The following is a 144,179-nucleotide window of genomic DNA, read 5'->3' as shown; positions in this document are numbered from 1 at the left end:
GCTAATGGAGTCAACCATCGCTGTATTTCATCTTTCAGATTTGGAGGTTTGGCTTGTAAAATTACACAAGTAATCTATGGCCGGAATAAATGTCATAGAAATTTATACCTTCGTAGTCAAAAAAGACCTTTTTTTTCAAGACAGTCTTCCTTAACAACCAAGGAGAGTGGATACGGAGAGTTGCCCATAGTGGCACAGAAATGCTGCCCTGCCTTGCCTCTGTTGGGGAAGGCAATCAGATTTTTGCTAAGCCTTTTTCTTCCAAATGATCCCAGTAGCCAAATTTACTCTTTTGGGTTTTCTTTATGATTTGACAGCTGGGAGAGGTGCTTCAGAGGAAAGGGCACTGGAGCTCACATTGCTCCCTGCCATTCTTCACGCTGCGAGCAAAGATTTGACTCAGGATCTCCCCAAGTCATTTGGTAACTCTGAGGTAGGTCTCTCTCAGCCCTTCCTGTGCGAGCTGTTCATTTGGCATAAGACACTTAATTACCCAGCCACAACAAAGAAATGAAGAAACAAGGAAAGGAGGAGTGTGCCACTCTCCCGGTTGGAGGTAGAAAGGGGGGACTGGATCTCCCATGTTCCCTCCTCTGTCTCCTTGCTGGCCTCAGTGAGGTCCCAACCACTCCCTCCTTGGCCATCAGTTGCACGAAACAAGCCCTGAATGCCAATAGCTGGTCAAAACTACCTGAGAAATTCAACCCCAAATGGAATGTTGTTTTGCAACAACCAAAAAACAATTTTTTCTCCCAGAAGAATAAAACATTTGTCAAAAATAATTCTCCCCAGTTCTAGTTACAAATCTTCATACGCTGCTTTCCACCGCTGTAGCCTTATCAAGGAAATATTGTTTCAACTAGTTATCTAAAACCATAGAAGGAGCCGGGGGAAGGAATGGTTACGGATTTCTGTCTTGCAGCACTTGCAGGCACGTTGTGGCTGACTCTGTCACTTTCCCTTTGGAGGAGAAGTGAGAAAAAATGAGCAGAACAGAACTGTGTTAAGTAAGAGAAAAACGGTGGAGAAAGTCTCTTGCAGCTCAGTGTGTATGCAAATATTTGCAGCCAAAGTTAGAAAGCCTTGCTGCCTCCAGGAGTTCACAACGCAAAAGCTGAGACCCTTAAGAGTATACAGTAGGAACAGAAATCACAGTGGCAGAGAATGCATGAAAGTTGTAATTAGAATTTTTTCCAAGGTCAGAGCTCATCCTCTTAACACAGATGCGGTAATGCGCTGTATGTGGTGATCATGGCTGCTCCTTTCCTGAGGAACCGTTTCAGGCATATCAGTGGTGGGGCAGGACCAGAGGAGCAGGGCTCGGTGTTGCCACATTTGTATCAGCCATTGGTGCAACTTTCTATGATTTAGTGAAGCCCCGATTCACCAAAATTGGACAGTGGGACCTTTTGATTTTGGCAGAGCTAGTCAGCAGCATAAAGTTCAGCACCTGCTTGAGTGTTTCAGTGGAGTGGGGCCTCCCCTTCCACCAGACTGATGGAATATCCCCACAGCAGAAGAGGAGCCAGAGTTGTAAAACTGACAGACAAAAATTGTTGATGGAAGAAAAATTTGAAGAACACACACTCGAAACACTGAAGATACTGAGTTATCTAAGAATATCTTAAGTCCTTTGCAGCATCTTATCACCCCAGAGAATAAGACCTGACAGACAGCCTGATGCATTGTTTGTGATTGATATGGAAAGCTTCTTATTTACTTTGATTAAACACCCACTGATAATGAGTAGTTCTTTGAAAGCTTACCTGTACTCAGCTGTGATTTTTTTCCCCTTACTGCACAGTATGCGATGCATTTTAAAACTCCCATGTATGCATATGTATGAGAATCTAGTGCAGACACACCCAGAATTCACTCTGACGTAAAGACAACCTTTGGAAGACAACTCCTCCTCACTCTGCTTTCTCTTCAGCAGTCCAAGGAGGGTTGGCACAGATCAGGAGCACAGCTGCCTCCTGCCCCATGTGCCACCGCCTGGGTGCAGCTTCAACAAACAACCAGGTTTAGGGTGGGCTCCAGGAGGAAACACTTGAATGTAGTTGTCAAAGCACCTGCAGCTCATGCCCATTCATTCACCCCCAAAAGGAAGAAACTAAGGACGCCCTGCGAACCTACGAGCTCATCCCCACTGCCAGCAGGTTTACCGAAGCACGTCTCTGACGATGAGGTACCAGGTCAAAGAGGCGGCAGGTCTGGGAGGTGGCTCTGGGAGCCCTGTAATGCCCATCCTTCCCAAGGACAGACCAGCTGCCAGATCACTGAGCTGCTGCCCACGTGCTGCATGTGAAGCGATGTGTACTGGACTCAGAAGACAACCAGCACATCTGCTGAGGGTAGGTGGAGGTGCTGGTCAGTATTTTCAAACAGTATGTCCTAGAGAGAGGGGCTGAAAATGGCTGGCTTTTCTCCTTGGTACTGCTTGCGTCTGTCTGTCTTCAGCTTTTTCCAGGCTGTGGCTGTAGGCAGGGCTGTAAATTTGCCCTGTGGGTGCTCTGTGTGGACTTTGTTGTTGTTGTTCCCCTCCAGCAGGAAGAGCACACAGCGCAGTTTGAGGTGATGAGCCCCTGGGAAAAGCAGCGGGTGACTGGGGCTACCACACAGGCCGAGCCCCAGCTAGATCCTGCTCGTCTCTGAGGCAGGGTGGGTTTTAACACTGAAGACATTGCTGTGTCAAGTGAAGATTTTCATTGTGGCGAATGAAATAATCTCTGTGGCAGCAGCTCGGCTGATGGTTGGGTCAGGCAGGGCAGGCAGCATAAAGTGAAAAAGCATTACTTCATGGTCTGTCATTTTGATTCAAACATGTTATGGTTTGTTGTAATTCTTTGCCCTGTAAGACAAAATTACCTGAGTCCCTTAGCTTTCCTTGGTCTGCTATATGGGAAAAACTACAGGGAGCAGAGTACAGACACCGCTGGGTGACTGCAGCTCTGTGAAACAGGGTGGGCATCATGTTAGGCATCAAGAGCAGTGTGCTGTCAACACCTCTGAAAAGAGAGAGGAGGGGGAAAAAAGCCAGAAGAGCAGTGCTGCTGCAGATAAGTATTTGCAGTGATGTATGGTACCCCCAGGAAAGCCCTCTCCAATGGCTTGTGCTGGGTTACCAACATGCATCTGCCCAGCAAACACCTCAGAGGGACAGCGACACTAGGCTGGGGTGCAGGCAGAGGAGCTCCTGCAGCTTTCGTCTCTGAGGAGGGCAGGTGGGGAGGGCAGAGGAGAAGGGGATCCCTGGCTCTGCAGGACTGGACAGCTTGAGGGCGTCACCCTGTAACCTGTGGTGGCTCACACAAAGGGGCTAGGGGGGTTCTCACGTACAAACTCACACACGCTGTATGACTGAAATGTTGTTGCCGCAGGCTGTTTTTTTCAATTCAGACCACTGTGAGACCAGCAGCCATTTTGCAGATCACGTGCTGGATCTTAAATAGTGATTGCTGCTGAAATTTGGAGTGGGCGGTGGGCCCCAGGGCATCTGGATTGCTGTGGTCCTCTGTGTATTCATGCCTATATGGTGTTAGAAGGGATTTAAATCCTGGTTTAGGTTTTTCTGCTTGATTTACAGAACCAAAGAACCATGACACCATGAATGGACCAATCCTAAGGCTGATGTGTGAACGTCTGGGCCTCCCTGCAGCCTCCTGTGCCCTCTCCAACTGAAAAACTGCAGGGGTTGCTGAAATGTCCCCAGGAGTTTGTCCTTGGGCACATCCCCCCAGGCTGGCCCCCGAACTCACTTCAGAGGCGCCCTGGGGCTGGGGTCAGCTCAGCTTCCCACTGCTGCATGGGGAAATTCAAGCGTCCGGGAGAAACTGGATAGGTGCAAGGCCAGGGTCCCCCAGACAGAGTCTCTGCGTGGTGCTGCGTGTGTGTGTGTGTGTGTGTGTGTGTGTGTGTGTGCGCGCATGCATATATGTGTGCATGTGTGTGTGCAACCCAGCCAGCTCAGCTGGGAGTTCAGTTTCAGAGAGGATGGGGTAAGGAAAACTGTATAGCACACCAAGAGCCTTTTAAGGAGAAGGATTTGGGCTCAGCTAGTGATTTAACTTTGCAGCAGATCTAAGATACCACAGAGCCACATTTCTCCAGTTACTTTTTCACTCAGCTCAGCAAATGGAAGTTTTAAGCTCTCAAATCCTTCCCTTTCACATAACACTGCTGTGGGGGTAGCACAGTTTTGCACAAACCCCTTGGACACTCCAGCAAGGCTGGAGGTCCTGGCACCCCAGCTTGCCCTTCTACAGCCCCTGCAGTGCTGCCTTGGAGCACAGTGGTGGCCTGCAGGTGCTTGGAAAGCTGCTGCCTGCGACCCTCGGGGAGGAGTCGTCCTCACCCGTGGCACACAAGCTCAGGTGAGGTCTGCTCTGAGTCAGTGATGCAAATTTGCCTCCTCTCCCTAGTGCCTATCCTGAGGTTACTAGACAAAGTACACTGTAGCTTTGCTCAAAAAAAAGGTTTCCCCCTCTGGCACATGTCATCCTGCATCTCACCCCCCTGGGAGGATGCTGGCTTCAGGGTGGCCTGCCATGCGGCACTGTCAATGATTCGGGTGAGTTCTTGGTGCAGCTCAGGCACTAGCCCCGATGCTGCTGCTGCTGCAACGTGCGGTCTTCCACTCTTCCCCCTCAGGCGTGCTGCTACATGGGATAACAGAAGCGGAAAAACTAAAGCAGCATAACTTTAGCACTCAGCGAAGCTGAGCAGATGCGGCAGCGTGCAGGCAGGAGGAAGCAGTTGCCTTTATAAAAAAAAAATAAATATAGAGTCCCTTTTTCACATTCACTTCTCTCTTGAAAGAGGGAGAAGTACTGGAATAATCCTTCTTTGCGTCTCAGGGTCTTGTTTAGAGTAAATTCAGTCTTCACCCTGGCCCCTGCCCCTTGGCAGTGGTTATCACAAAGCTTTGGTTTTTGGATGGGTGGGAGGATAGGTGTGTATTTGGGGAAGAGGCCTTTGCTCTCACATGCAAGCCCGCAGATGCAAAACACACTCGCCTGCCCCATGGCCGTCCCTGGCTGCCGGTGTCAACCCTCAGCGCAGGCAGCACTCAGACGCCGACTTTCCTCTGGAGACTGCCTGCTCTGCCCCTCCAGCCCTGCCTGCCTGTCTGTCTCCCAGCGCCACGGCTGCACGTCTACCTGGTGGCAGCCACCCCCCCTCCCTGGCCACCTGTCCTGGCTTTGCCTGTGACACCCCAAGACTGTGACAGAAAGGGCAGCATGCTTCTTTGTGCCTGAGATCATTTGCTATAGATGGCAGGTGGTTGAGGAATCAAGGCTCTGGCTCCGACTGCCCATGCCACTCAGTCTGCCAGCCACAAGCAGAGGGGTCCAAGCAAAATCACTTTCAAGACACAGGCTGCCCTTTTGGGTACAACTTTGTGACCAAAAAAAAAAAAAAAAAAAAAAGTAAGCACTGAGACATGATGGAAAACTGGAAAAAAACCTGGCAGAAATATCCCCACTCAAGCTGTTGCCATGTCTGTGTGCATGGCCCTATATTTTCCCTGCACAAGGAGCTGAGAGCCGGTGCCCGCCTTCCCGGGGCCGAGCCCCAGCCCTGGCCAGGCTGCGCCACTGCTGTTACCTATGGCTGGAGGAGAGTTGGCCCTGGGCCTCAGGTATTCTTCTTCCTGTTGGGGCCTCATTTTGCCTCTCCCTCATGGCAGGTGGGCTCGGATGGGGGGAAGATGGGGTTGACCCCTCTCCACCAACCAGGACAGGAGGGACAGGGCCGGCCATTGTCCAGACTCTCCCTCCACATGGCAAGTCACAGCCATGTCTCCTTCAGACCCTTTTTTCTCCCCCCAAAACCACATGTCAGCCGCCTGGGGCTCCCTCTCCCCGCATCCCCCCTCCCCCTGCTGGTGTGGGGCATGGGGGGCTGTGGGGCACAGACCTGGACCAGGTCAGGGGTGAGGCGCTTGGCCCGCAGCCACTTCTGGAAACGGTGTGTGCGGCGCAGGGCGCGCTCCAGGCTGCAGGTCTTTGTCTTCAGCAGGGAGGTGCAGATGCGCTTGTCGGCCCGGTCGTGCCGGTACTTGGAGGTCAGCCGGGTGATGTCGACCAGCCGCCAGCTCTTGGCATCGTCGGTGTAGTTGCCCGAGTAGCTGAGCAGGTAGCTGGGGGGCAGCTTTAAACGAGAAGAAAGCCAGGTGTCAAACCTGCCAAACCAAAACGAGAGCCCCACAGAGAGCGGGTTAACAAGCCACATGGACACCCCCACAGCACCAGTGCCGTCGCGGTTGCTCCACCGCACACCGGCCCCAGGGGCTTTCTGCCATCACGTCACAACTGCCGAGTGGCCACAGGCGGACGGCCCCAGGTGTCGGGGTGAGACAAGCAGGCCGAAGCCATCAGCCCGAAGAAACGTGCTTTGGAAAAAATGTCTGTCTTTGCCTCCCGCTTAAACCATCCCTTGCCATGAACAGTGCAGTGGGGCAGGGGGCAAAGCGCCCAGATGGGGTATTTTGGGCCATGTAGACAAAGGGAGGGAAGGGAGAGGGCTGCAGGGTTTCTGTTCACTGGGAATCCCTGGAGTTTTTAAATTCCTCAGTCCTGGAGAAAGGGGCCCAAAAAAAGGAGTACTTGACACTTTTAAGGGACCCTGCAGAACAAAACCTCCTGACAATAAATGTATTTGGGAATACCAGAATGACCTTTTGTTTTAAGGTGGTGGCCTTACTCACTACTGGGGTCAACAGGTCCCCCCAATGTCACTGGCTGTATTTTAGCAGCTGGGATGAGTGACCTCCCCAGGCAGTGGCAGAGTTTGGAGTGTGATGGGGGGACGCGTGCCCTGGGCGTGTGACACCACTGTAGCCATGGAGATCTTGCACTGATTTTCTCCCCCTACACAGGCACAGGAGGGGAGCATATGGGCTGGGTAATTAGGCTGTGACGATTTTTTTTTGTTTCAGCAGCCCCCTCAGCCCTGCCCACACACACGTCGCACATGCAGGAGCCGAGGAGCATGGTGCCTGTTTTGTAAGTATGTCTGTAACCTGCTCTTGAAAAGCAGATGAACTCTGACCTTTGGTTTGACCAACATCAAGCATTTGCTGCCTCTAAAACCTTCTAATGATACTCTTGCCCGAGTGTGTAAGAAAGCACGTCCTAATTTAATCTCACCATAAATTAAAGCTGATCTCTCAGAAGTGAAACAGGAGAGGCAAGAGGTTCCCTGCAGGATCAGGTAGCTGGAGTTAGATGAAAAGTCATTAACAAATCTGAAAGCTGAAGCTGAACTTTCTTTTCAACTTCCAGTTGGGAAATTGGCGCAAAGGAATTTTTGGGGGGATTAATTTTCTCTGATTTCAGGAAAATAACTGACTCAGCGACGCTAGCTGCCCTCCATGATCAGCAACCAACAGTTCTCCTCCCCATGACCCCTCTTGAAGGCAGCATCTCACTCCCCTTTCCTACCATGGACCCTTTGCAGTTCACCTCCGGGGCAAGCATGTGTGCTGGGTAGGGAAAGCCCACCTCCCCAAAATCCTGGTGCTTATCCTGCTTTGGCTTTCAGTTCTAGCCATGTGCCTCCTTCAAAAGATTTACCTCAGAGACGCAGGCTGACCAGAAGTGAAGGAGCCTGTCCCCTTGTGTGAGCAAGTCAGGGGGGTTCAGGCATTTTGGTTGTTTGGGTGTTTTGCCCAATATGAAATTGAAGCTTCCCTACAATTACAGCATCTGACATGAAAATAAATGCTTTGTTTGTTTGGGGAGTTTTTTGGGTCTGGTTTTGAGCTAGTACTAAAGAGGGAATAATTGCTACGCCTCGCTGTGATTTATTGTGCCTCACAACCCCTCCCAGGGTTAGTGTGGCATAGTGTGCCAGGCACGTACAGGGAAGAGATGGCTATGGGCTGGGTTTCTCTTTCTTTCTTTCTTTCTTTCTTTCTCTCTTTCTTTCTTTCTTTCTTTCTTTCTTTCTTTCTTTCTTTCTTTCTTTCTTTCTTTCTTTCTTTCTTTCTTTCTTTCTTTCTTTCTTTCTTTCTTTCTTTCTTTCTTTCTTTCTTTCTTTCTTTCTTTCTTTCTTTCTTTCTTTCTTATGTGCTTTGTGATTCAGCTCAAGCATGTGTGTTCAGAGGAGCTCACATCATGCAGATACCAGGAAAGCACCGCCTCCCACATGCAAGCGGCACATGGATGTGTGAAATCCAGGGCTGAGTGTTAGTTTGAGCGTGGAAGGAGTGATTTTCTCCACAGAGCTCCCAGGGGAGAGCCATGCGGGCCTGGGAACCCAGCATGGGCCACAGCAATTCGGTATTTGGCATCATTTCTGGGCAGCACTGCACTGGCCTGGCACACTTGCTAGATACTTTCAAGATACTTCATCAAGTTGAGCTCTAACAATAATTCACTCTTCTATGAAGCCTTTTAGTTAGGGACCTGAATGTGCTTTAGTTAAGACTTTCAGTAAGATCTGTGTGAATAACTGAGTCACAGATTACAGATTTTAGATCAACCCAGAACTAAACATTGAAGAAAATCAAACTTATTCTTTTTTTTCTTTTTCCTGGATGAAATGAAGTATTTTGTTTCAGCCAAAATAATTTTGCTTGCATTTGGAGTTTTACATTTTAAAAAAATTTAAGTCTTAAAACCAAACATAAAGAAATGCCATATAAAAACCCATGAAATTGAAGCGTTCTAGCTTTTTCAGACTTCCTTCCCGTCACTTTTGGCCAAAGCTCATCATCAGCATTGGCACAAATCTACAAATAGTTTTGGTCAGCTCAGTTTCACAGTGTTTTGAAAATCTAATAATTTACTTAAACTTTTGCTGCACTCTCCTCTCAGGACAGTTGGTAGGCAGGCTTTGATATTCTCATTTACAGATGGATAAAGTTGGGCAAAGATAAGGAAAGTAAAGAACATTAGAGCACAAGATGAGTCACCAGACGTTCTGGGAACAAAACCCACATCTTACTCGTTAGTTGAGTGTGAATGCATGTCACAGCTCCCGGAAATGATGGAGAATTAATGAAGCGCGTTCTAATGAGGATTAACACTGAGAAGCCCCAAGTGCCATCCACCTTTGTGAACATGTGAAAAGGTACACGGGGGTGGATCAAAGAGCGTAAGTGCCACTGAAATTTCCCCCGTTTAACCTTCCACTTGCCAAAATATCCTGGCTGTTCAAGAAATCAAGTAGGAGAACAAGTTTAACCCCTGCAAAGAAAAGCCTGAAGCTGACTGGCTGCTCAGGAGAACATTTTTAAAAGTTACCCTTACCAAAGCACTCAGAGCAGAACTATTATCACTTATATGAGTGCTGCACTGCTTGTGGGAAGTCGACTGTGGGGTCACAGGAGAGAAAAAAAGGTCTCCGGTTTAGGAAGCCCCTCTACCTTCTATGAGGCAGAAACATTGTGCTCCCACAGGGTTGCAGCTCTGCACTCCCAGATCTCACTCGGACCCTCTGCACACCTACACCCCTTTCCCGCTGTCCCCTGGAGGAAAGCCAGCATGGGGACCTCTTGCTTTTGCTCACGTAGCACCTCTTTCCCGTGCCCTGGTGCAGCATGCAGCTGGCCACCGGCCAGCCAGAGGCAGCAGTTGCTCACTGCAGAAGGCTACAGCTATTTTCGGCATGGCTGAAGGAAGCTACAAGGCCCCAAACCTCCCCAGCGGCTAAGCGGGAGTAACCGAAACGGTGCACTTGCGACAAGCTGCATGAATGGAAGCTGCTTTGTACCCGGCGGCAGGTCCCTAAAAAACCTGCACAGATGAATGGGAAAGGGGCTGCAGCAGGAGGTTGGGGCATGGCACAGGAGCCAGGTCCCATGCCGCCCTGCTGCAGAGAATAAAATGTAGGGGATCCCATACCCTGAATGCACCCCCATCCCCTGCAGACCCACACCAGCCTGTGTCAGTCCTGCTTTTTGGGACAGGAGCCTGCACTGGGCTGGGAGAAACCCAGCAGCTGGTCCTTCCTGGTGCCTCCACACCTTACTCACTGCATGCCTTGGTATGAGCCAGGGGAGACAGAAAGCCAACAGGGCAAAGTGTTGAGGGCTGGAACCCTCTGTGTGCCACAGCAAGGGATGCCCTGGCGTAGCAAAGCCACACACTGCCTTTTTCCAGCTGCAGTAAGGGAAGGATGAATGTTTGGTATTATAAGTCCATCCCAGAAAAACCATTATGGTTTTACTATGCTACATTTTATAGGATAGTTTAAGATAAAAATGGTGATTTGTCCAATATAATACTCCTTACATTATAGCATTAAAAATACAATTTTACTATAATCATTTCTTCTCCCCCAGGCTTTTATATCTATAAAAGAAAGTGCATATGGCTCTATAAATCATATCAGACCCAATAAACCCTTCTTCTGCCAAGCACTGCCTTTAACTTTCTCCTCAAATACACTGGCAACGTTTTGCCTGCTGTCGTCAGATACACTCTGCTTTTGAACCTAAAACTGATTGGATCAGTCTGACGACCACTTGGACAGCATATGTCTCATCAACTTTGAGGCAGATGCAATTTCTACCTCTTCTTTCAAGTTCTCACAGAAACCTTCCAAAAACATACTAATAATTTAGGCTCATCTATTTTCAAATGCGTAGGTAACCTGATGTGCAAAAGTCCTTGTGCCTCAGGCAGGTTTAGATCGTTTTTGATCTCTAGTTAATATGCATGTGAAATTCTGCACATTTGTGTTGTTGCACCTGGTACAAAATTATATAGAATGTTTATATGTTTGTAGTTAACATGGTCCATTGGGAGCACACAAAGCTAAACCCCCTTTGCCTTTACTCAGTTGCTCATAACAAAATATTTCCAGTACATCTAAAGAAGCTGATTTCTTCCTTCCCTCTTCCCTTCCCCCACCACTGCCTTGAATTGTTTTGGAGCCACTCTCTATGCAGAAAGTTGTGCCTTTTACTCCTGCTTTCAAATTATAATTCAGGGCTGAAGTCTGATAATGTTTGTGTGGCTTTAAAAGGAAAGAGACAAAGCAGCAGCTTATAGACATTAATTAAAATACTAGGCACTGTAATGGCAACCGGGTGCTAAGTTACTCTTTGCATTGTCGTTCATTAAAGTACTTGAAAATACTAACAGGCAACTGTCAAGTTACTATGCAGAATGCTTTAAAAATTACTGTGGTGAATTTCTGACCTTATTTCTTCTTTAAAGAATTTCTTGCAAATGGATGTCCCAATGCAGGCGTTGCATTTATCAAGTCCCAGGAAAGTCCGGCCAAAACTGTAGCTGGGTTTGATGTGGGGTGCAGACGGAGAAGCTGTTGCTGCTGTGGAAGGGTTACAGCTCAGAGCCAAAACCAGGAGCAGCATCAACAAATCTGCAACTCTGGAGCAAAGGCAACATATCCAGCGCCCCATCTACAGTAGCGGAGAGGTCTGCCTTTTGCAAGTTACCCCTCTCTATGCTTTCAGTCTCTTTTTGATGACCTCAGCCTGCAGTGGTGAGCCCCGAAACACAGCAAGATACACTGGGTGCGGGAGACCCTGCCACAGTCCCCATCCTGCCAGCTGGTCACTGGCTCTATCGGCTTGAGGTTTGGGTGGGAAAGATATGATGTGGGGTGGGGAGAAGGAAATACATGGAGGATGCAGATAACTTGGGTTGCCATGGTTACCTTTCCTTTACTTGGTGCAGCTGCTTCGGCCCCTGCTGACCCTCCCATCAGCCGACTTGGAAAACAACATGAAGAAATGCTCATCTGCACTTTGTGCAGACAAATGAAGGATATCCTGTTGCTGGAGCAAAGGGCATATGCGGGACACTTAGTAAAAATTGATTTGGAAGGAATAATAGTGTGACAGGAACGCACATTTTACCAGAAGCCAGACCATTAGCATTGCTTTATTCCTGGAGATTTGCGATGGCATATTGCTTGACTTCTCAGATGCTTTCTTGGCTCAGTTTCCCCTTCTCACAGGAACGCTGAAAAGACTGTCAGGTGGAATCATCGCTGTTTTGTTTCTTGAAAATAGTGTTGTTTAGAAGCAATTGCACCACAGTGTTTCATGCCATGGAAAGCAGGATAGCCTGAAGCTTTCCAAAACACCCAGCTGACGTAACAGCTTGGCCTCTAAGCTGCTTGAAGAAATGGGGCTTTTCAGCAAGACTTTCGTGCTTTTGAATACCTTTTCCCTATGGTCCTGGCACTGGAAAGAAGCTAGAGAAAGGGATGGGGACTAATGTGGGAGCTTGCCAGAGGTTTCAAATGTGCTTAGAAACTACCGCAATCACACCCAAAAGCTGTTTTCATTAGGCCAAAGACTTGAAAGTTATGGAAACTGCTGGCTACCTGGCCTGGCCTGGCTGCTGGGTGCAGGACTATGCCTCTCCCAGGCCCAGAGCACTGGGGTGCAGGCATGGGCCCAGCAGGCTGCTTCAGATAGCTGCTCAAGGCTGGGAAAGCAGACCTTGAAGGGGTATCCCTTGTTGTACCCTGGCCCCAGACATTACAGCATGTAGCATGCTGCTGTGCTGGCACGAGGCTTTGCTCCTCTCCCGTCACCAGCTGTCATGTTCTGATGGATGCAGGAGGCTCTCCTGGGCCGTATCTCACCACAGGAGCAGTGAGGAGTGGACTGAGGCTTCAGAGACTTCTCATCCCCCCAGCTGGACCACTCGTACCATGTGGGCAAGCCACTTCCTAGCACAATTTTTAAAGGAAAGCCATCCTTTATTATCCCCTCCAGCATTTAACCACAGCCTGATGGGACTAAGAGACATGTGAATTGCAGGGGTGTGCGCTGGGCTCTGCGATTGCCCTTCTCTTTCTGGAGGGGCTGCCAGAGGAGGGCGATCCTGATAGGGCAAGGCAGCTCTTTAAAGCACAGACGATCATTAGTTGTGGTATTTGGGAGGTCTCTGGTCTCTCCTCCACTCCATAACCTTGTGGGAGGTTGCTTCATCTCCTAGTGCATCCCTCTGTGCAAAATGGAGGTAGTGACATTTAGGGTTTGTCTACAGGGCGCAGCACAGACAGACAAGGATAACGAGCCCTGCTGAGAGGGAAGGGGGATGTAATGAACGCTGCCAGTGCTACAAACAAGAGGGGCTAGTCAGTGCTGGTACGCCAGCAAGTGCATTCAGCACACAGCTCTGCATTATGCCATGGTCACATCTGGCCTTATACTCCAGTATAAAGGACTTTGAAATATGCTGGTGGAAAGAGCCATACCCAAGCTAAACACCAGTATTAACCACTTACCATACCCAGAAGTTTATCCCTGGCATTTCCTACTGCTGGTACATTGCTCCTTTCCCCACTGCAGAAATCAGCCTTTCCTGCTTTTTCCTGCCAGTAGCTCTGCAACACTGGCCATGTTCACATCGCTCCCTGCCCAGCTATTCCCTGGATGGTACCAAAATTAAACGCCAGCAGTCTGTCTTTATCTTCATTACATAACATATAAAATACATATCCTTCAGCTTCTTTAATAATTTAATTGCCTGCCTTCTGTCTTCAATTTTCCATTGTAATTTTAAGAGCAGAGAGCCAGGCTCCCATCTCCTGGCGCCTCAGCCTGCAGTGCCCCATGGCAACCCATGGAAAGGGGAGGGCTTCAGCCTCTGGGACTGGTAACCAGGCCTTTCCCATGGCAAACCCCATGCTCCGGCATAAAAAAGCCACTACATGGATAGCAGGGTTTCTGTTCTATTAATGATGCCTCGATGGCTGTGCTGTTCTTGTGCTTTCACATAGCTTACGCACGTGTAAGGTAATGTTTATCTTTCCCTAGGAACAGGACTTGTAATTGTGTTTTCTTACAGTGTATCACACCTGCATCACCTTGAAGTATTACAAAGGCAACTTTTTATTCAAAGAGTGGGAGCTGGTCCGTCATACCCACCTTGAGCTTGCTGCTGGCATTTGCACTCTGCCCCCAGGGTCTGAGCCCCTTCATTCCCTCAAGTATTTTTGCTCAGGCTAGGCTGTCCTTGACCACAGATGATGTGTGTAGGAAACACTCAGTCATGCTCACAGCACTGAAAACAAAGCTTAGAAGTGAGTACACGCACCTCTGAGTTAGCCTAAAATGACAGCTGGGAAACCATGGCTTGCTGTATGTTGTGAGAGAGGCTGCACTTCTGAAAGCAGCCTCTCTTTTAATGAGGTGGTTCAGAGGTAATGTCAAACCTGTATTTGTTTTCCCTTCCTTCTGGTAACATGGCACATAGGTATTGTGGTCAGGTGGTGAATGGCCAGGTCTGCAGTAGCCTTGTAGATCTTTTGCTTGTGCCAGGTGGGACTAGCAGTTGGAATTTTCAGGGAACTGATCACAGTGGGGTCTGGTGGAGCTGCTGATGGGTTGGCCCTAATGACCTGATGGGACATTCACAAAGCTTGTAACAAGACACTTGTATACAACACCATTAACCACATGAGAATGCAGACCTGGTGGCCCTAATGGAAAAGCCTAGTTAGCTGTCTAGAAGTTATCATTTCTAAAAATTTCTAATATGGACCAAAATGCATGTACTGTCTTATCAAATTCAAACCAAGTGCAAAAAAGCTTTTGGAGTGGTTTCTATCAATAGAGGTAAAAGGGTTTATTTAGCCTCTGTGCCCTGATCTCTGCCTTCTCCATATGCTACAAGGGGTGTGGAAACCCACCCAGCAGCACAGCCCCGCTCCTGGCTGCAACCCTGCGGGCAGTGGACCTTCCAGGTCCAAATAATGCCCAGTCCAGGTCCAAATAATGCTAGACTCCAATGGCTGTGGGTTGTGGTCTCCATCTGCTCATCAAGGTGGGAGAGGACCCACCCTCCCCTGCTGCTGGCTCTGGAGGAGATGAGAGGAGTACAGGCTGATTTTCCTAAGTATTCACGGAATGAAGTACACCTTTTTCTTAACCCACCTGTCAGTCTCCACCCAATCCACTAATGCAATCCAGCTGTTCCCTGCTGCCTCTTTCCACCCTGGTCCCTTCTTCTGTGCAGCTCTGGCTGACTCCAGAAGTGGTTTTCATGCTGGTAGAGCCTTGCAGCTGTCCTCTCCCCATCTCACTGGCACTGCTGGCTGGCTCACCCCAAGCAAAACATGGCACGTGCTCTGGATCTAACTGGGACAGTGGAGATGGCTTTGCAGAGCAGGAGACCTTTTTAATTAACTAGTTAATTAATTAATTTTGGGTAATCACCACTAAATGCTTCAGAATAGACCAGATGCAGGGAGCAGAAGGTGCAGTGCTGCCACTCTTCAGCTGACATAGCCACCAGGGTCCTCACTGCTACTGACCTGCATCTGCTCATAGGGACCTTGCTGCTTGGGCAACCTAAGCAGCAGGTTTCAGATGTCATGTCACCTCATTCTCCTCCTCAGCCCAGGTTTACTGCTGCAAAAGAGCCTTCTCAGCAAGTACAGGGTTGCTGAGCAACAGAGTATTGCCTGGTGGGTTGTGGGAGGGCTGCATCTCACTGCCATGCACAGAAAAGAAACAAAATATAGGAAAAATCGAACTTTTGCTGGAAGAGGAGAGGCTCCTGCTCTTCCTGAGGTCCTTGGTGGGCCCTGCTGCCTGCAGGGCCCGGATAAGACCTTGGCTGCCACACAGAGCGGCTTCACAGGACAGGGTGGAAGTCAGCTCAGGGTGTGGTGCAACATGATTATTCTTAATAGTATTTTTCATTAATCACATCCAAGATAATCATTAAACTATTGCCAAGTAACCAGTATGGACTTGATATTGAGCTGCTTATCACTTCAATCCCAGTTCAGGCTGGATGTATGGATTAATAGCTAGAGAGACTTGACACATTTTCAATTCTTTCAAAACAAAAAATGTGTCTTTTTGAATGCTACAAAACTCATAACATTTGGGAGGATGCGATCACTTCCTTTTTCTGCATTTTCCTCCTGATTGCATGATTATGAAAGAAACATCTGCTTTGAAGTGATCTGCAATAGAAAATTTTTGTTCCAGTTGGATTTGTAATGGACAACTTCTGTTATACGCTCTTATTCTCCCTACCCTGTTTCTTTTCCCTTTTCTCTTGCTGAACGATAAAAGAGAAAGAGAGAGGAGGAGAAGAAAGCAAGCAAACAAACCCCACTGCCCAGTCTACAAATACAGACAGAAAAAGGGGCCACAGAGGTGTGGGTGGTGTGAAACACCACAGCTGAGCTGGTAGAGCACGTTTGCATTTCAATTCACTATGAGAAGATTTGATGGGGGGGGTGTGTGTGTGTATTTTTCTACATTTTGAATCAATGAAAATACTAAAGCAGGAATAAAAATGTGACTTTTTTTTTCCTCACCAGAAAATAATTCCTATTGTTTGATAGGCCTGGATGTAATTAATCAGAAGCATCAATAATTTACTCTATTAATAACATAAGAAAATAGGTATTGTTCTATATCTGCGGTATTTTTTTGATTCTCCCTCACTCCATTCTTCTGCTACAGAAGAGGAAACCTGCTGTTTGGAAATCTCTGCCTTTGCATACTGGTAGGCAGCTGGAAGAAAAAGCCAGCTAGAAGAAAAGCCTCAGGCACTGTGACCAACAGATAAGGCCAGTTCTAGTTTTCGAGAGGCTGAAATGTCAGTACAAAAGGCCACCAAATGCTATCAGCTACTGTGGTGTTTGCAGCATTTATGAGAGATCGTGCCAAGCAGTGAAAAATGTGGAAGCAGATTCCAGATTTTGGTACCTCAGTGTCCACAGACAGAAAATGAGATACAGGGATCTTGAGCCTAAGGGAAAATGATAGTGAAAAGAAAATTAACTGCACAACATATCAGGGTGTGCTGGTCACTCCCTGCACAAACCATGCAGGAAAGAGGCAAGGAGGAGCTGTCTGGAAAGGAAACAAAGCTCCTTGTCAAGAAGCACTTGCCCTCTGTCAGTGGTGGCCTTGCCAACCAACACAAGCAGCAGCGGCGCATGAGCTCCTGGTTCAGCAAAGCAGCTCCTTAGGTGGAGTCCAAGTCCACATGACCATAATTGAAACACTGGTGCGTGCGTTGTGATTTTCTTTGACAATACTGCAGCAAAGAAACAAAGCATGCCTCCCCAAGTAAAATAAATAAACAAATAAGATCCTATTTCTATAGAAAACAAGAAATATTTTCATGTCATACAATTTTCCAGAAGGTAAAGACCTACCCTCAATATTTTTCTTGGATATGTGCTATTGATTCTGTGTCCCAACAGTTAAAAGGATTAAAAATAATGCAGACTTTTTGGTGTTGCAACTTCAGAATCTCTATCAAATTCCTCTGTGAGGCAGAAGCAGTACAAAACAGGGTCATCTACAATAAAAATGGTATGGCAGGGTGACACTCTTGGAATGGGCTGGCTAATGAACTGGAGCTGTTAAAATAGCACCCTGGTTTCCAAGACCAAAGTGAAACACATTTAAAATATGGGTATGAGAAGACTCCTTCTGAACTAGTTACCTGGCAAAGGAAAAATCTTTAAAAACATATGCACTGAAAGAATAAAACATGACAGATGTTTGATCTAGTGGCAGACTACTAAATTTGTCAAACCACATATTTCTTTCTAGATACCAATTGTTTGGTCCCATTTGGTTTCTGTCCATCAGATTGGAATTTCTGGTTAATTATTTTTGAGTGGGAGTACAGTAATCCATTTTTTTCATCAGCTGTATTGTTCCAGCTGTCTGAATGCAAGGAGAGGTCAGGTAGTTTGTGAGAAAGATGTGAAGACTGCTTTGACTAACCTTGGGAGGGGTCTTGACCACTACCTAGCGCTAGAACTAGGAAATTCAAGTATGAATTTTGACAGTACAGGTGCACTCTAGGCAGTGACCTTTGTTTTTCCCAGGTACCAAAGGACACAAACCTATAGTCTTGTATATTCTTATTATCATCCAACTGACATTTGCAAGTGACAATACTGGGGACACTTTTTCCACTGGGGACACTTTTTCCACATGCATTAACAATTATTGATATTCAGGCATTGATTCCTGTTCAGGTGATATCAGAGCTGATACAGACCGCATGCTATTGGGTCCAGTGCAAACGTGAACAGGTTCTTAAAAACTGACCTAATCTAGAAGTGTATTAATTGGAAGGAAAAATGAATCAAGACATGAAATGTATTGACTTTCTTTGTACTTTTTCATCTCTCTCTTAAAACCCTGGCTTCTGTTCTCTTCTGGCTATAAATCTGGTATTTTAATGTTTCGGTAACTAGATGTGTGACCTAGGCCACCTCCCTTCTCTTTAGCTGTGTTCTCTCACCAGCCTCCTCCTCAAATTTTTAAGAAAGAGCAATCGAATGAAGGAGGTTGCACCAAAGCCCCCCAGGCCTAAGCAGACTCTTACAATCTGGAAAAACTTTTCTACATGTAAGCATTGGTGTCTGGGGTCCAACAGCATGAAGCAGTAGAGCATATACATTAATTATATTTGTGGAGGACTCAGGTACATGATTCAATGCTTTGTTACATTTATTACATGTCTGGATCCAGATTTTCTAGCATAGGCACCAAAATCCCTGTTAATGAAACAGGGTAAGTGAATCAATTCCCTAAATGTGACTTAATCTCAGATCAAACTCAGTCATGAACTCAAAGAAAACCTCAATAGCTCATGCTGCATGAGCAGCAGTCAACCCCAGCCTGTACAAACTCTGTGACACAGTCCATGGTGCTTTGGCTTCACATTAGATTGCATATGTTACCAGGCACCTTTAAAGGCTTGTGATGTGCTCCAGCACATTGCCAGATTAGGAGGAAAAAAAAAAAAAAAAAGGAAAAATATATGTTAAAATCTGAGTTTCAGTGGTTTTATAGCAAAACTGGAGACCATACATGGCTTCAAGAGAAATACTCTAGAAAACTCCTAGAAAACAATTAGCAAGGAGATGCCATTTCTTCTCATCAGATTGCTTTGCATTGACAATCTATTACTTCTGCCTTTAACCTCCACAGGGGGCAACAGCGCATGTCAACCTCCCTTATATCACACATTTCTTTTCCTCCCCCTGCTGCTTTTTCTACTCCCATCTCTGCTTGTCCACTTGCCATTTTCCCTGTGAAACAGCCACATGACACAGCAGCCTTTATGCTAGCTGGGATGCCCTGGGGACCAGCACCGGTTGCAGAGTAGAGCCTTGTGGAGCCCCTTGCAGGCCAGATACCTTTGTGAGAGCCATGGCCAGGCAGCTCCAGGGCTCGGTGCACTCCTCCATCCTGGATACCCATATGCAGGAGACTACAAATCTGTAGCAGAAAGGTGTCCTGTCAACGTGGGGATAACATAACCAGCTCCTCTTTCCCACTCTTCCTTAACTGTCCTGTACGTTAGTTATTTTCTTGTGATTTTTAGCATCCTTAAAGTAAACTGGTGACTACTTTGAAGATCCATGTTGGAAAATGGAGTGCACACACACAAACACACACACACACACACACAGATTCATGAAAGTTATGTGGGCTGCTCTTGCATTTCCAGTGATTTTGTATCTGCAGTTCTGACACCAAACGAATCTGGAAGCAGAAAATCAAGAAAGGGTTAATTTTTTTTTTTTTTTTAAAAAGCAAACTTTGCCTTGTTTGCACTGATCTTACATCAGTTTCCATGGAAATGGAAATAGAACAAGCCAAGAGCAGTGGTGTAGCCAACTTCAGCTGCTGGCTTCTAGTTCTTGCTTCTGTTTCCATGGAAATAGATGCCAAATCAGCAAAAAATAAGCTAACTTGTTTTAAAATACTAGAGTTTTACAGGCTTGTCCTTATTTAACCTCCGTCAGAAAGATAGCTGGTAAGGGGAGGCAGCCAGCAATGAAGTGAAAACCGTCAGAGGCTCTTTCAACTGTTGACTGCTTGCTGAACTCTGTAGAGAGTGAATTCGCAGGGCAGCTACTGATCTTTAGAAACATTTTGTAAGTTTCCTCTGTGTTGTAAATAAAATACATTTTTCTCTTGGCTTGGATAGTCACAGTAGTCTGTAGGAGGCCAAGCTAACAGCTCCTTGCAATGCAACCATGCAACTGCCTCATTAGATTGCCTTTGCCTCCAAGAGTTCAGAAAGAGCTGCTTTTCTCAGAGTTACGATATGCAAACTACTCCCATTCCAAAAGCAATACTTTGTGCCTCAGAGTTTCAAGAGAGAAGCAAAGGAGGATTAGCTGGGGGAATTCCTGACAGTGTTTTACAACAAACATACCACTTTCTTTTTTTCCTAATCTGGGAAGGCAAAATTTCACTGAGATAAAAGAAATTGACCATAACCTATTGCTTATAGCAAAATGCGGATGGGGAAGCAGGAAAGTATGAACAGAATCCAACCAAAAAAATTCTGCTGTTATTTCAAGAACTGAAATTTCATCCAAACCTCATTTTATTAAAACCAACTTTAATAGAAAGTTATTTCAAGGATGGAGGTTGGCTTTTGATCCTTAGCTGTTGCTGTGGTGGAACTGTCTGTAGGGAAGAGTATTTCTTGGTGGAAAGTTGTTTGAGGACAGAGATGAGAGTCCAATCCTCGGCCCGGTTGTTCTTTGAATTGCTTGTAAATTGGGATTATTCCCAGATATCCTCCACCTCTCTCTTCTCCCACAACCACTTTGCTTACATGCTCCTCAAACATCTCTTTAATAGGCTGCAAACACACCCTAAAACAACGGATTATATCACAGGTCACTTGTGGGCCCTTTTTTGGTAGCAGCATATATCTGGAAGCCAAAAGTATAGGTATATATTTAAAAAAAAAAGTCTTGGCTGGCATTTGTGGGAAAGTAAATGGAATTCTAATGAGACATTTCTTTATTTGCAGTATTACATTTTTTCTTTTAATGACATAAAATCTGCTCTTGCAAGGGCACGTGCTTCACTTCACACACTAAGTATATTCCCTTGGGCTGCTGAGGGAGTAAATAAATGAAGAGTGCAGGCCAATCTAGCTTTAAAGAAGTGGATCAGGCCTGGGCTGGGACCTCACAGTTCTTCATTTTAGGTATTATAAGGAATGTGCTCATTTTCTGACTGATTTCTGTTGATCTTTGAAGAAAACCCAAGAAACTTCAAAACCCTCAAGAAATTGCCAAAAAAAGGTAGAATTTTTTGCATAAGGAACCTTCTAAAACATGTGAGATTTCTTTTTCTTTTTCTTTTTCTTTTTCTTTTTCTTTTTCTTTTTCTTTTTCTTTTTCTTTTTCTTTTTCTTTTTCTTTTTCTTTTTCTTTTTCTTTTTCTTTTTCTTTTTCTTTTTCTTTTTCTTTTTCTTTTTCTTTTTCTTTTTCTTTTTTTTTTTTCCTACTGCACATGTCTTAAAATTCAAGGAACTTGCTCTGGTTGCTTTATCAAGCATTTATTGCTGCTGTTGCTGCTGTGATGTGATTGCTTCGAAGCTGGTTTTGAGCTGTTGGGGTCCTGCTTGAAGGGGGAAACCCAGTGCCGTGTTACCTGTAATCCTCCATGGCATTTAACTAATATTTTCCCTAGAAGAGTTTTGGTCTCTGCTGGAATGGAAAAAAATACCAGGGAAGCAATGGAAAGCCAATTCATACATTTTAAGCAGGAGCGGGGGAGGAGCTGAGAGAGCCACTGCTCCCCAGGTGTTTGTAATTAAACTTTCAATGTACCTTTTTGACTCTCCATTACACAACTGTTCATCATCCTTCAGGCTTGCACCAGTGCTTCCAGGCCTCCAGGTCACTAACCCGCATAAATGTCATGCCCCTCAGCTTGCAATGGGTAAATCACCCAGGGAGTCAAATAGGAACTATTTGCCAACTCTTCCCCAAACAGCTCATAGCACCATAGCATGACTCAAGGGATCATGAGAACAAACTACAAGAACAGCAAGTTGTGGAGCCAAAACCAAGGAAAAAAAGATAAAAAAAAGAGCAAGGTCTCACATGAGGTCCTTGCGGCAAAAATTACATGTCTGCACTTTTCTGTGAGTTTTATAACATTGGCAGATCAACCTTGATGTACCAGAGGCCCTCTGGAGCATGCCGACAGTCCTGTCCTGGGCATCCTGCCTGCCTGTGCTGCTGCCCCTGCCCTAGTGCCAACCCTGGGGTGCTGCGGCCGGTGGCCACAGAGCACCGTGTGGCAGGAAGGATGGAAACGTCCAAAGCAAATACAGGCTATCCTCTGCTTTTCCTGTAAAGTGACTATTCCCAGAGCAGAGACCGCTCCCATCAAGAGGAAGTATCTCACTGGTAAAGTGGAGCATCAGGAGCTGCCAGGCACTTGCTATGGGCGCAGGGTGCCACCATGCTGGGAATCTCCCTCCCTGGGGCTCTGGCCAAAAGTCACTGTATGTGAAAACCTTTTCCCAGAGGCACCTGATGATGCTGGATGTTGACCGAATTATGCGTAAAACCACAATCACACACATCCCTGCTGGCACCTCATGCTGGGCAGGGAGAAGCAGACAGGCAGGATGTGGGGCCACTGCTACCTGCTGAGGCTGGCACCCAAGGGTGCTCCTGGCACAGTCCCTGAGGATGGGAAGCCAGCCTTTCTTCCTTGCTCTGGTTCCAGGTTGTCATCCATCTTGGGTCAAGCTCCTTCCTCTCCAGGATCCTCCTTTCTCTCATACTTCTCAGCACAAGGGAGCTTTGGCTTCAACTCAGGGAGAAAAGGAGAGTTTATGGCCTTTGGAAGAAGGGACTTGCCATTCACAATAATTACAAAGATGCTGTGAGGCTATGCAGGACGGAAATCAGGAGGTCTAAAGACCAGCTAGAAATTAATGTGGCTTCAGCAATCAAGGATAACAAGAATTGTTTCTATAAGTATGTCAACAGCAAAAGAAAGACCAGGGAGAGTCTCCATCCCCTGCTAGATGCAGGATGAAACATGCCAATGAATGATGAGGAAAAGGCTGAGGTGCTTAATGCCTTCTTTGCCTCAGTCTTTAATAACAAGACTAGCTGTATTGAGGGAATCCAGCCCCCTCAGCCAGATGATAGAGACTGGGAGAACGACCCCCCTCCCCATAATCCAGGAGGAGATAGTCAGTGACCTACTGCATCACATAGACACACACAAGTATGGGACCAGATGGATACACCCGAGGGTGCTGAAGGGCTGAAGGAGCTGGCTGGGGTGCTTGCCAAGTCACTTTCCATCATTTACCAGCAGTCCTGGCTGACCGGGGAGGTCCCGACAGATTGGAAATTGGCCAATGTGACGCCCATATATAAGAAGGGTCGGAAGGATGATCCGGGAAATTACAGGCCTGTCAGCTTGACGTCGGTGACCAGGAAGCTGATGGAGCAGCTCATCCTGAGTACCATCATACAACATGTGCAGGACAACCAGATGATCAGGCCCAGTCAGCGTGGGTTTATGAAAGGCAGGTCCTGCTTGACAAACCTGATCTCCTTCTACAACAGGGCGACCTGCTTATTGGATGAGGGAAAGGCTGTGGATGTTGTCTACCTTGACTTTAGTAAGGCCTTTGACACCGTTTCCCACAGCATTCTCCTGGTGAAACTGGCTGCTCGTGGCTTGGATGGGCACACGGTTTGCTGGGTAAAAAACTGGCTGGATGGCCGGGCCCAAAGAGTTGTGGTGAACGGAGTTAAATCCGGTTGGCGGCCGGTCACGAGTGGTGTCCCCCAGGGCTCGGTTTTGGGGCCACTCCTGTTTAACATCTTTATTGATGATCTAGAGGAGGGGATCAAGTGCACCCTCAGTAAGTTTGCAGATGACACCAAGTTGGGTGGGAGTGTTGATCTGCTCGAGGGTAGGGAGGCTCTGCAGAGAGACCTGGACAGGCTGAAGCGATGGGCTAAGGCCAACTGTAGGAGTTTCAATAAGGCCAAATGCCGGGTGCTGCACTTGGGCCACAACAACCCCCAGCAGCGCTACAGGCTTGGGGAGGAGTGGCTGGAGAGCTGTCAGTCAGAGAGGGACCTGCGGGTGTTGATTGACAGCCAGCTGAACAGGAGCCAGCAGTGTGCCCAGGTGGCCAAGAAGGCCAATGGCATCCTGGCTTGTTTCAGCAATAGCATGGCCAGCAGGGACAGGGAAGTGATCTTACCCCTGTACTCGGCACTGGTGAGGCCGCACCTCAATTACCGTGTTCAGTTTTGGGCCCCTCACTACAAAAAGGACATTGAATGACTGGAGCATGTCCAGAGAAGGGCAACGAAGCTGGTGAAGGGTCTGGAGCACATGTCATACGAGGAGCGGCTGAGGGAACTGGGGTTGTTTAGTCTGGAGAAGAGGAGGCTGAGGGGACACCTCATCGCCCTCTACAGCTACCTGAAAGGAGGTTGCAAAGAGCTGGGGATGAGCCTCTTTAACCAAGTAACAAGCGGTAGGACAAGAGGGAATGGCCTCAAGTTGTACCAGAGAAGGTTTAGACTGGATACTAGGAAGCATTTCTTTCCAGAAGGGGTTGTTAGGCATTGGAATGGGCTGCCCAGGGAGGTGGTGGAGTCCCCATCCCTGGAGGTGTTTAAGAGTCGGGTTGACATAGCGCTGAGGGATATGGTGTAGTTGAGAATGGTCAGTGTTAGGTTAATGGTTGGACTGGATGATCTTCGAGGTTTCCAATCTAGATGATGCTGTGATTCTGTGAAGATTTTTTGGGACAAGTCAGAGTAGATGTGCATGTCACCTTGCCCTGAAACAGCACCCTCTGCAACTGAGGCAAGTGTTAGCAAAGAGCAAATGAGACCAGATAAGCAGTGTGATTGCTTTGCTCCAAAGCTCAACCTGGGATGTGACCTTCGTCCAGACATCTTGTCAATGGACTCTTAAGGCTTGAGAATTTTTTCAGTGTCTGCAAAATTTTTGGGTTAGTTTAAAGTCTAATTTGTTCATGAGCTGAGATCATAGGGACAATCACATTTTTTCTCCCTCCTTCACCCATGACTGGATAAGGCTGCCTTTTGTATGGCTTGCATCATATACCTCTATGATTTTTTAATCTTTTTATTGTTTGTACTAACAGTTTTAATTCTGGAGGTTTCTGCATTGGAAATGGAAGGCCTGTAGCTTTCACAGCACAGATGGGAGATAAAAGCACCATAATCACAGAGCAGGGTCAATGAGACTTTTCCCAGGAAGATGCTAAAGGCATTATTTGGCATTAACAAAGAAAGGCATAATTAGAAAATATGCAAAGAAGGCTTTATTCCTGTAATTAATTTCAAAGTTGGAAGTTCCCTAATACTCTTCTGTTCAAAAGTGACAGCATATGAACCATCGCAGAAGAGATGTATCTTAATCATAAATCAGAAACAGGGGGGAAATTGAAACTTGTGTTTCCACTGACTTTAAAAAGAAAAAGCTGTAGTCAGAAGTTAATGTGTGTTCTGAATCTACATGAAGAAAATACAATTATAAATAAGTATTGACACATTACATGAAAGACAAGAGGAAGATGTAGCCAGGCTTGGTTTCCTGGAAGACTGAGCATTTCTCACCAGAGGAGAATAATGCTCAGAAGTCACTTTGATAGCTTGAGGCTGTGCCTATGTTTGTAGCTGCTTTCTTGCACTAATTTCCTACAATTACTATCAGTCCCACTGATGGTAGCAATGATGGAAGAAGAGTTCCACAAACTTGCTCTACCTCCCATTGTGTTAACACTGTCAAAACTGTTTCTGAAAAAGTCTAAATGGCTCTACTTTCAGAATACCAGCAGCCACAGACATCTTGGTTACAGCCTTGCTCCCATCTGGATCTTTAACTTTTTAACAGGTAAACTTAACTTCTTGACATGCTGTAAAGTCAAAAGTAAACAAAGGAAAATGGTGTGCACAGTTCTCTGTATATATAGTTTTATTCCTTCTGCCCCTTAGTCTATCCATGGCCATCACCCCCATCACCGTGTCAGCAGTTGCAGTACTATTTGGTGCAAAGCGCCACGCTGGTGAAGGCATCAGACTTGCTACAAGAGATGTGGCTGGACAGCTTTAGCACTGATGTTTTTACTTAGAAACCCTGGATCCCCTCAAGGCAGCTGATGTTGCACAGAGAACCATGCATTTAATATTAAATCGTTTGGTGTTGTGTTTTGGTTTGTGTTTTTTTTTTTTTTTTAATATTGGCAGCTTTACAATTAGACTTTTTAGTTTAATCTGGGTTGAACTGATGTTGTTGGCTTTATATAGTGGGTAGTGATGGCTTGGCTGATGACTGGTGTAGGTGAACATAACTCTTATTGTGTTTGCTTACACTGTGAGGAATTCACATCCTGCACACACTTGCAAGTTCCCATTTGGGTACATACTTTTAGGGTTGACTCTAGAACAATCATGCCTTCAGCTGCAACGTAGCATATATATATTTATATGTACTACCATTCACATGGCAAAAGCTTGCTTGTGTACACACACTCTCATGCTCTCTTCATAATTTTCACACTCATTTGCTCATGTGGTTGGTTAGGTCTCCTCACTTACATTCAACTCCAGTTTTCACTAGCTCTAGACCTTCAGCTTGTTGGCAGGTGAACTTGGCATCTTGGTTTGCAACTGGATCAAAAAATGCATAAAGTTAAGATTACATACAGGTTCTATATGGGTTTATTTTTTTCACAGTTCATTCAAGAACAATCCTTCTTTTAGGTCCTACTCTTATTGTAGGTCCTACTCTAAGGTTTCTTTGCTTAATGCAAAAAAAATGTGCATAAGCTTATCATAGAGCTATACAGAGCAATTCAGAATATGCAGTTAGCATTCACTGATGGCAGCACTGATGGTTCTTAATACATGCATAGAGTGTTTTTAAAGAGCAGTTGCCTTTTCTATTACTTGTTAATTTCTATATTCTGTTCTCATTGCGTGAGCTTCAACACTTTGCTCTCAAGCAAGTGATGTTATTTAAATTCTCCTGGAAATATTTCTTACACATGCAGGAATTAAAAAATTATTTGTGTATCCCTTGCAGAAATATCTTATGGAACTGCTAATGGTTTTCTTACCTCACAACTATATCCAGGGAACATTCCTGTATTTACCATTCCAAATCACTACAGTGATGGCTTAATTCAAGACAGATGAGTCGCTCTCCCTCTTCCAATAAAATTATTTTCTCCTCACATATGTGGTCTCATTCTTGAATGCAAGACGGGAAAGCCACCCCTCTCACTATCGTAAATTAGCCTTTGTCCAGTGGTTGGTCATTGTATACATGGCTTCGGGTACACAGCAGATGCCACAAAGGTCCCAAGTGCTGAGATGCTGCCTCTGTCCCGCAGCTGAGGAGAGCATTTGCTGCAGCTGAGGAGTATCAAGCTGGAGAAGACCCTTCAGTGAGGAAGGGGATACCCTGCAAGGCCCACAGATGGGCAAGCAGTACGCAAGGGCTTGTCAGCAAGAGGAGGACTCTTCTCTTAGGACTCACAGAGCTGCTTTCCCCTACAGCAGCATTAAAGCGCTATTTTTTTTTCAAGTTCTGATCAGCAGCTTTGCCGTCTGGTTTTGGGTTTCTTTCCAGTACACAACTGTTGAAGTTCCCCTCTGAACTCCTCGCAGTGCCTTTTTTTCTTTGTTTTTTGTCCTTGCCAGTCATTTTGTATTTTATGAAGGACCTTATTCCTCAGTTTTTGTTATTTTGAAGACAGTTGCAATGCAAATGTTTTTTCTCTTTTATTCATTTATCTCTTCACAAAATATAGCTTATTAACTTTGGCAGAAAAAAAGTTTTAAATTTTAAATGTATGATTTATTTTATAAGGTAACACCAATTATTTTTGAGTTATAATAATAAATCAAGTTTGCAGAAAGGCATATATATGAATGTCAAGTACCTGGGGCATCTTACAAAAATACAGACTAAGACAAAGGAACAAGACAATTTTAAGGCTCCAGAAATGTCAGTTTTCCAGGATATTTAGATTTTATTCTAACACAGGCAAAAATCTTTGTTTGGAATACAATGTAAAGACATGACAGGACAAAATGTCATTATTTTAAAGGTCATGTAAGATATGATATACTGGAGTAACTAACACAGAAAACTTCAAAGACAACTTAGTAATACAATGATTAATGTCAATTTTATGAAACATTCAAAACCAGATTAGTTCAAAGTATAAAATGAAATTTTTCTTTCAAAGATGTACAAAAATTTCATCCCCCTTTGGCAATTGTAAATGTAACATCTGGTTAAATAATTTTTGAAATTTCAACGTTCAAAACCTTTCAGTAGTTGATCAGACTGTGGTATTAATTTTTGTGCAAATCTTCCTGAACCTCCTGATTGGTTTCTCAGTTGTCACTGGGAATTGATCATAAAAATTACAGTAGCAAGCTTCAAATTATCTGAATGTCCTTAAAGCTAAGAGGCAACTAAATTTTAATTTCTTTTTAGTTGTTGCACTTTTCCTGCTCTTTGCCCTTCTAGAAGACAGGGCAACATTTTCATTTGTCCTAGAATGGAGTCTGGCTTGACTGCAAGCAACTCCTTCCTATGGAGGGACCCAAAATAGACACCTGGCTCGTACCCAAGCAATAGTTTCCAAGTGAACCAACTCACAGCTCAATCTCAGTGATCTCTTACAGAGAGACAGACTCTGCCACTTTGTTCATGCTCAGTAGCATGTTACTCCTCAAGAAATAACACAAACTACTTCCAGAATAAAACATTATTCTCTGTGAATAGGCTTAACATGATCTAGATCTTCAAAATAGCCTTTCATTGTGGAGGTAGACCTCCTTTGCTCCAAGACCCTTGACTGTGGCTGTCCTATTCACCCTCTGTTGGACCACTACAAATATAATTCTTTCAGCCTGAGCCATCCCAGTACTGCTGTGGTCGGCAGGCAGGAGGCAGGTCTGTGTGGGAAGCGCAGTCCGTAGGCTGTTGTGGGCTGCTCCCATCCCGTTTGGAAGATCTGACATACCGCCGCAATTTATTGGCAAAGTATTTTGGACTTCAAAGCAAGAAAAATAATTCAAATTCATGGTTTTCTTTGCTGTGAAGGGGAAATTAGTTTCTTACCCACTCCTCCTTCCAGACCGGGATATGACTCAGTCCCTGATAGTTTAAAGATGATCAGAGCCGATACTGGATTTCTTTTGTGAGATGTGCCGTTGCTGTATTAAATGCTTAGGATAAAAATACCTTCTGCTGCAGTCTGCTGCTGCACTGGAAAACAAACAGGCCTTCTTCCTTTAGATTGACTGGAGGTAGAATGCTATTCATTTAGACTTCAGTCAAATTTATAGATTTAGGACTTCCATACAATATAATATAAAATTCTTGTAAAAAGAATGAAACATACTTGTGCAGTTGGTGTAGTGGTGATAACTAGGGAATATACATCATGGGCAAGGGTTTCAGAAAGGTTTACTTTTTTGCTCAGCTTCAAAATGAAAAATATCACAAGGAAACATGGGTTATTTGTGGTGCTAACAATGCATATTTTTGAGGGTCTCTGGTTTCCTGTGGCCTCATCCTTAATGCACTTTATTGTGAGCATGTTGGCACACATCCTTTTCCCAAGCCAAAAGCCACCTGGCAGTTGCAGCACCAAGAATGAAAAGCAACATCCCACTTTCAGTGGTAAATTCTCAACCTATGTGTGATTTTTTGTAGCAATCTACTCATTTGCTCTCCTGCAGTGATAACTAACTAGTGTCTGGACAATGCTGTAGAAGGAAAACAATTTCATAACACCTCCTAAACTTATACCCCAAAGCATGAAAGTCTCTCCTTTATTTTAAAATGTGGGAATATCTAAAGCAATATACTCCTCACGTAGATTTTAAATATTTTTGAAAGTCATAGTTTTATTTTGCCTCTGACATTACCTTTAACTTAAATTAAGAATACTTAAGAATTAAGCATGCCTGCATCTTATAGACACACACCCACACACAAAATTTTAAAAAATCATATTTAGTTATTTTGGGTGCCTCACTTAAAATACATTGAAAGTTCATTGATTTTTAGATAGCTGGAACTCAGCACAGTCTGAACATCAGGTATCTCCTAAGGTATTCCGAGAGGAATATCCCAAAGCAGAACACTCACTATTATTATTTGCTTTTGAAAATCTTGACTGGGAGCGACATTTCTGTTAGTTAGATGTCTTAACTCCAGGTAAAACACAGCGGAGACAAACTGCCCCTCTGTACATATGTTCATGCCTTTTAAAAACAATACTTTAAATGCTAGGTGCTTGAGCTCACTAGTAATTCCCTGAATACTAGTAGTTCAATCAACATGCTAGTCCTTATATGCAGTAAACCTCAAGATGGCACTCTTGAACTACAGAGTTTTTCGGGGAAGCTGATTATGAATTTCTTGCAAAGGAAAAAAAAAAGTGTGGGGGGGAATTTAATGGTGAGTGTGAACCTGTGTGAACCTGTGCAGGAATAACCACAGCAAATATCAAATAGAACAGCAATATCATACTAGGACAACAAAGCCTCTGGAGTTCACATGGCAAAATCTACTTGAAAGTATTGATTGCAATAAAAATGATTGTTGATAAAAAAACCCAAAACACAAATCCATGGTCTTTTGAAGCTTCTTCCAGTTTTTTCCTTGATCACTGTCCTTTATTCACTACTTCCTTTTCTCTCACAGAGGATTTTTTTGTATTTCCTCATGAGTATCCTGAGGTTTGCTTAGGTTTTGATTTGGTTTCATTCAGACATTGGTTAGAATGCATTTGGGTTCAATATTTATGCCAGTGGCAATGGTCTATAAAGGCTGTGCCTCTCAGTTCCTCCTTCCACAGGTGACTCATCATCTCCCTGTGTGCAATGGAAGGTGCTGTGCCAGTACCTGTAACAAAAGTCCCTGACAGCTTCATCCTGGCTTTTTCTGCTTTTTCCTCATGCAGCATGGGGACAGAGGGAGGAAGCCCTGACATCCCCAAGCACAGAGGGGAAGGAAGGACACCTACCTGCTCCTCATTGGGTATTGTAGAGCTAACCTGCTTCTCACCAGCCCCACATGAGCAACTTGCTTTTTTCTTTTTACTTTTCAGACATTGTAACACCATTTCCTGCATCTCCACCGGGCTCCTGGGTTGAAATCCTGCAGGTAGCTGGAGAGAGGCTGTCTCAACACTGCCCGGAGGGTAGACATGGCTGCTGTGCCATGGTTCCTGTGCAGCTATGGAGCAGCTGGCTCCAACCCAGGCACTGTGGTGGGTAGGGAAATGCTGGCACCGGCAGACAGTCACCCCTTGTGGGGTAAAGGGGGCCCTTCTTCAAACCAGGCTTATGTGAAAGTGGAGCTGGGAAGAGGGGCAGCAGCTTCCAAGCCTCCAGAACCTTTATCCTTCTCTTCTTCTTCCTCCTCCTCAAGAGGAAGTTTTGTGGAAGTCAAAGAGATGCAACAAGGAGCAGGGATGGGAGGGAGGAGGGAGACCATGGGGGACCTACCCTGGCTTGCAAAGATTTTGGGGGTCTTTCTCCCATGGCATTTGCTCCTTTCACAAGCACCTTCCCTCCCTCAGCAGTTTTCCTCATCAGTTTTTCTCTCCATGTTGACTTTGGAGACTCACAGCCTTGGCTGTGTGTTACGTGAGGTTAGGGTCACGGCTGGCACCCACCCAGCCCACCAGCCAGCCTGCCTTGCTCGCCGCCCTCGTAGCCACCACGTTGGAGCCAGCTGCTGAGCACTCTTACGAAATCATCTGCTGACTCACCCTTCCCTTGCTTGCCTAAGTGAAATCATTCCTGCTTTTAAAAATCACTTTGCAGCATTACATGACACATTTATCCACTTCTTTCACTGTCATGAGCTGCTTCAGATAAGCAGCTGTGAGGTTTCTGGAAAAGATATTGTGGGTTTTTTTTTTTTTCTCTAGGGCCATTGAAAAAGGCATGGCATTTGTTTCTGCTCTGCTTGCTGTTATAAATCTGAATCTGTTGAATCACCGAGGTCATTCCTGGAAATGCTAGGAACTGCCTTCTCCAGAGATGGTACAGGTGGGTCCCAAGGTGGGCAGCTCTGCTTTTTTAATGGTGTCTGTGTTTCTCACATGTTGTTTCTCCCAGGTATGTTGTATGAGCACAGTGGCTTGGCTGCTTTGGGCAGCAGATTGATGCCTCTGAGGATGTTGCATCACATCAGCATCCTTTCCTATCATCAGCCCTCATTGCAACATGGACTCACACAGACAAATTTCTCTGGGCCAAATTTGGTTTTGGTACCTGTACTGTGACATTTTTCAGTTACTATGCCTAGATTGGAGACCTTATTTACTTTCACCCTATTTTGCAGAGCTGCTGTGTCATGCATTGAATCTTTGTCCAAGCCAGGCTCTGGCACAACAGGGAGATTAGCTATCCAAGGCAAGAGCCTGATGAGTGATGGATTTTGGAGATGGACAGACAGGAAGAAAATGAGTGGGATTTTGCTTAGATTGAGCCAAAACACAAGCTTAATTTTTTTTGACTGAATAAGCCATTACACTACATTTTGATCAATCCAAGTATTGGTTTTGATTCTGAATTCATTACTTTTTGAGTCAGTGTTGGTTATGATTGTGATTCATCTGACACTTTTAAAACTGTTTTTGCTTTATAAAATAGTAGGTTAATTTTTAATTGGGAAAAAGCTAAAAGTTGAAAGTTCTGATGTTTCCAAAATTTTACAAAAAGAAGGTTGCTTTTTCAGAAGTAAAGCATTTCAACCTGACTTTAAGAAAAATACCACCTCACTTTTTTCTTCAGGAAAGAGTATTTGCCAGTTATGATAAATATTATTTCTTTCATTTTGTGATGATTGCTAAAACAGTAATGAAAGCATGCTTTGGTAAGTGATATACTACACCTTGTTTTTTCCACGCTACAGAGCTGGGTACAGCAGAGGCACGAATACTTTTGGCTCTTCATAGACTGGTTGCCTCAAAGGTGTTGAGGAAACCCTGTAAGTATGACAGTCAAGAGTATATTTTCAGTCCCAGAAATCTGTGTTCTACCGTTAGAAAACTTACTAGGTAACCCGGAAAGTTTTATGATGTGGCTGACAGTCTAACAGCTGACTGCTTCCAGAAAGACCTGTGTTGCCAGCCTCTGCCTTCCCCAGGTCAACTCCATAGTTCTATCATCATTCCCCCTGTGCCATCACCAACACTTGGCCAAGTCTTCAATAAGGAGGTCTGGAGAGAGAAACTAACCAAAAAAAAAAAAAAAAAAAAAAAAATTGTACCAGAAATAAAGAGTAGCTTTCTGTCAGTTTAGCCCCAAAGTCTGCTTTTCATGGGACCCTTGTCTGGTACCAACACCAGTAAGGGAAAAGGACCATGAGTAGGAACATCCTGAGCAGTAGGCTGGCTCGTCTGCAGCAGAGCCCCATGTCCCAGGAGGCAGCCATGGCATGGAGCGAGAGAGCCATTCCAGACTTGGTGTTGCATCTCTCCTTTTCCTTTTGCAGTGCTGCATCTCCCATTTTCATGTTGCTTTTTTCTGTCATTGGAATTGTTTTGTATACTTGGTCCTGTGACATCTGTGTATCTCTATAATGTTTTCTAGAGCTTAAGTAGATCCTCAAAAGCATTAAAAAGCTGTGGAGTACCCATGCAAAGGTGCAATTCATCAGTTCAGGTTGTTGACTTTTGGTGGAGGCTGAAGATTTCTTTTTTACTTTTAGAAAGTTACAAATAAAGGCATTTAACAGTCTTCCAAGTGAAAAGTACCATTTTTCTATCATTCCTGTTACATTGGTCATTTCCAGATCTCAAATATTTACGTATTCCCCCATTTCTATCTGCTGTGAATAAATGCTGGGGGTTTTTTCCATGTAAAACAGCCAAAAAACCTGCAAACACTCTGAGCTTTGACACTAGAAATTTTTACTTTCACTAGCTGTAAAATGAAAACTAATGCTCCCCTCTGCCTTAGCTTGGAATACTGATTTGCAGAATTTCTCAGTGGAGGACATGGTAGGTATTTTTAAATCATTCTTCCACTAACGTGGAGAGCCATCTCTGGGAAAAGTTTGTAAGACCAGGCCCATGGCCATCGTTTAGTCAAACTGCATAATTCTTAGGTCTTTTAATCTTTTCTCATAAATCAATCCTCCAATCCCCTTAATCGTATTTGTTGCTCGTTTTTGAATTCCTTCCAATTTTGCAATTTACATTATAATTAAGGCTTAGTGAAACTGATGAGAAAGTCATTTTTGGGGCCAATTTTTATGCTGCTTGTAAATATTCAAAATCTTGCTTTCCACAGGATCATGAGGGCCCCCAAACTGTGTGACAATGGCAGGGACCTGAGGAACTCCCACTCCTGGGGCAAGGACAGATGTTTTCCCAGATTCTCCCACTGTGAGTTGCCACTAATTAGTATTCATTATCCCATTGATTTCCGTGGGACTATAACTGCCTATGGCACAATTCACAGTGAATAAGGACAGGAGGATCTGCCCCAGCCTGCACCTAGTATCACTAAATCACTGCCTGATTTTACACGAGGTGAGTAGTGTTAGGCAGCAGGCAGGGCAATGGGTTGTAGTTGGGCTGTTTGGGGGAACATAAGGCAGCAAGCAGAGACACTGAATGAATGGCTGTGCTGGTGGAAGACATTGCGGTCCAAAACACCTTCCCTGGGTGTTTTCAGCTGCAATCATATGCTCTGCAGGCAGCTGGGACAAATGGTGAAGTTAGAGCCTGCACTCTGCTATTGCTGCCCTGTGCCCTTCCTTGCTCTCAGATCTGCCAGGGTGCTGCTCACCCACCCTCCCTGTAACCACTGTCTGGAAGAGCGTTTATGCAAATCCAGTGGAACCAAAGGTGGTTTGCAGATGGGAGGCCTGAGGAAGATGTACAACTGGCAGAGGAGCAGCCCCTCCCACCGCAACCACCTCCCCTGCTGCTTCTGGATTGCCGCAGGGACATCTGCCCATGGCCAAAGCTTGCCCCTGCACTGCACATGGAGTGGATGAGAGAGCACGTGTGATCCTTCATGCTGGGAGGAGAAGATGGCCATCATAAAGACCTGATGGATTGAAACTTTCTCAGCCAGCACAGCTGACTGGAGTGTAGGCTTGTCCATAGGTGAAGGAGGGGGCTCAGGATAAGGCCATCTGTGAGCCTTTGTAGAAGAAGCCCGTGCAGAGAGTCCTTGCTGTACTTCTCAGATCAGCTGCCATCTATTCCTCTCAAGGATCCAGAATTGGTTTCTGTGTCTGTTTTTCTATCTTAAGTTTTGGGGGTTTTTTTATGTGATGGCTGCAAAGAATTGGAAATCTGCCCCACTGGCAATAGACTGAAGACTCCTGTGAGAGTTTTAGCTCAAATGCAAGCTGCAGAACAACCATTAAAAAATAAATAGCTGAATCCCTGCCTGCCTATTTTATGCCCATAGCTATACCAGCCATATTGTCATCTTGGTTCTGCTTCCTCTGAGTGCACATATGAGAAGATACCAGCGTATGTTTCTAGTCTCTGTTACACAGGTCAAAGAAAATGAAGATTTTCATGTGCCCTCTACTCACTTTTCTTCAAATATTTTGAAGATTCTTATGGGGAAATATCTCATATTGCTCTTATAGTATTGCCTTATAAAAATAATTATTCTCTTATGTTAAAATACCCTTTTCCTTACAATATGAATGCTAGAACCAAAAGCAGAATGAAAGTTCCCATGTAAACAGAAAGTAGGAGACAGTGCACTCTTCAGTAAACAGGCAACACTGGTGAGGGAGAGCAGCATCATTATCTCCATTCTGCAAACAGGAGCATAGAGAGGTGCAACTCACCCAGCTGATGTTGCACAGGAGCTGGGCACGGGGAGGCAATGGAACTGAGTCAGTCCCAGCTCCTTGACTACAACCCAAGCAGGCCATTTTATAGAAAGTTTCTCAGGCATCATGTGCAGTCCAGCCCTCTCAGCTTTCTCGAGCAAAAGAGTCACCAAATTTGCTGAACAGTGCCCCAAATAAGAACTGCATGATTCTCTCTGTGCCGTGCTGCTGGGAAGAGAGACCAACAAGCATGTTTGCTCTCCAAATGTATCACCGTGGCAACTAAAAATTATAGTCAGGAATACTGTATTTCCTTGTTTTTATCATGGCCTTCAGGTTCTACCTAGTGATAGCATGGTCAATTGTTTTAATATTCAAGTATGCATAATAGACTAATAGTAAGAGCACTCCGAATACGTGAAGCCAAAGAGCTTTTCTCATTTATCTTTCTTAAGTCGGCCCCAGAAGATAAACAAGACAAAGAAAAAAACCCCACTCTTAATACAGTGGAAACTAAATAGTCTGCAACTCTAGAAGAGCAAGGACTTTGTCCAAGATTTTTAAATGCAACTATTAGTTTTATATGACTCAGTTTTCCTCTGTCCAAATTGAGACCTCTCAGCAATTTGTTTTCTGAAAACCAGGTTCCTTCAACCTACCTCACGTTGGATTCCCAGGAATCCAGTGTCGGAACTAGGTGATGGTTGGACTAGATGATCTTCAAGTTCTTTTCCAACCTAGATGATTCTGTGATTCTGTGAAATCATTAATAGTTTTGAAAACCGAGGACACTTCATCACTGTGCTGTGACTACAGCACTTGAATGGATTTATGAAATCTGGATTTAGTCCTAGCTCTGCCACAGACCTATCATGTGGTCTTAAATAAGACAGGCAATCTGTCTGAGATTCAGCTTGCAGTCTGAGAAAAAACAAAGGTAAAATTTCATTTTTCCTCTCCATCATTAATACTTATACCATAAGTGTTCAGTGTCGATGACTGTCTCTTTCTACAACGTCTATCGCAGTAGCCTCTTCATTCTGCAAGATTAATCACAATTAGTAACCAACAATGCAGCTCTGCACCTAATTGAAACAGTTAGAGAGTTACTTAGGTAGGTTTGTTAGACCTCACTAAACTTTGCCCTGTGATGGCTGCAACATCGTCCGTATGAAAGTTATCTAGACAGTGCTGGTTAAAGTATATGAACAACATCTGCAGTCCCATTTTAAGACTGTGATATAGATACCAGTACTACTCAAGATGAGTAGTACAGATTTTCTTTCCATCACGCAGATTAGCAGGGAGAAGACTATGAGAGTCTCTGAAAAAGCAGAAGGGACAATGGCACACAATGCCTTAGCATCAAACTCACTTTTATCCCAGCATACAGAAGACTGTCTGTACAGATCAATGTAGCCCAGTAAGCCCATCACTGATGGGGCAAAAAGTAAGCCTTGAGAAGTGTGTGCATATGGTGCTGTGTCCCAAGAAGAATCTTTGGCAATTTGAGGCCCATTTCCTTTCTGAGATGAATGAGGAGGAAGAAGCACCCCTATAATTGCTAGTTCCTGGTGATTTATTTTTCATGAATGAGTTCTGTCACTTTTTGAAACCATTTTGCTGTTTCTGCTCTTTCAGTCCTATCTAGAGAGGATGTGGAGAGGAGTGGGGGAAAGGTGGGTTGAGGAAAAGTCCATGTACCCAATGCCTTTTCTTATCGGTCCTTGCTAGTAAGAATTTCTTTCAGCAATACCAGGTCTCTGAGACCAGTGGGAAAATCTGGAGCAATGGAGATTTACCCTTGATGGAGGAGGATCAAGATAGGAAACATTTGGGCAGGCTATACATATATAAATCCATGGGACTTGATGGGATTCTTCCATGAGTGCTGAAGCAGCTGGTCCAGGTCCTTCCGAGGCTACTCTCAATTATCCTTGAAAGGTCATGGTGATCAGTGGATGCTTGGAAGAAAGAAAATGTCAAGTCTATCTTCAAGAACGACAAGAAGGAGGATCCAGGGAACTACAGGCCAGTCCACCTCACCTCCATCTCTGGGGAAGCGAAGTGAGGGAGCAAATAATCTTGGAAAACACTTCCAGACATGCAAAGGATAAGGTGACTAGATTGGCATGGATTGGCTGGCATGGATTTATGAAGAAGTCATGTTTGACCAACCTGATAACCATGATGCCTGATGAAATGCCTGGTTTGGTGGATGAGATAAGAGCTGTGGATATTTCTTGTCTTGGCTTTAATAAGGCTTTCCATGCTGTCTCCCATAATATCTTCATTGACAAACTGATGGAGCAGGGACTAGATAAATGGTCAGTGTGGTAGATTGAAAACTGTTTAGTTGAAAGGGTTGTGATCAGCATCACAAAGTCCATCTGGATGTCAGTCATTGGTGGTGTACCCAGGGGTCGATACTGGCACCAGCACTGTTTAACATCTTCATTAATGACCTGGATGCTGGGATAGAGTGCACCTTCTGCAAGCTTGCAGATGATACGAAACTGGGAGGAGTGGTTGACACTCAGAATGGTTGTGGTTCCATTCCAAGGGACCTCAACAGTCTAGAGAAACAGGCTGACAGAAACCTCATGAAGTTCAAAACAGGCCTGCCTGCACCTGGGGAGCAACAACCCCATGCACCAGTATGGGCTGGGGGCTGACCAACTGGAAATTAGCTTGGCAGAGAAGGACCTGGAAATCTTGTTGAACACCAACTTGGACATGAGCCAGAAAAGTGCCCTTGTGATAAGAAGACCAAAAACCTCCTGGGCTGCATTAGGCAGAACGTCACCAGCAGATCAATGGAGGTGATCCTTCCCCTCTACTCAGGACTGGTGACATATCTAGAGTCCAGTACTGGGCTCCCCAGTACAGGAAAGACATACTGGACCAAGTCCAGAAAAGGGGCGTGAAGATGATTAAAGGATTTTGACCATCTCTACTATGAGGAAAGGCTGAGAGAGCTGAGACTGTTCAGCCTGGAGCAGGGAAGACTTGGGGGAACTTATTGTCTAAAAATACCTGATGGGATGTGCGAAGGCAACAGAGCCAGGCTCTTCTCAGCAGTGCCCAGTGACATGATGGGAGACAATGGGCACAAACTGAAATACAGGAAATTCCATTTAAACATAGGAGAAAAATTTTCTTACTGGAAGGGTCATTGAGCACTGGAACAGCTTATTCGAGTAAGTTGTGGAGTCTCCATCCTTGGAGGTATTCAAAACCCAACAAATGTCCCTGAGCAACCTGCTGTAATTGATCCCACTTTGAGCAGGTGGTTGGACTAAATGATCTCCAAAGGTTCCTTCTGCCTCAGCAGTCCTGTGATTCTGTGAGAGGAGAGGAGAATGGTCTTATGAAATTTGCAGTGCTCCTTCAACATAACTTCCTGTATCCAATGAGTCTACTGTTTTCACTGTGATATGTGTTTTACTTTGTTAATTTATTACTATTATTAAATTAAATTATTATCACCATTTATTGGTGATAGTTGAAGTAGGCCTGGAAGACAACACTTGGAAAGGATTCCCCAGATATCAGTGGATATTTGGATTCAGATTGTGTTTTCAGTTTGCTGGGTATAAGGCCCTTAATACTCCAGAAATGAAGCTTATATGTGAGTCTAGGCCCACCAGTTGCTCTTGGGGTTGTGATGGACCATTTTTTCAATTTTCTTCATCACTGTTTAGATGCATCTTGAAGCTGATGCCTTTCCTGCATGGTGACAGAGTCAAACCTGATACAGGGTCAGCAAACAGCTCTGCATCCAGAAGTGACTCATCATGGGTCTCCTCCAGCTGCTTTCACTATCTTCTCTGCCAGGAGAGCTGTTTCTCTCACCTGCTTCAGGCAAAACAAGCTGGAGCTGTAAAACCCAATGGTTTAAGCATTCCCAGGTTGTTATGACGGAGGAGGGTTTGGGAAGGCTCAGATGGGAAGGCTCTGCTAGCAGGTCAAGGGGGTTGGAGCCTTTGACTGGAAGTGGTGATGAGCAGCTAGGGACTGGGTGAGGAACAGTGGTCTCTTCTAGCACCCCTAAATGGAGGATATTCAGACCCTCAGGGCAAATTCCTCCTATATGCATCTTTGTAACCTTTTCCACCAAAATAGAGTTTAATCTCTTCTCTCCAGATGCAGAAGCTTACAAAGAGTCTCTCTCAACAGGGTAGGCATATGGAAAACAGCAGTCAAAATAATAACTGTGAAGTTAAAATTTCAATATTTTAATTCTATATCAATTTCTTCTGGCCTTCAGTAGAAAGGCTTGAATGCACAAAACCGCTTGCCAGTGCTCTGATGAATTTAAACAGATGAAGAAAATATAAGCTAGAAAATCTCTCTTTTGCTATTTTTTTTCCAAGGACTATCATTAGTATGGGTACTACCTGGACTGAACCAAGGTGCTGTGTTAACAGCTGCAAAATTACTGGAAGCAACTTTGAAAATAGCCTATATGTGTCAATTTGCTGTAGTTGTGCCTTTCTCCTGAGTTACTATCTTAATCTCTGGAAACTCTGTTTTCATTTAACAACACAGACAGGGTTCCAGGTGCTGTGACTGGGAAGGAAAGCCTCAAAAATGAGAAATGAAGATAAGTGAGGCAGATATGAGTCTGCAGACAGTCTGGGACCATAGCTCCATGACATGTGAAGTGACCCATTCGCCTCATTGAGGTATTCATTCAGCATGTTCCTAGGGCTGATACTGAAAACTCAGTGTTAATCATTGTGATGTTGCTGTAAGAGAGGAAGAGGATAATGCCAGATATCTTAATTTCAATACCAGGCACACCTTTTTTGGTATCATGAGTCAGTAACATTTATGAAGATCCATGATGTGTTATTACCCTGCTCTGCCTCTTTCAGGGTCAGGAAGAGACTGAGCCCAAGAAGCCTGAGATGTGCCTTGACATTCAAGAAGAGCAGATCTATTGGTCAGAGCTGGGTCTTTCATAGGATGTTATGGCTGAATATGGGTGAGTCTTCCAACCCCTCTGTCTCCACCTCTCCAGGCAGAACTGCCCCTCTCAGATCAGCTAGTCAATAGATCCGCTTAGCTATAATATCACAAAAGGGAGATCTGAGCAGCTCAAAACATGATATGACAATATTTTTATCGGATGAACTGTCTACTGCAAATGACGTGTCACATTGGCACCCCCAGCTGGAAACCAATGGTAGGAATGATATGCAAGGTTTGAACACACCAAATACTGAAGCCTCTGAAATCCTGAGATGGTCTTGAGAAGATCCTGACCAGCAGCTCAAACCGCAGAATCACAGAATGGTTGAGTTTGAAAAGGACCTCTGGAGATCACCTAGTCCAACCCCTCCTGCTCAAGCAGGGCCATCTAGAGCTGGTTGCCTAGGTCTGTGTCCAGATGGCTTTTGAATATCTCCAGGGATGGAAACTCCACAACCTACCTGGCAACCTGGGCTGGTGCTCAGTCACCCCCAGAGTGAAAAGTCTAAATGCTACTGGTTTTAACTATGTTCACTGAGAACAGAAATTAGACTAAATCGTGTGCACCAAACCAGTCCCACGGGGTGTCTCTAGCATTTCCCCAGCACATAAGGGTGCTAACAGGTATATACATACAGTACCTCTCTACCTGGTGGAGCTTGCAGCCCAAACACAGACTGTGAGGACTGGACTGGAGGCACAGGGCAGTCAAGTGGTTTCTACAAGGTCATGTAAGAAGGTCAGTGGAAAAATTGCAGCGGGAACTCAGGGACAGAGCTGAAAATGCTGAAAACAACAGCTGTTTTGTCACTAAGCAAGGACTTTATCACTGTATTTTTTTGCTCTGTGTGGTACAAAGACACTAACGCCGAAAGAGTTGTCTCAAAACCAGCTTTTCAGCTGTGGGATACTAGTCCTCTAACTGTGCTTGTAGTGCTTTTGGCAGATACTGCTTTGTGCCCTGCATCTCTTGCCTAGCTATCCATTTGCCCAAGATAAAAGAATAGGAGAGAGCTTAAGAGTTACAAAAAAAATGTCCTTATTGTGGACATAGGAAATATTGGAAGGGAAATATCCCTGGGACAGACCACTGTTAAAGATTTGATGTCAGAAGGTCTTCCATACTCTATGTACCATCAGAGGTCTGTCCAGCGGATGCCCAGTTCTTACATCAGCTTCAGGTTGGGGAATCATCTACCACAGCTGGGACATCCCTGGCCTTTTCCTGACCAGCTCCTACAAGCTGAGTTTGACTGGTAACAGCATTAAGAGTGGAGGGCCCAATAGATCAAAAACTCCTTGCAAACTTCTGCATTCAAATATGAAAGTGGAAGACAATCCTTGATCTATCAACCCTTTCCTCTCCAAACTGAGTTATTCCCAGCTTTTTCTCACATTTTTTCTCTAACAGAGCTCTTTCTGATGGCAGATTGGTCTTTCCTGCCCTTCAGATGGAGCATTTATTACAGATGTGCTTAGCACGTCTCCTGGAGTCTTTCCATCTGAGACATGCTTGTTACAAACACCGTCACAGGCTAGAAAAGTTAACCTGGAAGAAAGTTTGTCATTTTCTTATACACCACTCTTCGTAGGTAGGTTCTTTCCTCCGCATGCTGGTTAACTTTCTTATTAGATCAGATCACCTAAGACTGGTGCTGGATTGCGGTACCGGCCAGTCCCTTCCCTTTCAGAGGACCGTGGGAGCTTCTTGCCCTTGCCCCAGGATATAGTGCAATTAGGCAATTATGCACTTCTGAGAAGACCAGGGGATCTGTGTCTGTGCCGAGCATGGTGCTGCTGATGGTGGAGAAGCAAGTGTTATTGAAATGTCAGATTAAAAGCAAGAGGAGGACTTTCTTCTCTCTCTCATGCTGTCTTGTTTTCTTTTAGTTCAAGCTCTGCTGTGCAGCTAATCAAAAGAGGGAGTAGCAGAGAGATCATCTGAACAAACAGAGCCCAATATTTGATTTGGATGATGACAGTGAAAATGTCTTATCTTGCTTTAGTGGCCAAGTGACCAACCCCTACTGCCCGGCCTTCTGTGCACTACAGACTGGCCACAATACACTGGTGTGCTCAAAGTCGCCACAAAGGTCTCACCCTCGCAGCTGCCTTTGAGAAGAGCTCAGCAGGGAAGAGGATGAGCATGTGTGTGTTTTCCCGCAGGCAAGGGAACAAGCCTGGAAGGAGCACTCCTGCAGCGAACGGGGGAGTTTCTGTTCCTGGCAAAAAGTTTGAATTCTTCGCCAAAGCTTGTCACCACCTTCCAAAGCACCGGTCTGCTCTCTCTCTCTCTCTCTCATGCTGGTGTTTGGCTCCTGTCTTCTTTCCTCAGCTGCCGAGAAGCTCTCCCTGACTTTGGCAAAGGAGAGCAGGACCTGGCCTGGGGCTTGGCACCCTCCTGAGCTGGAAGGGAAGCTGCTCAGGTGTCCAGGGCTCGTTGGACCTGTCACCCCTGCTGCCACACACCCTGCCGCAGGGCTCCTCTGCTCCCATGGGAATATGAATACCTCCTTGGGTGTTTATACCCATTTCATGCACTACACACTGTGCTGGCAAGGCCTGCCATCTGATCAGTGCCTGGCCGAGAGGTGCAGGAGCTGCTCAGGGCAGCAGTGGATCTCAGGAGTGGAATGGATGTGCTCAGGGCATCAGAGGATGAAAGGGCTGCTCAGCCCTTGGAGGCAAGAGCCTGGTGGATGAGGGAGCTAGTTTGAGCTCTGCAAAAAGGAAGGAATTACTTTCAATGTTTAAAATGTACTTAATCTAGGAAGTGGATGTAGACTGTTCTGAATTAGCCTGAGATTTGGGTGGAGTTCTGGGTGATTTTTTTTCTTTATACTAGGAGCTACCATAAGGTAGGGTAACTTATAGGGTGTGTACACTCTCTTTCTTTATAAAGGACCATATATGGCCTTAGAGAATGTATATATTTTGTATTAGTAAATTAGGTAGTATGATGTATGTTTTCTTAACCTCTAACCCCCTGTCACATTAAAGCATTGAGTTTATCTATTTCATGCATAGATATGGACATGTGTTGTTTCCTCTTTTGCTTTTGTCATTTGGTGATATTATAGTTACTCTGAATGAAAATCCTTTCAGAGATGTTCCAGGAGAAATGAAGATGTTTCAGTCAAACCAAAAAGAAAATGCAAATGACATTTTTAGCAGAGTTGTCCAGTAGAAACAATGATTTGCCTTCCTACATGTGTCTTGGAAAAACTGACCTATGCTGTTCTCCACTCCAGGATGTGATATCACTCTTTTGAAGTTACATACTGTTAAGGTACTTTGGTTTTTTTTTTCTTTATTTTATGGAGAAGATGTATTCCTCACATAAAATTTTCAGAGGAGCAGTCAGTACACAGAATGAATTGTCTGTTGTTAGATCTAAACTGCATATCTGTAGACAGTACATTTTTGTACTCTAGGGTGCTCTAACAAGCATCATGGCTGAATCATAATAAACATTTGATTCCCCTATCAAAAACACATCTACACATACAAACAAACACATTTTACTCTACCTTCAATGTCTTTGACAGCATAAAATTTAAATACCTGAAGCAATTTATAAAGTAGTTCTAATACAAAATCCATAGCCAGACCACTAGAATTCAAATATCTAGGCCTTTAAGAAATGGAAAATAGCCAGGCAGCATGCAGTTGCATAAATGTTCCATTATCTTTGCTTTCCTTGCATTCAAAAAGTATTCATAAAAAAATCCCCCACCATCTGCTATAACCCCACCTATAAGGCATGTTTGCAAATTCTTTCAATGTGCACATCATTAATGGGGATTAAATTTTCACTTACGCATACCAATCTCATCCCTCCTCCCCATACTGCTTCCTTGTTCCTGCTTATGTAACCAGTCTGCCCAGTTGGTGGACGACTACTTCTCTGACTCTCACTCTTGTGAGGATGCCTTTGGAAGAGCAGTGTCTCCATTCACACCCAGTCAAGGCTGATGGAGATTATCTTTTCCATCAAAAAGCTAGTCTGGAACTCACCTGTCTGCCCAGAGCAAGTGGGGAGAATGGGGGACACTGGCAGGTTCCTACTGCTCCCTTAGCAAGAGATAGCTCCACAGTTACACTCCTACACTGTCTCCCTATAGTGGTAATCAAATAAGTATACTAGCTAGCTAATAGCTGGTGTTGAATCCTACTGAATCATTTTTCCAAGATATACAAGCAAAAAGACTTCTGTCATGATGAAAAGCTCAGTTCTTTAAACCAGCCTCAATTAAATCAGACTGCTGGCCAGGACTGTGTATTTCTCTGCTGCAAAACCCACTCATCTTTACAGTTCTGCTTTGACATGGGAACATCTTCATTTTGATCTTGTTAAAAAAGTTTTTACTTACTCAGTTTGGAGGTGCAGAATGGGAAGGCCTGTGATCCATAAGGGGACAAACACTTGCTGCTCGTTTTTAAAGCTTACCTAGACACAAGTTTTTTGCTTAAATGTATCTGAAATTTGACATTTCAAAGTACAGTCTTTTGTAAACTAAAGGGAACTGAAACTGTTAGACTTGCAATCTGGAAGCTGTTAGATCTACAGGGAATGTACTTCTCTCGTTCGCATTCCCAGATTTACAGACAGTCCTCAGAAAGAGAACTGGGTTGAACCACTGAGGATGATGGTAGCAGCACCTAGAGATCCCCATGGTGAAAAGCTCTGTATCAACAGCAGGTAATTGAAAGTCCTTAGAGATACAGTTTAAGCAGACAAAGAGAGGAGAAAGACATAGAGAAATTAAGTACTCTCCCAAGATGATATGAAACCTTGGTGGCAGAGCTATGCTTTAATTTCAGGTTTTGTGATTTCTGGTCAGTGTCCTACAATATGTCACACTGCCCCCTAACACTTGTGGAATGCATTTCTTTCTATATCGCTGCATATGTCCCTCTGACTATATAGACACATCTATATATAACATGCAGCCAGAGTTGTCTATATAGATGGATAATTCTCTATGCATTTATTAATTTATCATACATACTACACTCCAAACAATGTAACTATTTTAAATACTTCATTCGAAATGCTGTTTATTTTTCTCCTTTAGAAATATCCAGAATGTCACACACTTTTCCTTCCCATTTTGGAAAGGAATCATTTCTTGCCTGCAGAGAAAGAGGCAGTGATATTGCAATTTCCACAGAAAGAGTTTGTCCCTTGGGTGTTCTTGCAGGCATTTGTGCTGAAGAGATGTTAACACAAGCAGCATTTTACATGAAATATATTCCCGTTGCTCAGGGTTCTGCTGCTTGATGCTTATGATGCTGCAGCTCCCCACATTTCCCATCCCTCCAAGGAACCCTACAGCAGAAATAAAGAAGCCAGGACTTAATATTTGGTTGGGTTTTTTTTTAAATAAAAAAGCAGAAGAAATAACACTTCAAGGTTTTTCTTTTATATGCAACACAGGAGGGGGGAAATGGTAAAGATTTGCTTTGGGAGCACCTCAAATCAACCTTTTTAGTCCTGTGTGGCTAGAGCAGTCTTGCTTATGGTGAGGGCCCAGGAAGGTGGATGCTGATTCCCACCACTGTGTAATTCTCTGTGCAAACCCACCCAGCCCCTCACAGGCCGGGGGGTGAGCCATCATCCCAAAAGGGGCAGGAGACCTTTCTCATTGTGCCCTGGCAGTGACGAGCTCCCCTTCCAGGCATGGGGGCATCCCCTGACCCGAGGCCGGGACTGGCTTCGCTCACACCGGCAGAGTGCTTCCAAGGTGAACCACCGGTGTTATGTAAATGCCGATTTTTATTGCTGTGGGTATGGGTAGAGATTAACGACCCAAGCTGGCAAGGGAACTGAAGTGAAGCCTCCTTCCCCACCTCTGATCTCAGATCAAAAGCTTCAGCCCTGCCTGCCGCACCCTGCTTCTGCAAGGACCCGCACCGGGAGGGCGATGCCAGGGGCGCCCAGATGGCATGGCCACCCCAGCGGCCCTGGCTCTTGCGGGGCAGTCCAGCACTGCTGGCTCTTGCCAACACCTGCCATGGGTCTCCGTGTCGTGGGAGGGCAGAGGGGAGGAGGAGGAGGAAGACATCCTGGAGAGGAGGTGGGAAAGGGAGGGAGGAAGGACAGAAAACACCATACCAGGACGTGCTTTGCACAGATGTTAAAAACTGGGAGCATCTCTACTAATTGCAGCAAACTTGGCAGAAATTAAGCCTAATAGGCCTCCTTCCTATGATTGTGTGACTAAACACCAGATGCCCTATAGGCACAAACTGACAAGACTGTGTAAATCTTCAATAAAGTGTCTGTGATCCTTCTGACAGAGGATGTTGCAGGGCAGCCCCCCAAGCAGGCATCCTCCTGGGGTGCAGAAGCTGGTGGGGTAGGTGTGGAGGTGTTGGGGCTGTGTATTAAAAAAACCAACACCAAAATCAGATTTTATGACAAAGATGCTCTTGAGAGTGCACTTCCATAAAAGCATCATTTTTCTGGAAAAATGGCAAAGCTCCAAATACTTTCTTCCTATTTTGCTCCTCTAGCACAGCATTTCTGTCTGCTGTCATGAAGAGAACTGGATACTTTATGAATGGTCTTGGTGCGTCATGGGAGGAGAGGGTTACTTTGGATTTATCCAAGAGTGTTGTAAACCACATGGCCCTTCTCTCTCCAGCTTTATCTTTGAAATGTCTCAAGAGACATCTTATTTTTATGACTGCTCAAGGACTGTAAGCTCAAGGAGCTGCTTTTGGGAATGCATATGATCCCTGTCACATCAGATGACTGCATCATAATGTCAGTGCTGGCTCTGGAACGTAAAGTAGCTGCTGGGTCCCAGCTCTCCATCTGCAGTTCTAATCCAGGATTTTGAATCTGAAATTTCTATTTCAGTATTTTAAATAATTCGAAACTCTTTATTAAAAGGGCTAATGCATGATATTTTACCTCCATGTGTTCTGTGGTCAGGAAAACATATAGAGATTGCTCTTGAGAAATTTTTATCTGCCTTTGTGGTTAATGTGCATGATTGCCCTAGGGAACATCATGGTACCCTGCCAACGATTCTTGTTATTCCAAAGCACAGTAAAACTTTACAATTTTAAATCATTGGCACAATACCTTTTTAGGTTATGTCAGAAATACCAGGTATCAGTTTCAATAAAATTGCAGCATTTCATTTTGATGTTTAAATTTATTGCTAGCATGAAAACAGCAATCTGCAATATACCCGCAGGTCAAAATGAAGAAATTAACATTGTTGAAATTAAACTTTTAGGGTTTTTCTCCCTGCTTTAAAATGCCACAAAATAGAGGTTTGAGTTTTTTAAAGGCACAATTTTCTGATGGACAAATTCCACAGAAAGATGTGTGACTAACATTAATTATCAGGACAAATCTGGGGAATTTGAGGATGGTCAGAATAAGAAATCAAGCAAGCATGTACTGGCAATACTTTGACATGAGTTACTGCATATGTGAGTGAAAGTTTGAGGGCTTGTGATAACAATTCTGTTGGAAGATAATATCAGAGGGTGTTTCTTCAGACTGGTTTTGCGAGTCTGATTCAGCCTCCTTGACCCCTTGGTGGACTTGAATCTGATGGAGCACACCACTAAGCATCAGAGGAGGACATACATACTTTTAGTAAAAGCATATTCCACTTTGGTGGTGGTCACTGTCAGGCTTTTGAATTTGTTCCAGCTCTCCTAGGTGAAGAAATATCTCACAAAAATGATACTGCTATGTCAAAAGACAAGTGGTTGATCTCATTTTCCAAACTACTTCACCTATTTCTCACTGTGAGCTCGGTTACTCATTTTAGACATTAATTTATTTCTGTTTCACACAGACCTACGTTATGCTGCCATATGTCACTGGCAATGTTGACGTCAGGAATGACTATGCTTGTACCTGTGAGTCTAAATGTTAGAGGTTAATTAAATGTGTCTCTAATGATTGCTTTTCTCATGCTGCTATCCAGAGTTTTGGTCCCAAGTTGAAAGGGATATAATCTAGAAAAAGAGAGCAGCCTGGGAGGGATGACTTCATAGGAATACTTATTTTCTGGAAGATGAAAACAGTTTGGTAATGTAGGAGAAGCAGTAGGCTGGATGACTGGGTTTTGTGTATTAATGACTAAGTGTGTATCATGCCAAAGGTCATTCATTTCATGTACCCCACAAATATGCAAGCCTAAGTCTGCCTGATGGTGACTAGTGGCAACACTTCTTGTTTTGTCTCCATCATCTGGGCTTGTGACTGTGGTGGGGAGGCCTTAGTTCTATGATTTTGTTCCTGCTGATGTAATTATTGCACAGCTAATAGTCATGATTCCCCAGAGGCTGAAGGAATTGCAGTAGACAGGAGAAATGGCTTCTACAACAACCAGCTCTGTAACCCCTCTACTCGGCCTTTCTCACCAACAGACAACAGACTTCGGGTGGGCACATCTCTGGTGAATGGGCAGGAGGTTGTTTTATCTGTGTTCATGCAGAAGCTTATAAATTTAAGGTAAGACAGCAAAAGGTGAGTCCATTACTGAAAGTGTAATTTCAAAAATGAATCCCATAGACACTGAGTGCCTCCAGTCAGATCATAGCCTGGAAACGACTTACAAACCCAGTGTCTATGTCTGAGAAACCTGAGTGAGGACTTTCTTTATAAGCAAGTATTAACAAGTTAGGTTTCCTTCTAACTGGCAAGCCAGCAGACGCCTATTTGAATCTATCTGTAGTGAAAGGAAAAAACTTAGCATAAAAGTGACTACTTCATCTTGTGACATAAGAACCCTCTGGCAAGTGTTCCCCATCTACCCAGAGATGATGTGTAAGCAGGTCATCACAACATGAGTTCATGTTTTACTGCGAGATAATGGATGTCATGTGCACAGCAAATGGCAGTGCTATTGCCTTTGATCAGTTACAGACATAGATGCAGGAAGGCAAGTGCCTATTCGCTTCATGCAAAGGCAATGACACATTGCAGATCACACTTACTCTATCACCATGTACCCAATCATGTCATAAGCCAACCTCTGAAGCTGGAATGAAATCAGCCATGATTAAAAAACTTGAATGGGGGAGTCCTATTATAAAATTGTCTCTGCTACAGTCAGAAGGAAGACTTATATTGCCAAATCTAAAGAGGCATTCTCTCCCCCCTTCCTTGGAAGCACTGTTTCTTTGCTACTAATGCTGACTCAGCTGAACACCAGCTAACTGTGTGCTTTGCTTTCCAGTGAAGGGTGACTCTCTTAACAGCATACAGATACACTGTAGTCTCTACCCCAGAAAATTTGGGGCTTTTTTAGAGGGAGTGTCATCTTCTTAGACTTGTATTTCAGACCCTTTCTGACACATAGGAAGTAAAATTTCTAACATCTGTGTTAGGCTGAGTATAGCCTGAGCTATATACTCTGAGCACTGATGAGTTAAAGGAGTGTTGAGTGAAAGGAAACACTTTTTGTTCACCTCCCTTCTCTGACCAGATATTTCTATATCTTCTTGTGGAGATACCACAACACAAGGTTAAAGATGCACCTTATTTCCTTAAGTCTGGGAAGAGAAGTTATCCTGGAGTTAGGCACTTCACCTGAAATAACTATATGGACAAATAGGATCCATGTGAACAATCCAGGATTTAAAAATAAATAATAAATACTCCTTACTAAAATATCCATACCGCATCAATAATTGAATAAAATCAGGCTTTAATCAAAGTGTAAATTCTTTTCCTCAGCTGTTCAGAAAAGGTTTACTTTCCATTTGAATCCTATGCTGCTACACATTTCATTTCTTTTTTATTAAAAATGTCTTTATTGAAAGTATTTCTATAAGACTCAGGAGACTTGGCAATCATTTTTATTGGATTGATCAGTTCCACTTGCATACAAATCGCTCTGTTTGAATTGACTGCTGCAACACATCTTTTTTATATAAACTGTTCTATTGATTCTGACATAAATAACATACAGAGTGCTTCAAATCATAAAAACATCAGGTTTTGGGATTCTTACCAGAATCTACTATGTACCAGACAAGAACAAGCAAACAACCAAAATGCAACTATAAGGATCTGTGAAACCTTAGCTTTTAGAAACTTTTTTTCTCCTGGCTTTGGCAGCTGCCATTTGTCTGTCTATTATAACCTGAATTTGCACATTTTGCGCATGCTTTTGCATTCATGAAACATGAATGAAAAAAAAGAAATCCTTCTAACAGATCTAATGTGGCTAATGAGAGAAAAAGGCAGAAGAGAATGGAAAAAAATTATATTCAGCTATTCTATTTTGGTTTTGAACTTTTACTCTGGGAGGAGGTTTTGTTGCCTTATTGGTATAACTGCCTTTCTGCTTGAGTGGAGTGATAGCTACATGCTCCCAGGAAACATCTGTTCTACCACAAACATACCTGCTACTCTTTGGACAGCTCGGCTAAACTGCAGCTTATTTGGAAATTGGGTATCTCAGTCGTGGTGCTTGAATTCAGCAGTGCAGTTTGGTCTTCCAGAGAACGTTTCAGGAACCCACAACTCCTTGATCTGTGCTCCTGTCCCTTCATTTCTGAGTCATCATCAGCAATGGATTTAAGGTTGGTCTCTATTTGTCTCTTTCCACTGAGACATCTCTTACATGTATGACAAGTCTCACATTTGCATACTAACCACTGTCTGGGGTTTTGGGGTTACTTTTGGTTCTCCAAGACCCTACAGTTAGGCAACACACTCTAATTTCCTTGGCTGCCAGTCAGGGCTCACTAACAGGAGCCTAGAAGCAAAGCTGAGCTGAGATTTGATGAAACAAGGGTGAATTGATACAATGGGCTCCAGTTTGTAATAGAAGTTATTGAAAATGAGGTATAAAGATGAAAGTGTCTTTCAAGTGAGCATGCATCCAGTCCATCTGTGTTGGAAAAGGTACAGCTGTCATTTATCTGGGTTTTGTTGATCTTGTCTCATTTTCTGACTGGAAACATCCCTCCTTCTGGAGTGCTGAACATCTAGAAATTCAGGCCAAATGGACATGTATTTTTCAGATCCTGTCTGGACAGAGTTTCTGGGCAGAGAAAGAAGACAGAGCTGGGAAATTTGAATCCTAGGCAGATGTTCTGCCCAAGCATAGTGACTCCAACACACTGAAGATGGATAAAGGCCTCTGAACATGTAGTACCCTGCATGGGCACATACATTTCTGCCTGGGATGTCTGTGGCAGACTTGCGGAAGTCCTAGGAAGAAAAGTCATTGTGATGGTGGACACTAAAAAAGGGAGAAATAAAGATGGAAAAGCATTCACTGTGCGGCTCTCCAGCAAAATTATACCTTTGATCGTGTACTGGCCTTGGTTTCCTACCTAGATTTTACACTAAAACCTTGGGCACATTGCTTATATGTCCTTGTCCTACAACTGTGGTGGTCTTCTGCTTGCTGTTGGTCAGCAGCAGCTATGGAGCATAGCTCTGATGTACCTAAGACTGTTAAATGACTGCATTTCTTGCACAAATTGGAAGAAAGCCTGATGCCATGTTGTTGCATTTCATATAACAGAGGACAGTATGTTTTGGGGATTTTTTTAATTTTGAAAAAGGCTATTTAAGTCAACAGGGAGTTGCCATATTTCCTTAGACTGCAGAAGAATGGATGAATGGATGGCATTTGTTTCTTCCCAAGGGTTGTCAGAAATAAAGAAAAGGAGAAAAATAAAACAAATGTTCTCACCCATCTGTCAACAGTCCATTAGCAAACAAGTCCTTGGCAGTATGGAAAGCAAGAACATTTACCATGCTTTAAGGTGGACAGCAGGGCAGAAGCAATACTGGTTGACTTGTTCCAGCAGCAGTATGTCATGTCATGTTGGATCTATTGCTTTGGCAACAGCCAACTTGATGCTTCTTTTTCCTCCCTCCTCTCTGCTGACTGAAATTTCCCTTTGCATACAATGCAGTGTCATGGGGTGGGTGAGATTCCGTATCTCCTGCCAATGCTGGATTGTCTCTCAAAGAGAAAGCTACTTTCCAAGAAAACCTCCCCACATGAGCTTGACATTCGTTTCAGAACTTGCCTCACCGATACGTTCCATGTCTCACCAGAAATCTGTTTATTATCTGCTTGCTTCCTCATGCTCTGAGCAGACTCAGAAGAAACCAGAGAGCAGTGGGGCTGCCCTCTCCAAGCAGCTCTGACCAGCTTGCCTCCATTTCCTCAGCTAGCGCATTTTAGTAACAGTTTAGATGCCCCTATCCACATTGTGAGAAAAATGGAAAAGTATGATCATCTTAAATTATGGACTATAGTGACAGGATGGGGAAAATGAAACTGTTTTTCTATTTGCATTGTGCTCCGTGGAGACAGTGAAGCTTTACTAGGGCTTGGTTGAATAATGAGCCGCTAAACAGAGAACCCTGCATATCACTTTACAAACAGGTCCTCACAGAGTTCGTATTAATTATCCCATTCCTTCTGATTAGATTCAGCTGATTTCTCACTCACTCTCACATGACTTTGTGAGAGGCTGTATGATGCCTTGTGAGAACAGCAATGACACATCCATGCTGATATAGTCATTAGATAGCCTAAGAACTCATGCTTCCCGGCATGGTCATTTACTTGCAAACATACTGCTATGGTGCAGTGAAGGTCTTTGTTCCCATAAAAATTGCTGCAAATCTGCAGTGCAGATTGTCAGGGGGGAATGGCCAGAGGGTCAAATCTGCTTTTCAAAGATGTGCATAATCTTCCAGTGCTGGGGTGTGGTTATCAAGATTTATCCTCATTACAGATTTGGTAATGCAAACATTGGAAGTTATAACTTTCTCTGTTTTTATTTTTCACTCTCTGTCTGGTGTTGCTCAGTATTGTGTTGCAGCTGGGCAGACGATGGATTCCACATGGCTGAATGGCCATAATCCTGCAGCATAAAGGAAGAAGGGAGGAGGAAAGTGCTTTCCTGGGAACTCAGAAATTATAACAAGGGAGCCCATGCTGATTCAGGCCACAGGATATAAAAAGAAGAAAACAGAAAAAGAAATGTTCAAATGCAGTGTGTTAGATTCATACCTTCTTTAACTGTTTGCCCAGTAGCTCCAGGGTTTGTGTGGCTTATGCTTATAATTTTCCTCCTACATGGTTATGAAATGGCCAGACCTAAAGAAGGGGAAAGGGAAAGGGAAAGGGAAAGGGAAAGGGAAAGGGAAAGGGAAAGGGAAAGGGAAAGGGAAAGGGAAAGGGAAAGGGAAAGGGAAAGGGAAAGGGAAAGGGAAAGGGAAAGGGAAAGGGAAAGGGAAAGGGAAAGGGAAAGGGAAAGGGAAGGATCTCTGCTCCCCATGGTGGAGCATGTCATTGACCCATGTTCCTGGGGTGTGCAGAATACCCTTGCTGCCTGGAGACCATGAGTAAACCAGAGGCACTCACTGCTTGGAGTTCACTGTAGAGGCACTGGCAGTCCTGCTGTCTCTGAATGGGAAGCAGCATAGCTGCATCATTGCAGTCCTGCTGGTGAAAATCTAATAGCTTGAGTCTGGTGTGGGGATAAGCTGTTATCGCCATTGAGGAGGGTGCTGGGCTGTCTGACTTGCACCAGTGCTAGCTCAGGGCCCACTGAATCACACTGCGTTGCAAAGTAAAGATGTTTCCACAGTTTTTGTTTCCCCTAACAATGAAGGTTTCACTGGTTACCTCTTTTGAACCTTTCCTGGTGAGGTCCCAACTCATTGCTGTTGCAGAGGAACAGGCAAGCAGAGCTTGGCTGTGAGCTTAAGGAGGAGGACCCTACCCTGCCAGAGCTCTTCAACTCCCCTGCTCTCTGAGGGAGTGCTGGTGCTTCATTTAGAGATCTTCCAAGCTTAGGGATGAGTACCACACTGTATTGACTGTATTTCTGTTTACAAATAGCTTAGTCTGACATAGCTGAGGAAAAAAAAAAAGGTAGCATTTCACTTTGATAGCTTTTAATAACAGTTCTTCTATGCTAGCAAAAGAATACTGGTTTCATCCTCTGCCTGTGTAGTGACGTTTGTCTCTGAAACACTTTAGCTACAGCACAAAAAATTGAGTTTTTGCATTAACCAAGACCAACAAGTGCAGTTGTGAACCTCTGCTTCACAACGCTGCTTAAAACACAAACATTTGTGGTGCATACATACTTTGTTTATAATATCATCGCCGTGTATATGGATTTCATTGCAAACTGTGTGATATATCATTCTGCCTCTTACAGTGTAGAAATAGTGTATAAAAATCAGATTGAGTCCTTTATTTATAGTTGTCAAGAACCAGATGACAGAAAACATCTTCTGCTTGAAGAATGATTACTGATAGTGTTTCCTGGGAACCCCTTTCATCAAACAGTGGGAATGTTTCTTATCCTTAGCATCACATCTGCAATGTCAGAGCCAAGAAAATGTCAATAACTCCATTATTATGAATCCCTGCTTTCAAGGATTAATAATTTTACACATGCCTACACACAGGCAAAAGCATTTGAAACTGAAATTTGGCATAAACATTTGTAGTCCAAGAGCAAAGCTTACTTCTGTAAAATGATCTCTGCGGTTTTGAGTCTGAGAGGACTCTCAAGGTGCCTGCATTTTGGGGTTTTTTTTGAGTCAGTTGTTTGGAAATGATACAATCATCTCACTTGTTATCTGGCAAGAACTCATTTGTATGTCTGAAGCTCTCAGGAGGTAAAAAATTGTGGTTTACTTTGTCATGTTTTCTTACTTTTCTAATAGAGTTTTCTCTAGATGCCAAGGAAAGTGAGATGGTGAAGTCCAATTGGTACAACAGAATCCCTCCCTCCCTCCCTCCCTCCCTCCCTCCCTCCTAAATTTATCCATTAAATATTCCAGCCTCCCATTGTTTAAAGCCCCTTTATATGTAGCTGAGTAGTATGTGCAAGGAATACTATGCAGGAAAATGTCATTGCATAAAGAAACCAAAACCCCAAGTAACTGGAATAAAGGAAACCAATTTACTGTGGGTTTTGTCTTGAGTGTGACCAACTTAATTTTTACAAAGATATGAACTGTAACTGAAGTTTTCCCCATAACTAGATACTGATAGTCTCTCTTTCATTCTTTCTCTCCCTCTTGCCCTTTCTTTTCTCCCTTTTAATTAGCTCCTTCTCTGCCTGTTTTAATGAATTTGGCTGAAATTTGTAGCTTTGACATCTCTTCCTCTCTTCCTGTTAGATTTTTTTCTTTTAACTTGGTGAACAGGTTCAAAAAGTATTGCCAGGTACCCATATTTGCACATAATTAAAAATACACATACAGTGGAAATACACAAACCTCATTAGCTTAGAAAAGCAGCTTTTAAAAAGCCCTCTGGCTCTCTCAGCTTTCGTGTGACATTATCTCAGTTGTCCAAGAACGCCTAATAATCTAAGAACTTGTAATAATAGTGTGAATTTCTCATCAATCATTGCCCGATAATCTTTGGGCACCTATGCAAAATGTAAATAAACCAAAGTGCCAAACGTAAGGCAGCTTGCCCAGTTTCATTTTATTATGCAACTGGCAAGTTGCTAAATTACAGAAGTGTTGGTGAAGATGAATTTGAACAGATTTTTTTGTGGTGGCCTAAAATTTTGTGTCAAAATCCAGGACTTAGTAGCATTCAGAACATTCATGCTCTTGTTGATGATCAAGGAATACAGTCCAGTTCAGCTTCTTCCAGAGACCTGACATCCCTCCTTTGCATTTTTGTACTGTTAGCTTAAATAATTCACTCATTCTGTACCCACGCACTTGTTTCCTCTCTCATTCACCTATCCAAAGTATGAACAAACTTCCTGAAGTTATCACTTTGTATTTCAGCTTAAAAATCATGGCATTTCAGGACTTAGCACAAACTGCCTTGGCCACTGCTCCCACTGTTAAGCCATGGCATGACGGGTACCCAGAATCTGAAACACAAGTGGAGGAAGCAGCAGGCATTTGATACACCCATCCATGCACGTAGCACCGCAATAATCATCAGTCAAGCTGAATGTTAAACATTGCAGACTAGACAATTTGAGTAGGAAGTGTACGTTTTCATGAGGAGTACTCTATTCTCTCGTTAAAGTGATACAACTGGGGCAGAAACAATCAAAGTGAGTTCATCATGAATGTGTTAAGGGCAACCTACTCTAACTCTGACATAACAGTCACCCTTTTCCAGTTGAGGGAAGGGTCTAAATGAACTCTTGGGCAATCTGTGCATAGAACATATCTCATCTTTGAGTTGAAATGATGTTGGCTTGGAATTACAAATGTTTCTGCAACCATCATTTTTATTTGGATTGACCTTTGGACTTCACAACATGCTGCAAGAGCATCTGCAATAAGAAATGTGGGCCAGCCAAGCCCAAAGGCCCACCTCTCCCTGAGGACTGGCCACACCAAACAACAAAGCTACAAGCCTGCAATGAAAAGCTGAATGCATGGAGAGGAATGTCAACCTAGATAATACTTGCCTGGCATAGACCTGCATGCCATGCCAGGTCAGTTCTTTAATAATACAGAGAAACCAGAAAGCCACATCACAGGTGATCTACAGATAACCTCAGTGGGAAGAACCTGAAACAAAAAACCTGATTGAACAAAGTTCATGAGTACTTTGGCTTCAGTTAAGAGTACTCACATACTTAAACAAGCTGGAGTCTCCTGCTAAGTGATGACCTCAAAAGGGAAAGACAGAATATGATATTCAAGTGCTTGGTAGGGTTCAAAATCTACAGCAGGTGCCCTGTATGGCCTTCTATCTTCCCAGAGAGTGCTTTAGGGACTAATCTGGTGTTAACTGAAACTCTTCATAGGACTCATACTTTTGGTAATGAAGATTCCCTTCTATTATCAGGTTGGGGGAATTTGCCCTGTAAAAATAGTTTCTGCTGGAAGACTGACAAGATACCTGTAGTATAATCAAGACAGTTAACTCCAGACCTGGAGAACTGGACAAAAGTGAAAAAGTCAAGGCAGTTGTTTAATGGCTGATAAGTATAAGTCATGTGTATATCAGTGGCAGATAACAGTGGTCAACTTCTCCAGGAGTTTTGTAGCACGATGTGTCATCTGTTCTTGTCTGTAGAAATCACCCTAAAACCTGCATGAGATATTCTGCTTGTACATTTTTTTCCGCTTGAATTATGTTGGTATAAAACTGGTGGAATAGAGAGGAGCATCAGGGCGTCTGTCATCAATGTCCATACCAATATGACAAGTATTAAAAAGCACCAGTTCCTCAGTAGTGTAGAGAATGAGTGCTACAGAGGATTGTATTTCTGGTACTATTATTACAGAGAGACTTGTAAGAAGCATACATGCTGTGGATGAAATGGGCATGGAATCACAGAGGCTAATGATAGAAAAAGGCCACTTATGTCAACTGCTACATTTCCCTGCTGTTACAGGATTGTTCCCAATGAGATATGGTGTATTTTTAGTGCTTTGTCCAGTCTGGTTTTATATGTAAATAATAAAAATAGACAGCCATAAAGGAGCCTGAAATAGTTTTGTTCTAGTTCTGTCTTGCTCTTCTCTCCCTCCTCCCCTCTCTGATTTCTTATTCAGGCTAAATGAGAGCAGGAAAGACAACCATACTCCTTTTTTTTTCTTTTTTTCCTTCTGTTCTCTCCTCTTCTTTCTACTGTTTGACCCTTTTCACAGACAGGATTTCTCTGACCTGATTTTTAAAAAATTGTATTTGGACAGTTCAGTTTTATATGCTACTCTACCACAGTTCTGATTTCGGAGGGTCTTCAAAATGTGGAGTCTCAGTTTCACAGGAAACAACCTACTTGCAAGCCAACCTGGAAAATAAGTAATAAACAAAGCAGTGATTTCTGCTCAGATAGGAACTGAACTGAAACTTTTACATATACTTTCTTGTGTACTGTGTCTCACATTATCTTAGGAGTTGCTGAGGGTCTACTCACTGTCTGCCTGTCCATTATGCATAGCCCTCCAGAACGGTGAGCTAGGATGTGGTTTAGCTTGAAATCAAGTATAAGCCATACTACACAAGAACAAGCAATTTAACAACAAAATAAAGTAGTCTTTTTGATATAGAAAGAGAACTGCATAAGTATTTCATCATTTTCATATAAATACATGTTCATGTTTGGGAGAACTATTTCCCTTTTTTGACTATGCACCCTTAGAGAGTTGCATCACAAGTAGACATAAACTGGTATGATGTAGTTTTCAGAAAATTAAGTTGTTAGCTTGGAACTCATCTGTATTAGGAAACAAATTTGTCCTCAGTGGTTTGTCATAGCACGTGCCAGAAAGTCAAGTGGAGAGGCTGAGGAAGTTACAGCTGAGGTGCTATTATCTTGATGAGTGAATGGCCCTCAGCATATCTTGTCTTTGATGCATATTCAGTCACATCTCTGCTTTGAATCTGGTGAGCATAATACCTTCTAGTCAGTGAAACAGTGGACAAATTAATGCCCAGTTTGTACCTGATGGGAGAAACCCATCTAAATGGTAGCCTGAATGAGAACACAGAGAACAAAAAGACCTAGGAACTGAATTAACACCAGCCGAGTGTGTGTGTCCTGTCTGCAGCAAAAGAAAGAGAGAGATGGAAAATGAGGACACACCAAAAAATTACTTGTCATCTGCTGTTAAGATAAAGCTGGAGAGAGAGAGAGAGACCAAGGGAAAAAAGAACTTGCATTATGGACTGTGTTGGCTGAAAAGAGTCTTGAAATAGAAACTGTGTCCTATTGTCCCTCCATGCTGAGTTGAGGGAAATAGGCCTCCTGACATCCTCTTTCAATAATCAGCCTTGCACAAAGCACCCAGCTCCAGCACAAGCTTCTTTTCCCAATAGAAACAACCCTCAAGATACTCAATATTGGCTAACTGCTGTGGCTGCTTTGAGAAAAAAAAAAAAAACAAAGCTGTTTTTTCTCAGAAGAAAAAAAAAAGGCGAAGCAGAAGGTACTTAGCTAATCTCCGTTATCCCTCAGTGACAGCCTGCAGTGTCCTGCAACTTTGGGAAGCCCTCCCAGAAGCTGCTGAGAGTGAAAGGGGCCTCGGCCCTTAATTACTCCAATTAATTCCTGATTTACTCCAGGGAGAGAACAAAGACTATCCGAGAGGATGAAGATAACTTATGCAAATATTCAATAAGGAAGAGCAAAAATGTACTGGAAATTGAGGATTATTGGAGACAAGCTGCTGTCAGCTTCCTTTGGAAGTTTAGGGTTACTGGAGAGAAATGAGACAGTATAACTTCATAATTCATAAGCCAAAATACTTCAGGCATACAGGGTAATGAACGGGTAGTGATCCATCTCTTTCTGAGAACTGCTAGTTCTAGTTTCCTTCCTCTTGTAGTGTCAGCAGCACCCTGCTTCACCAGTCCACAGCTCAGTAGCATTCCCACAGTTGTTAGTGGACTTATCCTAGTGATATTTCAGCAAGACATAGAAATACTGCTATCTATCTAAGGAATTGAAGCACAGAGGCTAAGCGCAGGATTCATCCTGCACGACTTTGTATGTCTCATCTAGACTCTAGTGTCAGCAGAGCCCCAGACATGCTTCTTGGGCACAACCTGTCTGAGCTTTTTCAGGCATGTAAATAAGCTAAGACATGCCACAGTGCCTGTCTCCCCATTAATGGTAAAGGGAATCCAAGTAATTTTCTCGTACGTAGACGTTTGCACTGTGGAGTGATAAATTCACATAGGTCTTTCCCAGCCAAAATAATGGCTTATGGACACTTGGGAATAGGGGTGGGAGCAGGAGCTGGGACCCTGGTCTTCCAGAAACCAAAACAATAGCTCTGAATTTATAGCTGTCCTTCTCCATATGTAGTTCCTCATGTTTATGATATTGATTTCTGTATCCACAGTGAAATAGCCAGTTTATGCATTTATTTCTAATAGAATACTCACTGATAATCAGGTTCAGGCAATCAGAAAAATCATGTGAGTCTTAGCAACAGAAAACATAGTTAAATTGAAAAATGGTCACCAACAGCCTCACACTGTTGTCCTTCCACTGTCACAGGAGAAGTGAATGTTTTTAAAATCAGTTCAGATTTGTGAAGTGGCATAGTTTTTTTAACCTAATAACTGCGGACCCAACTTTCTGGATAGCTTGATTTTTATTTTTCAACATCTTCCATCTTCCATGTTACCTTACAACCTTCCTCCTTGACTTGCAGATGCATGCCTGGCTTTTTGAGTGTGGTCTTTGGGGTTTACCAGTATCTTTCCCAAGAAATGTGTCTTTTGCTGCCTTCCTCCCATTGTGATCACAGGATGCGTTTTACAAACTGAGTCCTTAGGTCTTTATATGCTCTGTCTGTAACAAAGTCACCCAGATTTCATCAACGTTTTATTTTTCTTTTTTTTTTTTCATTTTTAACAACTCACTTCACAGCCCTCATGTCCCATTTTGTCTTTTATCACACAACAACCAGCATTTTCATTTCTTCAGTGTATTTGTGTTACCATGGTGAAGAGAATATTATCATCTTTTCTTGTGGCTTACCAGCTTTGAATGGTATAAGCTACAGATTGACTTTTTAATCTTTTAGCATATTTTTCTGCCTTGAATCCTTTGTATTCAAGTTAAACACATTTTAAAACCAGGTGATTAGTAGACATCTGCACTTCAAGGCCAAATTAACTAGTAGTCTGACTTCCAGAAAATTTCACCCAGATACCCTTAACCTGGGTTCAAGATCTTGTATTTGCCTAAAGCATGTCTTCCAGAAAGGCACCTGGGCTTGAAATAAAGGATTCACCTCTTCATGTGGTAGTTTGTGCAAATAATTAATCATTATCTTAAAACATTGTGCCTTATTTCTCATTTGAATTTTTCCAGATTTAACTCCCAGATATTGATTCATGTTTGGCTTCTGCTTGATTAAAGTACATAAGGTACTTACAATAAAACAGTATTCAATCTTCTTTGACAGGCTAAACATATGGAGCTCTTCAAGTCTCTCGCTTGATGCTCTTCCTGAACCGAATCAGGGAAACGAATTATGTTGCACTCAGTGTGCTACAGGGGGAAACAATGGGAGCGTGCTTTGCACAGAAACATTGTGCTTCATCAGGGCTTGGGAGAGAAGGAAAAAGAGGAGGGGAGGGGAGACTAGGCAGGGCAGGAGACAGACAGTTCGTTAGGCAAGATGTAAAGAAAATCATCTGTGGATGAAACCAGGACTGTACATGTGCAACAGCTCTGTAGTTACTTGCTTACTGTTCTGGAAATGTGGCATGGGCCAGCGACTGCCTACAACATAACTAGTCTCTAGCTCTATGCATCAGCTGGGGGTTTGACCGTAGCAGGTCCAGAAACTCACCTGGCAGGGACAGGATCCAGATTTCTCTGCAAACTTGGCCAAGTGACCAGACAAAAGCATTTACTCTTCATAGTAATGTGTTTTAACTAGAATATAGAAACTGTGCTAGGAGAAAAATAAAATTGTTTTCATTTCATTCTCTTGAAAGGAATGTTTTGTCAGTCATGTATCAAAAGCATAAAACCTGTCTGGAAGAGTATTAAACCTCTACTTGTACCCTCATACCAAAACAGTTTCATTTCAAAAATTGTAAGCTGAAAACATTATCTCACTTCTATAGATGTTGGCATTTTTCATCTGCTTGGGTGTTTTTCTGCAGGGTTTTTTTTAAATATATATTTGGGTTTTATATTGTGCTTAAATAGGTAAAATTATTACCTATTTTTAGCTTTTTAAAAATTGTATAGAGAACACAAGATTAAGGACAAGATTCATGTGCAGCATATATGCAGTTCCCAAAGATGATTATAAAAGATTGTTCCAAGGAAAGTATATTAGGGTGAGCAGGCCCAAGTTATAGGCTTAAGATTACAATAGTAAACTTTTAAATACAACATTACCTCGTCTGAAGTAGCTGGTGTGTGGTTAGTTCTGTGTCCTTCTAGAATTTTAAAGCAAAACCAAAAATGAGCTTGGTGAGCCTAGACAAATACCTTGAAGTATATGAGATTTTTCCAAGCTGGGCCAGCATGTTGTATAGTAAGTCAGCTGCACCACATGAAATGTATAAATGCATGGAAAATTATAATTATTGCCAAGACTGTTTGATGTGATAATCTATCCCTCTTGACTGTTGTGAACACTTCCTATGTCTTGCATTTTCTTAAAGTGGAATTTGATATATTTATCGTAAGCCCAGTGATTCAGGGCTTGAGAGGTAAAGAGCTCTTTACTCCCATCCCTAGGTAAAAAGGGAAAGAACAAGCATAGGACTACTTTTTGTCTAACTGTAAGTACAAAGGTGCTTCAGAGTGGAGATACCTTGCTATTAAACAGTGGTAAACAGGGGAGGATGTGCAGCTTCCATCTCCATAGAGCTGCTAGCCAGGGTTTCTCCTGCTGCATAGCACAACATGTGCTCAATATGAGCTCACCTACAGCAGGTAAACCACTATTACGGTTTGCCACCTCTAAGAACACCACCTTGTATCCTTCTCCCTCCTCCTCTACCCATGCCGTACTCCATCCCACTCCCACTGCCATGAATTTACTTGTCTCCTTCAGTCGGGAAACAACTATGCTTTTCTTTCTTTTTGTTAGGTTATTTTTCTGCCTGGCCAGGGAACTGCACAGTGAGTACAACAAGATCTGATGCATGCCTTGTTATAAGCTGGGCTCCCAGCTCCCCCTCCTTAGGGAGCAGCTGTCTCTCACTGCTGCTTAACACTTTAGCCCCAAAATTCACGGAGTAACAGTACAATGCCTGCTGGGCCTGCAGTCTGCCATAGGATGTGGCAATAGTTTCTCGAGGAGTTTAGAAAAGCCCTGGTACTTTCTCCTGAGGAGGCTGTTCAACCAAAGCTTCTCCATGTTGGGTATCAAGCAAAATGCATCACAGCAGGTGTGGCCTTGGGGACTTAGATGACAGCACAGTACCTAAAGTGTCAAAGGACCTGGTTGTCAAATGAGGAAAAAATCCCAGACAGATCCCTGTCTTGCAGCCAAGAGCTCCAAGGAGAAAATTGTCCTTTGGTCCCCTTGCTGGTGAATGAATGGAAAGCCCAAATGCGGAGACTTCACACAGGCAAACTGCAGGCCAATTGGGAAATCATCACAGCTAGAAGTGAGATCCCAATGGACTACAGTGAGGTCCAAAAACCTTCTGGGATGGAAGAGTTTCTTTCTAAGCAATGGGGAGCCCATGCAAGCTTCCTACACTCTCTGAGCACCGTGAAGGTGGACACAAGTGGCGAAGGGCCTGCTGGGCATTGACATGTGAAAGATGGGAAGATGCACAAGTTGCATTCACCTTTTGGGCACCCACACATGAAAAGTGTGAAATTAAGTTAACAGACTGCTACTAAAGGTGGCCCAGGGAAGCCTGTTATTCATTCGTACAGAGAGTGACTACACTTTCCCTAGCTGATGCTGTGCTCCTTTTTCTCTCCTCTTAAAAGTTTTTTTCTTGCTTCATGCTCAGGCTTGTGAGAGGTGAAGAGCTGCCTATTCAGGACACAGTAGGAGGAGTATCTTCTGTCTGCAAGGCTCAGCTGCAAGTATGAATGTTTCTTAGGAAGGACCCTCATGTCTTACATGGTCAGGTGCTACCTCCCACAATTTGCCGAACAGTTGTGGGCTCCTAGGCACGCGGGACCTTACAGATGCTCTTCACATTTATGAACTTCATTTGCATCACCGTGTGTTGAGTTCAACAAGAGCTTAATAGATCCTTTATTGCTGGGGTTTTTTGATATCAGATCAGACAGATGTCTGTTGGGTGTAGAGAGTCATGCCCTCAGGAAAATAATAGACCAATGATTCCTGAGGAATCATCCAGCCTTCATTTCTGCTTTTTTTGCCAACTTCTTAAGAGAGTAAAATCTGGAGGAAAATGATGGCCCAGTAAAGGTCTGATACAGTGCTTTCAAACCTTGCACAACATTTCAGGACTGCTAGATACTCTACTACTGCTATCTGAGGTAATTTGGGATTACTTCATTATTTCAGGCTAATTTTATGTAATACCTCATGTATTATATTAGAATAAAACTGAATGCATGTATACCAAAGATCAGAAATCAAGACAGTTGGCACTGACTGAGGCAGTTCTCAGTACCAACTGACTCTTAGGATGAAAGTTTATGATTTCATGCTTTGGTCTTTTCATTGCCCCAGACAATGGTGTTCAGTCTATCTCCCAGCTCACTAGGAAACATGCAAAATCCCTTCTACTTAATTTTAATTTTCTCCCTTTTGTCTGCCCTTAGTAATGTGGCCCCTTAAAAAGTGCTGAAATACAGAAAGCAGAAAAAACATAATATCAAATTTTAAACTGTTCATACCAATGCCTTTAGAAATGTTTTGTGTATCCAAAGGCATGTATAATTTGCAGTCTTTTGACTAGTGTTCATTAGCAATTTCAAAGGCTGGCCCTGCTTTCTTTGGCCTGGACTTGAAAAGATGTGGTCTGGGCACAATAACTATGTTATTGGAACTAAACAGGACATCTCAAGTCCCTTATGTCTCTTATTGTTGAAGTCCGTGGATGGCACAAAGGCTTTGTTTTCGTTTGCAAGCAGGATGACAGATAGTTGTCTTCCACATAAGGCAATTAAAGACGTCTTCCTCAAAATACCCATTATCAGGTATCAAAAGACCAGGTGATAAATTCATACCCCCCCACATGACGATTAAAGCAAAATGTGTAATGCTCCTTTGGATATGACATATGCGTAGTCACTAAATTCAACAGCTCAAACACCTTCTCCCAGTGCTAGCTCTGCTCTGTTCCAGTTGGCTCCTTCAGTACGGTTTTGCAATACGCCAGATATTTCATTTACAGCACAGAGGTGTATGCCTGAACATATTTGCAGGCCAGGAGGGAATTTTGGCTGGAGGGATTTTTTTTGGAACAGGGAGTTAGAAAAATCCTGTGTGGAGTTGGCAGGGGTGGCTTGCTGTGGGTTAAGGTGCCAATTCAGCCATGCTCAGCCTCTGATGGGTGACAGGCAAGGGCTGCGCCGAGCTGGTTCCTGGGTCATCTCTGAAGTTAGCCCTGCTTGTAAAGAGGATGTGTATCTCCTGTGCAGATCTGGCATATGCAGGAAGGCTGGTAAATGTATAAAACAAAGCATCTGATCGAAGTGGAAGTGCCAGCGTGAGAAAGGACTGTATTTTTTAGAAACAATTTTTCTAGCTGTCCTGGATATTCCTGTATTTTACTTTTTTTTCCCCCCCCTTAAACAGTATAGGAAGTGAGAGAAGAGAGCGACATCTTTTTTACTGATGTTAAGTTCAGCTTGTGTATGAAAAGCTGGCCCAGGTTTCAGTTTTCACAGCAGGTTTGAGAAGTCTGTATCCCATGCTATTAAAAGTGACTGAATCTTGGAAGTTTATCTCAATTTCACATAAATTTGAATAACCCAGAAATTTAGCTGAAGTTACAACAAAAATTTGAAGAGATTTTGGATTCACGGGTAGTTCTGTTTATAGAGTCTGTTCCAGGCAGATTCCACATGCATTCAGGAAACAGTTTAAGCTGTTCAACTGTCATTTTGTAAGTATTTTTGAAGAGATTGTCCTTCCCTTGTTTCCTGGATAATAATTGCATTTCCAGTGGAGAGAAGCCCCAGCTGAGGATATGCGGACCCACAAGTAGAGAAGTAGAATTTGAGGGCATTCAGATCTAGATTTTTGTCCTGGCTAATATACAGAACCAAGATCTGGATTCAGATCTATAGCAATCCAGAATTCCTGAGGTGCTCATATTTATGGTTTGGATTTGGGCTGAGGTTCAGTTTTACAGGAGCAATAAATGAACTAAAGCATGGAAGTGAATCACTACCAAAATCAACTTATGGTAAGCCATTATTAACTTATTCAGTGAACAGAGCCAAAAAAATATATACCATTTAAACTACTACTACTTTCCCCCTTCTTTTCTCCATCACATTCTGATATTATTCTCTTATAATCTCTCTAAATTTATAGATGACTCAAAAAACAATGTTTGGTAAACATAAGCATATGCTTTTCATCAATATTTTATTTTCAAATATGGTGAAGAGTTGTGTTGCACAATGAAAAATGTCTCTCCCTAAACATCATTTTCTAATGGACTTTTTTATGTCCCATAAAATGTGCTAATTTTTACTTGTCCTCTGCTGTCAATGAAACAAACTATTAATTCTTTCCACAGAACCAAACACCAAACAAGAATGTCTGGAATATCAAGAATAATGACGTACAAAGTCCCTTCTGGCCCCAGCTTCTATTGAAAAATAATTGGATGAATTGGTGATGCTTACATTTCATCTAGCCTGCCACTGTGAGTAATTCCAGGGTGCTCTTGGCCAAAGCTCAGCCATTTAAGCACTTGGTGAAAATCTATTTGGATGGACTCGGTGTAGGAATATGCCAGATAGCATCAGAGTAAGAATGAAAGCTCTTTGGAATAGCGTTCCATATGTTGTCACCTAACATCTAACACTGTGCAAACGGCATCCTGATTGCGACGTCAAGTTTCTGCCACAGTGTAAATACCAAATGATGAGGATGCTAACCATAAAAGTAAAACTGGCCTGGATATGAACTGTAATGTGATGGGCAAGGGAATTCAGACGGTGGAATAGGCCCTTGTGTGGTGTAAATTGTCACAGTAACATGATGTCAGCGGAGTTATCATTTACTCAGAGAAATGCCTCTTTGCCTTGCCAAGAAGTCACGATATGGGCTCTCACCGCTCAGAATGGATTAGTGAACCAGAACAAAACAGATGCCAGCTTGCCAATGGTCTTATTGGGATCACAATTTTCTACAAATTTTTAATAGGATTCATAGAAAAATGATTTTTTTTTTACTTCCAATCCCTCAAATAGTCATTTTAAAACATGTATGTGCTTTTTTTGTCTTTTGGTTAATTTTTTTCCTGGTGACTTTTCCTTCTGTTCCTTTTTCCTGCCTTATTGTTGATGGGTTTTGAAAAGGTTTTTCAGATGTTCCCAGATTTTTAGATCATCAAAGGAGAAAGAGATTTGGGAGAGTACTGCAAGACAGATATGCCATAGAGGGAACCAGGTTGAGGATGACACCAGGGAGTGGGGATGGCTGGTGCTGCAATGTGGGGACTCTGGTGGGGTCCCTGGTGGGCTCACTGCCCAGAGCCACTTTGCACAGCCAGCACTTGTGTTAATTTGTCCCGAGTCTTGGGAGTGCAGGCTGCCCTGGGAGAGAGAGGGGGAATCATAAATAAGGAGAGAGAAAAGGTGGAGATTTTACCAAAGCCAGTTCTCAAGCAGCAGTTACACAGACCTCCCCACTGTGTCATGAAGTGAGAGGGTGAACTTTAGTAGGAGGAGAGGGCCTCTTCCTCCTGCTGTTTGGAAGGTGAAAGTGAAGAACAATGTGTTAAGTGGAACCAGCTCATTGCTTCCTCTTGTCTTCTTGAGCAGGCACTCATCTCCATGTGAATAGTTGCATTTGAACAAATCTTTTTTTTGGTAGCTTGAAGTTTGCTTATTTTTTAACAAACCCTCCTGTGATGAAGGTTACAGGTACATCTGTCAGCCAGTGAACTCGCCCATTAAGGGCTGTGAGGCGTGCATAGGCTGACAGACACAGGCTGTGCTGTGTGCTATTGCTTATTCAGGGCAGTCTGAAAAGGTGGTGTCTTGACTTCACCCTGGCAGCGGGGTAACTGCTGAGAGGGAAGCAGGAGGATCGGAAAGGATAAGTGTCGTCTAGATTGAAGCATTCTCAGACAGCCCTATGACTTCATATGAACTTGTCACATGCCGAGTCATTATTTTGGACAGAAACACAGCCAAGGCAAAGTTGTGGTCTAAGCTCTAGACACTACTCCAACACACATAAATAGATACATGAATTTTTCTCTCTACCCAAATAAATGAATACATATAAACAAAACACACACACAAAAGTTGTAAACCCAAATGATTCAGACTGGTTAATGCAAAAACTAGAAGAATCTGAGGTCAGTTTATGGTGCTTGTCCTCATGCACATGAATTCAAAGGATCTTCCTGTTCTGATAATGAGGACCTTACTTCTAACATAGAGAAGTCCCATATTCCATGTGACTTCAAGTGCAACTACAGTACTTCATGGGTGCTGCGTTTCAGTGATATACTAGATGCTGACTGCCTCAGGCTCTGCCCTCCCTTCATAAAGCATCTCTTATTTCCTTTACTGAGTTGTAAAAATGTTTCCTGGGAAAGGCTCTTTCCATGCAAGTGGTCTATGGACACCTTCCAGATACTAATCTGGCAAGTAGCATGGGATCTTCCTGAGATCTCATGAGTAAATGGGTTTCTGCAAGGGTTTAAGGGACTGGGGAGGGTCTTTTCATTAGGAGGGGACAAAACCTTTATCAAAACAGGGTAGCTGCCATGGGCTGACCTACTTGAGGCTGAGGAGGTGTTGCCCCAGAGGAGGAGACAGTATCACTGTTAGAAGACAGGGTGTAGAAGGATATGTAAAGGTAGCAGCCAGGTGGCTGAAGTTGTTGTTTACTCTTCATGAGAGCTGTAAAGAAATGGGGTAGTGTCCTTTGGCACAGAATGAATAAGGAAGTTGAAAATGCAATTTTGGGGTGGGGAAAGAGCTTGCAACAATGACGCTGTAAAAACAACTCCCCTAAAATGTATCTTGATGAAGTTCAGTTCTGCTTTTTGTGAAACTAGAGAGAGCTGATCTTACAAAAACAAGTGCTTGTTGAGGTTGCTGTTGTATGGAATTGGCGTGTGATGTTTTTCTAGCAGCCTCTCTTCACTGTCATCAGAGTGCAATTTCTCTAGAGTCGCTGTGGGATGCAACAGATTTCTTGGAAAAGAAGGCTGTGTTGACACCCACAGGCTAGTAATGTTTTCACAAGAAGGAACATGACTTTACATTTGACTCTCTTGAAAAGAGATTAGCAACACTGTAATTTATAAGAATTGCCAGGGTTTGAGGTTGTTTTTTCCCCCTCTCTCTGAATCTAAGCTCCAGCAGGTAGGTGTTAAGTGAGTGAAGCATTTCTGGCAAGATTTATGTGCCCATACAGTAGAATGGGAGTGAAATCTGACAGTCTAAAGGAGGGGGAGCAACTGACAAATAGAGGGGGTGGAAAAGGCAGATTGGCTTGGATTTTTTCTTTCCTGTTCCTTTGCAGTCAAACCCCTTTGAGACTCTTCACTCTTGGGTTGAAAATTTCATTTGCACCAACATTTCCCTTCCCTGTCCTTTTGGTCTAGCAGTAAACATGGGTCCACAGCATGTATGTGGAAAGCAGACATGGCCAAGGCTAAACATCCTTGAAAGAATGTCTTTTCTAGAAATAGATGACAAGCATTTTCCCTAGAAACAAGATCTCTTCAATGATGAATTTCTCTTAGAAGAAAGAAGCCCTTTCTCACTATGGAGTCTCACAGTTAAGTGAACAGTACTAGAAGAAAGTGTGTTCTCATACAGTAGGGTATTCCAGCCTAAATACCAACCAAAGCCTTTGCTTTCCAGAAAGATGTATACCATCCTGTTTGGTTATTTTGATCAAATGGGTGCTTGCAGCCGTGCTGGACAGCACATGATTGCTCTTGCAGGACCGTGGTGGTTAGCAGTTCCAGGACTTCTTGGCTATTAGATGGGAAGCAACGTGTAGTTTATAAGGTGCTTATAAGTTTGTAAGGAAGCTTAACACTATGAAGAATAACAGATTACAAAACCAAAATGAGTGGGAATAGTTCCATTAGCCCTATGATTCCTACTGAGCAATGCTATAGGAATACAAAATAGGGATATAGTTTAGATGATAATGGCATTCCTCTTGTTGCATAAAGGCACATTTTCAAAAAGACAGAAATATAGATGCAGAATAAACTACTGAATATATATCTAAATATCAGAATTTGATCTTAAGTAAATATCTTAAGCCACTTCTGAAAGACATTCATCATGAACCATGGGTAGAAAATAAAGAAAAAAGAGACACACTTGCCAATTGAGTCTTGCTTCTTTATATGGAAAAACATAGACATACGGGTAATGAACCAGGTTTTATCTGTAGCAAAATCCACATGTGCAATTGCACCTATGTTCTAACAAATTTGGAGGGTCCATCAGCCACAGAAACCTAACACCTCGATGATCAGAAATTTAATAAATAAGGGGCACTTTAGAGGAAACACTTTGACTGATGTGTTCTCCTTTCTGATGGAGGTACATCACAAAGAAATTTCCCACCCATCCTAAGAAAAACACTGCACATTTGCTACAGCATGTGTGTTTGTAAGATGAATGGAGTGACCTGATGCTTGGGACTCCTGATAGTAAAAACATCAAGTACAACTAGTCTGGAATATTTTTAAGTCTCCTGTTCTGTGAAAACTTTTAGGATTTTAAAAAACATCCCGCTCCTCAGTGGGAACAACCTGAGACCTTTTGAAGTTTCTCAGGAAAATGAGAAAGAGAAAAAAAACAGTGGGTTTCCTGAACTGCCAGTTGCCTAGGGATTAAACACTGACATGAAATGGAGAAGTTATCAGGACCAACTCCTTGTGCCACTGACTGGTCACTTAATAAAACAGCATCAATGAGAGGCCATGAACTTGCTCCATCCTAAGAGATGATGGTTGTTATGGCGCTGTGTAGGATAGGGCAACCAGATTCAGGTCCCTATTTTGCCAAAAAACCCAGTTTTACTATGTCAGTGACCTAACCACTAGTGTCTTGGCTAAGTTGAGCTGTTCTTTCTTGGGATGCAAGCAATTTTTCTGATGAAAGCCTAAGCAAAACTGGTGTGTTTCTAAAGAAGATTTATGTTTTAAACATATCAACATCTTCCAATAAAAAAAGTGTGTATCACTGGAAAATTCCCAGCTAGCTCTACTGATGAGTAAAGTTTTGCTTTACAGATGGAGTTAATAATAGTTTATAAGCTAAAGTGAAAAGGATTTTGGGTGAGCTTCCTAAAGAGGAAGTGAGTCAGTGTCTCGGCAGGAAAGTGTTCCAGATAGGCAGGGCTGGAAAAGTTACAAAACAACCCCCAACTGCGTGGAGTCACAGGGAGTGGACAAGGGATTATTGCATCCCAGATTGCAGAAACCCAGTAATTACTAGGGGGCCTTGCATACCCCTCAGCCCATGTGTCTTAAGGTATGGCCTTCTCCCATCTCACAAGCTCAGAGCAGCTAAACTGAGTCATCCCAGGGAAGGCGTAATGGCTAAGGAAGAAGCAGGTGTTGCAGATGGGTGGGTGATTCAGTGGATGGTGTTATTCCTACTGAGTCAATACTGAAGCAGTTTGTAAGCAGGAAGTTGGGGACACTGTGTGGCTAGAAGATCTGCTTTCCAAATCCAGTGACATTCAAGGAGTCTGCGGTTCCCTCAGTACTCTTTCCACAGGGTGGGTTGCCTTTAGTTGTCCCTGGGCACAGCATTTTCAAAAGCAAAAACTAGAGAGGCATTTTTAAGGTGACTTTCTGTGGGATTTACAATCCTGAGAGTCCAGTTATTTTTGATCATGGACTGGCATTTCCACATTAGGAAGGCATTTTTGGAAAACAGAAGTCCTGTGTTCTTGTGACTGACTTCACAGCCCTCCCACTTGTTTCTGAGGGCTCTGGTTTGGGCATTTACATCTTTTGTATTCTGCAGGGCACCATCAGGTGTACTTAATGACCATGAAAAGCAAGTTCTCTGTGGTCATCATGTCCTTTGAGGTGTCAAGGTTGTCTTATAGAAGAAAGGTGGAGCTGATGCATCTCCTCTCACTTGCTTAATTCATTGCAAAAATAGGAGCAAATTTTAGAGAACATGTCCTGTAATATCCATTACCAATTATGTGATTACAAGGCCCATATTACTTGCCTTCTGCTGTTCCAAAGCTCTCTAGTAATTTAACTTTTCGGAGCAGACATGATCTTTCGCTTTCTCTCTGTGTGGGTGTACACACACATACAGGTCAAAAATGCATACATTGTACAGCACAGAGGAAGAAGTTTAGACCTTAGAAGCTACTGCTGTTTCCCTTGTGCTTTTTGCATTTGTGTGGCACTTTCCTATTGCTGAAAGCATTAAGAGTTTGGAAGGTGGGTTATTTTTCCATTCTTCAGTATTTCAGAACTCAGACCCTCTTCCTTTTCTTTTCATTTCATTAATTTTCCACTGGTCCTTTAAAATTTCATAGCATCTTTCCCTCCAGTAAACAAGAGGAAAAAATGACAATATCATTTCTGAATCCTGTGAGAAAAGCCACAAGCTCTGGTCCATATGGTGCCTGGGAGGATGGCAGATACTTCTGTGCATCTCTGCAACGTGATGAAATGGTCCTAAGATTTGGGTTGGCAGAGGTGGCCTTCCAATTTCTGCTGCAGGGAACAATTTCTGGGGAGGCCACACTTGCAGCAGACTCACACTTAACTTTGAATGGGTAACCAACCATTCACTTTGGGCTGAGGAAAATGAACTGGGTAGCTTTCTTTAACTCATGCTTGACATTTGCACTTACTGTTTTCCACTCATTTTACTGAGCATTGCTCTTGGGTTTTATTGGCTGAGCTTTTAAATCCATTTGTCCTCTGCCACCTCTCCTTCTCCCTTCACTGAGGGTCTGTGTGCCCCCACTAGCTCAGTGGAGTAAGAGTCAGAGAGTAGATTGAAGATGGGCTTCATTTCTGAAGTGCAGTAATGACATACACTTATTGTTGGTGTTTTGGGTTTTTTTTCCTAAATAGCTATTTTTGCTCTTAAAGGATTTAATTTTGTTTTTACTAAGAACAAAATAATCCAAACTGTTATTTGAGGAAAAATCTCATTGCAAGAGAAGGGAAATCTTGATGTTATGTTTCTTTTAAAAATTATATAGCTTTTGAAAACCATACAGTTTCTAAAGTTGAAATGCTATAATCTCCACTGTTTAAGTACTGATCTGAATGAATTTGCCTCACTACCTTTCTGCTTTCTCTTTGTATAGATGATTTGCTCAATATTATGGAGAAAGTCTGCGTGAAAGCCTGAAACTGAACTGATTCCTCCTGTGGCTTTGGCCACAGCACCATCCATCTGCTAAATCACAAACAGCAGCCACATCCAAGGCCAGCTGAGTCTCCACAGGATAAAAACGAGACTTATGAGAGCAGCTAGAGAAGAGAGGCCATCAGGATCCAGAGTCTTCCCACTGTGGTCTCTGCCTCTTGCTTCACCATTTTTATCACAGCCTTTCTTTCTTAAATAAGGATAGACCACATTTTTATTTCTAGGGAGGAACTGAAAATCCACCATACTGAATAGGAAGTAAGTTCAGTTACACCTTCCCCATCTCTTTATGAGATGCAAGTCAAACCTCAGATAGGATGCCATCTCCCTCACTCTTTGACTTCTTTCTAAACAAATTCAGAGCTGAATGACATGGCTTGAATTCATCTCAGTTATTAGTCAGAGAATAAAGTGAAGAGTAACAGCATGTATCAATTAATTTTTCCTCATCCACATCCCAGCACTGTTTTTCCACAGTGAAACTGATTAATACAATCTCTGCAGAATCACAGAATCACAGAATCATCTAGATTGGAAAGGACCTTGAAGATCATCTAGTCCAGCCATTAACCTAGCACTGACAGATCCCAACTACACCATATCCCTAAGTGCTATGTCAACCTGCCTCTTGAACACCTCCAGGGATGGGGACTCCACCACCTCCCTGGGCAGCCCATTCCAGCACCTAACTACCCGTTCTGTAAAGAAATACTTCCTAATATCTAGTCTGAACCTTCCCTGGCGCAACTTGAGGCCATTACCTCTCGTCCTATCAGTTATTACTTGGCTAAAGAGGCTCATCCCCAGCTCTCTGCAACCTGCTTTCACAAAGCTGCTCTATGGTAAAAGTAATCCACAACTGCTTCCCATTGAGTTTAGCCCCAGTTTCTTTACTGAACACCTTTACTAGCCAGGCATGGTGACCAGAGCTGTGACTAAGACTTAGGTAGGAAAGTAAACTTTAATGAAGTGCTAAATCATTATTTTTAGTACCTGTAGAAAGCTCATGATCCTCCCTGTTTTGCTTACAATATCAGTATTTGGATATATCTTTTTAATATAGGTCAGGAATTAAAAGATTCAGGAAAAGAAAGAAGTCTTTACTACTATTTGCAGGTCTGCTAGACTTAACAACCTGCTTTCTGATGTCCTAGCTTACAAGCCCTTGTAACCACTGGAAACACTCCTGGAGGGTTGGAAGAAAGCAAATAAGGCACTGATTTAAAAAATACAGAAGAACTAGGTTGATCATTACTATAATTTTTACTTTGAACCACAGTAAGACAAACAGTAAACAAAAGCTCTACAAGCACTCTGAATCTGTAGGAAAAAAATGATAGAAATTGTTGTTCAAAGGGCAGGGAGCAGCTTTAGGTTTTGGATCTGTAATGTCCAGCACAGTGGGGCTCTGACCCTGACCTGCAGCTTCTCAATGCTGTGACAACGTACATATAAAAACCTATCTCCTAAACAGGTAACTATGTCAGGACTGGTAAGAAAGAAATGCCCTCAAAAGCAGGCTCCCTTCTCTGTTCTCATCCCCAGAACTTTTGTCTGTAATGTTTGCCTTTTACCTGGATTCCTCATGGAGGTTCAAAGAAATGGTTCTTATTTCCCAGGCCCTAAAGCAGCTCCTTGTGGGCAGCACAGGGAAGTTGTGCTACAGATTTCCAGAGAAGAGGTTTGGCCCTTGGGATAGCCTAGGCAATAGACACCCATATTTTGGATATCTGGACTGAGACAGACTCCAAGACCTTTTCTGGAGTGCTGTGTCTGCTCTGGCATCCTCTTCAAAATGAATGTGACCAACCAGAAAGAGTTCAAGGAGAGTGTGCAAAAAGCTTTGGATATGTGGAAAAATATGCTTCACAAAGACAGAGTTGAAGCTCCATTTGTTTAGCTTACTGATGAAGTCAGCAGATGGTTTGCTTATAGTTTATTAGCTCTTATGTTAAGAGAAGGTATTTGATATTGAAAGGTGATGTAAAGCAAGGCTGGACTCTTTTTTTTCTTGAGGAATAATTTTACTTTAAACAGAAGTTACTTGGCTCAGGAGAGTTCATTCACATAAGAGGGAACAGTAATTCCCTTAGGGGTATTAAGGGATTGAGTGGATGAAATACTGCAGATGTTACGCAGAAGGTTAGAGTAGATGATCATGATGGTAACTCCTGGCCTTGAAACTTGACTGTTTCATAAAACTTCTGGGCGGAGGGATCATAACAGAATGTACCACGGGATTTTAGAGATGCTTATAAAATCCTACCTCAGCATTCACTGAACGTGTCTGGAACAAGAACTGTGCTGTCCCACGCATTCAGATTTGGCTCAAGAATGTTAAACTGAGCATAAAGAAAGCTAAATGACAACGTAGCATAGAATAGGAGGGATGGCTGGTGATGTGGCCTGGGTATTTAAGATCTTTACAAGCAATTGTGAACAGAAGATAAACAACACAATCACAGTGTGCCACACTCAGAGAGAAGGCAAATGTCATTGCAGAATAACATGTCATCTGACGGCAGAAAATAACCCTCTCATACTACTTTCAAAGGTTACTTCAAAGCTTACAGTCAGAATGTTATCAAGACCTCGGGTTTCAATATTTGTGTTAAGCCATATTGTTCAAAAAAACATTTTAAGGTGGAGCTTGATCAGGTTTTTGAAGGTCCTTATAGGATGTAGTCACCTGTGGTGGGAGGGGAATAGGAATGGTGATTCAATAGATCTTCTCCCATTCTGGGCCTCTAAAATGTAGGAACTGTGTAAAAAGAAGGATCGTTATGCAAGGGGGCAACAAGCATATCTGCTCATAAAGATGTGCCAAAATCCAAGCTTTTACAGGAATTGTAGCTAATCTGTGTTCCTATGTCTTATCCATGTCTGCAAATTTGAGTTACAACTTGTATGCTGAGCAGCACTGTGATTTCACAGTGTCCCCTAGTCAAAAGGAGCTCGGAAGGACAGACCCATCAGTAGTTCAATGCCGTCACCGCGTTGTGCCACCTGGCTACCTGCCGAACGTCACACGGATCCTTCTCACTATCCCAAGATCACTGTAACATGCTTGCACTGAAATATCATCAAATAGTAGAAAAGTTTGGGTTGGAAGGGACCCTGTTTCAGAGGGATTACTAGTGGTCCATGGTCACGTCACTGACTAGTACTACTGCTGTCAGGCCTTTAATCAATCAAAATATGAAAACCCATGCATTAAGATATAACAATGTTTTAAATGAAGTCTCAGAATACTGCACTAAGTATTTTCCACAACTGCCAGAGTTACAAAATTTCTGCTTTGTAGGAAATATGAAAGTATTTTTGTTTGAAATGTAAACAGTTTCAAATGCCAAAATTCCCTTCGGTTTTCAGCCAGCTCAACAGGACAACAGCACTGGCTCAGAGAAAGGGGAAAGCATGCCACCTTGAGTAGTGAGACTGACCTTATGCTATTCTCTCTCTCTCACTGGCATCTTCTCATCTAGAACTGAGGATTTTTGCAAACTAAGGTCTTTACTGCAGTGTCCCCGTTTACCAGTTCTATTCATAAGTGCATGTGCTGTCCAGTGGCTGCATGCAGTATTTCCCCCATCCCAGAAACAGAGACAGCATTCAGATTCTTTCCAGTTTATTTTCAGGAGGGTGCTGGTTTGACACTGATACTCAGAGGCAAATATTTATTTGGGGCAATCCAGTTTATTTATCCTGCATTGTTTTTCTTCCTGGACCAGTGGGAACAAACAAGTACATTTCCTTGTTGGGAAATGATGGTTGGACTTTTCAGAAAGTTCTCTGTCCAAAAGAAGTTTTGGGTCCTGGTTTCTACCCAGGGCCACACTCTTTTTTGCTGTGTGATTGCTTTCACCTTATTTTTACTCTGTCTGACTTTTAACAGAGCTCCAGCCAGGTAGCACTCCAATGTCTTGCTCTGTAACTTACCTCCAAGGAAATCCCTAGGGCCACATCTCAAGATGTGTGATCAGTGGCTTGGGGCTGGTTTTGATTGTGTCAGCCATCATTAAATGGGAGGGATGCTGGGGGGGCACAAAGAAAGAAATTGTTTCTTTCTTGAATGTGCTTAGTCCACCACCAGCTTTTACCAAGTCTGTGATTTATAGCAGTTATTACCAGCCTCTCTTGGTGCATAATGTTTACATATTGCCTAACCTGTGCCTAACTTCTATGTACTTTTCAGTTACAAAGACTACTGGTCAAAATGGTCAAAGGTACTATTACCATAAAACATCAGATGCTTTTTACTAGAAAGTTGTGATACTCTTCAGTTTAGACAGAGGCAGATGTCTGTACAGCTAAAGAAAAGGGTTAACATTTTTTTGAACATAAAGCCTGTATTATTCAAGAACTGAAGAGAAAAAAGTCCAGCAAAATAAAAGTTACTGTGTAAATAGAGTTGGGAGGGAAAAAAAAAGCCGTCTTGAAAAAAGCATGATGTTTACATGACACATTTTGGAAAAGTTCTGTGCCATTTCAAGGTAGTTGTAGTTGTAACAGGACACCTGGTTGTTAGACCATATGGCTGGAAGATTTTTGCAAGGTAGAAAGCCCACAGATTATGGCTTTGGCTACCATTCAGCATATGAAATCAAGGAGAGGAGGAGTTTAACAAGTGTGAGAGCACTGTCAAAGCTATGACCAAGCAGTGGTTGCACTAGTGGTGGGAGAACCAGCTGCACTGCTGCAGCTGTGGCACTCGGTTCTGCTATGTGCATTGTCCCCCCAGGGGTTCCTTGATGACAGCAGAAGTGACTGTTTGTGCTTGGCCTGTCCAGAGCCCATCAGCGCAGCAGCAGTGGGAATGGCCACTGGAAGAAGCGGTCTGTCTGTGGGTGAGTAGGGTATTACAAACACTCAAAGGATTTTTGATTTAAGGCCTGCAGTGCCTCAGTGCTTTAGGGAGTGGATTTGGCTGTAGACAGAGAGAAAAAGTAGTAAAAGAAGAGCTGAGAAAGTGCAATACAGAATTTTTCAAAACCACTGTTTTACCCCGCCTTTGTTAAAAATTCAAACAAATACCCACTAGCTGAAAAAGTATATTGAATAATTGGATTCTAGATACTGTGCCAACAAAACACACATGGGCCATGGTGATAAAAGGTTTTCTCCCGGTGGAACAAATCACTTATCAGGCTATGATACAAAGTAAGGAAACATTTCAGTACAAGTGAACTTTAGCTTCACAATAGCTGCAATAAGGGAACGCTGACTTTCAGCTGCCTTATTTGGAGGAGAACTATCCAGACCTACCCACAGCTTTTACTTATCTGCTATTGTGTAATTTTTAATGTCATATTTGCTTATACGTGCCCCATAATGACTATTTTCCACTAGAGACATGTACAGCTACTATTATGCAGCCTCACATGTTTCCTTCAAAATTTCTTCTCCCTCTTTTCTCAGCCACTTTGTCTCTCACTTTCTTTTCATATCTTGGCCATTTCCTGTCTTTCATTCATTTTCATATTATTCCTTCCCTTTCTTTTGTCTCTTTCTTTCCTTTCTCATCTTTCATATTCCAAGTCTGACACAAAGCCCATAGACTGTAATTTTTTCTTTTAGTACCTATTTCCTCCTCAATAATGTTTTCATCAAACACTTGAGAGAGAAAAATTTGGAAAAACTTTTTCATTTATCCTGAGATATTTATTCTTTATGTCCTTCCTCTACCCAAGAAAACTAGCAGTTAGTAGAGCCGCATCTGTACTACGGTTTGGGGTGCCAGGGACTGGAATGAGACACAGGGTTGTGATGTAGAGTAGTGTCAACAATGGCACCTACATTTTTCATTATTCTAATATGAAAAGAAAGTTGAGATTCCCCTAAGAATCACAGTTAAACTGATTTGAAAAGCATTACAAAAAATTAAGCTTGTAGTAGTGGCATAACAGGGAGGGAAAAAGAAGTGTGGAGAAGTGCTGCATCAAACTCCCGTGCCACCGTCGATGGAGCCGGGCTGTGACCCAGGACTCGGTGCCCCAACCATCGCTGCTGCAGGGATGTCTGGGCTGTCGGTGAGCCCAAGACCTGGGCAGGCTGGGCAGGGATGGCCATGCTGCCCATGTGTAAGCCAAGCCTGCCTTGAAGGCACCTCACTGCAGGTGCCAGATGACCTGCCCCATCACTTATTCTCCTGTCTCACTGTGAGGTTGAGGCATTTATTCACAGGTTGTTATTCCAAGAACTGTTTCTAGCAGCTGTTTCTGCCTATTGCTGATGACGCATTTTTTTTTCTCCAGCACAGATAGTCTTAAAATATGGATATTTAAGTCTCATGAAAGTGAAAAAACTGAAAAGAAATACAAAACATCCCCACAAGCCCAGCGGGTGATACCACACTGGCATTATTTAGAGCCCTTCCTCACTTTTAATCTGGTTTTGTTTGTTTGTTTGTTTGTTTGTTTTTACTAGTGCTAGAGAAATGAAGGGAATCTCCAAATTCCACCTGAGGAGGACATACTTTTGATGTTCAACACATGTTTGGAAGACATCCATGACTTCTTAACAGGAGGTAAAGCGATCCCAAATGCACCATTGTGCACTTGTATTAAGGAGACTAGAGGACACTACCTAGCCTAAGACAAGGCTGTTGCAGTTTTCTTCTTTCCTCTCCTCAGCAAAGAAAAGGGGTAATAAGGTACCAGGCTACTCCGCCTTGTTGGAGGCAGCAAGTAGTGCCATATATGACCTTTTGTTACTTTGACATGCTGCCTTATAAGCTGGTAGCTTTAAGAAATGCAAGGCAGAAAAATTTAATCTCCTGGAACATGATGTAAAGTCATTTAATTATTTTTAAGACATTCTTTGAGAATGACTGGATTGCTGCTTAAGGTGGGGCGTGTGCGTGTGAGTAAAGGTTTGCACTTAACCGAAAAAGGCCTCCTGGGTGTCCCAGAGCTGTTAAAGCAGCCTGTTTCCTGGGCTGGCCTGTAAACTCTGGGCACTTGGAGATCCTGGATGCTTTCCAGCCAGGCTGCCAATTTTCAGACAAGCATGGGTAATTCTCAGGCTCACCCACTCCTACCCACAAGCTGAAGTTTCTATTCTCCTGACAGCACAGTGCTTTTCTTTGGCTATGCTCCCACCCAGCACCCACAGCACAACTCCAGCCCTGCCATTGCAAAAGGTACAGGCTCCTGAGTATTGATGGGTGAGAGCTGGATTTTTTTGGTCTACAGGGAAAGCAATGGGTTTGAAAAATTCTTCTTTCTCAGAATGCAACAAAGGCACTCCATTTTTCTCCCAAATTTCCTATGAGACCAGACTATACCCCCAAAAAACACCCATAAAAACCCCTTTTTGAACTGATCTCAATGTTTCATTTTGATAAAAATGCAATGTCTCATTCTTATTCCACCTTGAAAACTATTTTTTTCATGTACAATAAAAAAAAAATCAAACCCTGCTAAACTGTCTTTTCAAACTGAAAAACTGGAACATTTGCTTCCAGAAAGTTCAGGTGAGACCTTCATGGAAGACTTTCCCTAAAAATTTGTTTTTCAAAATGAGCTATCTTTGCCCAAATTAGATAAAACCCTTTGTTTTTAACAAAATAGCATTTTTTTCTGGTGGGAAAGTAGTTACCTTGGAAGATTTCTATGCAGCTCTATAGTGGGCTGGCCTATGGAGATACTGCGGATGATTTATCCATCAGTGGTAGAAAAGAGAAGTGTTTGGACCAAAGCTTGAACTAGGGTTTCCCTTGGCCTTCTCCTCTCACAATGATGTACCTGCTTCTGCTTCCCATCTCCTGGCACAAGCCTGCCCTACCACTCCCCTAGCCTGTAATATAGGCACAACTGAAGATTAGAGAATAAGGGCTTCAAGCATTGAAATAAGTCAAAAAGTTATTCTAATTGAGTATATACACCTCCACAGAAACGTAGTAAGATCTAGTTCTACTCCACAGTGGCTATGAGATTCAGTGCTCTTCTTCCTTGTTATTACATTTTGCTCTTGAAGTAGTATTGTCTCCAAGAACTGGATCCAAAGATCTTTGAAGCCAACTAAGAAAATCTCTTAGGCTGAATTTTCCCATAATTTTGAAAAATTTGGCATTTATTTATTTTTTTTTTTTTTTTAATTTTGAAGGAGGAAAATCTACTAGCTTATTTATCCTCTTTTCTTTACCAATGCCAGTTGTGGTAGTACTGGGTTTTGAACTGAAACTCTTTTGAACTCTAAAACTAAATTACAGCAGTAGAGCTGTAAAAAAGCTGTTCTAATTCTGGGAATACAAACATTCAGTTGCCTCTCAAAGTCTCAGCTACCATAAAATGCCTAACCTGCACACCTTTTAAAACCAACTCCTCTGCTCATCACCACCTCCTCCAACCTCTAGTCGTAAGAGTAATCTTCATCTCTTTCCTCCTTATACAAAAGCTGATCTAAAAGAGAAACAAAGCAGGGTTGTGGGAATAGAGATGTTTCTCCTCCTGTGCTGGGTGGAAGAGTACATAGTGCTGCTTTGTTAGTGAGAGAAAGGTTTTCCATCCGTTCTCAGCCAAGGGACTGCGTTCACATTTCAGCTGACCAGACAGGGCTATACAGCTCTCAAAGAGTTTCTGTGGCAATGGGTGAAAATATTTGTATCTGGATTTGTCTTCTGCTGTGTTTGTCAACACCAGTAAAGGTCAATGTTTTTCCCTGGTCAGGGAAAGATGTCTAGCTTTACAGCAGCATGAAAGCTGAAAGAAGAAAATCAAGCAGAAGTTTTGGCAAGTGGCTGATCCTTCACGATCCAGGAACCATTAACCTATTAAAATGAAATTGTTTCTTTTTCTGTCCCCAGGACACTTCAGTCATTCCCATAAGTGCTGATCCTTCCAAGCAACTCAGAGAAAGCTGAGTCTTGCTGTCAAAGGAGCACGTTAGCAAAGCTCCCCAAAATGTCCCTGTTCATCTCTTCAAGCAGACACTGCAGAGGGAAAGCAATAGCCTAATCAAGCCATAATATGGAGAAAGAAAAGAGATGAACTGCAATAATTCTCTTTCCCTCTTGCTAGCCCCAGAATTTAATTTCTGGCTTTTAGGCTCTGCTGAAGTCTAAACATAGCAACATGGCATTGAAAGAGAGTCTTTCTAAATTTTAGGGAATCTCTAGTCTTGCATTTAAAGTCTAAAGGAAATATAATGCCTATTCTGCGTATCTTCAAAATAAATCAACAACCAAGCTCGATTCCTATCCTAGTGTTGTTGGAATGAGAAGCTAGATTCATAAAACGTTACACTATGGAAATCTAGATTAAGAGTGCATTAAATCTGAGTCTTGCCCAGTACATGGATATTTTCCTGTCAGATCCCAGTCTCTGCAACATCTTTTTCACAGTATTTTGTTCAAGTGTATCTCCCCTACTTCTTCTGACTAGAAAATGAATACATGCAAGACCCAGACTGCTTGATTCTGGCAGCATGAAGCAGCAGACATTTAAAAATGCATTTATAATTTCAAGGAAGCCATTCCAGGTTGCTTTTTCAGAGTGTGATTGAAAGTAATTTTGAAAACGCAGAACACTAAAATAAGAGGAAGATGGAGACACGACTATCTGTAGGCTCTCAGATTTGTTCAAGGAGATCAGGATACTTGACAGCATATAAGAGTAATTTCTACTAAGAGTAGTTTCAAATAAAAATTCATGGTTTTCCTCAACTAATGGAAAAAAAAGTTGCCAAATGGCACATTTTAAGGTTAACACAGCAATGGCTGTTACTCATGCCCACTATTGCATATAAAGTGAATACAGAAATAACTCGGCAACGGTTTGAATTGGCATTGGGTTTTTAAATCTGGTGGTTCTGATTTTAATTTAACATATCCTGTGGTGCAGTGTGTGAAATATGTACTTAACCCAGATTGTTGTGAGCTGAAAGCACACTCGTGTTTATTTTACATTATTTGCTGTAGTTTGTTGAAAGCCAACATTCCTGGGCAGTGAATGCAGTGGGGATGAATCATTTGAACTAGGTGAGGGGTTAGCAGCTGGAAGAAAATGAAAGTTAAATAACTGCATTAAATTTCAGCAAAATGGGTTAAAAAATGTAACTAGAGAAACCGCTATCTTCATTCTGAGACAAGGAATTACGACACTTATTTTTCTATGGGTTACCTACCAGTACTTTTAATGCCAGCAATGATTAGAGGTAACTAACATCACACATTTCCTACCTTCAGAACTGAGGCGCTGAAGCGAAGTTAAATACAAATTACTACCAGGAGCTGTAGCGAATGCCTAGTGTGACAGTACAGCACCAGGGAATTGATCCTAATGATTTACTATTCATATCACCATAGTTCATAGGAATCTTAATCAAGGACTAGGACATCACCAGACTGAGTATTGAATGGTTAAGGAAAAAAGATGGGCCCTGTGCTGGAGAGCTTAGCACTGAAGCAGAGGCAATGGGAAATGACAAAGTAGGCAAAGAAGAGGGAAAGCAGAAGGAAATGATGGAACAGCAGCTTTTGGCAGATCAGAAATGAGCTCAGCACAGGGGCAGTTCACAGTAAAGATTTTCTGAGAGCATCCCGGAGGCTTTTAATGATGATTTTGACAGAAGACAAGGGACCGGCTGCGCGGGCGTTTGTGGCGTGCCCGTCTCACGCCTGAGGAGTGGTGGGAGTGAATGGGCAAAGGTGCTTGTCTGAAAATCTATCAAGTGAGGCTAGGCTCGTATTAAGGGCTAGCTGAGGGCAGAAATTATATCTAGTTAGTGAGTGATGCACTGGGGGGCCTTGAGAGCAGAGGGAAGGGGCTTCTGCTGCACATAGCAGAGCAGGGGAAGGGGGGCAGAAGCAGCAGCTGCAGAGCCAAAGCCACTCGTGAGGAAAGGATGCTCGTAGCAGTGTTTGAGCTGGGTACAAGTTGGATGAGACAGTGTTTGCCGAGGCCAGAAAGAAAAAGAGGTGGGAGTAGCTGAGATTCCAAATGCCAGAAGCCTGCACAGGAATTTTAGCTGAAAGGAGATGAAAGGCCACTGCATAAAGATGGTATCTAGAAAAAAATAAAATCACTGAGGATGTGAGAAGAAGTCTGAGCCAAAGATGTCTCCTAAGGATGCCTGTGGGACAGGCAGCATGCTCCCGAGGCCAAGCAGTATGTCCCAGGGCTGTCAGCTGAGCAGCTTTGTTCCCACCACGCTGGGCTTCAGCTGGGGGATTAGGTGTCTTTTGGGTGGTGTCAGAAGGACAGGCCTCCACTGGGATAGATGGAGCAGGGAAGCAGATCTGTAAATCACCAGTGAGAGGGAATGGACTCGAAAGACTAGAGCAAGGACAAGAAGCCAGTGGGCCACCAAGTGAGGATAATGGCTTCGTGGGTGTCTGGCCTGAGAAAGACCCAGGTGCTTTCCCCAGGGCTGTGCACCACTTCTTGTGATTTCACAAGCTGGTCTGCAGAGGTGTCTTGCTGGTCCCTGACTTTCTTCCTCTGCCTTTAGCTGCTCTGCTCTCCTCGCTTGGGTGTGAACAAATACCAAGGAGACTGAGGGCAGGCTGACACATCTTGTATCATCTTCCAGCATTTGGAAGATCAGCATTGGTGAAACCTGGAAGAAGCAGAAGTGCTGAAACCTGCCAAAGTCAGGAAATCAGTCAGGTGGAGCACTGTGGAGTACAAAGAACTGGGACAGAGGAGGCAGAATAGCAACAGAGGGTTTCCTTGAGCTAGCTAACAGGTGAATTGCACAGCAACAGGGTTCATCATCACTCTACTTACCCGATTTCAATTTTCAGAGACAGAAGGGTTAGTCCTTCATCATCCTGTTGGTCTGGTCCACATGGCAGAGACTCAGAGCAAAGCAGTTATTCACCACGGATCGATTGGAAAAGGACAGGCCCTCTCTAAAAACAATAAAGTTACATTCACTGGAGACTGTATCATGTCTACGAGCAATAGGGGCTGGACTCATGTAAGATGAGGATGGTTCTATCATTTTGGGCCTTCTTAAGTCTGCATTTAGTGTACAGCTTCCACAGCTGTACTTAATGCAACTTTTTGTTTACCACAGGCTCTTGTCCTTCAAAAAGCATGGGGATACCTTGTCTGGACAAAGCCCTTGTTAAGCCAAGTAAGTGTTTCCTGGTCACTCTTTTGAGTTACTTCTTTAGGCTGAGAGATACCGACATATGGACGCTTACATTCCTGAGACACCTCTGGATATGCAAGCTTAAATTCAGTGCACGGGTACCGCCTCGCGTTTCGGCCTGCCCCGATGGAGCCGCGGAGGCTGTGGCTGCAGATGCTGGTGCGGAGCCCTGCCCTCCGTGCTGCCCGGGGCACGGCCGGGGCACGGCCGGGGGCCGCCCCTCACGCCTTGAGCTGTCTGGGGACAGCGGAGGGACCCGGCCGCGAACGCCCGCCGCGCCTCGGGCCGCATGGGCTGAGCCCCGCCCTGGCAAGGCCGCGGGAGCTGCAGGGGCTCAGCCTGGGGCGGGGCGCGTCGGCGATGGCCCCGCTGCTAGGAGCGGAGGCGCGGGGCGCGGGGCTGCCGGCCTCGGGGGCTGGATGAGAGGAGCGGGGGGCGGCCGGGCTGCACCGCGGGGCGGCGGCCGCCCGGGGGAGCGCAGGCACCGCCGCCGCCGGCCTCAGCCCGCCCCGCCACCGCCGCCGCCGCCGCCCGCCCCGCCGCGCCCCGGCCCCGCGGCCCCGCGGGAGGAAGCGCCTCGCTTCGCAGGCGGGAGCTTACAGGAGCTGGCACCAAGTTGCAGCGGGCGCTTTCGAACCCCATTCAGAATAAAGTATCTCCCCCTTCCCCCCACCCCCCCCACCCCTCCACCGTGCGTTACATAAATTTAAACTTTTCCATTATCGAAGCTCTCAAATATTCTGAGAGAGGTTACAAAATGTGTTTACTTACAAATTTGGAAGTAGCGACAAGACGCAATGCAGTGAATTTGTCATCTGCTCATGACTAGCAGATGGTCCTCCTTCTTTGCGAGCAAACTGCGTGAGTCACATCTTGCCTGGTTCGTAGAATGGAACCGAGCAGCTCTCTGGCACCAGGGTGGACAGTGTCACCCACCGCTAATCGTGCCACCTGCCCACACGGCCAAGGGCCTCTCTTGCACTGGGCGGATTTCACTGCGCCTTTTGCAAAGGTTTGTTATTCCTCCTTCTTCCACGTTAGATTAATTTGGGTGCGCTCCTGGCTACAGAGACGGCTTCACGTGGCTCTTGCAGTGCAAAGGGATCTTTAAATGGGAACACATCACATTAACATTTTACAGACGATCTGAAAGAGATAACTGTGAGTTATGCTTAAACAGACTCATTTTTTAGCACTGGATGAAGCCAAAGTGGGGATTGCAAAAAAAGCCTTTTGAGACCCTTTTGCCTGGATTCAGTGCTGCTGCAGGCAGCGCTGTGAAAACCCAGTTCCCTGCACCAAGGCACAGCACATTGAAGGTGGCTCTAAACTCTGCTGTTAGTCAGTAGCAAAAAAAAAAAAAAAAAAAAAATTAATCTGGTGCAACTCTACATTGGTTCAGGGGTCTGTGCAGAGCTTGCAGGATTGGAGTTGCTTGTCCTGGTAAACAGATGAGGCTCAATTTTATTGCAGGTATGTTAGAAAGTTGTTTTCCAAGGATAAAGTCATCAACCATCCTCTTCTGCCATCCCTCTCCTGGTCTTGAAACAATTATTTGACCAGCTATATTCACGCTGATTTCTCTTGTTAGTTTTTTTCCTCAGTCATGACAGTTTCCTTGTTTTGTCTTATCATGTAAATCTGCACAGATGAGTGGTTTTCCTCTGTACCTTTTTTTTTTTTTTTTTGTGGATTCTTCACAACAGAACAAGAGGGAGCAAGTTTAAATGATACAAAGATGAGATGCTAAGAGTGATGGGGAAAATTCAGGGAAGATATCAACCTGAAAATGTTTTGAAATGCTTTTTTGCAAAGTGGCTAGGTTTCAAGTTGACAGGCTCTTTTAAAATGAATTCATTTCCAAAGCTGTCACTTATTTATATGGCATAATACTTGTTGCTCTTTGCTGGATGCAAGAGTTCCACTCACTCACACCAGCGACGTGTAAGTTATGCGCTTCTGCCGGATGCTCACATGTTTGCACAATGTGAGACACTTGAATTGAGCTTGACTGTCTTTAGGTAGCAGAGTGCATGTGAATAATGTAAGGAAACAGTTCTGGGTTTCCTTGCTTTTCCTTTTCTTCTGAAATGTTTTCTTGCCTGGCTTTCATAGAAGAGCACTCCAGATCAAGGCACTTTTTCTTTTCATAGGTATGAACAGACAAACAATCCTCTTGTTTCTGAAAGAAATGCTAAAATCCATGGAGAACAGTGAAGAAACTCTCATTTATTTAATAGTAAATCATAGCCTGGCACCAGTAGCTGTGATTTGGGGAGCCAGGAGCTGGAACCAACCTGTGAGCACCATCGTTACCCACAGTGCTTTAGACTCCTGCCACAGCAGAAAGAAGGTGCTGCAGATGAATGCTAAGATCTATTTCTGTGCTTCAGGAGGGGAGAGCTTGGAGGTGTGTCTCTGAAGTCAACAGAGCCACAGATTCACCCTGGGTGTGCTGTTCTGCTCCAGCAAAATCCCCCTGTACCTTTCAACTGGCTACAGAGGAAAACGCTGGCAACTCCAGCTCATGGTTTTGCGGTCTCTACTACTACTTTGTATTGGAAAATGAGGGTTTATGGGGATCAGAGGAGTCCTAGAAGTGAAGTCACGGTCCTTGAAGGCCCTTACTTGGGCCTCCCACCTCTGGCAGGTGGGACTTGCTGGCCCCTGGCATGTCTCAGCCCCAGGCAGAGTGCAGCCGTAGCCCATGTCTACCATTTCTCCCAGTGTCTTTCATTTCTGCTTCAGAGGTCAGATGCTGCCCTGGGAAGTTGCCTCCATGCAAGGAGATAGAGCTTGGACTGATTTCTCTGCCTGAGCTCCTCATCAGTGGCCATAAGGGTGCTGCTACTGAATTACTATTCAGTATGTGGGTATGAGAAAGGGAGGAAAAACTGAGGACAGTGGGTATCTAAGAAACATGGGGGGGGGGGTACTTTTAGAGGTGGATCATCTTCAGGTTTGGGAAGGGTGACATTCATGGGAGCCTGTAGGGACTCCATCCAGCGCATCTAACCACCAACAGGAGAGTCCTCTAAAGTGCTGAGAATAGGCTTGTCCTTTTGGTCCCTGACAAGAGCCTCCTCTCTCCTCTCACTGCTGCCAATAAATCCAGGATTAGGAAGCTGACAGCCGCCTACACGCTCTGGAAGAGTGCAGTGACCACATGCAAAATTTATAGCCTACAATATTGCCGTAGGTGGGGATATAAAATACTTTTGTGGGGTTTTTAGGCTTGGGATTCCCCATGGATGCTGGCAGTGACATACATATCCTGATACATTACCCCCCCGCAGCCAGGCACACTGACAGGGAGGGCTGGCAGGCCACTGTGTTCCATGCCACTGCAAAGTCCCAGGGATAGATGCTGCCCTGTGCTAAGTCCCAGGTGCTCTGTCAAGGTGCAGATTACCTATGGATGGCACATTAGAGCCTGGCTTTTGCTCCACAATCAAATTGATTTGCCTCCGGTCAGTGCTGTGCTTCTTTTGCTCTGTCAAAACCCTAAAGCCCTGACTGGTTGCCCTTTTGAGCAAGCTCATTCACCACCTAGGACCCTTCCCTTAGGGCCTCAGCAGCTGACTATGTAGATGGTCCTGCACAGACAGGCTCAGCCCTGAGCTAAGCTTTCTCCACAGAGCCCTGTTTGCCTGCTGGACTCTATGCAATGCCTGTGAGACCAAGAGTAACAAGATGCCAACAGTGAGAGACTGGGGTCACCCTGTGGCTGCAGTTGCACCTCTGCCCCTGCTGCAGCATCCTCACTTGCCCACAAAACCTTCAAGTCTCAGGAGAGCCCTAACAGCCCATATACAGGTGCCACCAGGTACTCCACTTGTAGGCATGGACAAGAGTTGAAAACTGTACTGGGTCTGGCTGAGCCAGAATTGGTTTTCCTCTATATCAGCCCTCATGGTGCTGTGTTTTATGTTGGGAGCTGGCAGGGTGTTGATAGCACACTGGTGTTGTGGCTACTGCTGAGTAGTGCTTACACAGCACCAAGGCTCTTTCCGACATTTCCCCCCAGTGGGACCGGGAGGGCAAGATCTTGGGAGGGGACACAACCAGGACAGCTGACCCGAACTGACCAAAGGGATATTCCATACCATATGACGTCTGCTCAGTATAAAGCTGGGAGAAAGGAGGAAGGGGGTGGGGTCACCCTTGGTCCTCCGAGGCAACCGCTACGCATATTGGAGCCCTGCTTCCTGAGAAGGCCCGACATCGCCTGCTCATGGGAAGTAGAGAATAAATCTGTTTTCTTTTTTTTGCTTTTGCGCGTGGACCTTTGCTTATGTTAAAACTGCTTTTGTTTTACCCACAAGGGTTGGGTTTTTTTCCTATCTTATTTTCTTTCCCCTCTTTGCCCTGTTGAGAAAAAAAGGGGAAGGGGGGGGGGAAGTGATAGAGTGACTTGGTGGGTACCTGGCATTTAGCCAAGGTCAAACCACGACAAAAACAAACCCTGTTGTCCTCCTGTGCTTCCATGCACTGACACAACTACATGCTTTGCAGCTTTTGGGACCTCTACCCTGTGCATAAATCCCATGGGCCATGCAGCCCCTCTCCTCCTTCCTCCACATGCTGTGTCAAAAAGTGAAGGGCTCAGAGAAGCCAAAAGTGCAAGAATTTAACAGCAGGGATCTCTAAATAGGGTGCGGACAGGGAGCAGGACATGGGCTTTCTAAAACATGGGTACTGCAGCTGCCTGCCAGCCACTGTCAGCATTAGCCTGGTGACTTGTCCCTGCTGACAACATGCACTGCTTGCCACTGATGCTTCACCAGGTTTGATGACCCCATGCTCATGGAGGGGAAGAAGGCAAGAAGAGACTCTGGAAAGGTCTGTGGGAGGCCCAGGAAAGCTAGTGTGAAGCCTGTAGGGGGAAAACAGGGACAACGGCATTACAGCTCTGGTGGGTAAGGGAAGAGCAACTGACATCATCGACCTGGACTTGTGCAAAGCATTTGACACTGTCCCACATGACATCCTTTTGGTCATGGATTTGATGGATGGACCACTTGGTGGATAAGGAATTGGCTGGTTGGTCACACTCAAAGAGTTGCAGTCAATGGCTCAATGCCCAAGTGAAGACCAGTGGCGAGTGGAGTTCCTCAGCAGTTAGTGTTGGGACCAGTGCTGTTTAACGTCTTTGCTGGTGACATGGAGAGTGGGACTGAGTGCACCCTCAGCAAGTTTGCTGCCGACACCAAGCTGTGTGGTGCGGTCGACTCGCTGGGGGGAAGGGATGCCATCCAGAGGGACCTTGACAGGCTTGAAGAAGTGGGGCCCTGCAAACCTCATGAAGTTCAGCAAGGCCAAGTGCAAGGTCCTGCACATGGCTTGGGGCAATACCATGCACAAATACACAAAGGATTGAGAGCAGCCCTGAGGAGAAGGTCTTGGGGATATTAGTGGACGCCAAACTGACTATAAGCCAGCAATGTAGACTCACAGCCCAGAAAGCCAACTGGGCTGCATCAAGGAAGTGTGGGCAGCAGGTCGAGGGAGGGAATCCTCCCCTCTCTTGTGAGACCCCCACCTGTGTACTGTGTCTATGTCTGGGGCCCCCAATATAAGAAGGACATGGACCCGCTCAAGCAGGTCCAGAGGAGGCCACGAAGATGACCAGGAGGCTGGAGCACCTCCCCTATGAGGACAGGCTGAGACAGTTGGGGTTGTTCAGCCTGGAGAAGAGAAGGCTCCAGGGAGACCTGACAGTGGCCTTCCAGTACCTAAAAGGGGCCTATGGGAATTATGGGGAGAGACTCTTTATGAGGGAGTGTAGTGGTAGGATGAGAGGTAGCAGTTTTAGACTGAAAGAGGATAGATTTAGGTTAGATATAAGGAAGAAATTCTTTAGTGTGAGGGTGGTGAGACACTGGAACAGGTTGCCCAGAGAAGCTGTGGCTGCCCCCTCCCTGGCAGTGTTCAAGGCCAGGTTGGACGGGGCTTTGAGCAACCTGGTCTAGTGGAAGGTGTCCCTGCCCATGGCAGGGAGGTTGGAACTAGATTATCTTTAACATCTCTTCCAACCCAAACCAGTCCATGATTCTATGAAAATAAATTCAACAGAACTTGTGAATAAAAAGAAGTGGCATAGTAAGCTCACACAGGCTTGGCAATTTTTGTTTCTACAGTGTCTGAGATCCAGGTCCTGAAATCTTAAGTAAAATCATTACTTGAGAGGATGAAATGGTAAAGGCATGCCAGCCTCACCTGTGTCTTCTTTGTTGCTGTTGGAAATAATTACAACTGTGAAATTTAGATGCTATGAAGGATTGCTAGCCAGCACCTCTGAGCTGAAACTTTCTTGTAGTGGGGAGGTTTCTCTTTGCTTTGAGTTCGCTTTTGAGTCTACTGGGATGAATGCAAAATATGATTAATTCCTGAAAAAAGAACTGCTGCATCTCCATTGGAGATGCTATGGGTAAATGGGAAGCTCTGAGTTATGTAGCCTGCAATTCACAGTAAGACTTTAAATAAGGTACCTGGGAAACTGCAAAATCAGCAACCACTGGAAAACCCATCATCTCAGTGTTGGATATTTGAGAAAGGGGAGAAACCTTGCTTTGAAACCAGCACAGCTACCTTGCCTCTAAGCTACTTAGTTTAAAGCTAGCTCAGTGAGAGCTACACAAGCTTCTCACTGAAACCAGATAAGCCTAGGAATGAAATATTAAAGAATAACTTGCTGTTAGATAACTATAATGAAAAATACAGATCTCCTGATTCTACTAATATACGACAGTAGTGAGTCCATATAGCTTCCCCATAGCTTCCAGCATGAAAATGAGTGGTATTCATCTGTCTCAAAAAGACTTTGCCAAGATCAGCTATTTCATGTTTAATGAGTGCTTTGTATATCTCAGGTGAAGAAAACACAATAAAAGATCAGAAACAGAATTTTATTTCTTGATTTCCAGACCTGTCTTAGCCTCAAGCAAGGGAGAAGTTTGTACAGCACAGTTAATATGATTAACCATGACTGAAGCCACATGTTTCCTAGACTGGAAGAACTGCTAAATCTCCAAATTCTGCCCAGTCATGTCACTGAAAGTGATACCATACACCTGAAGAAGATTGCTACACCCAAATGTTTATTTTTCCAACGATACTAGTTGACCTACTTTTGCCTACCATGGGAGGTACAAGCTGTTCCTATCCAAATGTCCTGAGATCATCTCAGATTCATGGGCTCTCCTTCTTTGAAACCTGTTCGAAGTGATGTTCTGAGTCCAGCCTGGCACAGAGTTCAACATCTCACACTCCCCTTTCCAGCAGCGTTTGCATGACTGGCTGAGGCTGAAGAAAGATGACCTCTCCCAACAAGATAAACCAAGCATTTGACTTTCTCTCAGAAGAAGGTGTGGTAAGAACATGATGTCAACCAAGACACATAAGGGAGAGCCACTGGTCCCACTGCATGACCGTCCTGCCTCTGGGAAGTGCTGCAGGAGGAAGGAGCATGAGCCTCTGGGACCAGTGCTCAGGAGGAATCCAGCATCCACCGTTGCATGCCAACTGCTAAATAGCTACTTGCAGCTGAATCCAGCTCTTCTCAGTATCCAAAAAAGAGAGCTGAAGTTTTACTGAAGAAAACCAAGCCTCTGGTCTCAGGGGATATAAGATACACTTTTGTTGTTAATGTGTATATTTGCCTTGCTGCGGATGTCATCTAAAGCTGCATAGGAGGAATGTAGCTGGAGGCTTTTTCCAAATTTGTATTATTTGGGTAGACAGGCTCTGAAATAAACCTGAAACCTGGGAGGGGTGGGAGGGATGGAGTCTGTGCTTGAACCTTAACCCCATGAGCATGCTTCCCAGCTGCTTGGGCTCTGGCTGTGCAGCCCAACAAGCATACCTTGGGCTCTCCAAATTGTCTCATAGGGCAGCATCGTGTAGTTAACTCCAAGACACAATGCTATGGATTGATGGGGGTTGTAACTTCTTCCTTAACTTTCTGACTATTGATGTTTTCTAACAAGAAATCCAAACAAGGCAAACGGGTGAAGAAAGGCCTTGCAAAAGAGAAGCAAAATGGGAACTGATTCAAGCGTCTGTAATTAGCTAATGGCTGTGAACATTTATGAAACCTCCCAGCAGTGGCAGCAAAGTGCTGATTCTAGAGAAGCGGCTGCCCTCTTCCCTGATGTCTTTAATCCTTGCAGTCCCAGCTGCAGTGGCTCGAGTGTTGGAAAACTCCACCCTCCTTCTGGCCTCTGATCAAAATCAATATTTCAGAGAGAAATGCAGAAGAGCAAAGGAGTTAAATAAAAGTTCAGATAAGCATAACAAATATGGGAAAGATGAGATCCTCCAAGCAGAGTGCTCTAGAAAGCACTCACGTTAATCTGGGCAAGGCTCTCATCAATTGCTGTGTGTAGAAAGAGCTATTCTTGGACTCATAAGGAGGTAAGGGATTTATTTCCTCAGCTGCATGGAGTCATGCTATGAGATATCATTAGATAAGAATAATTAGCTTTTGAGCTTTCAACGCACAAGTGTTTCCCAGTGTTTCCAGTCCTTTCCAAAAAGACCTTTCCTAAGTGGTAGACAGGATTTCTGTGTCAATTAACTATATAATCCTTACAAGTAATCTCTCTGTGTCTGTGTGGTAAGTGTCTGTGTTGCCTTCCATCTGAGAGTCTCTAGATGAGCTTGGTAATTAATACTTTGGTGTGATAACAAAACAAAATATTAAAGTGTATTTTAATTTGAGCAGTTCAGCAGTGATCCACCAGTGTGGATTTAATTTACCTGGCAATACCTTGACTACAGTTAAGGCAAATCACAGGAAAAATGATGGCAAAATCCAGAGCAGTCACTTCAGGGTATTTGGTTTCATGGTTGCAGTGGCAATATGAGGAGCTTGCACTAACATACAGAACTGAATTTTCAGAGTGTGGGAAGCACGTGTGCAGAGGGTCTGATGATTAACTTTCTGGCACCAGTTGCTTTCCTGTGACACCGCACTCATTACTTCAGGCAAAAAACAAATCGCTCCGTGACGTTTAGTTGCTTCATCAGCAGAAAAAACTGTTCAGCGCTATCTTCTGCCAAACCTGAGCCTTCTCTTCCTTTCTGTGCATATGGAGGGTCCCCAGGAGGCATACGGAGGGTCTGTGGCGCCATTGAGTAAGAGACCAGAATGAAGGTGGGAGGAGTACAAAGGGATTCCTAGTGCCCAGCTGAGGTTATTGTGATGGAGAGGAGTCCGGGGACAGTCCATTTTATGGAAGCATTTGAGATCTACTGAGGTGTTTAGTTTTGCAGAGCAATGAATAATTTTTTTGATTTTCAGAGCCCCAGTCTTGGTCTCTTGTAAAACTGAGTGTTATTCAGATCTGGACCACAGCCTGTCACTGCTAATTCTCATCAAGAATTTGACTTCCCCTCCAGAAGGAAGGGTTTAAACTCAATGCTTTTCCTTAAAGGCAACACATGTTTTATTGAGTGACCCAGTGTCAGAGATCCAAGGAAGCTTAAATGGTTAAAAGTAAAAATGAGGGTCCAGGACTTAAAGAGACTGTCTGACTCCTGGGAGGAGTCACTGCCACAGTGACTGCCACAGAATCACTGCCACACTGCCCCAGTGGTAATGGGACCAAACTTGATAGGGATCCTACAACTTCTAGTTATTCCCACCCACCTTTTTACCCAATAACGACTGGGCTGACACTCATTTAGGCTATGGTTGATGCTACTGCTACAAAACCTGTTACCCTGTTAACAGAACAATTGTTAAGGTTTCATGTCAAGGTTTCCAAATCAGGAAGATGTAATCATTAATGGGAATGATTTATACAAAGCTACTTATTGATCTAGGAGAGCACAGAACTTTCCTGAAGAGCAATGTCAAACAGATCGTGTCAGAAAGGAGAAATAATGTCACTGTTGTGAGATAACTATTTTTAAGCTTCTTTACTTTACTACCATTCCCAGGGAAGGTAACTCAGGCTAATGTAGTTCCATTAACTTCTAATTCCCCACTGCAGTTTGGAGAGTTTTGCTGCTAACTATAATGGGACAGGAGTTTACATTGGATTGCTAATGAGCTGAATGTTTGCACATGCTTGAGTGCAATAACTCATGACTGGGCTAGGATGTGTGTGCTCTGTTACTGGCATGCTGTGTGCTGTTCATCTAAGCTGTCTTGCTGGCCCATGCTTGCAAGCTCCACCTCACCAGGCAGAGAGGAAGCTTTTTGGCTTTGTGTCTTATTTGAGATCATGGGTTGCCCTGCTAATCTTCTCCATGGCACCTGGCATGGTGAGCCTACCTCTCCTGTGAGCAAAGAGCAGAGACTAACATTGGGCTTGGGAGCATGGAGGAAGTACAGAGGGTATTGCTCTGAAAAGGTGCAAAGACTTGGCATGGCCCAGGGAGTGGGGATCAGAAGAAAGACCTCCTGTGGGAAGACAGACATGGCAGAATGCAACAGGCAAGGTGGTGCCAAGCAGTCCTGGAGGTTCAGAAATCCACAGAAAGGGGAAGCCGCAGGAGGAAAAGGGAGGGACAAATAATTGCTTTAAGCGGATGAAGGTGCTGAAGCAGATCGCCCTTTACCTGAATAATTTCATGCCTAGGCAACTACTCCAGCTATGCATCTTAGGGTATGCTACATAAACATAACTACACGTTTTTCCCAAAAGCACTGTCCATTTCAATGATTGCAAGAGTCCAGGATAATTAATTGCAGCTATTATAAAAATAATATGATTCTGTAACACATCTGTATCTCTTAAATTCAGGCCATTCCAAATTCTTGCTAGTTTCATCACTCACATGCTCAGAAACACTTTCAACGCACTAAGGAGAATGATAAAAACTATAAATCAGGTGTTTAAATCCCCACAACCATGCTAGCTTGAAAGAAATTCAGCATCCCAGGAAGAGAGCCAGATTTTGTTATTACAAAAAAATGTTCTTCTGCATGTGCTAATGGCTTAGATGTTCCTGATGTTCTAGGCAAGGGCACTGTAGGTTTTACAATGGTGATAAAATGCAAATTTTGCCCATAAGTCTTCCTGTTGACATGGAAGATAACAACATACACATATGTGTGTGTGTGTGTGTTTAAAAATAAAGTTTTGAAACTGGAAAAGGGAGTGTAGAACAGTATGACTTCTCCAGATTTTTTTGAGCTAAATATACTGAATTTTATTAAAAATATACCTACTTTTTAAGTTACTTAAAATTGTAGTGTTTAATATGCATTATGGACATGTAGCCTGTAGCTCATCAAGGTATAGTGAGCATATCATCATACTGAAAGTTAGATGAAGAAATAAATTTTGCAGGATCAGAAAAAGAGGCACAACACAAAGTGAAGAATGAAAGTCCAATAACAGGAAAGGTGGAGCATCTGTAATAGTTATGATTGATTTTCCATTGCCCTATGTCTTTGGTAGCAATTACATCAGAGGTCATGTGGAGATGGCTATAAAATGCTGTTAAAAGAAAAGGCTAAATGGAATAGCCAGTTTGTGCTGACATGGCTGAACCTGCTTTGGGTTTGAGTTGCTCATGGTGGCTTAAGCTCTGGAGTCACAGTTGGATAAATCTGCAAAGTGCAACCAAGAGCATTCAGATTTTAGCGAATGTAGGCAAGCAAACTGACTTTTATAAGCCAATATTCAAAAAGTATCCCAACCCTAGGACACATGAAGTCCAGAAGTGCCCTGAAATTAAATAGTCTGCACCTGAACTGTCTTTCACAGGACACAATGCTGGTTTTGCAGCAGGGGTTTCATCATTGTTGACAAATGCTTTTTGAAAACCTTAGCCCTGAATATTCTGAATGGTGACATGCAAACAAAATCAACCCCCTTCTGGCAGACTTGGTTCTCTGCCCTCACCCATGGCTTTATCAAAAAGTAACCAGAGGGTTTAAAAAAAAATACTGTGAACTTCTGTCAGAGAAATGAGATGAGTACTCTGCCCATCTGCCTGCAACCGGTGTTAAGCTTCACACGGCAAACTCCACCCATATACGGATCCTTGAGACTCTATTTGCCTCAGTGAAATGGTGTCCACTTGCTTCAGATTGAGATTTAGGCCACTTTTAGTGAGAGGGGCCCTGCCATGATGCTGGCTGGGGGGAAATCCAAAACAGAAGTGTTTCTCATAGATAGATTCTTCACTTTATGCAAAATGTGTTGTGACACATTATCTCTTCAACATGTAGCAAAGTGTACTTTGCAGCGATTGAAGCAATTCAGTTAAATCTAGCCTGTACTTGTGTTCTGGTTCGTTATTTATAGCTAGTGTGGGAGTGTGTTGGCCTCTTCTGACAGCATATCATGGCCATCTTAAATTCTGAAAGCACTTTTTTGTTGCCACAGTAAATGTTTAAGAAGTTTAATCTTAAATTTGAGAGTGATTTGGAGACCAGACTGTTCGTGACACATTAACAAAATTAGACCAGGAAATGTGTGTGGAATGAACTCTCTTGCTTTTATAACGAGTGAGGTTGTTGGTTGTATGCTACCCCCTGTGTGTGCTGCTAAGGCATGGCCTCAATGGTCCACGGTGATGCCATGCAGATGTGTTTGCTCATGGCATTTAAAGAAAAAAATGTTTACTGAAATAGCCTAAGTGATTTAGGAAACCAAATCTCGAGCTGTTGTGGAGAGCACTTTGCATGAGATGAACTGGAGTTTCGACAGTGAGAGTAGTCAGAGGCAAAAGAGTTAATTTTGCTTCAATAAGAAGACATGGAAATAATTTTTTCTCACTAATTAAATATGAAACTGACTAACTGTATGCAAGTGTAATTTTCTTATCTTATTAGCCGTGTTCATTTCTGAAGTGAGTAACTACCACCACTGGTACAGTATATGGGCAGAATAATAGTCGTACTGATTTTTACTTTAATCTCTGAATACAATTAGCATAATTTAAACCATTATAAGCTACAGCAGATAGAAATCACATTATAGAGACTGTGGGTGGAGAAGTGGGTGGTCACATGCAGAGGGAAAACTGGAAAAGCACTTAAAATACAACCGAATAATAAGCATGCAGGGGAATGTAAAGCTACATGGAATTGAAAGGCACATTATATCAAGTGATGGGGGGAGAAAAATGGATGATCAAGAGCAAGGTTCAAGGACTTCTACTACTGCGGGGCTTGATCCCAAGAAACACTGTATACCCCATTGGGTGTGCACTGTGTTCACTCCAGCCACGGGGCTTTCAGGCAGGTGCCTGGCACTCTTCAGGCAAGGCAGAAGCTGTTTAGGGTGGCAGCAAGTGGCCAGCCATGGAGAAACCATGGGAACTGTTCAAGTGAAGAAGTAGAGAACATGGAGATGACATTTACACATAGGCAGAAGGTATGATGGCCTTACTCATGAGCATTTTAAGCTATTTGTCTTTGGGAAATAACTCTGAGTTTTCTTTTTTTAAGGCATCATGTGAGTGGATTTGGTACAGGTAGTAGAGGGCAGCACCACCTCCCTTTTCCCTTGTTAGCAGGTCATAGGTGCAATAGTTTATACAGCTATTTTATAGGGCATAATTCCCAAATTCCATTTTCTGTCAGAGGAGAGAAACAGCCCAATGGAAATGTACAGATCACATCTTGCCTGACCGGGTGAAGAGGTGAAGAGGTGAAGAAGCCAAGATATGATGGGGGAAGGAAAGAGGCAAGTCAGATGAAGAGCTGGAGGGAGGGACCTGAGACCGTAGGTGCGAAGTGTGTGCTTGAGTGGGTTGTGCATGAGAAGGGGGATAGAAGAAAAAAGAAGAGAGAAAGGATGGGCTGGATGGACTGGGGCTGAAAATTCTGAATTGTAGGCTAGGACTGATCAAATAGGCAAAGGCATCAAGTGTGGGAAGCAAGTGCCACAAATGAGAAGAGACGGGGACAAGTTGATGCAGAGAAACCAGAGCTCAAGGAGAGTTGAAAGAACGTGCTCCCCACCACAACCTGAACCCGAGCCCGGGATACTCACATGGTCCTACTCTGCTGTCAGCAAATATCAGTAGGGCCACTGGCAAGCCATTATATATCACCTGCTGCTGCAGCCGCTCCATGGAAAAGAAGGGATTACAATTAAAAGCTCAGAAAAAGAACACCCCAAGCTCTTTTTCCTTTGGAAGACATACCTGCCTTCTTCGTTTACATCCCGTACTAGTTTCCGCAGTGTTTTCCAAGCAAGTAACAAAATTAAGTCCAGGAATCTAGCCTGCTTAACCAGTAATAATCTGAAGTTGACCATAATTAAATTTCTGTGACCCCTTTTTAATAGTTGTGAGGAATTCTATAGGATTTGGTCCTTAGCGCAGACCTGTCTGAAGTGTTACCAAAGGCAACAGCTGAAAATCTGTGCTGTGCTGGTATAGCATATATTAATCATTAGGTCAATCTTATTTATTTCCTGACAATTTAGCCAGAGCATGTTGTTTGAAATGAACTAGAAATGTTCTTCATCATGTCATGACTGCAAGTATGCTGCATCCAGGCTTTACTGCTGAAGACCACAACATGACTTTGACATATTTTCCACATCGAATTTATTGGTTTCCTATCATAAAGACATTTCTGACGTACAGAACATGGACCTCACTCCTAAGTAGCTGTTCTGTTATTGCAGTGCTCTCTGCTCTTTGAAACTTCTTCCTACGAAAACCCAATCTCCAAACTAACTTATCTGCTACATAATACATGGTGCTGTCACCAAATGTCACTTGCAAAAGCAGCCTTCCAGTGGGGTGAATGTCAGACTGGAAGTCCAGAGACTTGGACAGTGGCCCCAGGTTGCCTGGAGAGCTCCTACAGAGCTTTCATATAGAGATGAAAATATTCTGCTTTTTGGATCAGCCCTACTTGCATTTTTATGATGAATTAAGCAAAGCTACACTGAGATATGGAGTGTAGTGTGTGTGTGTGTGTGTGTGTTTGTGGTGGAGATTGGCCAGAAGATCTGTAGAATCATGATTCAAATCAATGTATATCACCTCCAGAAATATGTGCACTGTGCAGTGTTTGTAGATGAGCAGTACATATAAAGACAGATACACACTGTGCAGTTGTACTGTTGGCAAAGATGACAGATGATGATATTCCATGAGAATATTTTCAAGATCTGATTTTTGTTTATTCAATTAATATTAGCTGTATTTAAGGCACCAAGAAAAAGAGTTGCAGTTGCACTGAAGCACTCTGTTGCAAAAATTTCAGCAAAGCCAGTTTGGTAATTAATGAGTAGACTTTTTTCCAGTTTTTCTTGAAAGTTCTGTGCTTTATAATCTTTTTAATGAGATTAACCTCTTTAATGCAAGTACCTATAAAATGGGTAGTGGCATCTGTCTGAGAGACACATAAATATAGAATGTTTGTATTTCTGAAGGTGAAAATGAAGGCAGCAAGGGAATCATGTTAATGTATGTTTAACACTCTCTAGTTCTGCTATTTGATTTAGAAAAAATGTTATGAAAGAATATGAAATGATAATGAGGACATCCCTTGCCCAGCCCAAACTCTTAAGAAATAGCAGTGGTCCTGCAGCATTGCATTTGTCTCTCAGTGCCAGAGCTCTATATTTAACAAGCTTTCCCCAGCTCCCACACCCAGATGAATTCATTGGAATGCAGAGGGAAAGCAAGAGCTCATCTGACTCATTAGGAGGCTGACACGCAATTACCATCAATTAAAAATGCCTTCTAGAGCGACCGTGTGAATTTGGGTGTGCTGGAACAAATTAAACCATCAGGATCTCTGTAAGCAGGACTTAAGCTTAGCATTGCACTCGGGACAAATGCAGATTTGATTAATCTGCAAAAATAATTTGTTGATGTGCTGACTCTTATGTAAAGCGATGCTTGGAGAAGCAATGGCCAATGAAGTTTTACGTCTTCCACTTCACTGTCTGTGACTTGCAAGCAGTATACCCAAAGAAAAGCTTCTCTATATTGGGAATATATTGAAAAAATAGCTGTTGTAACAAAATGTTTGTTGATGCCAAATGATTTTCTCTCTTTCCTTTCACCAGCCACTAGTGAGGAAGAAAGTTAAGAAGTTGAAGTGCGTTGACAAATCATTTACAGATGGGTTCCAGTTTCACTATATCCCAATTAAGATGGGTTGTAAACACTTTCCTTTCTTATCCTGAGATCCTTCTTAGAATCTCTTCCATTTAGGCTTAACTTGTTAGATTTAGAGTAAGCTATTCAAAAGACTCTGAGAAGTTTTTGAGCCAGCCCAACAGAATTAAGGTGCCTCTGTCATAAACGTTCTCTGAAAAATTTCATCTCAACATGAACTTTTCCCATTCATCTAATATTTTAACATGGACTTTTGAACATTTAAGTACTGTTGATTAGGCTTTTTATTACAACTTAAAAAAAATACAATAGATCAATTACGTGTATATGCATACATAATTACACAAGCATTTTAAAAGTATATACAATAAAATGTATGCCTATGCTATACATTTGTACTCACTAGTCATAAGCAGCAGCCAATCCTACCTTTGTCTGTAAAAAGGATAATACCTAGTTATCTAGGATTATTGTACAGTTTCTTCTTGGAAAAAAAAAACAAACCCACAACTTTAACTGTGGGCACTTTAAAGCAGGAACTACCATTTCTGTTGCTATTTATATTCTGGTGGTGCCAAGAGGATCCTTATGTTTAAGCCTTTATAAGCTTATAATGAAACACAATTAGTCCCACAGGTGGAAAGCACCCGGAGCCTTTAGGAGCTGCCACAGCACAAATAATAAGTTGTCCTAGAGTGCAGACATTGATCTTGGTATAAATTTTGACAGATCCTTTTAGTTCTTACAGAGTGTATTTTAGGACAAATAAGAGTCCAAACAAATCCTTTTGGGTTTCTGTGGGTTTTTTTATAAATGAAAAGGGGTTCAAAAACTTAGATCTGAATTTTGCACGTTGGATCTATTTCTCATTGGAACATTGTGTAGAAATTGTAGTGGAGAGCAAAAAAAGAAATCTGCATATACATTCCTTTTTACAAATATTGTAGTATATTTTCTCTCTTGTCTGCAGTAAGCAGTTATTCTGTGGGGGCAAGTATGGTCAGGATCCTTGAAAATCCCTAATGCTTTTTGCTGATATTTTAGACATACATACGTACTCAGTGTACAGAGGCCAAACAATTACTAAATATGGTGAAGGTCTCAAGGAAAACATTTGAAGTTAGCCCAATACAGAAGCATGTATGTTCTTATATAACCAAGGAAGAGGTGCTTACAGTTGAAGAACACATCAGGTCCCATGTAACTCAATTTTACCTGTACATGTTAACCTTTTTCAGTATATAGGTTTTTGTTCAATGAGTTATTGACAAATAGAATAATGGAATCATAGAATCTTAGAATACCAGGTTGGAAGGGACCTCAAGGATCATCTGGTCCAACTTTTCTTGGCAACGGCACTGTCTAGTCAAGATGGCCCAGCACCCTGTCCAGCTGAATCTTAAAAGTGTCCAATGTTGGGGAATCCACCACTTCCCTGGGGACATTATTCCAATGGCTGACTGTTCTCATTGTGAAAAATTTTCCTTTTGTGTCCAGAAGGAATCTCCCCACTTATACCCATTACCTCTCATCTTTTCCATGTGACTCCTTGTAAAAAGGGAGCCTCCATAAAAATTCTTTTACATAAAAATCCCTCTGGATAACAGGACCAATCCAACTGAAAATCAGAAGTCAAAACCCTTGTTCACTTACATAACTTAAATGCAGACTGAGATTTTTTCCTAGTGTTTCCCTTTTTTATTTTTTCTCAAGGAAATGTGTCAGTATAGAGGTGGTTTTATTAACAGTATGGATGCTACTTTTTTGGAAATATATCTAGAAGATTTACTGCCTGGTATCTCCCCTGAAGTTGTATGAATCACAGAAGAAGGTGGAGCCAAGGGGTGTGACAGGAGCTATTTATCAAGAACATTTGAAAACAGCTACCAGGCTGAAAGAAACAGAAGACAAAAGATCCATTTATTTAATCATCTTTGATCACTTGCAGGCTTTCTTTGAATGTGTTTATATCTGTACTTGCAAAACTGAAGAGTGTACAAACTTGGTTCCAGGCAGAAAGGCTCTCTCCTGGATCAATTTGGTTGAATTCATATGAGGGAAAAAATAAGTGTTTGAAACCAAAAGCAGCATGACACTGTTGATGTTCCAGTGGAACCTGAAGTCTGTCCTGCTACATCCATAAACTGAAAGTGTCTTGGGTCACAACACCAACAAATGAGATATTTTCAGCCACTATAGAAAAGGTCTTTGGAGCATTATAAGAAAGGCTAATTTCCATGAGGGTGTCCAGTACCACCTGGAAGAACCAAACAGCAAATAATATCATTGCCATCAGTGCTTCAACAGGGAGTTTCAGAAGGGAGAAACCTCTAGAAACTTGGTTATTTCCTAGTAAACTATGCAGGCTTCTGAGTAGCTTTTGTACAAAGCTCTTGGTTTAAATTACGTTAATCTTCTTCACAGGGCATTGATAAGCAACTTTCTGATTATGAGAACAAAATAGGAAAATAATGGGACAAAGTTTCTGTGGACATAAATCAGTGCAATACCCTTGAAGCCAACACACAACAATTTCATTTGCTATCCGGCATGTTCTAAAACAGGGAAAGAATGTTAAAATTCTTCTTTTCGTGCTGAGATTAAATCCTGCAAATTTGCCATGGAAACCATTTTTTTTTTTTCCCCTCCTTTTTACAGTTGAGTTATAGTGATTCTTTCAGAGATGGGAGGTGTGAGCATTGTCTTTTGGGGTGGAGGTTTTTGGCAGGTGGGTTGAAGAGAGAAATGGGGAGCTGTAGAGGGGAAGAGGGAGAAATACATCATCCTCAAAAATGAGGTCATGTCCATGAGCTCCCAGCGTCGAGAGCTAGCAAAGGGCAGATGCTTCTAACAGTTGGAGAATTAAAGTACAGAGGAGGCAGTCATTCTCCAGAAGCTGAGAAGCCACCCTGCAAAGCAGGGAGGCTCAGGATGACCCACTTCAGTGAGTGCCCGTGTGGGTGCTGGTGGGAGGAGGAGTGGGGCTGACAGGAGATGGAGTTCCCGCAGCCACATGAGCTGACTCACCGGCCCAATTTGATCAAACTGCTGCAACAGTGACACAGAAGGGAACACCGTGACGGCAGCCTGGAGTGTAAATAAGGCTGGTAGTGTGATGGGGTGGGAGGGCTGGGGCCAAGGGCACCCCAGGGTGCCTGGTGCACCTGCCACCCAGCCACAGTCACACTGGCCCCAGGACACCACAGAGGAGTAGCCACCCCATGGGGACCCACTCACCAACCCAGGCTTGGCCACACCACCAGGCTGCTCAGGCAGCCTGTGGGTTCCTCACAGGCATGGGTAGGGTCTGCCTAGGCTTTCATTTTAGAGGAAAAACCTGACTTTTGCAGCACACCTGGGTTGCTCTTTCAAGCACGGGTTGGGTTTTTTCCCCATATTTAAATTCACCTGTCGCAAAGTATCTCAAGGGTAACCCAAAGGTTATCTCAAACTTTTAATACAGAAAGGCTAAGAAAAGGGCACAGGGAGGAGGCAAAAGGAAAGTTAGCCAAGGTGGGCTTGGTTCCCCATTGCTTCACCCCATATGCAATTTTTCTTATAGAATCGTAGAATCATTTAGGTTGGAAAAGACCTTTAAGGTCATTGAGTTCAACCATAAACCTAATGCTGCCAAGTCTACCACTAAAGCCATGTTCCTAAGAGTCAGATCTACAAGTCTTTTAAATACCTCCAGGGATGGTGACTCAACCACTTCCCTGGGCAGTCTGTTCCAATGCTTGACAACCCTTTCAGTGAAGAAATTTTTTCTAATATCCAATCTAAACCTTCCCTGGCACAACTTGAGGGCATTTCCTCTTGTCCCATTGCTTGTTATTTGGGAAAAGAGACTGACACCCACCTCGCTACAACCTCCTTTCAGGAGAAAATTGGGGGTCCACTTCTCATGGAATGCAAAATTTGAATCAATTCCTCCCTGTTTTAATTCAGCTAGCACTTTATCTGGCTGACAAGATTGCTGGACTCAAACCAGATCTGTCCCTTACCAGCCCACTAACAGCACCTTTGGGTCCATCTGTCTCTGTCACCATTTCTTGGTGTTTCCATTTTTTTCATCTATTTCTCTCATGTGGACTTTCCATGTCCTTTTCTACTGATGGAGCTTTTCATCATCCTTCTGTTGACATAATGACATGTCTGTTTGCTTATACTAAACATGAGGAATTCTTTATGGTGCCTCATCCACCACATTGAATTTTTAGAATGATTTGTTCCTTCCTACTTCTTTTACTCACTCATACAGTACACTTGTTCATGACAGAAATGAGACATTTCAAGGATGATTAGATGCTGTGGCAGCCTAGCACAAAATTACATCTTTCTGCCCTGCTGTGTTTTTCATGTGGTATCTCACTGACTTCCACAGTCCTCGGCTGTTCACCCTTTTTTTCCTAAGGATGTCCACAAAATAGAAAGTTAGAGCAAATCCATACTCAGACACAACCTCAGCAAAACTTCAGAGACCGAGTGGTCTAATCAGGGTCTACAAAGTTTACAAAATTAAAGTTTTGCATGTTAGTCAGTCTGCATTTACTTTTCACATTATTTATTTGTAACTCTTCAGTGTCCTGCAGCCTGAGTCATAGGTCTGGATCTTGCTATGGATGGCCTCTGTATACACACTTATTTATACCCCAGAAATCATCTAGTTTCATCTAGTTTCAGAGTGTAACATTTCTGTGTAGAAATGCGCTTCTCTCTCCACTGAGTAATATAGGTGCTCCTAGACCACATGCTCGGCACTTGATGCAAAAGATCAGACATTTAGATTTTGTCAGTTTTCTTCATATATTTACTGTCTCAAAGCACTTACACTCTTATGGCAAGTTGCATTTAACTGCTTTTTGTGTACTGCTTTGCATTTCTCATTCTTGCACAAGTGACTGTAAAATACATAAACGAACATGTTATTTTTCTGTAGTGAAATCCAAAACAAACAAAAGCCTTTGCACAAACCTTGCAAAAAATCAGCTCTGAAGTTTTGGGCAGTTTTTCCACTTGCAGATGGACTATCAGTATTCTTCCAACGAAACTTTCAGGTTCATCAAACTGTTTGTTCTAGCCCTCCATTGCTCTGATTGCTACTCGTGTGCTTTGTGCTGGTGTTAAATTTTGTATATCTACTTCTGTGAGTTCTGCACAGCATTGAAATGACTGCTGATTCAGAAGGTAATGGGGATTGTTTTTTTTCCAGGTCAGTAAATATAAGCTTAGGATTCAGCATGCAGACTGGTGATGTTGAAAGCCCAGCTTTACAGTTTCAACCCTAAACAGGAAAGTCAGCCTGTTATCTAAAAGGGGTAGAAAACAAGGGACTGGGAGGTAAAGCAGTGGTCAGGCATTCCTTCAGTAGACTTTTGAAAGACTCATTTGCATTTGGAGTCTCATATTTGATATTTGGGTGACCCAAGATTTCTGCTTTGTAAAGGTTTTTGCTATCTTGAAGTTTGGAATAAAAATATTGTTATTTCCCATAAACAAAGATGCATTTGAATTGTTTTCTCCTTCTGAAAATTTTTAAAAAAGATTCTTACACCCAGGCAGCTGCTGACTGTGAAATCTCACAGGACAACGCAATATATTTTCATAGCTCAGCTGATAAATGTGTATGCATATATATAAGTATATATGTATACACATATATATAAGTATGTATTACATGAATGAAAGGTTCCCTTCACATCTATGGATGGTTTAGGCTCTGGCTTCATGACCATAAGTGGGGAGTTTAGAATATTTATTATGTTCATGCTGCTTTGGGGCCAGGGCCCAGGACCATGGGATCCCTGCTGACACTCACAGGAGAGAAATAGTGTGAGGATGTAAATCCTGGTAGTCCACGCCTCACAACTATTCAAAAGGCATGTTTTTGTCAAACCTGTACCCTCCAGGTCATTTAAAGCTTGTCAAGCCCAAATGCTCATGTGCACTGTTAGTTGAACCCAGCAAGAATTTTGTATCATGGAAAGATTTCCAGCAAGTCCCCGTGACAAGTTTGTAGTCCTGTCTCTCCACAGCACTCACTGTGGCAGCAGAGTGTCTCCCAGATATTTTGCACTCCCAGAGCCAGGGTGAAGTACGAAAAGGCTCTTACATTTCCCCTGCACACATGGGGGTACGGCATGGTGATACAGCACTTCCCCAGCCACATGAGAAGCCTAGGGCAGAACAGAAGTACATGCACATCTCTGAAGGCCTAACTACTGGACCATTCTCCTTCTGAATAAATGAAGGGATGTTGTTGGAATAAAGCTTCGTGAGAAATGCAAATTTGTGAGAACTGCCTGATTTCAGTGCTGCTGAGGCTTTCTGTGAAGTAGCACCAGATGCCAAAAAAGAAGTAAGAGTAAAGTGTGAACCCAAACCCTCTTCTTAACAGCAAAGAAAGAGAGCGAGCCTGTTCCTGCTGCCGTCTCATGTGCAGGGCCAGCTTCAGTCCCAGGGCCAGCAGCAAAGGAAAGGCTGCACCACTGTTATGTGGGACACCTTCATTTTCTGTCACACTCTCTAAAGCTTCACAGAAACTGTGAGAGCCCACTCACAATTAATAAGCAGAAAATAAGAGTATCTCAAAACACTTTGGTTAATATGGAAAGTAAAAGTGCCCATGGGTCCTTCCTTATTTCCCTTTTGTGATGAAGGATGCCAGGAAAGACACAAACTGAAGTAAGAAAGCTGGAGGTCTCCAGGCTGATATGTTTTTTAGGCAGCTCTTGCTGCTGGTCTTTTGAGTGGCCATTTCTGAGCTATTAGCTTCCTAATTTGGCCATTCATTTTGTTGACAGCATGTCTGCCAGTGTGCTTAGGCACAACGTGCTGTAACCCGTAAAGAGCAATGCTCAAGGTCGGAAACAGGTGGATGAAACCAAGCAGAGTATGAACAAGGGAAGACACATAACAGCAGAGGCTACTCTCAGGTGATAACCAGCATGGCAGGGTGTGTTTGAGGAGAAACAGCTAACAGGTTTACAGACTTTGGCAGCTTTGCTTTCCCTATATGCAAGGATTAGCAGAGGAAAATGCGCAAATACTCGGATCAGGCACAGGAGCAGGAGGGGAGGTGGGAGTTGACCCTGCTGCTGGTCTCTTGTCTGGGTAACAGGGCCAGAGCTGGACAGCAAAGCCTTGTCGAAGTAAGTGAAGTAAGTGGGATGTCAAGGAAGATGGTGAGCCAAGAAAATTGAGGGGTGAAGGGAATCAATACAATTATCTCACCAGCTACCCACTGAACCAGAGGAAGAGTGGCTTGCAAGAACTGAAGCTGGAGAAGAGTAGTGCAGGCAGGAGGGGACCAGCAAATCCATAATATTCTGGCAGTGCTGCTGGAGAAAGGCATTTTCTCCTTGGAAATTTTATGCAGTAAATATATTATTTTATTTGTGTATAGATACAAAAGGAAACTTTTTTCTGTATCTCTCTCCATCCTTATTATTGTTGAAAATTGGCCGCAATTTAAAATTGAAAAGCAGAGAAGATAGAAAAGTGAGCTTTTGGTGTGCTTGAGAACACTTACTTTAAAATAGTTTGCTTCAAATCTTGTAAAAGTATTTGGAAATCAGGTGGTGTTTTTTTGTGTATTTTAACTGGACATTCTAACAAAATCTATGTAAACAGTATTGGTGCATGATATAGTATTTCCTACCCAGCATTAGTGGGATTTGAAATCAATAGCTTCAGGGCTAAAAGATGAGCACCTTCCACTTGAAACAAAGGAATAGCTCCTGGTATTAGCTGCTGTAGTAAAACATTCATTTTGGCCACTTCCTTGAGCATGATAAAGATCGATGCAATGCTAAGTAGGTTACAGTAGAGTAGCAGATATTTCCCTGATTGCTGCGTGTTGTACAGTACCTGGCACAAGGTTGGCATCCATGTAAAATAAGACACTTAAACTGATCATTAATGAATTATTAGTTGGGTTTTTTTTATTATAGTAATTCTATAATAGTCAGTAGTATGAATTAGTACTGCCTCAGGGAGCATACATGCTATGAAGAACTTCTCTGTGCTCCTCATCTAATAGAAACAGACTTTACTGCAACACATAAAGGTGTTTGGTTACCTGAATTGCAGACTCTGTTATGGCATAGACATGGCACCCCAAATTGTTAGGACTGATATGAAGATATGAAACATGTTAATACCCTATCCCTTGTGTAACTTTTTCTTTAATTGTAGTCCCAAATCAGATTACTAGATGAAGACTTTTTTTTGTGCCCAGTATGTGTCAGGGAAATCCTTTCCATTAATCTCTCCTTCGTGTACACTAGCAGTCTTGCAACTCAAGGCTAACACGGTATCATGTCCTCAACTTCCATGCACTAACATCATGCACAAAAGCAGGTAATGCTTTTGCTTAGTCTGGTGTACTGGAAGTATATGATTTGCTATAGTTTTTGAAACATCGTTAAGTTCTCATCAAGTTGTGCTTCATGCAGTATTCATTTGGCATAGGGAATGCAGTATTGCCCCAACTTGCATGAGAGGCTGGGAACTGCTCCCAGATAGCTGAGACAGGGGGAGGACCTTGTCAAAGTACAAGCAGCTTTGCACAGATGACCTGTTTTGATTTGAACCAATTTCAGGTTACATTCGGACTTTTTTTTCTATTTAAAGTATAAAGGAAAGAACAGATCAAAGAACACGAGACACAGATCTGAAAACAGACATCCATTCACTCTAGGGAAAAAAAAAGACTTATGTTTCCCTTACATGTCCCTTCTTTCCAGCCTGTGTGGAATGCTTCCTGAACCAGGCATTTCTGTGTTTTAAGAGTGTTCATAATTCAAGATTTTTAACACTGAAAACCACCTAAAACTGTTGGCAAATTGCATGCCTTAGTGTTAGCTGTTTTTTATGCAGAGATTAGAATGTAGGGACCTAGGCAAGCTCGAGAAGGGGGGCCCATGTGAACCTCATCAGCTTCAACAAGCCAAGTGCAAGATCCTGCATGTGGGTTGGGGCAATCCCAAGCACAAATACAGGCCGGGGGATGAGTGGATTGAGAGCAGCCCTGCAGAGAAGGACTTGGGCGTATTAGTGGATGGAAAACTGACTATGAGCCAGCAGTGTGTGCTCACAGCCCAGAAAGTCAACTGTATCCTAGGCTGCATCAAGAGAAGAGTGGCCAGCAGATCAAGGGAGGTGATTCTCCCCCTCTACTCCACTCTCATGAGACCCCACCTGCAGTGCTGTGTCCAGCTTTGAGGCACCCAGCATAAAAAGGACATGGACCTGCTCGAGCAAGTCCAGAAGAGACCACGAAGATGATCAGGGGGCTGGAGCACCTCCCCTGTGAGGACAGGCTGAGAGAGTTGGGGTTGTTCAGTCTGGAGAAGAGAAGGCTCCTGGGAGACCTTATTGCAGCCTTTCAGTACTTAAAGAGAGCATACAGGAAAGATGGGGACTCTTTATCAGGGAGTGTAGCGATAGAACAAGGGGTAATGGTTTTAAACTGATAAAGGGTAGACTTAGACTAGATATAAGGAAGACATTTTTTACAATGAGGGTGGTGAAACCTGGAACAGGTTACCCAGAGAGGGGGTAGATGCCCCATGCCTGGAAACATTCAAGGCCAGGTTGGACGGGGCTCTGAGCGACCTGATCTAGTTGAAGATGCACCTGCTCATTGCAGGAGGGGTTGACGTAGATGACCTTTAATGGTCCCTTCCAACCCAAACTATTCTGTGATTCTATGAATAAAAAAGGGAGGGTGTTACTGAGCATGGAGGGGTGGAGTAAGAAAGAAATAAACAAATATAGTTATTAATTTTGTAAGGGAAAAGTATGGAAAAATCCACACTTACTGCTACCAATTTGGGTTTTTTTTCAAAAAAGTGGTATTTGCAATTTCACTTTGAATTGTTGAATTGTTTTGAATTTGAATGTCAAATACATTTTGGGAAAATTATTCCATAATGAAATGCTATGCTACAATAATGTATATGATAAAGTACCTTATGATAAATCATAGTGCATTTACAGAGCATCTGACATTTTACTTCTTTTTGAAATAAATGTGTTTATACTTTCTCAGTTGCACAGTTAGAGATAAAAATGTGCTAATTAAACATTTTTTTTCAAAGAGCTACACAAATATTTTTTACCCTTCATACTGAATAGTCTACATGATAGAATTGTGGCAATTTATATCAAAAGGAATGCTGACCCTTAAAGATGTGTTGGCATCTTACGTAATCTGTTAAATTGTATAAAAATTGTTTAGACTGGAATAAAGCCTCTTAAAATATTATATATATCTTGGAAAAGATAAATGATTTAACTAAACCATAGAACTACATAAATTATCTTTCCATTTTATCATGTATTGATGTTAAGAGCAAAGCTTTCCTATCAATGTAGGAAACACTTATTTCTCCCTATCAGTCATATCCTATTGCCTTGAAGGAGACAGAAATAAAACTGTAATTCCAGCAAATTATTAATGCATTTGCAGTGCTTTAAAAAGATGGAAGAATAATTATATATTTTTATTGGTAGGTCAAAGATTATTTTGCATTTTGAAGTTTCTTCAGTCAGTTTTTCATTGTCATATTTGCATGGGTTTTATACAGTTTTACAAGCTATTAAGGAATCAAGGAATATAACTGAAGTCATAATTTCTTGAGTTTACATCCTAAAACATTTAAAATCATGTGGTAAGGAGAACTGAACTTCGGTTTTAACAATGTTCTGACAAATATACTGTAGTATCAAGATTTTCAGGTAAAATTCTAAAAATATCTTTAACACTTGCAGTTTTTTCTCTTGTTTGTCAGAAGAAAGTGTTACATGTTACAAAGAACAGCATGCTTGAAAATTGTTCTGTAGTTGTAGTTCAAATATCTTTTCCTTACAGGTTACCAATTAATCCTTTTCAGAAGTATATTAAGCTCCAAATCTGCAAACACTTAAACCAGTACTGCAAATCATTTCAGACTCAGCGTTTTAAATACTTCTGAAAAAGAATTAATGGTTGTGTCTGACCTGCAAGCATAAATGTAAGGGTGCAAAACCCAGAATCAAATATTTCATTCTTCCGTGATTGCAAAGTGAATTCAGGTTCTGTAGAGTTGACTACAATTAGGGTTTTAGGTAGTTATTTTGGTTCAGTTAGTGCTATTAAAAAACAGCTTTTGGAGAAAGATGGAGGGTATGTCAATTCCATATTTTCATTTTTTAACAAGGCTGTGCATAAGAAAAAATACTGCAAAGTAGTAGGCAAAGTCTCTTCTCACAAATCCATCCTCTAATGGAAATTCTTGTAGAAATCCTGTTTAGGCATCTATTCTCCATGGGTTTATTGTATGGTCTTTTTTTTTGTTTGGTTTGTGTTTGGTTTTTTTTTTTTTTTTAAATACAATATGCATCTTTTGAGAAAGAGGATTCTTTTATTCCCTAGATTTCCTTCAGATTTTGGAGTTGGTGGTTTTGGGATTATTTTTTGGTGTTTTCTTTTTCTTTTTTTTTTTTTTAAGTTTCTGCCAGTTCTGAGGCTTTGGGTCTTATGAGCATTTTTCCCAGACAGAGAAAGAATAGGAGCAGATCTGGAGTATTTCCTAACTTGCTCTTGAACCCTCAGCAAAACTCTACTGCTTTCAACAACAGCAATACTAAAAATCCCCTGCTCTTTACAGTACTTTCAGGCCAGGTCTCAGACCTTGCATCAAGGCAGGGGCACACCCATCTCCCAGCTGCTGGGCAGGTTGTCCAGGGCTGGGAGCAGGGCTGCAGAGCCAGCCAGGGCGTCCCACATGGCCATCTGCAGTGGACTGTGTTGCTCTGTAGATATTTAATGGTCATGCATTTTCATTCTCAGCCTGGTGCAAATACAGTATTAGACTAATCTGCACTTCTGCTTCACCTCAGAATATGACTAGAATGACTTTTTTTTTTCTTTTTTCTTTTTAATTGGAAAATGGCTAAAAGTTATTCCTGACCTTTTTATCTTGCCGGCAGTGCCACTGCCTTTCTATTAATAACAGGCTTTGGGGAGTGTTTCGTCTGCACTGGCAGCAGAACTGCTATTTCTTACTCAGTTTGGTATCTGCAATTACAGTATTTTTCTGAAGTGCAAAAGACATCTATAAAAATCAAACCCATTTCCCTGCTTAACATCAGACACAGTACGGCAGCTCACTGCTGCTTCCAGCTTACATTACATTTTCCATCTTTTTTTTGAAACTCTAGCTGTGGTCGACAAACGTTTGCTATCAGGTGAAGGACCCTCACTGAAGTGACAGGAATAATGTATTTCATCAAAGAGCATGTTAAGTTTGTTTGGCTTGGATGTTTACTGATACCTTGGTTAAGACCTTCAGCTCCTAACAATGTCCTGAATTGCCAAGATGTCTGTATAGAGGGGCATTGTCCTTGAGGGCAATGCTAGTGGGAAGCTGGAGAAGGGAAGAACTGGTTTTCATTTCCTAGGAGTCCTTAATTTCTTCCTTTTAGATGGAAGCTTCTTTTTAGAGGCTGCTTTGTTGTACCTGCTCTCCATGTTGTCTGCAAGGCTTCTGAGAGGTCACTTGAAATCCCTGACTCTCACAGACAGAAATAAGTATTAGTGGAGTGGCTTGAAAAGGAAGAAGCTGATGTTGGTGCAACAGGGAGGATCTGGAACGGTCAGTGATATTGTCACTGTCCTCTCTTCATTCAGGTTTAGAAAAGCTGCTGCTGGTTACAACAGGCCAAATTTCTCAGCAGGCCCAGCAGTGTGACTTTCCTGCAAGTAGAGTTTCAGGCTGTCAATAAATTACAAGTCTTTCATCCAGTCTCTCTCTCTTTCCAGAGGGTTTTCCTTTCCCATGCCAAGCCATCCGTGGGGGACTTGTTCATCCATGTGCAAAACTTAGACCATGTCATGCCATTACAGGGTTATTTTGTATGTGTAGGTCTGCAGTGGTTTTCACAGGAGCACAGAGGTCTTGACCAGCCCTCTGGGGGCAGCCAGCTGTGCTTTGTCCTCATTCCCCATCCAGACAGTCCCCTGGGGAGTAGCAGGGGTGCATTAGCAGGTCCTCAAGCATCCCTGATCCTTCCTGGCCCAGTGCTTGACCCAGGGAACACCGCTGACCCCCAGGTCCCTCACCAGCCTCACAGTAACCCCCTTTCCCCAAACCAAGCAGGCAATGGACCTTTTCTCCCACCCTAGAGCTAGCCCTGGCTCCAGCACCGCTGCAGCATCCCTTTCCTTTAACCCCATCTGGGAGAGGCTGGTGTCCACCGAGGGACCTGAGCATGGTAAGAGTCAGACAAGCTGTCCCCCCTGCCTGGTGCTGGCAGACAGGCCAAATCCCTGACAAGGGAAGGGTTATGGATGCAGTCACTGCAATAGGCGGTGGATCGACTGTGAATCTGCAGTCATAGCTCCACCGCTGTTTTCCTCGGAGTGGTCTGCCTGGTAATAATCTGCACAGATAGTTTGTTTTTTTTTCCACCGGCCTCTTGTTTTCTTCCATGGGTTCTACATCGCCTCTTGTGTTTTACCTTTCCTTGCAAAACTGTTTCTCCTCATGACACATAACTCTCCCTCAGGGCCAGTTATGTAAGGTATTGCTGCTCGGTGTTTGTACAGCCCGACATCTTGATCCCCTGTAGAGAGCACATTGTGTATCCTACTGGCAGCAAACAAAAGCAGCTTCCTATACAAAATACACAAGTCTTGCTTCTGTGCTTGCATGTTTAGGCAAACACCCTCCTGCGTTTTGGGACGCAAAGGAAGAACGCTATCAGTACCTACTTTCCCAGTGACGCGTGGCTCTGAATGACGAGAGAAAAAATAAAATATCCTCCTAATAAGGAGAAAAGTCTGCTTCACTAGTCTGCGTTGTATATACATCTTTCACACTTCACGCAGTCATACCATTTTAAATGCAAACAGCTCTTCCAGCTAGCAGCGTCATAGTCATTTCAAAGACAAACACATTTGTTTTGTCTTTAAATGAATGTATTCATACTGGGTGGCAGCAGACCCTTTCTCAGGAGGCTCCTTAAGTTTCAGCTAGTGAGATGGAGTAACACTTTCTTAAAAGGGTAAAAAAACAGACAAAAATCCCACCTCCCAGAAACCCAAGTTCTAGCTGATATGAGTGCTTGACACTCCTGTTGTGGGTAAGGTGTAGGTGTTCTTGCAGGGGGAAAAATTATAAATACCTACTTTCCTCATTATCTCTTCCTCTCTGTGCCTGGATGATTTGTGTCTTCCCCTCTTCTGCCTCCAGCCTTCCCCTACACATGAGCTATATTTTATGTAGCTGAACTGCAGTTTGTTCATTACAGGTGATGGACTAAGCCCCAGCAATTAAGTCAGAACTGCAGCTAGCCAAACTCTGGGCATTGGGGGGTTATCCTGCAAGATGCAGTGTGCTCAGTGCTGGGGACTAGCAGCACAGCAGCCTGGGTGGCCACACTGCCTTGGGGCAGCTTGGCTGCATTCCCCTGGGTACAGGCATCCCTGTGAGCCATTGAGCTGCCCAAGCACAGAGTGCATCAGCTTCTGCCTAGACCAGGCTGACCTGATAAAGGCTGGTTGTAGGGTTTCCTGCTACTTCCTTCAATTTTCCAGGGCCAGCACAAGAAATAAAGGGGTTTCTGAGCCCAAGTGCAATAGATGGTGGGGATGGGAGGCTTTCTGGGTGACATGGCAGTACGTGCTTGGTGTCAAGGTCAACGGAGGGTCTGGGTCTGAGGTTGGGATGGTGGTTTACCCTGTAGGAGGGGAAGGAGAAATGGTCCCGGCTGGTTGGATAGAGGTTTGTTTGCTCTCAAACAGGGGATTTCTAAGGGAGCAGAAGTTGGGTTGTGAGAGGTGAAGGAGCTTGGGAAAGCTCTGAGCATGGGGGAAAGGCCAGGGTTGGCAAGGATGTGTGTAAAGGAAATAATTAATCCTTAACGAACATGTGAGTGGGAGGCATAAGGGGATGGCTGAGGAGGGATGGAGCAATACCAGAGAGGGAGAGGTTGGGAATTGAACAAAACAGCAAAAGAGTTGCACAGAGTAAAAAGTAAAACAAAACTTTCCCTTGCCATTACTGCAGATTGCTCCATTTTTTCCTACCCTGTCAAACTAAAACACTCCCTGTAACAGCCTCCAGCTCCTCGCCTACCTTTCAGTTTCTATCCTACAGCAATGTTTCCCAAACTTCAAGGTGCACCCCCTCCTGTGGAGGAAGGGGGAGCAGAGCCCACAGAGAGAATGAGAGATGCAAGAAGCATGTGAGTGCTTGACTGACTTCTCATTCAGGCTCCCTGTCCCTGAAATCAAGTCCCTCACAGGAAAAATTCCAAACCATTCATTTTTACTCCCTAGCTAAAACTGAACATATAACAAACCATATATATGGTTTTAACAGAGGCAGTTACTAAGACCCTTATGGCCAGCCCAGTCACTACACCTACTAACAGCCTGTGCTGTGTTGAGGACCATCTGACGCTGAGCTGTGAGTGCCTTTGAGCCACACAGCCGTGGTGGTGGTGCAGCTCCTCAAGCATGGATCTGTCTGCAGAGCACTGCCCCTTCCCATCTGCGGTCCCCAGCAGCTCCACTGCTGGACACCCTCTCCTGAAGGTGATGTTGGCTCTCCCGGCCATCCCCAAAGTTGGGGTTTTTTGCATGTTTAAATTGCAATCCCCTCTCCAACCCATGTTATTAGTCATTAGATCGGTAACCTCTTCTTTGTCCTTTTTGTACCTTCATATTACAAACATCTTACATGTTTCATTGTGATGGGAGTATGGGATTGCTCAATTTCTGCTATCCTCCTCTGCCTGAGAAAACTGGAAACCGTAAAATGCATCAAAGGTATCAGACTCAGTTACTGTCAAGAGCAAGATCTGTATCCTTTTTCACTAACATTCATTGCTTATAGACACAAAGTGAAGTATGGTTTACATTTCTCCCGGTTGTCTCCCATATTTGTAGAGTGTCAGATCTGATAGACCTTTTAGTCATTCTTTTTTTCCACTTATATTCTTCCTCTTTAAATTCTGTGTAATCCTGGTACTGTGAGATGTTTGGTGGGCTTTGTTGGGACCACAGCACTTCAGAAACCTCCTCTCCATTCAGTGCCTGCTTCCAGCTGCCTCTTCTGGAAGGAAAATGGGCTTCCTCAGTCCCTCCACAAATTGTCTACCTCCAGCACTAAAACCACATAAAGGGGTGGCACATCTTACTTTGGATGTTGCCTGCTCTTGGCCCCGCTACCGTGGTGCTCAGGGAGGAGCATCTTGTGGCAGGCAGCTGCTGCTGTTTTGCAGTGCACTCCAGGGAAAGTTGTGCTGCTTCACACAACCAAAATCTGCCTGAAGGAGGAAAAAACCCACAACTTTGCAAAAGTACTATTGGGAACAAACCAAGAATGGGAAATCAACTAGCTCTGTTCCATTGCTGATTTTTTTTTTTAAATATATATAAATTTTCCACAGAACTGTGTGTGATCTCCCACTAGCTAATTACAGATTTCTTACGTGGGTGGGATGCAGATTTCAGTTATATCAGCGTTAATCTGGAGCAACTGTATTGATGAGCTTACAGTGAAGGTTGATTTGGGGTTCTTTTTGCCATGCATCTTAAATGTCATTTTAAATGGACAATTTCTTTGTGAATTTAGGATTTTTTCAATAATTTTAAGAGAATGTTGTCTTTTTATCTTCTCTTCCACTCAAATTCTATTGACTTCACTAGTGGTTTATAATAATCTATCTGCAAATTAGTTCTCTAAAATGTGATTTTGTTTGGGTTTTTTTGCAACACATGAGACAGGGGTGATGTTTTGGTCTAGAATGGCACTTGTAGCTGAGCCAGTGGCTATCCATTTTCAAACTCCATGACTCAGTGGGAGATGAGACTCCTCCATGGTCACAGAAAGCTTGCATGTTGATCAGTCCTCTAAATTTACCTGTAATAAGGCTTATTTGTTCGGTGGCCTAAAACACTGTCCCTTGACAAGGAACATCGAAGTAGGACTTCACAGCACAGGCTCCCTCACCCGCTCACCGTTAGCACCAGTCATCACCAGCTGAGCACCTCCCAGTTACACTTGGGTATCTGAGACATCCTCCTTCCACCTACCTTGCTTTTGGCCCACTTCTGCATGTCTCTTAGTATGGGTAAAAGCAGCTTCAGAGATCTGGAGTAACAGGGGTGGGTGTGTGGAAACTGTGTATCAGTTTTCCTTTCCCAGACACTGGCAACTTGGGCAGAGATCACAGTGGATCAAAAGAAAACTTTTCTCTCCTGTCACCATCCTAAACAGACATCAAGAAACATACATGTTGTTTTCTCACCTCTGGAATTGCTTAGTTTCTTAAAGTTTCTAATAGTTACTGGTTTCCACTGCCAGTAGTGGCAGATGGGAAGCTGTGGATCCAGTGATGAACTGTGGGAGCATTTTATTGATGTTGTGGGAGAATAACTGCTTTCCCTAAGTTATGGTCCCATTTTTCATCTTTTTTTTTTTTTTTTCCCTGTTTTTTCTTTGTGGTGTGCAATAAAGAACAGCCAATGGAAGGAAAAGGCAAAACTGAAGGCATATGGTATTTTATTGCAGTCTTGAGTGTATCTTAGACAATTTGTGTGACTGTAGGAAGCCACAGGTTCCCTGTTTTTAAAAAGGGCATTATAATACTTAACCAGGTCAAAACACTGTGAGGAGCTTGGGTGGAAAGTGCTTTAAGGCATGCGTGATGGACAGCTGTTAGATTTGCCTCAGGAAGAGGCCATATGTTGTCCTCCCTGTCTCCACACTGTGCAGCTCTGGCCATGGGAAAAACATGACAAGTGAAGATCTTGTTTCTGATTTTGATTGACCCAGGATTACTCCTGGTATTTTGAATGACCTTATGTGAAGTTCCAGCTTGAGTGACTTTATAAGCAAGGGGGATTGAGACTTCTGAAGCATCAGTAACACAAAAATAAAGTGGAATAAAATAAACATAAAATAAAATGCCAGTGGAAATCCCTCTCTTCTCACCTGCCTGCAGAGATGTTTTTGCTGCTGCTGCCACGTGTGCATGAGAAGTGAGCTGCTCAGTGCTGGAGCATGGTGTGGGTGGGCTGCCTAAAGCTGGAGGAGCAGAAGTGATTGGGGCTGTCTGGGGCAAGGGGTGCGAGCAGGCACTGCTCTGGGCCACCTGCCCAGCCTCCTGTGAGGAGGGCAGCGGAAAGAAGGTTAAACTCCCATCCCACTACCCTGGATATTTGTGCTGGCTAGACAATATGGCTTCCTTATATGTGCTCCAATAATATGGAAAGTCTATTTCACTTATCAGCTGCAGAAATACAAATTCAAATTTCTGGGCTAAACTGTGGGCAGTACTGCTAACCTCCTGCATTCCAGTATCCAGAGATAAACTCAGAATTACAAAAAAATAAATCCTGTTGATTTATGATTTTTTAAAGCATAACTAGGCCATATTTTCTTGGTTTTCTTTGTGTGAAAGCTAAATAACAGTTTCAAAAGGGAGGTGTGGGGAAAGATACTCTTCAACTTCCAGGGCTGGGGCTGTGAGACCTCCCCAGCAGTTGTTGAGGCTCGTGTTAAACCTGAGCAGTGGCAGGAATGTCTCTTTGATGTGACATCCAGATGGAGGGGAAAGCGGTTGCCAGGGTGACACTGAAAATAGAGTTTGGCCTACTCCGTTCCCATTGCAAGAGAGGTCCTCGGGGATAGCTTCAATGGGAGAGGAATGGTGCATACAGTGGGAATTCATGTGCTGCTGCTGCAAACACGTGCACTGGTGGTATCATATATGGGAGAGTCCAAACATGTAGGAGAATGCTTTTCAGGTTTTGATCCTAAATACAGAAGCCTGAATTTTGGATTTGGAAGGCAAATAAAAGAGAAGCTTTAGTCCTCTCCTCTCACCCAGCACCCACTTGCAGCCCATGCTCCTACATGGTCTCTGAGCAACTGAGCCATTTGGATTCAAATGTAAAAATGCATTTCAGACTTCAGATCTGCAGAAATATTTGGTTAATCATGTGCAATCTTAATAAATTTAGTTAGCTTAAATAAATCCCATAAAGATTTTCTTTGGAATCTTTCTCTTGAGCAGCCATATTATCAAGCCTTTTTACACTTTGAATCAAATTAAAATGAAGGCTTTCACCTTGTTTCTTTTTTTTCTACTGAAAAATCTTGAGATATATTTTCCTTTTAAAAGTTATTTCTCTGCTCCTTGGCTTTTAACTCAGCATTTGTTGAAAATCCTTAGAAAAGGGGCTGCCCTGCCTCCAAGGTGATTTACACTGAGAAGAATGTTAAAGAATTACAGATGACTCTTGGTAACATACCTGCGTAACATTAAAATCAGGTTAATTGCTTACATTTCACTGGAAGTTATGGATTGCTGCAGAGCTTAGTACTTCAGCAGATACTGGTACAGCAGGGGGGGTTTATTGATAGTTAAATAGCAGTAGAAGTTGTCTGTGTTCAGAAGGGACCTCTTTGAGGGAGGACAGAACATTTCTCAAAGCTTCATATTTTCCCAAAGGGATTTTTCTAGCAGCACATGCCTGCTGTTCAAAGGAAATATTCCCTGTATGAGCAAATGAATGAAAAAGTTAGCTTTACAATAGACACCCTATTAAACTTTAAGGGGGCTGAAGTGAAGGAGCCCAGCTCCATGTGTTTTCAGAAAACTAATAAAAAACAGAAAATTATCTGTGGTGCTCTGCAAGGCAGCATGCGTACAGGAGGCTGTTGCAAAACCTGCAGAAGGAAACAGGACAGAGGCATTGAAAGAGCATAACTAGGGAGTGATACAGCAAAAATCCAGCATAGTGAATCTTTGCAGATTTAATTGACAAATTTAAATGCCAATTTGTATTACTGTCTCTCTCTTTCTCCCACTCATCTTCTTTTCAAGTTACAAGTGAGATTTCAAGTGGCAAATAGGGAGTCTGCCCCCTCCCATTAGCAAACCAGGGGATGTGAGTACTATGTACATGTGTAGAGAGGATGTTGCTGCTATCGACAGCTCTTTGTGCAAGTGCTGAAGTGGCACAGGGGAGCTCGGACACGGGCTGCAGCCCCCCTGCTCACAGCCCATGGCTGGTGCAGCTGTTTGGTCTCTGGCCCTCGGTGAGGCAGACAGTGGGTGGGGAAGGGAATCTGTTTCTTGGGTCCCCTTTCCATTTGTCCCACAAAACCAGGCATCTCCAGCCCCATGGTGGGTGCTCACTGAAAGAAAAGGGAGCATGACTTCAGCTGGAGCTGGGGGGTGCTATTTTGGTCCATCCTCTTAGCCCTCATGTCTGCTCATGCATGTGTGCATGTGTGTGTGTGTGTGTAGAAGTGTGGCTTTCTTGGCCTGATCTGTCAGCACCATAGATATTCCTATAATAAAGGCTCATGCTAATTACACAAGACCTGTTGACTGGTTTATTGTACAGTAATTGCTGCTCTTGCAGGACATCTACCCACTAGACTGTGAGCAGAGGCTCCACGCTTTTCTCAAAAAATCTGAGTTTATAGGAAGTTTTAGAATCTGATTTTTACAATATTTGTTAGGGCAGACTAAGAGGGAGCACTTCAGATTTCCCTTCCTTGCCCCAAATTCAGCCAGATTTTTTTAGGAACTGCGGAAAACAGTAAAGGAACCTATGAATACAAAATTCAACATTGCAATCAGAAAGAGGGGCCAGCTCTCCTAATGAGGCTTTATTTAACCAGTGACAATGTGCTGAGAAAACTAGAGGAAATAGGTCAGTTAAAAAACCTGATATGACAAATGCCTGCTGTAATTTCCCCCCACTAAAATGGATGTCCTTCTGAAGGGTCTGGCTAAGCAACCGTCCCCTGAAGTCCTGCAGCTAATTTGTGAGCCATAGATGAAAAGACTGGAGCACTGGGACTCAAGACAGGTTATGTGACAGGTCCATGGTAAGACTGATTCACACAAGACAATTTATTGAGGAAACACCTGACCTGGCTCAGCAATTAGTGGGGTCAGTACTCTACTCATTTTCAGCACTCATAAGCTAGTTAACCCTTCCTTAATGCCACAATTTCACAATTCCTGTAGCCAGGGCTTCTGTCAGAAGTGATGCTTTCCAGTCCCAGCTGTGAGTTTTTTGCCTAATGCCGCCTCCTTCCTTAAACACAAGTGTTGTGTCATGAACTGGAGCAGGGCACCAGGCATGTTTAAAATGAAGTGTTTCATCTTGATCACTTCTCTGAACCACTTTGGTGCAAACGTTTGTGCCAGCTCAAGCAAAAGGAGAGTGTGGGGGAAGGAAGAGGCGCTGGGGGACAGTGGGACTGTTTCATTGGTGGCAGTGCTGGTCTGTGTAGTTTGAAAGCATCTGTGAAACTGTGACCTGAGGAAGGGCTTCTCACCTCTGTCCCAGTGCTATACAAGGGCAGTGATGTGCAGACATGGCTGTACGCCTTCCGAGACCTGATCCTGTAATCTTCATGCAGAGGTGTATTAAATCTCTCTGAGAGAAAGACCTGTGGACCAGGTTACTTCAGGCCCTGTTACTGCCTCAAAATTAGTTACTCTAGTATCTGGTCTCAGGCAAAGCCTGTACACATGATTCTCTTCATATGAATGCATAAAGTAGAGTTGTCAATGTACATGTTCTTACAGAACGTATGGATTGCACTAAAGGAAGATTTTGCTCTGAGTTCAGATACTGCCTTCCAAGTACAGAGAGCATCTGCGTTGTCACAGAGTATAGCCAAGGATGAGATAGCACACCAATTATTTAATATTTGAGCCAATAAAAACTGCATCAGACCATCCCCAAGAAATACTTGTGTTGTTAAAATGAAGAGGACAGTGGTCTGGTAAACCTCCCTGATTAAAGATAAAGGAAATCTTCTGGACAAAAGAAGAATCTGAATAAATCTCCAAAGAGGCATCTCAGCTGCATAGGGAAAATAGAGTTCCCAAGATCTAGACTTCCTGTACTGCAGACAGGACAAAAGCCTGACAGTTGCATAAGAGGTCTTCAGCTAGAAAGACTAGGAAGGAAAACCTTGAAAACTGATGCCAGAAACAAAATTCTATGTGTGCATTTCCTGTGGCTTTGCATGGTGGGTCTGAGTTGTGATACTTTCCTTTATCACTTTACAAATATTTCATCAGCATTGCATTGGTCCAACATGTCCAAAGACAGTGAGGTTTGCCTCTCTTTAAGCAGGATGATCTTCCTCTCAGAGAAAGAAGTGTCTTTTCATGACCACTCTCTGCCAGAAAACTTGTCCAGCATATAGCAAAAGAAGCGGGCAGGATCTTGGGATCCACAGGTCCTGAAGTCACCAGTGAGATCAAACGGAGCAGCCTGGCTTGCTGCATAGCTGAGGATCTTGTTTGTGGTCTCCATCATGCCCAGTGGTCATGTCCTGAACAGCTGTGTGCTCGGGCCTGTGGAAGAGGCACCTGCTGAGCCACTGAACCACAACATGAGACATGCACTTACAGTAAGATGTCACCAAAACAAGAAGCTTAGCAACTGGGGAGTTGTGAAAAGACAAACTAACAAACAATCCTTTTTGAAAAGTGAACTTGGCCCAAGTCACTCCACACTATGGATGGCTAGGCTCAAGGACCTTCTATTTATTTATTTCGGTTAATTCTCTTCAGTACACCATAGACTAAAGTGTGCAGCAGCAGCAACAGATGCTTAGATACCATGGTGATGGGTGCTATAGAAAACCTTGCATAGCTATGGAAACCACAGTTGCATTTATCCATCAGAGCTGAGTATCTGGCAGACCATGTCTATCCTTCATGTTCTGGAAGACCATGAAAAAAATGCTTGTACACGGCATTATATTTCACAGCTTTCCTTCTACTTGGCAACACACACTTATCTCTATTTGATAATAATAATGGTACATGTATTTTTAGACTAACATTATGTGATGGTAATTCTACTGTTATCCAATGTAATACAAGCTGAGAAAAAAAGCCTTTACAGAGAAGAATTGAAGAAATCAAATCAGATTTAACCTGGTGGCATATAGACAGGGTTTATCTCAGAGTTTAAATAAACACTTTTTTCATTAAAAAATAAAGAACACAGCAGAAAGTGCATGTCTGGATTATTCGGTCTTCAGTTTTCATGTTCAAAGGGTCTTCCTAATTGTCTGGTTTTGCTATGCAGAGTGTAAGAACAGAACATGTAGTGTATCTGTCACGTCTTTGTAACCCAGAGGAATGAGAACAAGACTAAGAGCAAGGCATTTCAGAGACCCCCTCATGGGTCTGACAATGGCTGTATCATTGGGGACAAGTGACATTCCTTCTCTGTTCTCCTTTCTCATCTCCAAAATTAAGGCACTAACACAAAGCTGTAGATATCTGCATTAGAAGAAAAAAACCCCAACAGTTGAATGGAGGTGATAAAATTGCTTTTCACTAGCAGTAATTGGTTGCATTCAAAGCTACAGGTAAAAGTGAAATAAGCTGTGTTAGCATCATAGTACCTTTTGCTTTTACCTGTCCTATTTTTACATGGGCAAGCAGTTCAGTCTGCATTCCCAGGCAGCCACCATGGCTGAGCTGGCAGAAGCGTATTGCTGACTTGGTCATTCATGCTGGGCAAACATGCTCCAAAAGCACTCAGTCCACAAGCCAGATGAGAGCTTGACAGGTCATGGGTAAAATCATGGCCCTGAGTGAAATCTGTGGCAAACTTTCTGTAGATACAGGCATATTCCTTACTGCCCTGCAGTCTTTCTGGGTTAACATGGGGTCACCAGGAAATACTTCTTGCCCTCTTGTTCCTGCACTATCAGCTCTCAAGCTCGCCTGGGAATCAGAGGCATAGAAAGTGGAAACCTTGGCTACTGCAGAGAAACTCGCAGAGGTGTTGGCTCTTTTTATGGGTGCTCCAGACACACAGTGAGAAGGATTTCTATATGAAATGCCCTTGTTAGCTAATTATCTGAAAATTATCTGGAAATTAACTCCGATCTTAAGTTCAGTAAAGATACTTATTTGGAAAAAAAAATCTGAAATAGATAACAAGAATTGCAAAGGTTTATAAAGTCATAGGGAACAGCCATATGAAAGCAAATTACACCCAGTTTGCTTTCAAGGAGATCAAAGTCATAGGACCTTCTTGGTAAAACATGCTAAACTTTATTTACACCGTGTTCCTTTGGTGCCTCCTACAGTTTTTTTTTCCAAATTCAAATCTTCTTACCCCTTCCCCAAAGGCTGTTGATCTCTAACTTTATTTAAGAGGCAGTTTCAACATCCCTTTCCACAGATCACTGACAGCCCTCTTCTCTCCCAAAATGTCAATTCCTCTTCATTTATCCAGGTGTCCTCTGATGGACTGGGCTGGACAATTAGCAAATCACTGATGTAGTGAGGAGTAAAGCTTCTCCTTTCCCCACCTCATCTACTTCTGATGAATCAGCAAATCTCAGCATGAAGCTGTTCAGTACTTAAACTTCATTGCCTATCGACATGAAAATGGACAGCAGCTCCTGCTACAGACATACAAGAGAGATTTATAGATACAGCTTGTTACTGGCCCCTGGCTGGGACCAAATACAGCAATAAGAGATTTGAGGCCACTGGACCTCAACCCCTAGTTTCAAGAGGTGCTGTGACATTGTGAATGGCAGAAAAGGAGCCAGAACTTGAATTAATTGCATTTTTCTCTAAAAGTGATCATAGGCCAGATCAGTTCCTGAGGGTAAGGAGTAATATATTCCTTTTGATAAACCCCATCTGAGGTTACTGCTTCCAAATGCAGGCCCTAATAATGATTTAACTCAGAATTGACTATGGCTTTTGGCAGATGTAAAAAAAAAAAAAAAAAAAAGAATTAAAATAAAGTTGTACAGCTACCTATTCATCTTTGTTGGGAAAATCCTCACTTATAGGCTCGAGCAGTGGAGATCATGTGTCCTTCACAGCTTGAAATCCTGGCAAAAAGGAACTTGAGGAATTTCAGCTATTCCACATGACACTGGGCTTGCCTTGCTACTTCCTTCTGAGTAATCTGCCCCCCAAAAGGAAAATCTGAAGCAGCGTGGCATTTGTACAGAGGTGACTTTTTGCACCCGAGAGCTACTCCCTATTTACAGGACAATACCAGCTTTCCCAGCCATTGCTCCAGCCAAGCAGGACAATGTGCAGCCTGCAGCAGAAGAGGCATTACCTCGCATTATTGTTTCCCCTGGGAAAATAGCGTGACCAGGATACGCGCTACTTTCCTTCCCTCCTCAGATATATCTGCCTCCACAAAAGTGGCCATTCTGGTCCAAATCCAAGAGGTTTGGCCTGCAACATAAACAGAAAATGTCTCACAGCTTGAAGCATTTCACTTGGCTGCTCCCCCCCCACCACCACCAGAGACTTGACAGGGATTGAGTGCAGCCAGAGGTGAGGGAGGTCCCTGGCCTGGTGCCAGTGGCCATTTTCTGCTGAAAAGTTCAGAAATTCACCTGCCTTGATTTGCTGGTACGAAGTAGTAGAAGAGGAAGGAATCAGCAGGGAGAGGTGTGGAAAAGCAAGTCCCAAACATGGGACTGATGACCAGGGGACAGAGAAGAGTCGGGGCAAAGAAGCAGGGAAGAAATCTGCCAGAAACCAGGGAGGAACAGTGCACAGCATCACCCTCTTGCCTGCATGACAGGCCTCCCCCCACAAAGGGGCTGGAGACAGCTCCCTCTGGAATTATGTCCCCCAGAAAATACATCTTTAAGTAATTTAAAACAGAACTGTTTTCAGACAGGTTCCTCTTACGCCAGAAACGTCCGTTCAGGAAACTACCCACCGCCTGGACCCTCTGCCCGGCAGGGCTCAACGCTCACTGTGGGCCAGAGCCAACTTTTTTTGAAGGCTCGCGTCTGTCTCCGCACTACGTTGCCAGGTGCTGTCTCAAAGCCACTGAACCAGACAAATCCGCACTTGTTCCTCACTCCTTGACATTTCCTCCACTGGGCCGGCGAAGGCAGCCGTGAAAGGGATCAGCTGCGGCAGCGGCGGCTGCCAGCGGACACACCGTGGAGCACCCATTTCAGAGTGGGGGTACGTGAACACTCTTGCTCCTCTTGATCCTGTCATTGGGAACCTGTCCCAGAGACAAAGAAGTATCTCAAGTATTTGGCAAGCTTGAGCTGAATCTGCAAAAGATGCTGTTTCTAGCCCTCTGAGAACGATGCATGGACCTTGGGTATAACTGACCCCTCCACTGCCCCAGGGCTGGGCTCAGGCGATGGCACCATGGACAGCCTGGGGCAGGCCAGCCTTGGCAGGGTGACCGCACAATCATGCTTCTTCGCTTCACCTCAGCTACTCTGGCCTGTCCTCCTCTTTGGGGATTTTGGCAGCCCATCGAGTGGGGATGCCTTGGGATGGCCTGTGCCTGCCAGCTGACACCTGGCAAGCAGGGGCATTTCTGCTGCCATAGGACAACCTGACCTCTGAAGGTCCTCACCTTTCCTGTCAGTCACTGACTATGCATGCTGTCCTCCCTCTTACCAGTTTTCAAAATAGGGAAGTGGAATACTTTGGCTGAAATACAGCTTCTCCCCTTTTTCCTGAAGGTTTTCTTTATGGAAAGATTTTCTATCGCTGGTCTCACTGCCAGGGTAAATGGATACACTTATTTTGCCAAGGTGCAGACTAGAGTACCAAGAGCTGTTGAGGTTTTATTGTGCTCTTTACTCAGCACTGAACAATTTGTCTTAGATGTGGCTGCTGCCAGGCCTGAGCTGCTCCCCATGTGTAGGAAGGTGCTTGGGTAAATACAATGCTGCATAAAAATGAGCTCTTGAGAAAGAAAGAGGTGCTTGACCCCACTGTAGGACTGGTTCAAGGATCCTGATGCTGGAAAAGCTGCATCCTTTGTCCCTTCCCTCCCCTTCTGCCCTCCAAGGACCAGGAAGCATTTTTCAGCCTTCTGGTTTTCAAATGGAAGACACATGTCCAAAAACATGTGTCCAGGTGTAATGTGAGCTAAGCTTCATATGGCGATGCTTTCAGTGGACATTTAAGGCAGATGATCACCTTAGTTTTTGGTGTCTAGGCTCCCTCCGTAGCCAGAGGAGGCTCCTCTGGAGGGTGAAGGGAAACACGACCCAGCCTGGGTGCTCTGGGGCTTAGAGACATTTTACCCAGACCACTGAGGACATGCAGGACTGGATGTGGAGTTATTCTGTGATTCTCACCAGCACAGGGCAGAAAGCTTTTTTCCTCTTTCTTCCCACCAGTTCCTCTGTTATATATAAGCCAAATGAATTCCTCTATGACCCAATAGTTTGAACTAATTCTGAAAACACCGTTCTTACTACTTTTAATGATGCTTCTTCAGTCACAGGAGGTTCTTTGTGTTTCCAGAAATGTCATCTGCCTTAGTCCTGCTATGTTCACCTGTTGTTACCTAGAATACTGAATTAAGGGATTTTGTTCCTTTTATTTGGTAATAGGAACAAAATCCTCTATCCTGTTAATGTTTTCTGAAAGTAGGGTCCATAATTAGGACTAGATTTTAGCAATAACTAGGCCACGCTTTGCTCTGTGTTTCAGAACTTCTGTGATCTAGCTGCCTAAGCCCCCTTTCTAAGAGTGATATCAACCTATAGGAGCAATCTCAAGGAAAGTAATTTAATTCATCAAGACATGAGGTTACATACTTATCTCTAAAGGCATACACAGTCCTGCTGAGGTCAGCAGCGTTCCTCACATGCATGAAATGAAGAGCCTACTTCAGTCCTTCACTGAACCAATGTCAGGGCAGAATTGCCACTCTCATGCCATCAGTCAAAGTGAAAATTGCCTGATCATCTCAAGTAATGATCACCTGAAACAGCCTTTCAGTCTGCTGAAAGAAAGACAAAAATTTAGTAGTAAAAATATTCCCTCTTCCAGAAAGGTCAAACGCACAAAAAAGACATTTTTGAAGGAATGTCTGATGACCCCCAGAGCCTCTCACAGGCAATTTTCCTGCTGCTGCACTGTTTGGAGTTTTAATTGCCTCTTTGGGGAGGTGCTAGTAGCTGCCCGAAAGTGCAGTCACAATTCAGCAATTTGGCACACGTGACTCTTCTGAATATGGGAGCAATTAGCAAAAAGCGATATGGTGAATAGTAGCGTACGCACCGGATTCTGGACAGCATTCAGATGAGAAATCTAAACCAGAAGAGAGTGGAGCAGACAGAAATCCAAACAAGCTTTCACAGAAATAAAACGTTTCAGCTATACTTAGATAATGAGAGTCTAACATTAGAAGATTGTATTCAGTCACCATTGCACTCCCAAACCTCACTGACTGAACGGGTTGCAGCAGACAGTGCAAGTTCACAAAAGCAGTGTGTGAGAAAAAAATATCCAAAATGTTTAGTAGAAGTAGCATTAAAGATTTCTGGGAGAATTAAGTGAGCCCCGATTGGACAAGGAGCACACCAGCTCTTAGTGGTGAGGAAAAAAAAAAATCTGTATTCTAGGCATTAGTTATTTATTTAAGACTGTAAAGATTTGGGTGTACCCATAGGATCTAATTTTCTAGATAATTTTTGGTTATATTATGCATATAGCTTTGTTTTTGGCAACCTGCAAGATGCCACGAAATGTTAGCACTAGGTTTAAGATATCAGCCAGTGAGCAGTTTGTCGTAGGGACAGCAAGTCCCTAAGTCATTAAATCCTTCCCATTTCAAACAACTGCAAGCTGCATTTGTCCTAAATCATGTCTCCCCAGTCCAGCTATGATCACTTTAATAACTGGAAATGAACTAATTGTAACCAGGACAGTACTGTCTCCTAGGATTGTTACACTTCAAAAAGCTTTTGCCCTGTCAGCGAGGTCCCCACTCTCTCCAACACCCGAATGCGGTGCCCAGCCATGTCCACTGTGTCTGGGGATGGCTGTTGTGCCCTGATGGAGGCTGGGCTGGCCCACTGCTGAGGCAGGCAAGTGTACAACAGCAGACAAAAGGAAAGAAAGAATGGAAATTGGGAAGATACAGAAAAGGGAGGAGGGCTGATACGATAAAGTAGAAGGTAAACATGGTGGCTAGAAAAGTAAGACGAGGTACAAGCAGCTGATCAATGAATTAGCAAGGGATAATTAATTAGTGAGCAAATCCAGAGGGCAATGAAATTAAATAGTTAATTATGCAATGGAGCAAACAAAGAGCAAATTAATTAAATGTATGTGGATCTACCAGATGCTCTAATTATTTAAGGCAAAACATGGTTAGTGAAACTATTTATTCTCTGGTATTTCAATTATTCATGGTATCTCTGGCCATGGAGATTATGGCCGGTTTAAATGCAAGGTCCAGCCACGTGCATCTAAAAAGCATTTATCTTGATAGCACAAGTAAGATGAGCTGGGCACTGATGGAAAGTAGTAGGGACTGCAGCTGTTCTGAATAAAGTGCCTTAAAAGAAGATGCTATCACAAGATAATATGCAATATGTTGATTTATTTTCTTTTTTTTAAATTTTTTGAATAATCAGTTTGAATTGTTACAGCTGATAATGGAAGTTGGAAATGTTAGACTCTTGCTGCCCCTGACAATGGAAGCTCTACCATGTCTGAAGCAAGGTAATTCAAATAGATACAACTGCTTATTCTTTGGTTAACTTTAAACTTCTGGAGGAAGCCAGACTTTTGAAAATGAATGATTAACAAACTCCAATAATTTCTAAGGCTTAAAGAAAATTCCTTTTCTGCCTACCTGTAGATTAATATCTTGATAAACCCACTATACTGTCTCTACTGTCTGAAATGATTTTGGGTTACTCTCCACTTTTCAAGTATGGCAGTGTCATCCTACAGTCTGATCTGCTTGCATTGCCTGACTTTTTTTTTTTCCAGTGGGGGCTTCCTGTTTATTTTTGGAATTTTTATGCTGTATATATTTTCCAATTTCCTCTCTGTTAAGTAGATTTTGATCTCAGGTGTGATGGCATTAAACTGAAGTCATTCCTTTTCTCTCATTAAATGTTCCTGATGAACACAATTGGGCCATGTGGTCATTCTTGAAAATATTTATATATGATATGAAAATTTTACTTGCATGAATAGTCAGAGCACACACTCTGAATACTTTGAGGACTCAGCCAGGCGCTCCTCATTGCATTTAACAGCAGTTTTCTGAGCTGGGAGGTCGTGGGCAGCAGTTGTCTGTATTTGGAAAGTAATAGCAAATGTAGCATTGTCTGTATCATTCATTTATTCTCGTCACCTGCACATAGATGTGTCCCTCACCTAATACTTCATAGCTCTACGGGACACATTTATTGTCTTAAATGTGAGAGCTAACAGCAGAATAAGGGCTTAAATAAACCACAGGTGTGAAAAATTCCAACTGGCAACTTCAAACTAAACACCATGAAGCATAAAAAGACACTTGTCAGAGCTGGAAGGAGCAGTTTGATTAAATCATTGCTTCAGCCCAGACATGTTGGGCCTAATTCTCCTCTCCCACCAGATGACTCACGTAAAGCGTGGGCAATTGCACTGCTGTAAGACTAGTGTGGTGGCACTTGGACTCTGGAGCTCTAATTATGCCTGTCTGACACCACAGAGCTAAAATGTGCAGCTGAACAGATTTATGATGCTACGCTTGTCTGAGGTGAATGACTGCTCCTACTCATGGTCTGGGATCACTAAACTAAAGTGGAGAGAATTTTAGTAGCCAACATTGCCCCAGTGTTGAAAGCAACAAAACCTGCCTGAACTGCTGGTGAGGCAGACGACAAGAGATGGATCTTTTTTTAACTGTGTTTTTCTTGGTGCCAGTTGCCAGGGAGGAGCCAGCATGGCATGTATGTGAAGTACTGCAGTTGAAAGCTCTGATGCCATCAAATTTTATGGCCGCAGCCTCTGCTCTCTGCCACTTCTGGCATGTGTCCCCACCTAGAATCCCCTCCTGGCAAGACTCTCATCGCTTGCAGCAGGGCGAGGCAGCTTGCAGAGCAAGCACCTCCTGCCTGTATCTCCCTCTCCCATTTTGGCTCCCATAGGGAAGACAAGGTACGGCGGCTGCATTAGGCATGCCAAGTATATGCCTCCAGTGAGTAGGCTGGAGAGCTGCATCCTCCTCAGAGAAATCTTTTAAAGACCGTGGCAAAGGAGGACGACCAGCGCACTGGCCCTTTCCAGCCCCCGCCCCCATGTACAGCAGTGGCCAGCTGGAGAATGCAGATACTGCATTGCTGCCTATGTGAACAGCATGCCCAGTAAATGTAGGAAAAGAGGGGTTTTTTAAAGTGTGAAATGTGCCAGTGCAATACTATTAACTTATTTGAAAAACATCAGCATGAATAGTTAACTACTGAGTACTACTGAGAAAAGTGTTAGCCACTGAGCCAATTTATGTTAGTGAAAGCCACATGATCCATTTTGTTCTTATGTTGATATTATTGCAGTTACAAGAGACAATTTGCAAATGCCTGGCTGTTTCATAAAAGCCAATGTACTTGGATTCACAGCAGGTACTAATTTTGCACGCATCTGCTGAGCTGTGCATGGCATCAACCTGTTTTTAATTACACCTGCATGTCGGGCTCAAAATGTGTCTGTGAACAGGAAAGATGAAAGGTAGGCAGAACAGGATGTCATGTATTTCCCATCACCTTTCACTGGCTGGCTGCCCACAAAAGTAAGAGGAAATTCCCTTCTTCCATAGTGAAAATGTAAAGATTTACTAAGCTTTGCACTGCCAACAACAAGGTGTAATCACCACTTCCTTAAGGAAACATGCATGTGTTAACAGGGGTGAGCAGGGGAGCTCCAAATAGCTTTCCACACCTTCCCTACCACTGATCTGTAAAGGACCACAAGTTAGCCCTTGCTTTGTTATATTTTACTTGCATTGAAATGTGTGAGTTGGTTGACTTAATAAAGTTGGTTGACTTAATATCCCAACTTCACTGTAAAATAAAATATGTGAAAGCAGGAGTGACCGGGGTTTTCTGATGGCTGGAATAACAAAGAAAAAGTTAAACAACACTTCTCTCTTCTATTATATCACCCAAGTATAGCCAAAAAAAAAAAAAAAAAAAAGTTTATACACAGTTATACAAATAAAATAATTCAAACTACAGCTAGAGATGGCCATGACACTTGGAACACTGGACAGAGTGATTCAAGAGCTGCTAGATAGTCAGAAGAAATGTTTTTCCTGAGGTACTTCCCTCTGAATGAAAAGTACTAAGCCATTGTGATTGTACCTTCAAGCCATTCCTTTAATTTATTCCTGTAATTTGAAATTGTTTCTTTTTCTAATTGCATTAAAAATTGTGCACTGTAAAAACTGTAGTGTGTGCCAAGAATGTGTATGTGTAGTCAGTATATAAAACACAAGAACAGGAGAAGAACAATTGCTTTTGCTATTCTGGAATCCAGTCAGACCTTGTGTGCTACCTCAGCCACTTTGCATTGAAAAACAGCACTTAGAAATCAGTAATGGTACATACAAATTTAAAAGATAAAGAATTCACTAGTCCCTTCCATTTTAGTATAAGTAAAAGTTGTTGAAATATTTTGATCCTGGTGCTTATTCCTACAATGTTTCTTGGGTCTTTGGGGTCTTTCAGTAGAAACTACATGAGTTAACCAGTGATAAAAAGCACCCATGAAATAGTCTACCTGGCAGCCTGGGGCTTGAGTTTGTGTGGAGGTAACCTCGAGCCCCTGGCTTTGGTAACCTCAAGCCCCCGGCTTTGGTAACCTGGTCTGTGCTCTGCGTAGTTCAGGTTGGTGCAGGGGAGCATCCCTGCCTTGTTCCTGGGGCGGTCGCCCCTCTGGCAGCCCCAGGGGCAGGGACGGGGGGGCACTTCCTGGTGTCTGCCAGAGTTAGGGGAGGTGAAGGGACTGGGGCCAATGCATCTCACTGCTTAATATTTGTGTCCAAGTTTTAATGAGTTTAGTCAGAGGCCTTGGAGACCATAGTCCTGAATTCCTGCTTTTCTCAGTCAGGCACTGATCCAGTAGAAGCTGTGGTTGTAGCTGCCCTGGCACCATCTTTGCTCTCCTGGAGTGCGATACGAAAAAAAAAAGACTCCTTTGCAGTAGAGGGAAGGGCCTTTCAGTATAGTTCAACCTTGAAGTGAGAGAAAACAAAATAAACCAGAAATGAGGTTGAGATCCAAAGACTCCTGAATGCCTCTGCCCTCAAGGTTTCCCTCCTTTGTAGCCCCATGATCCAAATATTCCCTGGATTTTTTGCATGCCTTTTCAATTTATGCCACCAGCTGTAATTTCAGTTTCACGGCAACCAGACAAAATCTCACCACTTTCAGCAGCGCCCTGCCAGCTTCTACTCTTTATGAGTCCTAAAGTTTACAGAGGTGGTACCTTTACCTCTGTCTGTTGCTGTGCAGATGCATTTGCTTCTGAAGGTTAAAAACGTACTGCTGTTTTTAAAGTTTTATCCTATTTACTTATTTCATTTGTCAGTGAAAGTAAGTCTTACATACATTTTTATTGTTCTAGTTAAACCACAATTTTCATACAGCGCTTTCTTTGTTACCTGAATACATTTTTTGTGCACTTTTGTTCAGGCTGCAGGAATCCAGACAAACAAGTGTTAATTCCCCATGATGTTTTCCAGCTGACACGCCTAATTGATTTGATTTCCACTGTTTTCACAAGTGACCCCCCTCAACCCGTCATCACTGCTTCTTTTTGATACCTGAGCTTTACTTTCTACTCTCACATTCCACTTCAACAAGTAATAAAGAGCTTATGAGGAAGGAAGAAACTCATTATTTATTTTCTAAACTATGCTCTGTGTGCAGCAGATTCAGCACGTTATAGCCCTGTATTATTAATCAATACAAAGCATTTGCTTCTATTAGGTTACCAGCATCTTTTATCATCAGGCTGAAGTTAGGAACCTGTTTCTTTGTGTTCTGCTACCCACGCTCCAGCTAGACTAGACAGAGATAAAAGACAGCTGAGTAATATTTTCCTGAGATCCCTGATGATGCACACAGATGGCCTGTAACAAATGAAATATGCAAGGTGACGGCTGGAGTTCTCCTCACTCCAAGTTCAACTTTTATGGCTTAGAGAGTAGTTCAGTCCTTACGCCACAGTTTCATGGTAGGGAGATTGATTTTCTTATCTGTAACACAATTTGTGAATCTTTGCTTACCATGGCCATTAATGGTTGCAATTGGAAGTAGCCTAGTACTCTCATTGTACTTCATCCCTTCTTCATTAAAAAAATATCTGGGGAAAAAAATGTGTTAAAAAGAGCAAGAAGGCCATGTGAGGCTTGAGAAATCTAAAAAGAAACACTAGAGAAGCTTGTTATCTGCATGAAATGTAATAAAAGACTGAAGAATCCCATTAAGGGTTTTAGCATATGTAAAAACAAGCAAACAAACAAAATCCGACATATTAAGACAAGTGAAAGATTACATGTTGGTAGCACAGGAAGAAAAAGCCCTTTGGAATAAAGTAAACACAGATCTGTTTACAGTGCCTGGAAGAAACAAATATATTTGTTCTGGCCTATTACTGCGTCTTCTCTGAGACAGCCTTATCGGATCACAGTCCAGCTGGTGACTGTGTCCATCAAATTCACTTCTGCTTATGTATTAAATAATCTGACCATAAGGCCTGACTGTGGATCATAGTCTGGTGAGCAGGAATTCATCCAATTTGAAATGAACATAGTTTTAAACATGTAACTCCTAGCCTTTCTAACCCCTAGTGTCTTAGCTTAGTGGCAAAACATCTTAAAACAATCCAAATATCTTCTGCAAGAAGCTAGAGTCAAAAAGTGACTTAGCTCTGTTAACTGCAGAATGGTGCTGGTAAAGCAGAGGTTCTTTAACTACTTATGTGGCCTGGACTCCAGCAAGCTGGGAGAAGCTCACCACCATGCCAACGTACTTGTCCTCAGGAAACTGCAGGTGCAGAGAGAGAGATAGAAAAAACCCCAAACCAACAAACCGAGCTGCCACCTGGGAATAGTCACCTTCCCATGAAAGTGATTCTATGTGTCACTCCACTGGGGAAAGGGTGACCATGGACAGTATGTGACCCTGCAGAAGAATGCTGCTATGGAGAAGCCCCACTCCTAAGAAATGCAGGGCACCTTCGCTAGACCAGGACAGAAGAAGACAGTGGACAGCGCCAGCCAAAAGAGGTGCCAGGCAGCCAGCGGGTATAGGACTAGGGACCCCCACAGCCCTAAGACAAATTGGGCCCTGGACCCAGCCCTGCTGGTTGCTGTGTTGGTAAGAGCAAAGAACTGGTACCTCATTAGTGGTGGTGGGATGAAGAGGAGATGAGAAGATACACCTCTGAGAAGATATTGAGGGAGCCAAGTGGGACCATAAGTTATGACACACAGATGCTGAACAGAGCAGATTTGGTGGCTCTGAGCAACTGCTGAATGGCACAATGACCCTTGCACCATGCATGTCATGTCTTCAAGTCTGATGGGAAGGAATCTCTCTTAAAGTTTCCAGATTTGTCTTTTTGGGGCTGTACTAAAGTATTTACATAGGTGTGTATCAATTTTGCAGCTTCAACAAGTTATACAGTGATAGTTTTTAAATAAATCAATACATTATGTATGCATATAAAATATACTGTATTTCTATATATAAACCTAAGCCATTTCCTGTCTATATGGAAAGTATGGGTATTGTCTGCTGTGTGAAAAAAAGAAAAAGAAAGGATATGCTCCACTTTTTCCATTTATTGTCCAGAACATAACCTCATATCAAATGGTTTCTGATTGAAAACAGCCTCTTAATGCATTACAAGTAAAAATAACCCATTATTGTGTAATATATGATATATCCATTCCTCTTTAAGGCAAAGCAGTGCTTGCAAATATGTCTAGACAGAGTGATGGAAAAGCACAAACTGGCCTCTAACTATTGCCACCCACTTATTAGACAAACCTGGAACAAAATTTAAGATATTACAGTCTCACTCTTTGCACGATATCTATAAGGAAGAGTGTCTCTCTGAGACACAAATGCTTCATTGCTTACTGCAATGTAGAAGTATCAAAAACTTTGTTAATGAGAGCATGGCTAACATACCTTCATGGCCTGATGAGAATTGCCAAGTGACTGAAGTGTGCCAGTGTTTCCCATAAGCAGTGGTATGTCCTATGTATGAACAGTGTTAAAAAGTCTTCTTTCCATGCTGCAGATGAATTAGTCACCTGCTGACGCTCCAGACACGATCAGAATTCAGAATCTATTTGCCACATTTTGGAGGAATGCTTTTAAGTCCTGACTTCATCCTTCTACACTGCACCTGATCATTTTTTAAAAAAACTTTTTTAACTCCCTGCATTTGTGTCTGGTAATAAAGTTGTCTTCGACAAGGTTCTCTTTGTAAAAAGATCATTTTCCTCTGGCACACCTCCTTGTTACCTGTCATGGCAAGAAATCAACTCTGTTTGTACTTGTGCTGAGGAGTCTCAGAATGCAACGTACATCTTGGATAACAGCATTTGGTTTTTGTTATTCTTCTGTTCTCCTCACCTTTAGACAATAATGACAGGGTAAAAATGGTAATGGAAAGACAGAGCAGCAGAAGGACAAGAGAAATCAGTTATTCAACCAAGAGTTTTTATCTGATGCCATTTATTTCCCACTTGCAAAATAATTTGCATTTATTATTCAGAAAGTGTTTGTCTTCCCTGTGATGAAAAGAGAAATGGTGAATCAACAAAGAAGTGGGTGATTTTTGTATAAAGGGTGTGCTAGGTGATGTTTGTACTGTTTGCAAGCACTTACATGTTTTCATCTGTGTATGTATAGGGTGTTGGTGTGCAGGAAAAGTGATTGACTCTGGTCCCAGAGAAGTTACAGAAACCTTGTCACATTTTCATGCCTGAATGCTCAGATATCGTGGTGGTGAAAGCCAGGCATGGGTTGGGATGTACAGGCCCTGTGGAGGAGTACTGGGGTACTGCAGTAACGTGCTGCCACCTGCTTTAGACCCTTTGCTTTAGAGTTTTGGCTTCTCCTTCTACACAATTATCCTTAGGTAGGTTGATGGACAGGTAGCAACATAAAACAATGCTTTAGTCTAACACCTACCAATGAATGAGTCAAACACTCAGGAATTTGCTGGATTTGTTTGGGTGGAAGAAGAACCTAATAACTTTGTAGTCATATGTAGCCTATGAGTCAGCACAGACTAAAATCCCATTCACCACTGAAGAAAAGTCTCTCCTATACACATATATGTGCACACATACCCCCACATATGTACACACACATATATATGCACAGCCGAGAAGTAACCTAAACAGGACCTTTTTTCCTTTTGTTTTGGAAAGCCAGTATAAGGTTTCTTCTAATGGAGGAAACAAGGAGAATGGCACACACAAAACTACCGTCTGCCACCACACAATCAAAACACTGATGGACTTCACAAGCATCACGGTAGTTTTGACAAAGATGCCCCTGTAAATTGAGCCAAGAAGCTGTTCACTATGCACCAGAAATGCACTCATGTTTGAGCTCCAAATTCACCCGTTTGTGTAAGTGAGGTTGCAGCTGTGGCTTTGCTGCTGGGAGAGGCAGAAAATCCACCCAGGGAATAATCTGCAAGACAATCATCACGAGGAGGCATGTTCCAGTTGAGTTTTGAAGTTACATGCTTTCTGCCAATGTGCTTTGGATTTGCTCTGCTATTTTTAAAACTGTAAGAAATGTCCAAGCCTCTACCCAGCCCTCCCCCTTATGTTTGGTGCACTTACTTATCGTGGTTGGCATCCTGTCTGAGGCAGGAGATCAGTCAGGAAGTTAACCAGGGGTCCAGATGCTGCTCATGGAAATGCTCATGCCAGAGCCAGGCTTCCATGCATTTCAGCTGCCAAATTCTCTCCACACAAATGTCCACGGTTTCTGGCTCTCACACTGGGGTAGTTAGAGGAAAAGCCTGAAGAAGAATGTTTTCTACTCTACAATTAACAGGGAGGAGCAGTGCCAGGGGAGTAATACTGCTGACATACACTGGCATGCTTTGCATTACAAGTTACTTCTTTCCAGCCAGAGAAAGTTCTTGTTTGATGATGAAGATTTGCACACGTGATGGGACAGGCAGTACACTTGGTAAGCCATGCCCTGAGGAAGGGAATTTGGTTAGGCTGCTTTCCACTTACAGGTAACACTGAGATATAGATGCCTACTCACTTTTATATGTTAGATAAATACTGCAATACCTACCCCCCCTTCCTAGCAAAGACACTAATCTTACAATAACTGCTTACAATGTAGACCATTTTTGCTACCAATCTAGAAATCTATTTTCCTTCAGGCTCCCGAAATCCCATCCTGTGGAAAGCCAGGACTATATTTCAGGCTCTGTATGGTATCAGAAAACTTCATGTGCTAGGAATGTTTTTTTTTTTCTAAATGGGGCCTGGTTCAGCACAGACCTGGCTGTGAGGCTCTCGCTGATGCCTCTGCTGCGTGAGGAATGCCTGCCTTTTGCTGGAAGTCTAGCTGGTACTGAAAGGGTTTTTCTTCAGTCACAGTGCTTGAAGGCTAGGCCTGCTTTTGGTGAGCATGCCCTATACTACCTACTCATAGTAGGAAAAAAAACAACTGAAAGGCCAAATCTGAACAGGTGTACATTCTCTCATCATGATTTTAAGCCATGTTTAATCATCACGCTTCAAATAATTTGTCCCCTTAGTCCCTTGACATGCAGGTACCTGAGACTGCAAGATCTATGAACACCATCAGAATGGGGCATCATTTCTTTGGACCAAACCTCAGGGTCCCCAGAGTGCACATATGCACATGCCCCTCTTGGGATAAGAAAGATTTCAAATCCACAGTCACATCAGCACTTTCCAGGACATTAATGCTTTTAACATTCTGAATCCTGGAGGTTTTTTTCTTCCAATTTTATTCACTGAGATCTCTATTGCAACTGTGGACCGTGAGCCCACAAAAGGTGACATGGGTATGGACCCTTACAGATCCAGTTGTCATCTGAGGCCTGACTTTGTTTCACAGGTCTCTTTCAGATCCGTCTGGGGTGCCTAGTTAGTTCTGAGCTATGCTAGGGCTGCATTTTGAATTACAGCTAATGGATATCCAAATAATTAAAAAAGAAAAAGGTTGTTCATTCTAACATGGATTCTTTTACCACTGAAGTGATAACAGCAAACATGACTATTGTAATCACAAAATTAATTGCTTCCAAAAGTTTTGAGCAAAAATGTAGCAGAGAGAAGGAGGTAGGATTTAGGACAAAAGATGGAATTCAACCTTAAGTATAACAATAAGTACCTACACTTACTCTCATAAAGATCTTCTCATCAAATGTATGTGCTAAAAGCCCAGTGCACACAGCAAACACTGCACTACTTTAACTGCCTATTTAGGGCCCATTTTGCTTAGTGTACCCATTGGTAAGACATGGTGGCAGGACTCACTTTTTGCTCATATCTCTGTATGAGGAGGCAGCAATTCTCACAAATGCCAGTAAAGGCTTGGGCATTTCATCCAAGATTTTATCTTTTGTTTAGTGGCATTTTGGCATTAGTTTCACTACCCTGCTGTCAAAGACATTTGAGCATTTTTATTGACTCGGAAATCTGGGCATTAAGACTCATCTTTATAGTTCACCAAAAAGTAAATGTTTCAGAATGTAAAACTCCTCATACAGCTTTTAAACTTTATAGGCTGAACACTGAGTGCTGTAAAATGATTTTTTTCAGTAATGGAAGATCTATTTTACAGAAAACAGTAACCATTAATTCTGCTTGCTAAGACCAAATGAACAAAATCACACCCGCTCTATGAAAAAGAAAGATTTGATCGCTATAATAAAAGTACAAATTTTTCATATCCTCTGTTTTCACAAGACCTACTCTTTCCTAACTCATGGGTTTTACTATACAGTCATATGTTAACAGAGGAATGATTTTGTGCATTTTAATGCAGTTGGGATGAAAAGTGATACAGGCAGAAATGGGAACGAGTGAGGGACAACTTGAAAACTTGTTTTTAACTCTTCTTCACTGTAGTACTTGCGTACTACCTGGAAGGAACTCAGGAGGTTATCCGTGGTAGCATCAGCTATGTCCTTGTCCTTCCTGGCTGCTGTTTTCCTACTCTTAAAGACATCCAGTGCTGGAGACTCCAGAATTTCTCCAGACAATCCATTACAGGGCTTCATAATCACAAAGGTTGGCATTTTTTTCCCTTGATGTCTACTAAGAATCCTTTCTATTCCACCTTAAGCTTCTCCCTACCTCTCTAGCTCACCAAAGGCTAACACAGACATATTCTTCTATTTGCAGTAACCCTTTAGATATTTAAAGACATTCTTAGTATCCTCTCCCATCTCCTTTTCTTTACAGTAAGCAAATACAGTTTGTCCAGTCTTCCCCCCACAGGTAATTAATGTTCACTGTAGCTGTGGTGATTGCTACAATGCTCTGGACCCGCCCCAGATTATCTGCATTTTTCTTATGTGCTGTGACAAAACTGAACCCAATGGGGCCAGATTCATAGACAGTCAAAATGTCAGTGTCACCAAGAGTCTTCTGGCTCTTGAATTTCTTTTCTAGCACTGGTACTGGGCACACCACAGCCCCCAGACTGTATGACCTGCATATAGCATCTGCATAACCCCACACATGCTTAAGCAGCTTCTAGCACATACGTGGGTGTCCCTTCAAAGGGAACTATAGGCCTCTTGCCTCTACTTTTTATAATGATGGTGTTACAGTGAGAAGCTGGCCCCAGACTACTCTTGCTTCCCCTTTTTGCTCCCAGACCTCACAGCCACACAGGACAAGATGCTGCACCTGGGCAGTTGTTGAGCTCTCCTTGTCTGCAGGGAGAAAAATCCTTCACGTGGGGAAACTGCATGTGGGGAGGATTGAGAATTCATCAAGTTCTTCTCACGTAAATCATCTAACCTCTCTTACAGTGTCCTTCAGCTGCTCGAGAGCTTATTACCCCCATCTTGCTATTCTGCATGCTAACCCTGTGGCTTTCTTGAGAAACTTATCTGTACTGAATATCTACAAAGCAGCTACTTGGTCATCTGTTCCCTTCTTTGCAAAGTATTGCATCCTTACCAGACTTGATAGAGTTTTGGGGAAACTGGTTTTTGGCAGTGGCTGGCTTTTTTTAATATACCTGAGCCCCATCACCAAACAGAACAGCTTCAAAATTGCACAGGGGTGATCAGGCATGTGCAGTCTCTAGAGAAAGGGAAAACAGTTGTGCACTGTCCCCTAATGCCTGCTTTTCACATATATCTGTTCCACAATCTGTGTTCTCTGTCCCTGGCTATAAAGTCTGGTTACAGGAGTTGGATATGAAGGGCTGGGAGGGGGTTTGTGGTGGCTGAGGAGAGCGTTTGTGGGGACAGCAGAGTAAGTTGTGCTGTTCTGCATGGATGCAGCTACAGAAAGCTCAGGGTCTAGGGCTTTAGGTGAAAGTGGGCTAGATACACATACAACTTCTCAGAGGGCAAGGTATAGGAAAATATAAGTAACTGTCATTGGACCATCTAGGAACAGTTGCAGTTGTGTGGACCTGGAGTGAAGGCAGGGCAGACAGGGTCTGAGGCTGCTCAGTCACAGGGTGCTCCAGAGTGACTCCATCTGCACACGGGATTAGCATTTGTAGCTGTACCCGCCACTGACTGCTGAATGGCCTAGATTCAGCCCCTGTCCCACAGCCAGGCTGTTCCTCAGCATGGACATGGCCTTAAAGCATCTGTCCTTGGTTCAGACATCTTTTAATTTTGTTCAGTCCTGAAGGATAAATTGGCAAGATGGCCAGAGAGTAGCCTGTGGTGTGCTGATCACACAAGTAGACACATGCGAGTAGACCAGAGCTGGCATGGGGTGGGTTGCCAAAGTACTTACCCAACATGCTGGTAGAATTTTTCAGCCCTTGCTGGTGTTACTGATGCTCACACAGACAAATTTAATGCTAGCTTAGAAATTTCTTCCTGAGCAGTACTCACACCCATGAAGTATGGATGTATTTTGGGAGGGAGTAAGATACTTTGAGAGGTACCTCCCTCTTTTTCCCTTGGGCTATGCTAGCAGCCTTCCAGCTCACCCCAGCCCTCCCCCGGACGGCAAACCTTGTTCCTGCCATGCAAATCTACAGCACTCCTCCTCAAAGACCCAACTCTGCTGTAGGAAGAGAAGTTGAAGCCAATATTTTCCTCCCAGGATAATAGGGAAAAGAAGAGCACTTCACCTTACATTTAAACTCCCTGAAATAAGGGCTAAATAAGCTTGAAAGAGCCTGCCTGGTTCCTGCGTGTCCATCTGGGAGCAGGGAGCTGGTGGGGGGAGGTTTGACTGACACAAGTGCGCACCTCCCTTCCTTGTCTGACCTGCCGAGTCACTCCCCAGGATCGCCTGTACCCTGCTCCCGGGCGGGATGGCATTCTCCCGCGAAGGAGTGATCCCATTACCCAGGCCCCTTGTGTAATTCTGGTTCCCAGCAATTGTTTTCTGGTGACCTTTTATTGTTAACAA

General features: G+C 43.3%; 1 protein-coding gene and 1 long non-coding RNA gene across 6 annotated transcripts in view; both read right to left on the bottom strand.

Annotated features, from left to right (window-relative positions):
* Nucleotides 1–11,524, bottom strand: part of DIPK2B (divergent protein kinase domain 2B) — a 29,399-nt gene extending 17,875 nt beyond the window's left edge. For all 5 annotated transcript variants that reach the window (XR_012621918.1, XR_012621916.1, XR_012621917.1 and 2 more), the window contains exons 1-2: nucleotides 11,154–11,524; nucleotides 5,920–6,184 (exon numbers count right to left, since the gene is read on the bottom strand). Coding sequence is in view for 1 of the 5 variants with exons in the window: in XM_074814486.1 (XP_074670587.1) it covers nucleotides 5,920–6,184; nucleotides 11,154–11,377 (489 nt within the window). In the remaining 4 variants the exon portion in view is untranslated. The remainder of the gene's footprint in view (nucleotides 1–5,919; nucleotides 6,185–11,153) is intronic.
* Nucleotides 11,525–43,235: 31,711 nt separating this feature from the next.
* On the bottom strand, nucleotides 43,236–86,759 carry LOC141920175 (uncharacterized). The gene is made up of 3 exons (XR_012622241.1): nucleotides 86,438–86,759; nucleotides 85,297–85,421; nucleotides 43,236–45,926 (listed from the first exon to the last, which is right to left on the bottom strand). It is a non-coding gene; the product is annotated as an uncharacterized LOC141920175 (long non-coding RNA).
* Between the last annotated feature and the right edge of the window lie 57,420 nt (nucleotides 86,760–144,179).

Source organism: Strix aluco, chromosome 2 (assembly GCF_031877795.1).
Source record: "Strix aluco isolate bStrAlu1 chromosome 2, bStrAlu1.hap1, whole genome shotgun sequence".
Lineage (NCBI taxonomy): Eukaryota > Metazoa > Chordata > Aves > Strigiformes > Strigidae > Strix > Strix aluco.
The sequence above is the reverse complement of the archived record's forward strand: the minus strand, read 5'-3'. Positions and strand labels throughout refer to the sequence as shown.